The 144179-nt window shown below is 41.0% G+C and overlaps 1 protein-coding gene across 1 annotated transcript; it reads left to right on the plus strand.

Moving 5' to 3' along the window:
• Window positions 1-31848: 31848 nt before the first annotated feature.
• pax7a (paired box 7a) lies at window positions 31849-116596 on the plus strand. The gene is given in 10 exon segments (XM_051930401.1): window positions 31849-32342; window positions 33886-34121; window positions 34865-34991; window positions 35231-35359; window positions 71594-71694; window positions 71696-71794; window positions 85475-85640; window positions 86213-86409; window positions 99996-100245; window positions 114731-116596. Coding segments are annotated over 10 exon segments (1506 nt in total). The 5' UTR covers window positions 31849-32257; the 3' UTR covers window positions 114847-116596.
• The last annotated feature ends 27583 nt before the right edge of the window (window positions 116597-144179 follow it).

The following is a 144179-nucleotide window of genomic DNA, read 5'->3' on the forward strand; positions in this document are numbered from 1 at the left end:
TTTAAGCTTGTTTTGGGGCTTTAGAAAATTTCTTACTTTTACTGTTTTGTAAACACTTGGAAAGAAACAATAGGGAAATGACCAATAGATGATAAGAACTAAATAGTAGAAGACTACATCTGCATCATTAAGAAGTTCTGAGTTCAGACTACCAGCAGAGATAGAGCGCACCATATGTCAAAGTCAGGAAAAAAGCCAAAAATCTAAATTAAAATAACAGTACAAAAGTCATCACACAACCTTATTTTTATTTAACTGTAATCATAGCATCTGTCTTTTTAGTGAATGAAAAAGCTTTGATTCAGAGAACTATATGCTGACATTTTGCATAATGTGTTAACTCAACACAGTAGATGGTGTAGTAACCATAAATAACATAGCCCAGCCATCACAGAATAAGAAAAAAATATATAAACACCCACAAAATCAAAGCAAACAGTCCATGAAATGAAACATACAACATACTAGAATGGCAAAGGCCACATTCACTGCATGCTTCAGTTTATGTGCGTTGCTTTGCTGATGGCATCGTTGTATTGTGTCATACCTTGCGCCAATGGAAGCTTCCTCAATTCTGTGGTGCCATATATATGCTCTTGGGTAGAAGGACATTCCCGTTGATCATGCATTTCTTGTGAATTTGGGTCACACTGCTCCCAATTCCAGTCATTTGATTCTTCCTTCATTTTGGAGTCAAATATTCATACTAAAATATCATCTTTGATTTCAGTCACCACTACGGCACTGGCTGTTCTGCACCTCATACCTGAAGCACATCTGACTCTTTTATTTTAAATCACTGAGTTCATTTTAACTTCTACCCAATGCAGTTAATTTATTTCTTCATTTATAAAAACTCAGATGAAATATATATTTAGCTCATTTGCTGTTTTTTGCATGTTCTCAATGCTTTTACTTGTGAGGATATTTCATACTCTCATGCTTTCGTCTCTTGCTTCCATGGTAGCCACATATTTTTTGTTTGTTGTTAGTTTTATGTAAAAATTAGCTGTAATAGCCAATGTTGCCCAGGTATATTTGTAGAATGGGTTAAGGAAAGAAAGCAAAGGTTTATGTGTTTTTTAAATGGTGACCCTGTTGTCATTGCTGTCCTGCCCATCATCCACACTGCCTTCTCTATCAATGTCTCTGCTCATTTGGGTTGAGAATTTATTGTTTTTGGGTTTGATTAGATTCCAGAATTGCAGTAACTCCTTGCTGGGTGGTAACCATGAATGCTGTCATTTCTAATGCATCCTCTTAGTTCGAGGCAAACATTTTGTAGTGCTGAAGTTCTGAACAAAACTGACAACAATGGAGTTAAACAACATCCACTTGATTCTCCTGTACGTTGCACTGCACTCCCACTCTTGAACAAGCTTCTCCCAGCACAATAAAAGAGCATGCTAGTCCGTTCCGTATTCTATGTTAGTTACTTTAGATTACACCTTATGGGAAAGATAATGATATAACAAATAAACAGAATTTAGCTTCAGAATAGAACAAAATATGGAGACAAGTGAAATAAGGAAATAATTCTTTGTCTTCCTTCCACCAGAAACTTTCTGGTAAAACCTGCAAACCCATGACAAGTGCTAAGTGAGCTAAAGACCTCCTGCATTTTCAAGATGTTTTATACAGGCATTTCCACCAAAAAAAAAAAAAAAAACAGCACATTCAGGTGGTACCAGATAGATATGATGAAGTTTGCAAAATAACAAGAAATAACTTGAGGTCAGAGGCTTGAAAAGAAATGATCACGGCAGTGATGTGGTCTTACCATCAAGCTGCTAGCAAGAAGTGGCTAGCAGTAATGCTTGATACATTTGCAATGACAAGAATGTCATTTTTTGGAATCAACAAATATGTGTTTATACACATACAAGATCGTTTTGTAGGGCTCTGGCAGTGCTCCACCTGTTCCTCCTCACACAAAGGAGCAGATGCCAGTCCTGCAGTTGGGTTGATACCCTTCTACGGCCCTGTCCAGCTCTGCTCATGTAACGGCCCCTCCTCTATGCTCTTAAGACTGAGCTGGGAGACACAGAAAACCTTCTTGTGATGGCGCATATGGATGTGCCATAATGGAGGAGCTGGATGTGCAACATGAATTGGCAGCAAGTACCACCTCATGCTTCCAGTAGTGACAAGGACAGTAACAAAATGCAAACCTAGACAAGAATCAGTCCGGAAGAATAAGAAGAGAGCATTTGTCTGTGGCCACCACCTGCAAAACCATTCCCATTTTGGGGATTGTCTTGCTGTTGCTTCTCCAGTGCACCTGTTGTAACTTTCATTTGCACCAAAGCAGGTGAAGTTGATTCACAATCGCTTATGCTTCCTACCTGGACAGATTGATATCCCTGTGATTTGGTGTTAGACTGGGATTATTAAGTTTTCCTTTAAATTTTTGAGCAGTGTAGTTATTGGAAAGAGTTGAAGAAGGAAGCTCCCAGTTAAATTTGAATTATTTAGACAAATTAGTATTGAGACACTATGATGTATAATTTTATTAAAAGACAAAAAGGTGAAGACTGCAGCTATTTCATTTGGGCCTGTCCCACGTCACTATTGTATGCATGTATTAATTATACTGTACTCTGTGTCCGTGACAAATTTTAGTACTCCTACCTCTACTACTATTTACCCTGCACCGCTGTTTGAACAAATTCAGCTTCCTGACTCTCTAGTTCTGTCATGTTTTCTTACGCTAAATGTGATTTTATCATAGAGTATTGTGCCTGTTTTGCAACTAAATTTTAATGTTAAAATATTTCTACATTCTTTACCTTTGGTTCTTCTGAATTCACTAGAGTTTAAAGATCCCAGTGATTCTAATTCTACAGCTTGGATGTGAACTTTTACTCTGCACAGGTGGAATGTCAGTATATGTCACTTGGACAAACATTGGAGCGAAAAGTCACTGTGAAGGTTCGAGATTGAAATCAAAACATTGTCAGATAGAGCTTTTGAATTGTGTATGGAGATGGTTTGCAGTGCTTCCATTTAACAATACCTTTTGCTTGGTTATGAGAGTTTAACCAGAGTGGATTAATAAATTTCTTTGAATGTCATCAATGTTTGTCATTACACTGCACTTAAGATGAATGCTGGACTGCTTCTTCTGCTTCTGCTTCTGCTTCTGCTCTGCACAGTCTTAAACATTCTGGGCCTAATTCGGGTAATTCCATGTAACTGATAGACATACTGTAGATAATGCTAATTGCATGCAGACACAAGATAACAAAGTCCTGAACTGAACAGATTTTATTTATGTGCTGCATTTGAACTATGCATTATTTCAGCCCAGAATCCCCCAGACATTTCTTCCGGAAGGAGTCCAGCTGCTGACATTGTTGTAATGGTTACATTTGAACTTAAAAACTGCAAAAAAAGGCTTTAGCATTGGTCTGGTAGAAAAGCACAGTAGTGTTGAAGTGTTACAATTAATATCACTCCACGCTCTTTGCCCAGGGTGGTAATACATACCTCAGAAGAGTACGGAGGATGAGCCACTGACGTGCTTGTGTGACACTGAGAAATGGCCTTTATACTGATGGTGATGATGATGATGATGCACCTTCTAATGTCTTTGAACAAATTGTAAGAGATGATGCCTCCATACACCTCCAGTGAACATGAAAGGGGGCTTTGTCTTTTATAAGCTGTTAAAAAAAATTGGAAATATAACGCTACACTGTTAGCACGGTGAATGGATAGGATTTAGTGCACTAGTATCAAAATTGGCATTTTATAGGATAAAGAAAAATCATTGACATTCCAAGAAAAAGAAATTAAAATGGTTTTGTTTTATGTATTAAAACTAGTACAAATGTTGAAAATAGTGAATTCTCCTTTAATAATAAGCCCAAACCTCTGTAATCAAGGTTGTAATGAAGAAGGCGTTGAAGCCACAGTGGAGATTCATCACAAGACATTAAAGATGGACACCATAGACTACACTTTTAATTAAGTACGATCTGATTGACTTCGGCCTAAATGTTTTTTCTTCTTTTAAATGAACCTGGGGCAATTAAAGTCAAGCTGTCTGCAAAGACGACAGCACTTTAATATCTGCCATGAAAAATAAGCATTTCTGTAAAGACACTTTTGGGTTAAGTGCCATTCACTCTTCAATGGGAGGCTTTGTCAGCCATTCCCTGAAATTCTTTGAAGTGTTCAGCAACATTTGAAAGTCACAAGGCACACAGGCAGTTCATCTCTCACCTTATTCAGCTCATGATGTCTCCTCTGTGCTCCATGCCTCGATTTAATGTTGTGTAAAAGTGACTGGGGAAGGAAAACTGTAGCTTAATGGTTTGCTCTTGTTGCGTTACTAGTCACTCCCCCTAACACAATTCTTTTTTGTGATTTGTATAAAGATTCACCAGGAAGGATGATTTGACAAATAAAGTTTATTATATAGTGGATATACATCTCCCTGAGGAGACATGCTGTTGAATATGATGGGGGTATACTGCAAAACTAGATAGGCCTGAAATCTACAATCAAACACCAGTCAAGGATGGCCATTTGTGAACTAAACTGAACCATAGCCAGACTGCATTGCACAAATCGCTCACTACACCTGGCAAGCCCCAGTGTAAAATAGGAAAGAAGTGATCTGCTCACATGATTCATCCTCCAAAACATTCCCAATCAGAGGTCAAAGTCGCATGTGAGCCTGGAAAAGAACCCAACCATCAAGGCTACTGAGGATTTTGTGATGGAGTGGAGTTTCTGGCATGGTCAGAAGGTGAGGTCAGTGGTCATCGCTATTGTATTTAGTGATCCTCAATGATCTGCTTTTGTCCAATGTTATGGCATTTTATTCCTCATAAAAAGAGCCTTATCTTGGGTGACAAGGCCTCAATCCACAGGTCACCTATGATTACAAATTAAGTTTAATATTATGACAATCTCCATCTGCGAATCCGATTCCAATCAAGTGTTTTCCATCACAGTCGTCAAGACATGCAACTCTAGTATATTATTACCTTATGAAGGCTCTATCTATCTATCTATCTATCTATCTATCTATCTATCTATCTATCTATCTATCTATCTATCTATCTATCTATCTATCTATCTATCTATCTATCTATCTATCTATCTATCTATCTATCTATCTATCTATCTATAATATAGTACATTTTCTATTTATCACTGACCACTTAATCTTGTTCTCAGTTGTGTTGTAGGTGTTTATTCTGTTATCTGATGTTATTGCACGGTTTTATTTTTTTGGCTCAGTGGTCCGTTTGTTGCTGTTGCATTCCCTGTTTCATCCATGTTTATCAATGTACGGTACACTTAACAAAATAAGATTTCTGTTAAGGCGTCTTGCTGTTTTTAGCTGCTGGGAGAGTGTCCAGGGTTTAAGGGAAATGATTATTAAATGCTGACAGTTCAGTGGCCACAAGGCAGAGTGGAAGAGGTGCAAAATAAACAAATAAAAGAAAAAAAATAACCCTGCTTAAGATGACAGAAGACGAAGGGAACCTGTTAAATAACCGGAACCTGCCCAGGAGGTTCAAAGCCACCGGATTTCATATCACATTGTAAATTAAACCAGGAGCTTTAAAAAGTTTTTTTTGTTTGTTGTTTTTTTTCTTTTAGAGATAAGGTTTATGCTGTCAGGCAGGTCTTTTAGCAGCATGCATTGTAGGCAAAAAAGCCCAATTTAGGAGCAGTGTTTATAATCACATAGAAGTGAACTTTCCCCATAAAATGGAGGAGTTTCTCATCTTCCTCCCTTTAATGACTTTTGTTTCTATTTGTCTCTGCACTCAGTGGTCTTTCTCTTTTCTGACAGAAATGGATATGCTCTGTAATTCAATTCCTATGCTAATTTTTCCAATGTGGAAAAGAAGTATTTTTCATAAGCGACATTTCACTTTTGTTTTGCTTATGTCGCCTCACAGCTTTCTATAATGGAGATGAAATTATCAAGCACTTTGCATGCTGCTTTGAATTCTGTGTGAAAGACGTTTATTCTGCTTTCACTTTTCATGTCTTGGTGAAGGTTGTTTTGGCACCAAAGTGTGCAGGACAGAGTAGGCAATCCCATCTTAACAACATGCCTGGAATTCCCAGATGCTCAGAGACTAGTCAAGAGATCTAAATACCAGAAAAGTCTCCAGTGTGTCCTGTGTCTACCAGTGGGTGTTCCCCAAGTGGGCTGCGATGCAGGATCTTGTGCTCCACTTTCATTATTTGAGACATATTAGTCCAAGGGATGGGGTTGGACAACAATCAATCCAAAGATCTCACTATTCACTTGTAGACAGGCCTGAGGATGAGCTTCTAGTGGCTGGAAGATCCACATAGTGCAGAGTCGTCTTTTGGGGTCCCCACCTATTAGGTGAAGTGGTTGGTCACAGGCTTAAGTGGGGCAGATAAATAAGAGAAAGGCGGCTTGAATTCTCATCACAGACGAGACTGTGTTTCCTGCATGCACCACATTATGCACAAACCAGCACACTTTTTATGCAGTTACTCAAAGAAAGTAATTCATTACAAATTACTAAATTAATTACTAATCACTTCTCTCACATTGTAAGGGTATTACTTTACTCACTCACTTAAAAATGATCACATTATTATTTCTTTACTTTCATGCTGCTCTCTAAATCCATGCACATGTGTGTTTTATCTCAATGAGACTAAAGGAGGTTTTAAGAAAAGTCCAGCTGATATTTTACCAATCCTAACCACTAGAAGGCAGAAGACCAAAACGCCAGTAAGTACAAAAGCATAAGTGATAGCACAAAATGGGCTAAATTTATCCAGTCTTGGATAAAGTGGATTCATATCTAGTGATTTAAGTACTGTCACACATTATGACGTAAGAAGTCACGCTCTGCCAGAGGCTTATGGGAGAACTGCCATAACAACAGGAAGCATAACAACTCAGAAAATGTCAGTGCCCATGAAAAAACAAAATGGCGCCATGTTTAAAAAAATAAACATTTATTTGAAGAGGTATAAAAATAAAATAAATGAATTCTACAGAGTAAAAAACACTGGAAAGCATATAAATTACTTCTCTAAAGACTCCAGAAAAAGAATGATAAATTAGCAAAAATCATAATTCATGATAATATGTATCAGTTGGAAAGTAAATGGATGACATCCAATTGTGGAAAAACCCAATTACATCAAACACAAATTGAACAGTTAAACAAGTAAACATATGAACGAGCAAGCACAGGCCTTTAGTGCACAAAAAGACTTCTTAATAAAGAAATAAACCTAATTAACTAACAATAAAATTTACTTCCCACTTGCAAACACAGACTCAATAGGCAGTAAAATGATTAGCGGCCAGCAAACGGGTCAGGGCGGCTATCTGCAGTTTTTATTGTGACACACACTCTCTGAGGTTCTCCTGTCCTGGTACTCTTTATGCTATTATAAAAAGGGTTCATGGCAATCAACATTTTGTAATGAACCCTCTTACATTCACCAACAATAAAACTAAAGATTCAATTAACTTACTTGTACACAGATGTCTCTGTTTTCATTGGAATGTTAAAGAGATGTAGCGGAAATTCAAAATACGTGTTCAGATGCTCAGCGGAACATTATGGCACGAATGCTTATGTTGTTTTTATTTGATTAAAAACTGAAGAACTTTTCTTCTTTGAACATCTAATTCCTCATGAGATCACCTATCAAGAGCCAGTACATCTGAATGAACAAAACTATTAATGTAATGTAGCTATCATACATTTAATTGTGATGCTCTCGGACTCACGCCACTGTTCACGTTGCTCTGTCTCTGTCAATTATAATCTTTCAATGTGTCGCAAAATAAAAATTGTGACCTTTCAAGGTAAAACTCAAACTCTTCATTCCATAATAGTTGATCTCGGTACAATTCCTAAGTAAAACAAACTGTCAAGTAATGTTATAAACATCTGCGGCACACATCTGGCAGTGTCATAAAACTCCATGTACTCTGCGCCAGTTTGACAAGAGTCGCCGCACATCGGGTAGCCATACTTGCCTTTGCATATGTTATGTGGAACACAATGCCCTCCTTCAAGACATTTGCATGCTACTTGCCTTGAAACGTGTGTTTAATGCAAGTAAAGACATTCTAGTTAAGTCAGTTACTCATGACAAGAATCTAAATGGTAACATGTGATTTTGTTTTGATACTGGAAAGTGTAATTGGCTAACAGTAGCACGTTACTTTGTGGTGACCTTCTTGCGCAAAGGCCTGTACTGGTCCACTAGGAAGGAGTAAGCCCGAAGTGATGTCAACCAGTGCACTGTGTCACAGTGTGCCAGCTGATTGCTGTGGGTTCAAATTTGTGAAATAAACACACTTGTCCAGTGGCAGGTCAGGATTCTAAACGCCACTTTCCAGCTTTGAACTTGGCTGTATCATACAATATGTCCTTTTTTCTCGGTAACCTTAGCAGTTCTTCAGATTTTGACTTTATCTGCCTTGCAGAGAAGCCTGATCTCTTCTATTCTCCATACCCTCACCAATGGCAACTACTTACCTGAGTGGATGAAGCAGAGGTTCTGCTGTTTCCTATGACTCTTCTTTTCCAGCTGCTGCCCCCTCTTCTTAACCCTAGGTCCTTGTTTCTTGATTCTGTACCCCCTTTTCTCCCATGCTCTGAGCTCTAATCATTCAGACTGCTGCCTTTCTGCCATGTAAGGTTTTGCTGTATGTTTATGACAAACCGCAAGAAAATACAGTTTTCCTTGTTATTTTCAAAGTCCATTGTAGGAGGAGAATGTGCATCCTGGCCAGAATGGAGGATGATTCATTACCTGGATGGTAGGCCAATGTGGTGATGCAAGCGAATTGGCTGGTGGGGTGAGGAAATAAATTTGTACCTGACTGGTATGGTTTAATGGACAGACTGATAAAAGCCCAGGATTGTGAGTTGTTCCATCTCCTATACACTAGGTGGCAGTAGTCCTTGTATGGTAGCCAAGGTAGGACACCCGCAGAAGTGCTTCGGATTTGGAGTCCGGAAGTGCAGCTCTATCAGGATCCATGGGTATCAATAGAGGGCACTGTCGGGAGAGGACCTTTCTATTTTTTCTATAGTCTGGAAGTGCTTCCTCGAAGACACAGTGTGACACCAGAAGCATTCCCAGGTCCGACTTAAAAGGAGTCCACTGCCTCACATCGGGGAGTCAGAGTTGGAGGGTACCAGACAACACTCAACAAAAGCACTAAGGAGGAAGAATTGTTTAATTTGTATTGTTATTGTGGCTGATTGCTGGAGAGAATTGTGAAGAGGTGCTTTGTAAGTATAAATATCTTTTATTCTAAAAACATGTGTTGTATTGCTGGGTAATGGGTTTGAGGCTCAGTGGTGCCCCTTGTGGTCACACCATATTAACATCTTGAGAATTTCTCTCATTCCTCAGCTGTTTTGGACCCATCAGCACTGCTACTGTTCTTTCAAGAGTGTATAATCCAGCTCAGTTGGCTTTGTTGAGATGATATAATTCAGATGTTGTTGACCTGTCAGTCAACTTCAAAGTAAATGTCAGCCCCTCAGGTGGTCACCTTGTTTCCATGGAAATGAGTCTGGGGGTTGCACATGCCACAGGCCAAGCCCAAAATACATGACCTAACTGTTAATAACCAAAGGACTGAAGCCATCAATAACTTTGGGTACTTGGGCTGATGGTTACTGTAACTGAGATTTCAGACAAAGAATTAAGTTGTTTTCATTCATTCCACAGAAGAAGCTTCAACTAATCAGTCCTTCATCAATTCTACTTGTATGCAGCACTGAGACTGTAATATTTCAGAAACACATAAAGTACCTGAATGTGTTACAAATGTGTGGCCTGGAACAGCTGCCCCACATTAAAAAGTTCAACTTTATCAACATCCACAAAGTCTTGTCAAGGTTCTTCCAGCTATTTCTGATATTGGTGACAGGCACACATTACCACTGTTTAGACAAGGATGTTTCTGATTGGAGAGTGCAATTCAAGTGCACAAGGGGCATTGTGACATTCACAAAAACGACAAGAGGTGAGTGTATGGCAAGAGAAAGAAATAAACTGTGTGAGGGAAAATTAAAGAAGCACTCAAATCAAACATTGGATCTGGATGAATGAAATATTCAAGCAGAAAATCTTTACTGAGTAATACCATGTAATTTTTTGAGAACAAATGACATAACAACAGTCAATGTAACCCAAAATCACCAACCCATTGAGGGACTGGTTCGACATCACACTGAAAATAAAAGTCAAAAATTGAAATCACAGGCTGATCCAAGTTGTGTGAATTTCATCATGGCAACTCATAATGTGACTCAGTAGTGTGTATGACCTCCTCATGCATGTATGCACTCCTGACAAAGTCTGGGCATTCTCCTGATGAGACAGCGGATGATGTCCTGTGAGATCTCCTCCCAGACCTGGATTAGGACATTGGCGAGCTCCTGGACAGTCTGGGGTACTGCTTGGCCGAATTGGATGCACCAGTACATAACATCCCAAAGGTTCTCAACTGGATTCAGGTCTGGGAAACATGCAGGCCAGTCAATGGCATCAATGTATTCGTCATCCAGGAACTGCCTACACACTCAGGCCACATGAGACTGGGTATTGTCATGCACCAGGAGGAACCCTGGGGCAACAGTACCAGTGTATTTCATCCCAGCACCTAATAGCACCTAATAACAGTCAGGGTACAATAGCCTAGCATGTGGAGGTCTGTGCGACCCTCCAAGGATATACCTCCCCAGACCATTACTGACCGACCACTAAACCGGTCATGCAGGCTACATAACATTCACCACAGAGTCTCTAGACTCTTTCACGTCTTTCACATGTGCTCAGTGTGAACCTGCTCTCAGCTGTGAAGAGAACAGGGTGCCAATGGTGGAGCTGCCAATTGCTTATTCTCTGGAGAATACCAATTGAGATGTATAGTAATGGGCTGTGAATATAGGTCCTACTAGAGGACGTTGGGCCTTAATACAACCATCATGGAGTCTGCTTCTAACACTTTGCTCAGAAACATGCACACCAGTAGCCAGCTGCAGGTAATTTTGTGGTGCTCTGGCAGTGCTCCTCCTGTTACTCCTCACACAAAGGAGCAGATACCTGTCCTGCTGCTAGGCTGATAGCCTTCAACAACCCTGTCCAGTTCTCCTCGTGTAATGGCTCGTCTTCTGCCATCTCTTCCACCTTCTTCAGACTGTGCTGGGAGACACCACAAACCTTCTTGCAATGGCACAGAATGTGCCATCCTGGATGAGCTGGCAGGTTCTGTACTACCTCATGCTACAAGTAGGGACACTACCAAAATGCAAAAACTGGAGAAGAATCAGTCAGGAAGGATAAGAAGATAGCAATTGTCTATATATATATATATATATATATATATATATATATATATATATATATATATATATATATATATATATATACACTAGGGGGCTTCACCCCCTGCTTGCTTCACTTGCCAACCCCCCAGCCTGCACATTGCACCAGCCACTTTGTATCTCTACCGCTCGCGTATGTGGATTTTACTTTCACCAAACAAAAAATCTTTTAATTCTCACGGATACACCCTCTTCATTGGGAAGAAACACTACTTTTCCCTGATGGCAACACAAATTAGACGATCTACAAGTCTCCGACTTAAAGTTTAAATCCAAACAATATATTCGATCTTCTTTTGCTGTTCCATTATTTCACCGAGTAATAATTTCCATTTGTTTGCACTAATGCGATCTTTACTCCCATTTTTTGAGACTTTTGAATTTTAGTACTTTCACTATCTCTAACCTGCTCTGCATGTGTATCGCACCAACATTTTTGAATTCTTTACGACGTTCTACTTTGTCATCTACTCTTTGTACTTTATTTTAGGCCCTGGGCATGGTTAAATCTTTTGGCACAAAGTCTCATCTCGTGGGATGTGAAAGTGTCTCTCTGAAAAAGTCACATATATATAGTGTGAATGTACATACTGTGTGTGTGTGTGTGTGTGTGTATGCGTGTGTGCATGTGTGTGTGTGTATACACTCACCGGCCACTTTATTAGGTACACCTTGCTAATACCAGGTTAGACCCCCTTTCCCATTTTCTGCCTTCAAAACTGATGTAATTCTTTGCTGCATAGATTCAACAATGTTCTGGAAACATTCCTCATGGATTTTGGTCCATATTGACATGATAGCATCATGCAGTTGATGCAGATTTCTTAGTTGCACATCCATGATATGAATCTCCCATTCCATCACTTCCCAAAGGTGCTCTATTGGATTGAGATCTGGTGACTGTGAAGGCCATTTCAGTACAAGTGTGAGATGACCTGAACTTTGTGGTGTGTTTTCCTGCTGGAGGTAGCCATCAGAAAATGGGTACACTGTGGTCATAAAGGGATGGACATGGTCAGCAAAAATACATTGCTCAGTTGGTACTATGGGGTCCAACGTGTGCCAATTAAATATCCCCCACACCAAGTCCACTTGTCTGAACCATTGATACAAGACAGGATGGATCCATGCTTTCATGTTGTTCACTCCAAATTCTGAACCAACCATCCAGATGTCACAGCAGAAATCAAGACATACCAGACCAGGCAACATTTTTCCAATCTTCTCTTGTCCAGTTTTCATGAGCCCATGCAAATTGTAGCCTCAGTTGCCTGTTCTTAGCTGACAGGTCTCCTCCGTCAAGGTTTGATGTGTAGTGCGTTCAGAAATAAGCTCTTCTGCATACCTCGGTTGTAATGAGTGGTTATTTGACTTACTGTTGCCTTTCTATCAGCTTGAACCAGTCTGGCCATTCACCTCTGACCTCTGGCATCAGCAAGGTATTTTCACCCAAACAACCGCCGCTCACTGGCTCATTTTTCCTTTTTTGGATCATTCTCTGTAAACCCTAGAGATGGTTGTATATGAAAATCCCCATAGATCAGCAGTTTCTGAAATACTCAAACCAGTCCATCTGACACTAACAACTATGCCATATTCAAAGTCACTTAAATCACCTGTCTTCCGCATTCCGATACTCGGTTTGAACTTCAGCAGGTCATCTTGACAATGTCTACTTGTCTAAATGCATTGAGTTGCTGCCATGTGATTGATGGATTAGATATTTGCATTAATAAGCATTTGAACAGGTGGACTTAATAAAGTTGCCAACCAATGCTCTGCACTTCCGCTTCTGTCTCTCCAGAACTTTCGAATGATCTCCCTTTATCTAGTCATACTGCACCCAATTTACTTGTCTTTAAGTCTTTTGAAAATGCACCTTTTCAGTAAATATTTTGAATCTACTTAGCTTCTCAGGATAGCTGCTGTTGCACTGAAAAAGAGTTTACACTACTAATGTTTCACTTAGTCTAGTTGTAGGTATAATTGTGTAGTAGTTCTACTCCCTCCTGCTTGCCTTTTTTATCTGGTTCTCTAATGTTTTGAAGCTTGCACCCTCATTCTTGTATATTAGAACTTGCATTGGAAGTTGCCATGGATAAAGGTATCTGATAAATAAATAAATAAATAGTATATCTTGCCAGCTCTAATCAGAAATGAACATTCTCCATTCAAATCTTCTTCAGCCTTCTAACTCTTGATTCCTTTTCACCTCCTCCATGCCTGTGTCACTGCCTGATGTCCTCTTACTTCAGTCCCTTGTGCCAACCCGCTTCATCTCCTATGTGACCTTTTTCATGAGTCTGTTGGCTCTAGCGATCCTCCATTCATCACAACACCAATTCAGCACAGCACACTTGTGAGAACTGGAGCCACGCTTGCTGGCCTCTGGGGGCTCATTTTGAACCTGTGCACCCTGGTCAAAACTCTCAGACTCATAAAAATCTTTTGAATCTTTCGAATATAGAATACAACATCTGCCAAGATGAAATTAAAAAAATATCAATTATGAAATAAACAATCACCAGCAAAAGTACACTGATGTATCAATAAGCCCATAAATGGTTAATAAAACACAATTAAAGAAAAGTCATTTCATTATTATAAAACATCTTCTAATTATTTTGAAATATAATGTCATTTTGTATTGGACCAAAATTGTAGCTACTTTACACCTAATTTTTATAAGTTTTATTTCAAAATGACCTTATTTTTGAAAAATATTTTTATTTCACATCACGACTTTTCCGAATGACACTTTTAATGGCAGTGCTATTAATTTGAAAATTATCTTTGCAATATGGCTTTATCACGTGTCAATCAAGAAAAAGACCACCAGGCTAATCCAGTTCCTCTTGGTCAATCCTTGCTGTCGATTACTTTTCCCTGATTGCATAACCAATCTCTACCTGCCACCAAAGTGGCAAACACGCAGAGGGCAGTGAAAAGATGGGACGGTAATTTAAAAAGGGAATCATCTAACACCCGACGCTATTTTAAGAAAAAAACGAATGTTATGTTGGAAAATGCTCATATAGATAAGTGCTCTTCAAAATGCTGATGTTGCAGCAGAAATCGTTTGTAGTTTTGAACTTACTGAGCACTATTTCCTTTCAGAAAATGCCCGTGAAGAAATCACATTGGCGTACATTAATTCAGATTGTCCGAGTCTGACAATTTGCTGGTGACATGCTTCCAGATGATCTCCTGTGTGGACACAGTGTCCAATTAATCTTAAAACAATGAAAACCTTTTCATCTGCATGAATATTTTGAAGATCATTTATCCATACTGGGATCTCCAATGTATTAAAACTGCATCGCGTTGTGGGCGGCGGTCTGCTCTTGAGATGGGCGGGGTTAAATGCTTGAGTGACAATAACCCGATAGAGAGCGAAGTGGGGAGGAGCCCGCGTATTCCAGAAGCCTCGAGAACATTCAAGACAACAGGTAGAAATTTTAAGAGAGAAGATATGTAACCCCATGCAGGGTTTGTGGGTTGTTGTTCTTAGTGAATCGGGGCGATTGAAAGAGAATGACAGTGTGAAGAGATGATCGGATACACCGGCCATGTTACGTTAAGAAGGTGGAACAGTGTGAGGCTAGCTTTTAGTGTTTCTGTAGTTGGTAACCATGAGAATGTGTGACTAAGTCATTAGGGTTTTAATGTAAAGTTTATTATAATTTAATAAATGTAAATTTCTCGTTGCAGTTACAATATATTAAATTATTTTTATATATTTAATTTGAAAAACTAACGGATACAACTCTTAACCCCTCAATGATTTTGCTAGTTTGAATGTGAGAAAAGAGCGCTAAAAGATCTTTGGTAGCCCACCCCCTACAATCATGCAAAGGTAATCGACAGCAAATGGTTAGCCAATAGGAACAGGTTCAGCCCACTGGTCTTGGTTGACAAATCATAAAAATCATCCTAAAAGAGGCATTCTGAAAGAAAGAGCGCTGGCATTAAAAGAATCATTCTTAAATGTGACTTAGGATGACATTAAATCTGTAGTAATTAAATGTAAGGTAACAATCATTTTGCATCAGAATAAAATAATGACATTGTGATTCGTCATAATTTGATTGTTTTTATGCAATTGTGTTTTTTTTTCATGTGATTATTTGTTTCATAATTGACATGTTCATTTTTTTCGTTCTGTCACAAGTGGTATTTCATATTGTAATGGCACCACATGCACCTTTGGTTCCTACTGTGAATGACGGTGTAGACCGTCTTACTCTTCTTATTACCATAACGCTGACCCAATGGATTTCTGTATGCTCTTTTTTAGCTTGCTATCCTTAAAAGGACTGCTGGCTTTAAATCACACAAAGATACAAAAGCACACAACTTGGCAGAGTTTCCGTTTTTCTAGAGCCCCCTGCCATTGGTGGTGTAAGGCCAGCAGCTCATCCCTGGCTGATGTAGCTTGCCCAGCACCACTGCAATACACAACAAACACCCTGAAGAAATGCTTGGAAATCCACGCTGTGGCCAGCCTCCCCAGGATGAGCTGCTGCTGAATGTGTTGGTGAATGAAGTTCATCTTTTTTGTTGATTTACATTTCCCATTTTAAATACATTGTGGACCACCAGGGGGCACACCAGCCACCCCACCTGACACAGACAGGCAAAGACTCAAGTGTAGGTGCAACACTCACATTTATTTTTCTCCATGGGAACAGCTTTCCACCTTTACAGCACAGTTCTCCAGTACACAAAGAACACGTAATCTTCTCTGTTTGCCCATTTTTCACTGACACTCCTCCTCCAGCAAGCTTCATCCTCTTCCACCCGACTCTGGCTCCCAGATTAGTGGCTGCTGACTCCTTTTATAAGGCACCCAGAAGTGCTCCAGGTGTTCGTTGACTGACTTCTGATGGAAGCGCTGCAACTCAGGGCTCTGACAACATCCAAGCGCCCTCTGGCAGTGGCCACAGGCCCCAGCAGGGTGGAGCTTCCAAGCCCTGCATCAAGCCAGGGGGGCTGCCCTCTAGTGTTCTAGGGAAGATAATGCCCTGAATACAGTCTCTCCCCCAGCGTCCCACCCAGGCAAGGGTTCCATCCATCTATCACAACATTGCTACTGAGTTAGTAGATTTGCCAACAAGTCGTTATTTTCCATTTAAGCAGTACAGTGATGGCACATGATGCCACTGGGCTACTTGGTATACATCAAGATCTCTGCCTGCTTTGATGATGTCAGGACTCGGACGTCTGCTGCCACACAGTTTCATATGGATTTTCACCAAACAACTTATTTCCTGACAGTGATCCTACCTCTTCATTATATGTCCATATCCTCAGCAGTGACACCTATTCCTTCTCATCCCAATAAAGTCTAAGAGTCTCCCTCAATTGTAATGTTCAAAGGCAGGTAGAACACCTCCATCTTAGGCTGCTGTTTCCATCCTTACCTGACTTTAAGGAGCCAATGTGGATGATGGGCTTGGCCACTATATGGTGTCCTGTGTGGATGGTATAGACTCCAGCTTATCTCTTAAGATAGGCTCAGAGTGCTTACACTCTGATTTAAAACCATAAAACAGTAACAGAAAATCAGAAAACAATGAACAGATTAGGACTGCATGGTGTCCTGGTGCTTAGTGTTGGTACACCTCTCTGAGTTTGAATGCTGGGCCTATGTGAGCTTTGTATAATCTCTGCATGTCAGCATGGACTTTTCTCCAGCTACTTCAGAGCTATGCACTGATAGCATGCTGCTGCACCCACCACACAACAAACCACCTGGATTGGGACCCGAGTTCAGCCATGCAATGGGTGACACCTTAGCACCACACTGAAACAGTGTGAGGTTTTTCACAGTGGCTGGAGTGCCAATCCTGCCACTAACCCCCAAGTTTTCCCTGTAATTTGGAGGACCTGCTTACAGGGCTGGATGTAGGTTAACATCATACCCAGGGGCATCAGAGCAATTGCAGGTTAAGGGCCTAGCTCAAGGGCCCAATGGATTAGAGTCGCTTCTGGCAATTATGGGTTTCGAACAGGCAACCTTCAGATTGCCGGTGCAGAACCCTAGCCTCAGAGCCACCATTCTGCCTACTATGGGCTGTCCTGAAGTATAAACTGGCTTGTACAACCAGTTGCACATGAAATAGTACCCCATGTCACAGTACAACTTGGAGGTATAAAAAGAAAAACTAACAACTGATGATACGCATTAGTCAAAAAGTCAACTGACAACACCCATCACAAGGAAAGAAGACTCCAAGGCAGGATAGAAACATCATGGAGAAAACAGGATAGAAATGAATAAATAATAATAACTCACTACTACATAAAGGATGATTAATGGATATTAGAAACCAGAATCCCATCAAACACTCGGGTATACCATTAACTACATGTCTCATCCTATAACCAATCCCAGTGTGAAATAAAGAATGAACCGACGAATAGCCTTACCGTTCCATTAGTCACAAACTGTCCGTTTTACTACAAACAGATTGGGTCACGTGATCAGATGTTAGGTCTTTTAATATGTGATGTTTTTTGACTGACCACGTTGTACTGTGAGCTGGGCACTGCCCTCAAAAAATGCCAGCAGAAACAAAAAATGCCAGCAGAAATTTTAAAAAAGACACTGAAACAACACATTTTACTTAGTTGCATCACTTGCAAGTAAAAATGGGAAATCTGGAGATTGGCACGGGGTAAACAAAAGGAGGGCACGCCAGATAGTGAGGAGATAGGGTGCGAGCGATACCAGTCAGCACTAAAATGAAGAAGGCTCGTTATCTGTCTATCTGCACGCCATTGCTATCTGCTCGGCTCTGTTTATGCGTCTCTGGCGTGGGGAAGCGCTGCAGAGAGGAGCTGCGAGGGAATTGCTTTGTAGGCTGATGTATGATAATAAAGAAAAGAATCTGATAGGAAGACCGCATTCGGCTATATCCTAAAGAGATGTGTTAGTGTTCTGAAGTTGGCTCGCTCATGTTTCTGTTCTTGATGCGACCATCTTTGCGTTACTTGCTTTGTCACTTTGCTGGGCAGGTCATGTCGCACTGATGGCAGACTTGCAAAAAAAGGCTCTTGGGAACAAAAACGATTATTTCACTAATCATCATCATCATCATCATCATCATCTTATTTTCTGTCCATGGGAGTTGTACGTGTTACGTTAATCGGTGACTCTGCCCTGCCACAGTCGGAGTGTCGGAATGTGCGTTTGTGTCGCCCCATCCAGAGTTGGCCGCTGCTTGTTGTCCAAAGCTTCTGGGACTATCATACACTGAACGGCCGATACTGAATGCAAACAAAAATAATCATGATAATAATAAAAATAGTAGTCATGCTTAAAAAAATACAAACAATCAACACAAACTAATGATAATAATAATAATAGTACGAGTTCAATGAAAACCTGTTTAGCTGATCGGTGTTGGTCGTGCAGGTAGATGTCGCCCGTTGTAGGACAGCAAGCGAGTGTTGGAGCAGACGGAGCGCCGAGCAGCCAATCCGCGAGCAGCAGCGCCCTCGCCAAGGCTCCGGAGTATCTGGTGCGGTCAGCAATCACCAATACTAGCAACCTTTGAAAGTTCATTGCAAACAGTAAGTTGCATGGCCGGAAAACAACTGTACTCAAATTAAAAAAAAAATGCGTTGCGTAACATTTATTTATAACCAGAGTTTTACGAATAAAACAATCCAATTAAAAAAGAAAAGCACAAACGTAAGCCAAGTAAAATGTGCTGTATGTATAAAAGGTCAACCCAGTCTATCCACCAATATATTTTCAAATATCCTTCAACAAATTTAAAGGTCGCTGGGGACTGGAGCCTTCCCAGGCATCATCGTTCACAATACAGAAACCAGTTCTGGACGGGGCATTTAAGTTGGGGTTCTAAATGAATTTTTACACTTCTACTGTAGGCGTTTATTAAATTTCGCAAAATATGTCCGACATTTCCCAAAACGCTGCATATACATAGCCCATGGATCGTTTTGGTTGTAAGATGTTCAGCTTTTACGTTTCATTCCTGTTACAGACTAAATGCGTATTTAAGGACCAATAACACGATTGACTTGATATTTCCAGAGACATCGGCCAGAGCTGTCGCTGTTCTTTCATATCGGTTTGTATGGCGCCATTTGTGCTCATTACAGTCTCAATTCGGACGTCCACCCTGGGACCTTTGACAGCTGGGCACCGAACTGGGACCAGAAGTCCTAAAAAACACACATCTCTAGGATCTGATGAGGAGAAAAGAACCACAGCGAGAACACACAAACTCCACGTAGGCAGTGACTGAGAAGGATACACTCAGAAAATATTAATACTCTGTGATTTAGAAAGCCTGGCATCTTGTAGAAATCTTAGCTGGTGCTGAGAAATGTTTGCAGTTTAAATGAATGTATTATCAGTTATAAAATTGTCATTCTCAATAACCCATAAAAAGCAGTTTGTTGATAGATAGATAGATAGATAGATAGATAGATAGATAGATAGATAGATAGATAGATAGATAGATAGATAGATAGATAGATAGATAGATAGATAGATAGATAAGGCACTATATATGATAGATAGATAGATAGATAGATAGATAGATAGATAGATAGATAGATAGATAGATAGATAGATAGATAGATAGATAAGGCACTATATATGATAGATAGATAGATAGATAGATAGATAGATAGATAGATAGATAGATAGATAGATAGATAGATAGATAGATAGATAGATAGATAGATAGATAGATAGATAGATAGATAGATAGATTCTGATCTATCTATTCCTCTCTCTTAGGAGAGAGCAGACAACATGGACTACATGAGTTGGGGTGGTCAGTCAGAGAAAAGTGAATGGGCACCAAGGGGATGCTTGTGTGTACGAACGACGTGCATTCAGGAAAAAAGAGAGTGAAAAATGTCTGTTTCCTTTTGAAATGCACACATGGTTCACTAAATCACTCACCTTTCGTAACAATAAGAAACTCATGATGTTGGGTTGGTGTCTGTGTGAGATTTGCACAAACTCCCTGTGTACTCCTCTGTTTCTTTTCAAGAGCTACCTCTGGATATTCTCTCTTTTTTTAAATTTTATTAATTTTATTGTAATCATTCATACAAATCAATCAATTTTTACAAAAAATAGGATTGAAAAACAAGTCGATCCCCACCCCTGAGAGAGAGAGCATGGCCAACGGGGTAAAACTTAAGGCTTGTAAACATACCTAAATTGATGAGTTTAATAGACCAGTAGAGATGAATGGAGAAGAAAAAGAAATGCAAAGATAATTGCTACCTCGGTGCTTTAAGAGCTTATTCTAAAATTTTATTGAGTATATCCTGCCAGGTTTTAAAAAAGTTCTGTAAAGATCATCAAGATGAATATTTGATTTTTTCCAATTTCAAATAGTATAAAACATTGGTTACCCACTGACTTAAAAGAGGAGTGTTAGGATACTTCCAGTTTAGCAAAATAAGTCTGCGTGCCAAAAGTGTAGTGAACGCAATCACCGTTTGTTTGTCCTTCTCCACTTTGAACCCATCTGGAAGAACACCAAACACAGCTGTTAGTGGGTTAGGAGGGATTGTGACATGAAGGCTGTCTGAGAGGCACTTAAACATTTTGGTCCAAAATGATGTTAATTTGGCGCAGGCCCAAAACATGTGACCCAGTGAGGCTGGAACTTGATTACAGCGTTCGTAGGTTGGATCTTGCCCTGGAAACATTTTGGACAGTTTTAAGCGAGACAGATGTGCTCGATATATCATTTTGAATTGAATAATTGTATGCTTTGTGCATATGGAGCTCGAGTGAATTCTCTGCATTGCTACTTTCCACTCCCTTTCTGATATATTGATTAAGAGATCTTTTCCCCATTGTCCTCTTGGATCTTTGAAAGGGATATTCTGGATATACTCACTTCCCCGACTCACCATTTCTAGAATTTACAGGTACACTCTTAAAAATAACGGTTCTTTAATGATGCTTTACTAAGCCAATACTGGAGCCATTGTTTTACAAACAACCATTTCATTCTGGGAAGGGTTTCTTGCATATGACTTTGGTTCTTTGGGCTTCAAACTGGATCCTAATATGTGAACAAAACATAAATCTTGACTGTTCAGTAGGCTACAGGATTCTGAAGATCAAGAAACCCGATTAGCCCATATTATTGTATGCAGCAACTGTCCTTTTGAAATCATGAACCCACTTGTATTACACAAATCTGTTAGTGTCTATTTATGATCATTCATGGAACACGTTAGGGATTTAAGTAAAAGGTTCTTCCAGGAAGCTTGAATGTGGATGGTGTTTTTGGGGATCAAAAATCGATCCATTATGTCATCGCTCTTAAAAGTGTGTTTGGGTCTTCAATTGTCGTGCATGGACTTGTACATATATTTAATTAAAGGGTGGGGGGTGGCATATCACCTTGGGGTTTCGTACATGTTTAAATAATCATTGATCAGAGGTTATATTGTATATGTGGCTTGATGCAATAGACTGTGTTCTTGAGCCTCTGAAGCCCCCCAAATGTGAATGTGACTGTGTCGTATTAGATGAACATGTGGATCAGTATAACTGAGTTCCTCTTGTAAAGAGTAATTGGAATACGTCCGGTACTTTCACCCATGGCTGGTGTTTTAAATAGTGATGTGTGAGGCAAGGTGCTGACCTTCATAATGCACATGTGCTGTTTTGATTCTTGGAGGCTCACAGTGTAGCGAGGCATTGCGAACTATACATTAATACTATACTACTGTATAATTAAGGTACTGTGTTCTCATGTAATTCTTAAGGTTCCAACTTGTAATTTCATAATGAAAAAAGTTACATGACAATGCTACCCTGACCAAAGGGTCACGTGAGGTGATAGTGCTCACAACACTGAAATAGGATAAGCAATCTCGGAAAATAAATGAATGTCATCATCATCATACCAACTATTAAATAATGTTACTATAAATCTAATGATTTTTAAACGCAGTGAAATCTGTTTTGGGATTTCAGGGAACCGCTAAGCAGCATTAGGCGCAACGCAAGATAGGAAGTCAGTCATATTACGCAGCCCTCAGTTAACCTGTAAGGGGTTGGGATGTGGTAGGAAACCCAACTCCACTGAGAATACCCAGGCAAACAAACGGGGTCGGGGGTCGGACCGGCATACCCACCAGGGGATCTGGAGCCTTGAAACATCAGCGTTGAAGACCGTCCGAAGTGAATCTGCGACGTTACCAGCAGCGCATATCGTAACATAACATAACGTAACGTAACGGTCCTGTTTAACCAAACCCAAGGTCGCGGAGTGTGTTAAGGTGTTTGGGGCGCCAGTCCTTGTCAGGGCCCACTCTTACGCAACCTTATATAGAATGATGTGGGAGTAAAATCCACGGGGAGTATATGCAGGCTCCACAAGAGACAGTGAGTTGGTGTCAGTTATTATCACATCAGAAGTACTGACTTAAATTATAAGAGATCGTCACAGGCACTGATAGCATTTTGCTTAAAAAAGCCACCTTCGATCGCTATCACTCTAATAGAGTATAAATAAAATTTTGAATATGGTATACTGCTGTTTTACAGCAGGAGTTTTTGAGACATTAGCACTCCCACTACTTTATAATCGCACTTTATCTGCCTTGACTCGAAATACAATAAAAGGCCGTCATACTTTTCTTCATAAATACATGTTATGGTAACGAATTAGGGAGCTGCAATACTCACTGCTGTTGTGCATAACCGAACGAATTAAATAAGCGCGATTACCGTCAGTAATATGATTTTGCATAGAGTCAGCAGTTAGTACTATAAGCATGGCGCGGTGGTGCTGCGATTACAAGTCACACACTTTTATCGTTTCCATTAACAACTTTTAATAACCGTTTTAAAATAATTTAAAATGACCTACCACTATTAGCATTGTAAATAAATAAACGTGGGCTGCGCCGTCTTGTACTTCTCGTCGACACTTCTTCGTGCTTTTCTTTCGCTCACCCGTAGAGGGAGCCCCTCACGCGATTATGAGCCCAAAGCCGACCAGGCTGGTCCAGTGGGATCTCAGCCGTAAAGAAGAGATTTGAGAAATTGGATAGATAGATAGATAGATAGATAGATAGATAGATAGATAGATAGATAGATAGATAGATAGATAGATAGATAGATAGATAGATAGATAGATTTTGTCCCATTTTTGTTTCAATGTTTCTCTCATACACTGAAAATCTTTGTGCCAAAAAAACGTTTTGTTTTGTTTGATGGCTTCCCGGTCCTTGTATAGTCTATCTGTATTATTGCTCCAGTGCTGTCCCTTTACATAGCATTAGGCAAACGCAGTCTACTCCAAACAGTCGACCGTCTTTTTAAATTGGGACACTTCTTTAAATTTAAATACCGAGTGAAGTAAGTAGGAGCAGCTGTTAAATTGAATTATTATACAATTTATAAAGGGCTGAGGTTGGGAGCTGCACGGATACAGCGCGTTGTCGCACCCACCACACGACCCCAGGATGCCAAATTAGTAGGCAATTTGAGGACGGAGTCGGTGGCCCCTCAAACGTCTCGCGGCAGCCTTTATGATGGCTTGGCCGTGCCCCCTGTGTGATGCTGGCGCTTAACTTTTCTTTGACTTTCATAATATTAGACAATTGCGATCCTGCCACGCACATACTGTTCTGCCTTACACAAAGTGCGTACTGTTCTTGGAAAAAAAGCCTGTAATACGAACCCGAGACGGCGTTGTATTCGTTTCTTTGGGTACAATTCATGCTTTTAAATCAAGAACCAAACTTTAGCACGACAGTGGCGTTGAGTCTGTGATTTTCGCATTAATTTGAATTCGTTTCCTGGCACGAAGACTCCCAAACGCGGGGTTAAATTCAAAGACAGGTCACAAAATGCACTGCCCAGGCAGGCCATCGACGGCTGTGTCCCTCAATTCAGGGCCGCGGGTGCAAGTCGGCCACACCGTGGACGAGCGCGGCGGGGGAAGCCAAGTTTCGGCTTTGCGTTCTTCTGCCCAAGTGCTACCTAAAACAGATCATAATTGGACAGGCACGAAAATGACAAGACCACCAAGACACGCTGCAAAAGCCACAGAACTTGCTTTCCCAACCATAAAAGTCGAGAGGATGTTGATTATCACCAAAATCGGGGCCTCAAAGAAAGAAATAAAGAAAGTATACTCGTGCTTTTCACAATTGAAAGATAGTTTAAAAAGCAAAATTAATTTGAATTATATTGCATTATTATTAATGGCACGATCGTTAACCTTTGTGTAATGTGGTACTTTTTGATCCATTCTCACCACGTTCTTTTTATTTGATTTTTATTTTAATACAGTTTTAATTTATTTAGTTTTGTTTTTTTGCTATAGTTTTATCTTCAGTCTTACTGAAATCTAATGTTAACATTACAGCACGTCAAAATAAATACACGGTTCTAGAAACGTATGTGGTGAAGATTAAGATAAAGACATTCCAATAACATAACGCAGAATTCTTCATATTTTTGTGTAACCGCATGTAAAATAACACAAGATTGTTGTATTCTTTGATGTGTTTCTTTGATGATCGAATACAGTGGAGGAAAAAAATCGTCGTACGATTAACCTTTAAACGCGTTGGGCTCCGCATCCATTAATTCTACCCAATATGTTGGATCATTTTAATTAATTGCGTTAACTTGTTGGTAAATCATATCTGAAGGTATGGAACCAAAGCTTTCCGCGTCGAGCATCTGATTAATTCAATGTACATGTACACCGAAGGAGTGTACTTTGTGTGTTCAGTGTATGCGTCGAGTGAGGAAACAATATTTTACGCTAAGAACATATTTATTACTGTAATTGATTTTACAATCGAAAATATAGTGCAATTAAATAATGTCTAGGTGAAATGCGCTTTTATTCAATTGAAAGAGTCATACCTTGCACATTTTGTGTGTGTTTTTGAGTTTTATATTAAAATGTATTTTAAAATATGGTGAAGATTAAGAAAGTATAGTTTAATATAAATAATACGAATGTCAAAATCAGGCACTGTTGATTGAACTGTTTCCAATCCACGATGACTAACCACGCTTGTAACCGAGCGTTCAGATTTAAACAAGAGCGATTGTTCTTCAATGGCGTCTCACCTTAATGTCCCCAAAGCTCCTAATCTGAAGGGGTCACAAGTACACACAGGTAGCCTGTCAACGCCTGAAGTCTCACCTGCTCACAAACCGCAGGACGACTGGCTGCGTAAGGGTGGGCGGGCACTCAGCGGGCGGAGGTCTGGGGTCTGCACGAGCTGCCAACGGACACCTCAGACCATCATAGGTGCTGGGCAGACGAAGGGTTTGTGTGCGTACTGAGCAAGTACACCTCCAAAATACCAAGGCGATACTGCTATATTATATTATATTATATTATATTATATTATATTATATTATATTATATTATATTATATTATATTATATTATATTATATTATATTATAATTAGACTAATTATCGAACGTTTCTTGAACTCACCTAATCTAATTATAGAGTGTCTGGAGCAGTGGTCTTATTCTAGAAACATCGGGTGCAAAGCAGGAACCAATCACGGACGAGGCGCCATTTAATTTCAGGACACACTCACAGTTCTCATTTTGTTATATTATGGTATGTTATGCTAGCCATGGTGGCGCAACAGTCAAGGCTCCTGCATCAAATTATCAGAGACCTGGGTTAAATTCCAGGAACGTTTATTATGTGTCAGAAGTGTATATTTCTCCCTAATGGTCCACACACGGTTTCCCTGCGTGCTCATCTTCTAATTCATTTTCCAAAGACGTGAATGTTACTTGCATTGTGCTGTTAAACCCAAACGTGGGCGCACTCACCACACGGGTGCCCAGGAAAACTTTCTGCGCTTGCACTGCCGAATCGACACTGGCTTTGTGCGACCACCTTAGTGTTTGTGCGTTAATGCGGGTTCAGAAAACGTACGTTATGCCACCCATCCATTTATTGGAGAGAGGTCATTATATTATATTATATTATATTATATTATATTATATTATATTATATTATATTATATTGTGGTTGAATCTGTTTTCAACAAGAAACCTCTCAATTTTTAAAACATTCTTGTAAAAACAACATATCATTTATCCATCTTCTGATCTCAATGGCTCACAGAGAGCCAGGGCAACGCAAACTAAATCTTTCTAACTTAAGTATTAAAAATACTAAAACAGCGGAAGATTGCCCTAATAAATTAAACTGTTACAGCATGTCAGATGTATTTTAAACTATCCTGCTTCTTTAAGGCTTTCTCATATTTAGATCGTGATCTTGAATTGATGAAGACGGAGTCACTGGAGGAAAGATTTACGGTTTACATGAAGACTTTGTGCTCTGAAAATATTTGTAGCAAAGCAAATTCAGAAATGGATTAGACAAGTTTGTTTATTTATTTTTTTATAATCACCGCGATTATTTATTATTAGTTCATTTTGAATTGTCTTCCCTTTTTGTGAGAGTGGCCATATAAGGGTTATATAAAGCTAACGGCATTTTCAGTATTTCGGTCAAATTGTTCATAGGAGTGCATTGTCCCCTTTTATAAAGGAATTAAATTACAATTTTTCCTGATATAATGTGATGTGAAATAAAAGAAGCAAAACCAATACTTTAAGTAGCATGCTCATAAACACGAAAGCATCTAAACAAAAACGTGAATATAAACGCGTACTGCAAGGTGCATATATTATATTATATTATATTATATTATATTATATTATATTATATTATATTATATTATATTATATTATATTATATTTAAATGTGACTGCACCTCACAGCTCTCTGAAGGGCTGAAGACAGAGTCATTGAGATCGACGAGTCGGAAACCATAGCCGCACAAAGATGAGAAGTGCTTTTCAACGTGTCATGTAAGTTTATTTGTTTAGGCATTTATGTGGGGCAGGTTTTCGAAGCTTTGATGCAATCTTAGCCAGTGTTGGCTAAAGTATAGATTACACTTCTTAGTGTAGGTGGCAATTAAAAGTGATCCTATGTAAAACAGATTTAGGGACTATGGGGGAATGTCTTCGGCGTGTTGTGACACTTTCTCTTTTGTTTGCAGGTTCTTGTGTTTAGCCAGTAGTGGAGGCCTGTTTTACGGTTCATGCACCGTGTCCCTTGGGACCAAGGCTGTGTAGTCCTGTGAAAATAAATTAACTCCCATTACACACAAATTAAAGATGTCACTTACACGATTATTGGCAAATATGTGCCTTTTGCGTCACCCCGGGTTTAACTCTCCGAACAGAAACGCCCGCACTTACTTATCTTTCAGAAGTACCTGTAAGGAAATAAAGGGCGAGATGTGACGCGGCCTCCGCCACCGCACTGCCGAGCTGAGCGGAGGTATCGGAACCGAGCGGGCCGGGCCCTAAACTCAAAGTCCGAGTCCGAGTCTGGACATTCGAGTTCCACAGCGAGGCAAAGCGCAGACTATTTCTGCAGGTTTAAACAGAGGCAGGCATCGGCCATGCTTTGCGTTTTTTGAAGTTTCTGGTTCACCCCGACATAAAAAAATCCTATCTTGCTGTATGAGTTAACACGGCGGTAACAGTCACAATAAGGGTTAATTATATCGCCTTTTCAGAATCGTTTCGTTGTAGCGCAATTTGGAGCTTTAACAATAATTAAAGGTTGGAGTTTTTACAATATGAAAGCTTTTCTTAGAAAATAAAACGTCTAAAAGTTTTAGAAATTATATCCATCCATTTATAAATCCGTCCATCCATTTCCAAACCCAGTGTCACGAAGTAAAATAAATCGAATCTTTAATGTGTAAGTTACGTGTCGGTGAAAAATGTCAATGAATATTTACACACACACACACACGCACACACACACACACATACACACACACACAGTCCTAATGGTCTCTCGTAAGTGGCCATTCATCCGCATCGCACCCGACCCCGATGACAGACATTCTCTTCTAATGTCATGTGCGTCTGCAGAGTTTGCCGAGGCTCTCACTTCCTAAGTGGATTCCTGGAAGTCGGGGAGGGGTGTGCCGGCCGCGAAGGGCTGATGCTCAGGAGGCTTGCTGTCCATCCTCTTGTTTCTCCGGCGTGCAGAGCCGTGATTGATGCCTGGCCTAATCCGGCGCTTGGTAAGGCTTCCCAGGAGGGCCGAGCGGCTTCTTTGTGCCTCGGCAGCCCATGTGAAGCGAACCAGAGCCGTGGAGGGGATCCATGGCTTTGCGACTGGGCACGCAGGTGCCCCACCGGTACATCTGCATGTGAAATTGCCATTTCATCCCTCTACACTCCCTAATTGTTAGGAAAATTATTTGTGAAATTGCCTTCTACTAAGAGAGCTTTGCACGGCAATTTTCACCCTATTTTCTATGCATGGAGGTCCCACGGAGCTGACACACGCATCCCTCCTTCTAAATAATAAAAATAACGCAATAATATAAATAAAGAAAAATTAGCCCTTGGCTGCTTTTGAAAAAAAAAGTTCGTCTTGCAAGTGTCTTGATTAAATGGTACAATTCACAGTCGTTGCCGCCATCGTGTATGATTATGTCAATCTCCGTTTAAAATGTTCCTCTAATTCTTTAGCCTGTAAAGATGATAATAAAACTCGACTTTCGCTTACGGCGTACACAAATTTGAGCAATTGCAGCTAAAATTATGACGATGTTAAATTAATGTAACATTTCACTTAAGGAGCCACGAGACCCACTTTTTATTGTGCTTAATAAATAATATCTGCATGGATCTTCCTAGGCGTACATGAGCTCTAATTTTAACACAAATAATTTTATGTGTAAGGCGGCAAAACGACGCTGAGAATTTTGCTCAGTTGAAAGCAGTCACGGTCTGAAAAAGGTTTGCCTTTGAGAGACGACATTTAGCCGGTGCTCTGCAAACTACAGAGGGTGTCATAATGAATGTTCGCTGCTAAGGGATGGGAGCTCCTTGTAAAAAGCAGGCTGGAAATCGGAACATTTAAATAAGGTTTGGGGGTCTGATATATGTTGCTATTCGTTTGGTCACGGTGACAAACTCTACTGTTTGATCTTAGCTTCATAACGCAAAGGAAACCCAATCCTGGTTTAGTGGTTTATGTCTAAACGACGGTAGTGAACATTTCTGTGAAAGGCGCCGGGCAAAGAGTGGACGGACCGGGCAGTCACTGGGGGCGCCACTAACTATTACACCGTGGGGGTGAACGTCCCGACGTGCGCTTAAACGAAGCTTTTATGTGTGCAATGGACGATTCTGAAGTGGACAGCTGCGAGTTTCGAACGAAATGCGTCGGATAATGCGGGCTTTTCTAAATGGAAACGTGCGGAAAGAGCCTGTAATGGGATAAATAAATATATTATCATTTGTACTCTTTGTCAACCCTCCCTCCAACCTCAGTATACGGAACAATACACATTACCCTTGTGCAAAGCGTTTTGTAGAACAGGCGTTAGTCGCTTCACTAAAATAAAATTGTTCACTAAACTTGCTATGCGCTTTGAGCACTCGGTGTGCCGGGGTCTTCATAGCCCCCATCAGACAATCGTTGGCAGCTAGAGAATATGCTTCAGTGTTATAGATTTGGTAATCGCTGTTTATCCCCTCGTTTTATTGAATCCATTGTAAAAACGAAATCCCGTCTTTAAAGGAAGCGTTTTAATACAATGAATGCATTTTTAGAACAGGATCTAACCTGCCCGTAGGTCCAGCACTGTACGTGCAGATTTAACCTACAGTTGATCAGCGGCACATTTTAAATATGTATTTCGATCACTTCATGCATTGTACCGGATGTTTTGTAAAATATGTGTGATTTTATTCATTCATCGCATTTTGTCAATGTACTCTTATTGCAGTGGTTTGGACAACTTGTTTTGTTTCAAAGCATAGGAAAACGAAACGTATATCCATATATATTACTGTTTTATTGGCGAACACTTTTAGATAGAGGAATAGTTCAAACCAGCTCCATAATTTGTTTTTGCAAGGCAGACTATTGGATTAGGGAATAACTAGCTTGAATAATTCTGGTTTGGGATGCTTGGTTTCTTATAAGATTCCTAGAGATCACTGAGAAGAAAAAAGGCCTTTTTAACATGAAAACAAAGGTTTACTGAGGATTGGCGTCATACCCTGCTGTGAAAAAGGCTGATCTGAGCTAGAAGAAGTCATTTTTTTTAGCGGAACGGTCTACTCCCTGAAATGAGCAAATTAGTAATATTGCTGCTTGACAGTGTGCTAATTTATTCTATTCTTTTATTGTATTGAAGAGTTGTGAAAAACGAATATGAACATTTTAATGCGGATTGAATGCATTTATTAAAATCCGTTATCCGTTCCTATATCGGATATAAATATATATATATAATTGTGTATCTACCTATATGTCTTTGTCTTTCTCTCTGACTATTCGCACTCTTACACTGATACACACGAATCCAAAAAATGTGTTATTGTACAGCACTCATTCTAGACGAGTGACTCAGAGTGCATACCAGCCGGTATCTATCTATCTATCTATCTATCTATCTATCTATCTATCTATCTATCTATCTATCTATCTATCTATCTATCTATCTATCTATCTATTTCATTTAGTTGTCTTGGCATATAATCTCTAAAATCTGCCTGCTCTTTTGAAAAACACAAGCACACAACATCTAATGGCGTTTAAAGACATTTAAGGATGAGAGGAGCCGCTCTTCCTAGTTACTGAGTGGCATGTGAACATAACATTGACGAACTAGCCAGCAGTCCTCGTGGCCTACACTCTCTAAGATTTAAGAGCCATGCCACGACTTAGTCTCAGGAGGACTTTGGATGCGAATTAAGTGTAAAACTAAACCGAATTTTGTCCCATTAAAAGTGTGTCAATAGAGTGTTATAAATACGATAACGAGAGTTGGGGACACGGAAAGATTGTTGAGATTTTATACCTTACATCGATTCTTTATGTGTCGATTTTTTCTCTTTTTCCATATTATTTTAAAGCTCACACTAACTGTAAATGTCTTACGTGTATCAGCTATAATTCTATGTCCTACCATTCAAGTTCATAATTCGTGTATTGATTTAAGAGCACATGTCAAACCACTCAGACTTAACTTGCTTAGTGACCTGTCAAACCTTCATATGCTTTGTCTAAGTGAACTATATACAATATAAAATATTTTGTTAGGCAAACCTTTTAAGACGTTATTGGCTAATTCTGCCAGAGAGTATAATTGATACAGCCTACTTAAAGATGGTGCAACAAGTGACAGTTCCCTTGAAAATGTAACCCGGCGAGTCCTGTCTTTCGGTAGTAAAAAAAGTTGAACCCATTTTGTACGAAGTGAGAACGAGGCGGCAGTTTAATGAACTGAGACGTGTGTATCGACGGGCGAGCCTCTGATTGGCTCAGCCACAGCCTTTGCGTGTGTTGTGAATAAAAGAAGGCCGTCGCAGCCAATCATCGAATAGAATGGTCCCTCCCACTGTCTGAGCCAAAGTTGGCCACTTCAACAACTAACAGCCTCCGAGCTGACTTTACCATCAAAAACTAACAGACCTTTTAGTAAAACACAGCAACGAATTTCATAACCTTTGCCCACGCCTGCCTGTGACATTCCCTGTGCTTACTCGCCATCCTCCGCGACCTGTCATTCAGCTCTAGGACAAACTGCTCTCTTTTTTTTTCTCGTCCATTATTGTCCGCGGGAAAATATAATTTTTACTCTTGTTTACTTGGATCATTTCGGTGCTCACTGAAGACAAAGCTTAATACTGAATTACTGTGCCCTGCAAAAGAAAAAAAAAAGGCTGCCAGTCTGGACTTGTTTTCATCTTAAGAACTCCTCACAATTTCTGCTTGTTTGATTGACTGTTTAGAGAATGGCTACTTTACCAGGGACGGTTCCGCGAATGATGAGACCTGCGCCAGGCCAGAACTATCCCCGAACCGGATTCCCTCTAGAAGGTATGTGCACAACCAGCAGCACCCTTACACCCGGAAAATCGTGGTTCATGTATACATTTAAACGGGAGAGGATGCGCTGTCTTCGGAACGACACAAAGATGTGTTGTCACCGAGCTGATTTTTTGACAAACATGCGAAGAAACGTGCTTTTCATTTGAGTGTAATTTTTACCAGAAGTAGAATAACTTTTTTTAAATATACATCTTATATAATCCCAATGTGTATAAAATGTTGTATAATTCCGATATTTCATATTAACAATAGATTGATGCACATTATTTTGTTTGTATCTTCTACAGTAATGTAGATAGATAGATAGATAGATAGATAGATAGATAGATAGATAGATAGATAGATAGATAGATAGATAGATAGATTTTCAAAAAAGAGTTAAAATATTGTGATTTAATGTTGTGATTTAGTGGGACACCATGTGCGTTTTTGGAACTGTCTTTTGAAGTTTAAACATTGTATAATACATAACTGTCTTTACATCTGCCTGTATCTGTCTTTATCATTTGAATTACTTTATATTGACAGAACAATAATGCATACCTTCTTTTGGTAATTTTATTTCTCCTCTCCAGCACATATATATTTAATTGCAAAACCATACAAAAAATCACAATGCAATTTTTTTGTCTTAATAGTTATAACAGGGATTCTTTTTTTTTTTTTTACTTTGTTTATAGATGAAGCTGCTCTTTTGCCCTAAATCCCGGTAGTCCTAATAAAATTCAAGCAGTAAATCAGCGTTTTTTCTGATTATGTGAGAGGCAGTGGATAAGATTTGCAGGCACAGACACCGCTGAAAAGCGCAGTTTTATTTGCATGTGCTAATCTTGGCTTGTGTGGAAGCGGAGCTCGTTCGTGCTCAAGTACCCCATAGTACCTCCGAGGAGAGCGGCCCGACTGCCAGACCCAGCATCGGGAGGATCGGTTCGAGGGTCCTGGTGTAGCGAATGAAAATAAAATACACAGCAAATCGATGGCTCAAAGGATTACATCAATATTTGTACAGCATGTCTGGGAATAATGAGGTCGCAAAGTGTTGCGCTCTTGATGGGCTCTTGAAAGCAGAATTGGTCGCACAAGTGGTCTCCCTGTCTCTCTTTCCATAATGATAGCAGTGCAGGTCATCAAACTCCCTGTACAACAGCGATGGGTGATTTCTTTTGAGATCGAAGTTTTCTAAGAAACATCTGTAAACATGTCTAGTTGTGTTAGAGCCACAAATGCGGCAGCAGCATATCATTTCAGTTCAGGATCTTGTCACGTATTGCCGTGTGCTTGAATTTACAAGAGTCGTCGGGAAATAATTCATTCATTGCTTCAAATATCCACTTCTTTATGTTAGCAATCAAACGATGTACTGTGTGCTTTAAAATCCGAATAGCCGATGGAATGCACCGTATTGTCATTAAGAAAAGTGCCTCATTGTGTAAATAAACAGGCCCCGAACTTTTCCGTGCCTGCGCCAAACGCGTGTACACCGTGCGCGTACTTTTTTAAAGCTTGTGAATTGTGTTTGTGTTTGTTGCAGTCTCCACACCTTTGGGCCAAGGACGTGTAAACCAACTTGGAGGAGTCTTCATCAATGGCAGACCTTTGCCGAATCACATCCGTCACAAAATTGTGGAGATGGCCCACCACGGCATCAGGCCCTGCGTGATCTCCCGGCAGCTGCGCGTCTCCCACGGCTGCGTCTCCAAAATCTTGTGTCGCTACCAGGAGACGGGCTCAATCCGGCCTGGAGCCATTGGGGGCAGCAAACCCAGGGTGAGTCAAGGACATGGGCAGTCTGGTCTCGAGAGACCTCCAGATGCAGGGCGCGATAAACACCCATCCAAGTTACCTGTTTTAGTTGGTTTACTTGTTTGTTTTTTTTAATAATCAATAGTTTATTTTTTTTACATTATGATAAGTGCGTTGTGGTTGCACCATGATTGTTCTTTATATATACATATTGCACAGTCGTGTGACGTTTAAGTAGTTTGGTGCAGTAAAACATGCACAGGTTGGGTTTTGAAAAACGCCTCTTAAAACAATACGCATTTCATGACTTAGTTTAATTGATTTAATGGAAGAAGATGATCCGCTGTGGCAACCCCTAAAGGGAGCAGCCGAAAAAAGAAGAAGAAGAGTTTAATTGATTTAACAATATACCCACAAATGGCCAAAATACTGGTCACAAACATTTAACGTATATACAGTTTTAACCAACTTATTTTATTTTTAAATGTGGGCATAAATGGGAACGAATTATTTGTTAAAACGGCAATGGCAAAAGCGCCTTTTACTGCCTTCATGCTGCAATTCTCTGCAAAAGCTCTGCTTTAGTTTTTAATTTTCATGTCAAAGGTCACTGCGACTGCTTACAGGTAATTCAAAGGAGATTTTTCAGCTCTGCTCCTCGGGGTGTCTCTGAAGAGTACTGTAATTGAAAAAGTGCGAGCCTGGAGCCACAATTTAAATTAAAAGTTGCTTCTCTCTTGTTTTGCTCCATTTGGGTCCCAAAGCAGGTGGCAACACCGGATGTGGAAAAAAGGATCGAGGAGTACAAGCGAGAGAACCCGGGGATGTTCAGCTGGGAGATACGCGACAAACTCCTCAAGGACGGTGTGTGTGACAGGAGTACAGTCCCCTCAGGTGAGGCACCTCCTGGTAAGCGCCTTTCCTTACTATGACCGTGTGTGTGTGTCCGCCGTGTGTGTGAACGACCGGGCGCGTCGGGCGCGCAGCCGACTTTCTAGAGACGCGGCCAGTCAGCGAGTGCCTTGATATTGGAAGTGCAGTGAATATCAGCAAGGATGATGCAAACTGACGACTAGTACTTCGAAATGTATTATTATTATTGTTGTTCTTGTTTTTTTTATTTTTTTAATTAGTGAGCTCAATAAGCCGCGTTTTGAGAGCCAGGTTTGGCAAAAAAGAAGATGACGATGACTGTGATAAGAAAGATGACGATGGAGAGAAGAAAACAAAACACAGCATCGACGGCATTTTGGGCGACAAAGGTAGACTTTTTATGATATTTGTCTGTCTTTCCGCCTGAGCAAAAGTATGCCTTGGGAAAAACAAAAACAAAAAAGTGCGTCAACGGAAGTTGATTGTTCTTAAATGATGTTTATGTGAGCCTGCTTCTGAAGAACTTCTGTCCATAAAATGTCAAGGGTCATTATGTCGGTCACGAACAGCTAACAAACGTTTTCAAATTCATCTGCATGTTATTGAAGCAAGCAATTCAAGTTGTTCGTTAAAGCTGAACAGTTTTAGTCGAAAAATCACCTGTCATTTATTTATATTTATATTTTTTTTCCAGAGCAGTTTCTGACCCTTAGTGGATAAAATTTCGTTTAAATGATTATTAAAAATTGAATTATAGGTGAAACGAGTGATATGTGACGAAAGCCTGGTTGGATAATGGCCTCATATTTACAAGAGAGACAGTTTCTGCATTCTGAACTGTTAATATTTTTTCCAAGTCCGATTTCTATGTTGTGTCGGCCTCTGGTTGCATTGCTTAAATTGCTTTTTAGACCGTGATGGAAAGAAGAAAGGGTGTTTTGTGGGAAGAGAGATTATGATTTATTATGTCTGGATTTAGGGTACTTTGCAGTGTTAAATTAAAGGGAAATAACACACACATATACTATATATATATATATATATATATATATATATATATATATATATATATATATATATATATATATATATATATATTTCTTTTTTTGCTTGGCTCACATTTTGCACCTATATGCATGCCTTTTTTGCATTCTTCCTCGTTCGTTTGCTTCCCCCTAGTGCATTCTTAGTGGATAATAATTAACCAGTAAATTTGTCATGAGTTGAGGGGCATCCGGAGCCCCTGTGCTGCTTTTAATGGGGAAGGGAAGTGTCTCTTTAGCACATTTTGCACCGTTTCGCTTGCAGCTACTGGCTACTCAATTATTTATATGAGCCCTGACGGAAGGTATTTGGGACCAGTAAATTAATTTGTAAAACAGACCAACTCCCAGTCTATAAATGGTCCCTTGAAACTGTAGCTGACAGTTGACCGATTTGACAATCAATATCAATTAAAGGGCCAGGACGGATCGAGTTGAACCGTAACGCTTTTATGTACGGCGCACTAAATTGTTAGACAATTAAAAGAAATCTGTCTTCAGCTACTCAAACATCCCAATCAAGGCGGGCTAGTTTGAATGTTCATGTGCCGAGGAAACATGATTTAGCAGGAACATTTCCAGAGAGACCAACAAATTGGACGTTTTAGCAGCTAAATCTCGTAAAACTGTTATTATTATTATTATTACTATTATTATCAATGTTTACTGTGTTTGTGTATATATATATATATATATATATATATATATATATATATATATATATATATATATATATATGTCTTGTGTGTATCATATGCAGAATATACTGTGTACGTTATGTAATTGTTTATCAAACAAAGTGTTATGACAATTAGATGGAATAACTGTCTTTTTACAAGGCCTGCTTCTTATATTTTGGACGACTTTAAATCATTGTATATTTCTTAAACTAGGAATAACCTGTATTGCTAAACCGAAATTTTGGATGAGTATTAATAATATATAATTTTCTGAGTTGTCTACCGCGTGTTTGTGTCATAAAGTTTCTATCCCCGCGTCTTCCCCGTTAAATGCAAGTTTTCCCTTTTGTGGATTTGAAATGTCTGACCTCATTTAGAACATCGTTTATTTGGATCTGCCTCTGAAACAATTTTATTTAGATTAATGTCACTGTTTGGCCTTTTCATGCACTGATTAGTTGGGCATGTGCTCATGGCGTAGCTTCCATCACTTTATTTATTTATGTATTTATTTCATTTATTATCTATTCATCAATTTGCATATTCATCCAAAAAAGAGAAAAAAGTAAAGTTCTATTATTATTTTGAGTAACTTTTTTTTAAAAAAATCTCTCCACCCCTCCCCCTTAAAAAAATCACCCTTTATTCCAAACTTGAAGATGAACTTCACTCACTAAGAAAGAACTGCTTCGTCTATAGAGGTCTTTAAAAGCGCAGAGCCGGCTACAAAGGCAAACACTAAAAATACAGAGTGTCCAGAAAGGGAATAGGCTCGGCCATTCTCATTCAAAAGCCCGTAAAGAGTGCAGAGAAAAGGAGCGGCCTTCATAAAAGAAGATGAATTATTCAATACTCCCCGCTGCTAGATAGTTTTGTAATATTATAGGATCGTCTGTTGAGAGAGAATGAGCAGTGGAGGGGTGCAAAATGTTTCTTTCTTGTTTGGAAATGGCCAGCGCTCATTTGGAAATCGGCTCTTTGTGTTCGCGACTGCTCACTTTTCTGTATCATCAAGTTTATCTTTTCAAAGTGTGATCAGGGTCGACTTATGAAACGCATTTCATTTCTGAGGAATGGGCCAGTGCTTCGCTCATTATAGGTCTTGATCAACAATGACAACGTCGTCTTATTTGTCGCCTTGCATGCTGTCATTTTTGAGTGTTAGGCCTCGAACTCGACTGTAGATAAAGTTGGTAATTGTGTTTTATATTTAATGAGCTAGTTTTTATGGGTGTCAGAGTTTTCTCATTTAGAAGTTAATTTGATTTCATTCCGTGGAATCTATGTGAATTTCAATACACCTGTTTGGGCTGAACAATCCAGACCTTCATGTGTTATGGTGACACAGAGGAACTCTTCAGCTTGGCAGTGGACAGCAAGTGGTATTGTTCGGCTTTTTTTTTTTTTTTTTTGCATAGCGCGTTAAAAAAGCGAATTTTTGTCTTAGGGCTTAGCCAATCACTCTACACCTATCATAACTGTAATTTCAAATAAATAAAGCAACAACAAAACCAAAATAATAATAATAATAATTATAGTTTTTAATATACATCTGCTTGTTATCTGGCCCTTGATATTTATTTTATTCTACTTTATGAAACAATGTAATTTAATAGGCCCTACTGTAATTTTATAACTAGTTAATAAAAATTTAAATTAAAAATTAAGTAAAAATATTTTCAAGCATCATTCTATTAAATGTCCATGTAGTTAACTTTAATTTAGCTGTTTTTTTTTTTTTTTTTTTGTTCCAGAACCTGAAAAAGTTCACGCTGAATTTCACTACCTGCTACAATCAAACAATATATGTTTTATAACAGTAGTTTCGATCTTCCTAAAAACAGCATGTACGCATGCAATGATGTTTTAAATAAATACCTCATAAAAAAGAAAAATCGGATTTTTAGTACGTGTGTTAAAATAGTTTAATATATATCCAGATAGTTGTGGTTCTTTTGTATTCTTTTTACAGAGTGGGTGAGTGTTAATATATTGTACATTATTCCTGAGATATTTCCACTAATTTAGTATTATTGTTTCTCTCCGCAAAGCATGAATATAGATATGAAAAATTGGTGTGAAATAAATTATTCAGGATTTCGGTTCTTTTATTGTGTACCATCCTGAAAACATGTCGTGAATTATAACGCACTTTAATGCATGTCAAGGAAATAAAATTGGACTAAGCGGGTTTGAAACTAAATGGATGTGTCTATAAAATATGAACTTCTCAATGTTTTTCGGTAATTATTATATAAAATATGGCTTTAAGTAATGCGAATCCCTTTTTCTGATATATGTTGACATTTCTTTAAAGATATGCCCGTTCTTCAAAACAAGTCCATATTAATCTGTTCTGAATGATTCGTTTTGAATGTATTACGTACATGTCATAGACACACGTGTATTATGTTTCATCCCAAATATTCGTTTTAGATTTATTGCAGAGCAGCTGCTTTTCGGTACTTCATCTAAACCTTGCACACATGCACCCTTATCCTGCGTGATACACGTGAATTATTGCGTCTCGATGCTGCTGCTCCTGCTGGATCATTTGCGCCAATGTTTATAAATCTCCCCAAAACAGCGAAAAATCTCTCCAGAATACTTTGATGTCCTGGCGCCTCATTCTGCGCCCGGCCCGTCACTTTTCGTACAGCGACGCGTGTGCAGTTCGCCCGGCTGCTCCTGCTGGAGTTCGCGGTAACGGAGTACCTGCACGGCGTCAGTGTGTCGCGGCTGCTGGTTTACTGCTGCGCTGGTGTGGCGACCTGTGCGCAGGGCGCATCTCTAAATCGCTCCTTGCGCCGTTTTATTCATTTTAATTTAGCCGTTGTAGCGGGATGTTTTAAAATATTGTTTGTGCGATACACTTGAAGCGTCAAGCAAACTTGGTGACAAATTTCTGGCTCCATCTATGTCTTTTCCTGGGGGATATTAGACCGAGATCCTAAATGCCCTCTTTTTTAATTCTTTAAAAGATTCCTCTTTGCGCCTGTTTCATTCTATCATCCGGCTGGCATTTAATAATGTTAAGACTTATTAGAGCTCGTAATGAAAACTGTGGCCGCTGAATGGGGAGCTGTGTTGCAGAGGGGTGTAATAGCTCCAAGGCATGGTAAGAAATGTATTTATCCACAATCAGCCCTCACTCTCGGAGTTTCAAGCACAAACGTTATGTTGAAGGGTTTAAGGCGGGATTAAATTGAGTCTTTTATTTCTTTTCACTTTCATCTCTAAACGGCTCACTCTGGCTAGCCCTGGGCACAAATTCATGAGATTTTAGGTTTCTTTTATAGTTGTTAAGATTTTTTTTTAGGGGGGGTGCATTAGGATCTCTGACATGCAAACTCGAATATGGGGGGAAACCCGCACTTCAGGAACAAAGTCCGAGAAATTAAGTGCAATAAATACCCACAAAGTTGAATTTCGGGGGAGGAAATAAAAAAAAAAAAGCTGAAACTTCCTAAAAAGTAACTACTTTTGTGACTTTTTCGATTAATTTTTGTGGAGCAGTTTCAAATTTCTTCCCTTAGAGTATAAATCCAAGCATCTCAAAATGTTATAATAAGAATCAGAAGAGAATGGCATTTATTGTCTTATGGCACTGTTTCGGCTTAAGACTTGCACTTGTTTGATCTGAAAATTATTATTATTATTATTATTATTATTATTATTATTATTATTATTACCGAAAATTAAGGATATATTAATTGCCAAGTCATATTGCTTAAAAAAATGTTAAAGTGCAAATACTTAAATCAATCATTTGAAAACTTTCTTTTTGACATCTTTAACCTTTTTTTATGGTAGCTGATTTAATAAGTATATAGGTGAAAAAGTTACGTTTTTTAAGCCGTTGATAGTTTCTTTATACTGTTCGCTTCGGTATTGGATTGACTTGATGAAGGCGCTATACAGACATTCGCGCTCCCAGTCGATGAAATCACCAGCTCTCGCAAGTGATGCAGGAAGGCACGGGTTAATCCACTAGGTCTCGCTTTCTGAAGCCGCCCTGAAGCTGGGTGATAATTACTGAATGGCGACAGTGCAGTTATGTGGAAAGGCGAAAACAGCGAAATATAAATAAACAGGCGGATTTGGGAAGTGTACACTGGCTGCCACACTTTCTCCGAGTATGAGAAGTAGCTCGGGAAGTTGCTGAGATGGTGTTTGCAGAGATGTGCCAAATCTAATTATACGAGAGATTGAATAGTGAAAGAGAGAAGGAGGCAGAGAGCTCATCAGTCCGGACAGAGGGGGCTTCCTCACCTGGCGGCGATCGGGGGGGGGGGGGGGGGGGGGGGTTTCAGGGGTATCAGTCAATTTATCAGCAAGAATCTGCATTGATTAAACCAACAAGCTGCCGTGCTAGAGAGAGCCTGGCCATGGACACTTCAGCAAATCGCAGGATTACCTGAGGTTCCCAATCTAATCAAACAGAGACCAGGCGGGATTTGCGAGTGGGATCAGACGAAATAATAGAGGCCATTGGAAAGACAGAGAGGTGACAGGCTGGCCCGGCCATGTGGGCTCTGCATTTTCAATTAAAACGAGAAAGAGAACAGGAGAACGAGTTAGGAAAGCAAATAAGAAACAGAGAACCGAGGGGGGGTGGGCGGTTGAGGCTTGAGTGGGGTGTCAGTGGAAGAAAGAACAAACAACGCTCACCCGAAACCGAACGTGCACCAGAGACCTTCTCCATATTTGCCGCTCTGTCCTCTCTAACGAAACAATAACAGGCGATGCGACGGACCGCGGTCTCCTGGAAGGAAATCGTGCGTTTCTGAAGACCCTCAGAGGAGTCATGCGGCCCTCGATAATGTTTGAAGCAAATATGTGTATTTGTGTTTGCGAGTCCAAATAAGCTTCATCGAAAGAGAAGCAGGGATGAGGCGTGAGACCACTTCAAAAGGATCCATCTGGAATGACGAGAGCGAGATTTAGTAAAAGTATGAGGAAGTTATTTAGATATTAATAACATCTTCTCCTCGGGCATCGGGAGTCACTCCATCTGCACTTTCTCGCAGCTATTTGGCTGGGTTGAAATTGAGGAAGACCCAAATGCTGAGGAGAGATAACACAATCATCACAGCCCCGGTCCTGTGACTGCGCATCATTGCATTAAACTCGGATTAACCTCGTTGTCCCTCTTCGCCGCCTTCCTCCGAATTTCACTGGAATTTACATGGGAGGTGTTGGAGGGACATACAGGAGCAAAGACTTGGAGCTTTGAGGCACGTAGCCAGTGAATACAAAGCTTTCATTAAATGATAGTCGCGATAAAATAAGAACACCGCGACACCAAATGACCCGCCTTTATAGGGAGAAAGAAAGAAAAGGCAATTAATTACTTCTTTTGTTACTCTTATCCATCTCGGTAACATGACTGTCAGACGAGTATGCCCATGTGGCTAGAAGTATATGCAGTAAGGTTTTAATCAAATATGCTTAATTGGTACAGTATGCCACGAACAAAATAACTTATGTATATTCATAAATTAGAAGGAGTCGCGTTACAGTACATTAACGACAACATTCATATTTTAAATACAGCGTAGAAGATCATTTTAAGTGCAAGGAGCTAGCCCTGCAAAGATGGAATATTTAAGCTTACGGAATGAAAGATATCGGTGCAAAAGCAAAAAAAGAAAAAAGGGGCAATTTTAATGCTTTCCTGTTTTATTAACCAAAAACAGAGTGCAACTAACGCCATATATATTTTTGCTTTGTTTGAAATACGATTGAAAGTGCACGGGACGAGTTTTTAATCTGGTAAACGAGAGTGCGATAATTTGCTGTGCACCGTTCTTATAGGCATCACGATTAATTATAATATATTAGTCATTTGTTAAATTAAATCTGTCTAAATCCTGTGATAGATAGATAGATAGATAGATAGATAGATAGATAGATAGATAGATAGATAGATAGATAGATAGATAGATAGATAGATAGATAGAAAAGGCGCTATATTACAGATTGATGAACGCTGGAACACAGTGGTCAAGAAGAGGAATACTAGAACTGTTCTTCGTCATTAACAAATTAAATTCGTGCAGCCTGATTCAGGTGTCATTTCTGTTGACAAATGCCTATTTTCTCCGAATTAGAGCCCAGTCCAAAGACAAACTTTAATTTTTGTTATGAAGCAATATCTTTACTTTTGTATTGTAAGCATCCATATATGACCCACCATGTCTTTGTCACATGCGCGCCGTTCCCGAAGTGGTTTTTTTTTTTTTGAGGTTCAAATCCCCAGGTATTATTTTTAACCATTACTCTAAAATTATGATGTGATTACCTGGGTTAACAGCAGCAAAGGAGTTTTAAACGCGAAGTCTGCAGATGACAGGTCTGTCGTACTGGAAGGAAGTTCAAACAGAATTCTAAAGGACTCGTCTGCTCTGCCGCGGAGGATTACGTTTGGTAGTGGACTCGCAAGATTGTGACAACTAATAGCAATTTATAAAGACATTAGTCATCTTCAGAGAGCACAAGTCTACATTAAGCTGCCTTGCCTTCTGTTGGCGAATATTAATGCGCCCAATTATTTGCGAGGACTCCGTTGACCTTTGAACTTGAGGCGGACCCCGTGGTTGTCAGAAAGGGGATTTTAGTTCGCGTTTGAGAGTACAGAGAAAAGATAGAGGAGAGAAAAAAGAGAGAAGAAGTAGGTGAAGAAAAGTAGAGGCAGCTAGAGGAAATTGAGAAGCTTATAGTCTTTGATCCTTGGCTGCTTTTGCTTATCAGAAACATTTGTGGTGACACCTCCACAATAGCAGTTCATCATATTACTGAGCGCGAGTACGTCTTTCAAGGCTGTCTGTCTATTAATTAAAGACGCCGTTGTCATGCGGGACCGGCTCTATCTGCGCAGACATATTACTTACCAGAATGGGTTCAGGATCTCTAGTGATTTTTTTTAAAAGGGACAATCTGCCTTTTTGGTCTACTTAGGGGAAATTCAAAAGTCTACAGTGGAGGACATGGGGATTTTACTCTCAATATAAAAGCGAGTTAATAATCCCTGCCTGTTCAATAACTTTAAGGGATTTAACAAGCCCCTCTTGAAATCATTTAAAGGTGTATCCTACCAGGACTCCGTATGTGTCCTTATTGATAGCGCTAATAAACGGCCCACCGCCCCACCAGCCATTTGCATATGCGGGTAACGTCGATGGAGGAGACGACGGGAGTCATCATAAATAATGGAAGCTGTGAGTGAAAGGAAACGTGCGCTTCCGGTTTATGAATCAGTGAGAAAAGAGAAGAGGCAGTGGACAGCCGGTCTGCTGGCATGTGTCGGTGCCTTTGCTATTGTTTCGTTTTAGTTGATCATCGAAGGTGGCTAACGTAAGGCTTCGTGTATGTAAAATGCAAGGCAACAAGTTCCGCCGAACGCAAAACGTGGAAATTTAATTCATTTAAAAAGATCTTTACACGTTGTCTGATAAAAGGCCAAGTATGATGTTCCTAGTGCAATTCTTGCGTTTCTATCGGGAATATCCGAGTAATCCTCACGTCAAATTAATAATACATCGCTAAGGTAATCAGAGCCAATTTATTACGAGTACTCGACTATTTAAAACAAAATCCCGTCGTTCGAAACGAAAATGGTCTTCTCACCAGTTTGCCATGTTGAATAGCTCTGCGCTGCCCGATCTAGCGAATGAGGCGGCAGGACAGGGGCGTCCGTCGAGGGGTGGGGGAGAAGGGTCACGTCTGAGGACGGACTGCTGCTGATCTAAATTAGGGCGAAGAGCTTGGAGGCTCCTGACAGGCAGCAGGGCTCGGCTCTCGAGGCGCATCACTGCTGGGTTTTATTTGCGAAGCCTAAAAATTAGAGGAGCCGCGGGAGCCGCGCTGACCCTTGGCGGTCACAGCTGATGGACCCTGCACAGAGGTCACCGGCACAAAGGAGAGAAATGCACTTGTGACTTTTTTGTCCCTTTTTTAAACTTTTTCAGTATACACTAGCGAGTTTATGGAAAAAATAATCCCAACAAGTAACTGGCTTACGTTGGCCATTGCGGCTGTTTGGTGTGTGTCTGTGATTCTCAATTCGATTCAAAGCTGAACAAGATCTTTCGTAATTCTAAGTTCGCATGTATCATTCAGAATTAGTTTCTGGTTTGTTTACCAAAGCGGATATTTAATCTTTTAACAGTTGTCCCTTTTCTCGCTGTAGCCCCTGCCCCTCGTCTTATGTAAAGGCCATCGTGCACTCGTACGCATTAAACACATTTCAGAAAGAAACGTTTTCACGTTTTAAAAAATCCAGAAGACTACAATATGGACTGTGCAGTCTGAAATCAGATTGTAGCATGAAAAATGTTCTGTTAAAAAATTTCCTGTTTCTGGTGATAAATGCCCAAGTAGTCGAGTTTTAAAATGCTCCTGGACAGCACTGTCAATCGAATATTTTATTTCGTTTGTTTTATTTATTAAACCTTAATGAGTGACTTTCCTTTCCTTTCCCCCGATTGTCCATTATTTTTAGTTGGTGGCCACGTGTAGCTGCAAACCCGATTGTCACTCTGCCCTCGTATGGGGTCAGTGGTGTTAGGAATGACAAGCATTTCTTCACAACTTAGAGCGCTCTTGACCGTGTCTGAAAAATAAAAGACGACCCCTATAAACATGTGTTGGAGCCCACCGGCTCTTTTCTCACAAACCCCCATTACTTAGGCTGCCCTTCCAAAAGTGAGCGGGCCGAACAGGGCTGAGTTAAGGTTGGTCGATACATTGAGAACGTTTAAACATTTATTGCAAAAATATCCTCTGCAGGACTGACTTGTATTTCCCACTTCTTTGGAGGCAGTTACTCCTAAATCCTTCTTCTGCTTAAAACCTGGAGGAAATGTCATTTATTGCTTTATATACCCTTCGTTTTTAAGTGTCTTATAGACAGCAGAAGAATAATCTGAAAGCTGCTCCGGACATTAATGGGCTCCCAAGACTGTATTATGACCCGCGTGGCCCACGCACATACCCAATGGTAGAAATATTCTACACTCTTAAAAATACTGGCTCTTTAATGGCATTTTATGGTTCTTTACTGGTTTGTGTGGTTCTTCGTAGAACTATTGCTTGTCAAAGCACCATTTCATTCTACTGAAGGTTCTTTGCATATCAAGTTGATTCTTTGTGCTTTGAAAAACTTCCTAATATGCATCAAAAAATTAAAATTGTACTGCATTTCAAGCTTCCTATATGATAGTAACAGATTAAGAAAACTTGAACTTAGTCTGTGTTATTGCATCAGTAAGATTGCTTTTAAAATCAAGACCCATTGGTATTTCACAAATCTGTTATCGTCTATTCATGGTACTGGGAGCCTGTTACAGATCTAAATAAATAAAAAATTCTTTCCGAAACCTTTATTTGGATGGGTCTTTTTAGAACTAAAAATAGCTTTCCTATGGCATCGCTCTGTAAAGACACCCTGTCACTTTTATTTTTAAAAGTGTGTGAATACAATTATGTCTAGTCCATCCATACGTTACCATAATCCGTTATGTAAGGTCCATTTCAACGGCAGCCGTGCAAGGTACCCTCCGTGAAGGCTCAATGTAGTTACACGCACTGGGGAGATTTGCTCAACTTTTGGAGGACCCGAAGAAATCCCACTGAAAGAAGAACGTGCAAGTGACACACCGCCACTGGCAGGGCGGTTATGCCCTTCCATGCATCCGTTTAGTCGACTCGCTAATAAGAAATCGATGGTGGCAGCGCCCAGGGCTCGGGAAGCAATACCCCTCACACTTAGATTTGCACAGCAATGTAAGCTGCATGTTGTGTCGGGTATGGAGGAGAAAACACGACGAGGCCCGGGGAGAACATGCCGACTCCACACCGTTATGGAGCAGAGTCTGCACGGTGCGCCAATCCAATGCAAATGCAGGCAAACGGCATTTAAATATTAGAAAATGTCGCCTATTTAAGAAAATGGGATGCTTTCAGAAGGCGTCTGGCGTTTTTTCCCCAAAAGCCCTTATTTCCTGAAAGTGGTTGCGCTAAATTCATAATTAATTGTTTAAGACATTTAAAGCGCGTTTTGTAAGTGCGACTGCGGTCGTGTTTTACTTAACTCAGCCTATTGTCGTTGTTAATGCCTAAGGTTAATTTATTTAATATCGCGATGCCCGTGAAAAGTTTGACTGCGCTAAGGACATTTTTTTAAATCGATTAAGACACTGTGAGGGCAGTCTCCCGGTTTTTATATTTGTTTTCGTTTAATACTCAATTTCCCCGTTCTGATTTTCTTTCGTTCTTTTTCTTTTCTTCACCCAATCTCGGGGTCTTTTCTCTTCCTCTCTCGTTCTTTCTTTCATGTTTTATTTCAGCCCCCTCTTATATACCCTTGATGTGAAGGGCGCGTATTTCTTCTGCTTTAGTGGCTGCTGCACTTTCTCAGTGGATCAATGGCCACTTTAGAAATACAAACATCTTTAAAGAGAGTAGTAACCTGGTTAAAAAGATACCGTGAATGGGAGAATAGCTGCGTGTCTCTTTGCCATGGAGTGCGCAGCAAACCTTCTCCTAATCCCGCTTTCATTTCACCGATAAATGCTAAGAATCCTCCTCTGTCTCGCAACCCATCAGGGGACTGATTAGGCAACAAAAGGACATCACTCGCACAAAGAGGAACAACTGAGAGGGGGACTTGAGCTCCCGAAAACTGGGCACACCTCGGCCCTCAGTCAAGCCCCGTCTTCTGGAGGTTAAGCAAATTTACACTTTTCCGCAGGAGGAAAAAAAATAATAATAAAAAGAATGGCGGCATTCTCCGGTTTGAAACTCTGCTTTGAGTGTAAAAGTTTTTTTTTTTTTTTAAGTTACTGTTTCACTTCTGGAAATGAGCCGGGGTGGCTCCACAGCTGAGATCTATTAACCCTTTGTTTTCGAACAGTGAAGACCCTCTGAAGAGATAACGGGCGGGGCCAGCGCTTCCCACTTAAATTTGTTGTATCGGAGTTTGGAGATGGCCCGGGGCATAGCGGACTGGGAGACGTGAGAGACGAAGGAGCAGGAAGCACGGCTATGGTGTCAGATTGGAGAGGAATGCTGACAGCTCCGGAGTCCGCTCTTGCAAGTGTAGCAGCTAGCTAGGCTCTTGGCTCTTTATTTTCCTTAGCCTTTTTTTTCAGCGAACTTGCCATTTTGTGCATGACTGGTTCATTAAACAGCACTGCGCGGATTTGGAGGAGGCTGGCGGGGTCGGAAAGGCTCTGCTGTTGAAAGTAAACTTCAAGCCGGCCAACCCTTTGGGGTCTTTCGCCCTTTCTCGGCTTTGGAAGTGCGGGGGATTTCACGTTTACCGTTGAGCTTTTTCCGTGGTACATTCGCGCATTGCTTTGTCTCTCAGTTGTTGGTCTGTCTTCTGTTTTTCTGACTGGTAGCGCCAGGTTTGTAAATGAATCACATTGCACCCTTTATGTATAAACGACCTTTGAAAATTAATTTGTTAATAACTGCCATTTTCGTTTATCCCCTTTTTATTGTGAATTTTGCAGCGAGCAACTAACTCATAGATGTTCAAATTATGCAGACATACACTTCTCTGTGAAGAGCTCAAACACATTTTAAGATGAACAATTATGAATAAAAAAAGAAAAGGAAAAGCATCATGATAATGGCGTTATGTTTGCTGAGATCATGTAAACGTGTCAAACAATACTTTAGTAAATTCACCCCCTGCCGAATTTTACGAGTGATTCAGTTTCACTCTTTTGAGTAATTTGTGTCAGACGAATATATCTTCAAATATAAATAATCTAAAGGGCCCCAGAGGAAGTCAGTGCAGTGTAGCGGGTTTGGTCTTTATACCAGAACACTGTCACTTTAGTCCCTGCTTCAGTGCAGACCAGAATATAATTTACCTTGTGTTGTGTTGGGGACTAATAAAATTTGTAATGCTGCCCCTGTCTTGTACATTGCCTCAGATAAAGGAATCCATGGTGAATACACACACAAAAAATACTAGTCCATGTTTTTTAAATATATACACTATGATGAAGTGGCATACTGGTTAGAACTACAGCCATACACCCTTAAAAATAACAGTTCTTTAATGGCACTTTATGGGTTTTTACTGGGTTGTGTAGCTCCTCACAGAGCTATTGCCTGACAAAGCACTATTTCATTATGCTGAGGGCTCTCTGCATATGAAGTTTGCGCTTTGAAACACTTCCTAATATGTAGAAGAAGAAAAAAAAGATGAATTTTTAAAATATTTGGTACAGCAGGACACTAACAGTTTAGGAAAACCTGAACTTAGCCTGTGTTACATACGTATGCAGCAAGAATTTGCCATGCCTATTGTACAGATCTGTTATACAGTACATGGTTAATTACTGTATGGAGCCATGTTATGGATCTAAATAAAAAAAAAGGATCTTTCTGGAAGGGTCTTACGGGAACCACAAATGGCTTCCTTATGGCATCATTCTGAAGAACCATTCTGACACGTTTATTTTTAAGAGTGTACAGGCCCAAGAGCCCAGGTTCAATCCTACCCTGGACACGCTGTTGTGATGTTTGAATGTAATCCTTACGTCTGGGTGGGCTTCCTCTAAATACACGTAGTATTGGCCTGCAACCGAATGACGTTGCATGCACAGTTGTTTTCCTGCCTTGCTAGTGGTGCTGAAGTTAGGCTCCAGATGCTTATGATCAAGAAATGGCAAAGTGAGTGCAAGTAGTGGATGTCTAAGAATCCTGAGGTTGTGTGCAAATGTGGACACGATAAGTCGGTGGCTGAGCCTGAACTTAAAGTTCTGTGGTGGCGTGTGACTTTTCAGCCATTTAACCAATAGACTACTCTCTAAAGTTTTATTATTTTTCTTTTTGCTTCATACACTCTTTAGAAATAACAGTTCTTTAATGACACTGCACTGGCTTGTGTGGTTTCTTGTAGAAGCATTGCTTGATAAAGAACCATTTCATTCTGGGAAGGGCTCTTTGAATATGAAGTTGGTTCTTTGGGCATTGAAAAAGTTCCTAATATGTAGACAAGAAAAACAGTAATCATTAATGTATAGTAGGTGAGCTAGAAAGACAAAATACATCGAGAAAACCACGGAATGAACCCTTTTAAAATCAGGAACCCCCTGGTATTTCACAAATCTGTTATCATTTATTCAGGATTATTTATGAAACCTGTCACCAAGCCAAACAAATAAAAGGTTCTTTCTGGAATCAGAAATGGTTTCCCCATGACATCTCTTTGAAGAACCACTTTGGCACCTTTTTTAAGAGTGCATGGTCTGCAAATCTTGAGTCTGGCTATAATGACTCTATATCTTTGAATTCATTTATGGTGGGTTGTTATCTTTAAAACCATCTAAAATCTCTTTTACTGTTACATGTTTTTGTAAATACACCTCCTTATATCGTGAAGCATTCAGTTATAGTTTGGTATTTTGAAAGGGACTATATAAGAATAAATTCAATTGTCCATTCATTTACTTTTGACACATTTCCAATCCAATGTAGGGTCTTGGGGAGCCAGAGCTTATTACATCAGCATCACCAGTCCAACAGGACAGAAACGGAGTGGAACTGGTGAAGTCATTATAAATGTGCACTGCTTTGAGGATTGTTGTATGTTTTACTAAAAAATCTAAATCTATCTATCTATCTATCTATCTATCTATCTATCTATCTATCTATCTATCTATCTATCTATCTATCTATCTATCTATCTATCTATCTATCATATATAGTGCCTTATCTATCTATCTATCTATCTATCTATCTATCTATCTATCTATCTATCTATCTATCTATCTATCTATCTATCTATCTATCTATCTATCTATCTATCTATCTATCTATCTATCTATCTACACTCACAAATGTCCAGTAAGTGGACAGACATTATCAGTCTGTTATCAGACCCCTTTGTTGCAGTTCAGAATCAGGGAAGCCAGAGTTCACCCTAGAAGCATGAGGCCCTGGGCCTTGATGGGACACCAGTTCTTTATATTGGGCGACATCAGAGTCACCAGCCAAGCTATTTCACTTCTGTATGAAATGCAGACGAAAAACGAAATGTCCTGATAAAATCCCACACAGAAAGAGGAATATCATGAGAATTCCACAGATACAGCCACTGGCCGAGCATTTTGTCCTGGAGGTGTACAGCAGCATCTTCAAACAGTACACCATTAAGCCACCCAAAACATCAACACAAGATGTAACTGAAGACTGGGCCGCAATAAATGGTGCTGCTCTTCGTGCTGATAACACTTTGCTTGATTTCTTCTTATTATCGTACTTCTTCTTCTTCTGCTTTGTACAAGTTTGTGAATTTGTGTTAACTAGGCAAGCAAATGCACACTCTTCATGCATACACATGGATTGACATGTGCATCAAAGTAAACCCGCTTGCAAAACAAATAAGTAGAGAGCAAGACACCCGTGACCTTATGTTGGCCGTGTGCTCTTTGCTCTGATGTTTTCTGTTAGCTACATTCAGGAGATGTGTTGAACAACAGGCTCTCTCTGCCGCAGGTAATGATATTGCATGTACATGCAGATAAACAAATTTTGAGCCTATGCACCCTGCAAATTTCCCATGTATGTCTTTCTCCTCTTGCTGTGCAAGTTCTGGGTTTACCCGTGATTGACACTCACAGCACAGCACTTTTTTACGTTTGCTCTCAGTGGGGAACAGACGTAGTTCCTGGTGACCTGGCTAGGTAAGGGTGATCTTCAGAGGCCAGAGTGCAAGTAAAAAGGAAAGATTATTTGAGATTATAACGACAACCGAGCGAAAGCATTCGCTGCCACAGAAAGGTGGGCACTAGGTTGCGTGAGGCTCAATAGAGATGAATTGGTCCACTGTAAAACATCTATGATTAATTTCAGTGATAGGAAAACACTGCTTGATAGGCATCTTGAAATGTCAGATCTGAAGAGGAACACAGCGGCAAAAGATCTGAAGTTTTGATGCCTTGATTGTTCCTGTTAAATTGGAGAGGAGTGGAACTTGTCAGTTTTTTAAGGGCCAGGTCTCTTCTAGCTGCAAAGGGAAAAAAAAGAGGAACATGTGAGTATTGGAGTCATAATTAGGTGTAAACAAGAAGTGAGGGCGAGACCGAATCTGCAGACAGCACAGGTTGTTAAGGGATTAGCAGCTAGCAAATGAATGAACAGAGTGCCTTTGATAACAGGGTGCATACGGGATAGGATCTTTCTTGTCGTACTGTAAGCAAGGCAGACATATTTTAATGACCTGGGCTTGGTCAGCGGGTTTCCTTTACACATGCTATTCACAACTCTTGAATTTCCTTTTTTTAACTTACACTTGTACAGATTTTCCGTCTTCCTCATATTAATATTTACCCCAGCAAGTTTTCTTACAGTATGTTACGAATCACAATTGGTAACAAAGGCCTACCCAGCAGACTTTCTTCTCTCCAAACCGACAGACAAAGGCCATCCTCCACCGGACTGGTCCGAGTCGCCTGTGTGTATTTGCTCTTACACACATGCACACCAGGCTGGCTACCTGGAGAAATCTCGCCTTTAATTCTTAACCCCCTTAACCTTTTGCCTCGGAGGATTTGGCTCTTTTGGGTTACAGATAAGCCTCAAGAGTCAAACTGAGTTCAATAACTTTTTTGGCATTTTATAAGCACGTCACACTGTTATCTTACCCACTGGCCGGGCTAATATTGGGCTCTCTGGGGTGTGGATATTTTTCAAATCTGATTGCAAATAACCGAAAGATTAGCCTGAGCGGCTCTTTGGAGGAGGAACAATAGGGAAACCTGGGCAGTGTTGAAATTGGAAAAGGAGAGCCCCTAATCACCTCCGTGCAAAGTTCACCAAGCAATGCGTGCGCAAAGCTGCCCGGCTGAGAAGAAGAGGGCCTGCTCGCCTCACCTGCTCTCAGTCCTGCCTGAGTGGGATGCTTTGTATTTTGGCAAAGGCGGTGACACCTGGTGCTTCACACGTGCACGCATATGTCACCCCATCTGCGTTTAAAATTCCTCTCATACCCAGTTAATTAGAGTGGCTTAATTTTCGGGTTGGCGACTGGAGTGTGGCCGCCCAGCTGGTCGCTAAACGCCCTTGTCTGGGGACCCGCCTGCCTGATGTGACTCGGAAATCATAACTTGACCAGCTTTTTCTGTTTCCAAAACAAACCTATTGAACTTGTCAGATTTAATTAGGGCCTTAGAAATCCTTGCTGGGAAGCAGTAGGTGGGACGGAGCTGCTGTTAGCCAAGGTGTAGGACATTCACTCCAGTCAGAGGGGCCCTTAATTCAAGCCGGCACATCAGATGCAAGCTGCGGGGTCTGACTACCATGCTTACGGCGTAAATGTAGAAATCCATATATCTCCATGAATAAGTGGCTGGCTGCCAAGTGTAGAAATGTAAAGTATTTTTGCCAACCCCGCTCCCCTTCCCCCCAGGTAGCTACCTTGGCCCAGATTCACTGTTTCACTTTTTGTCACTTTCATAGCAGCTGTTAACCCTTTCCTAGCCCGGCAACATTTAGAGATCCTGTGTGGCTGGCGGTGCAGCGTCCCACTGTCGCTGGTGAGAGCCCGTTCTTTACCTGCTTCCTAACAAACAGACTGCAAAAGGCGGAGAAAGAAGCTCCCCCGTATGACTCGGCCCCCTAGAACCGAGGGGGTTCATTGTCTCTGCTCTTTCCTTCTTAAGCCCCTCACGTCTTTGCGTCGTTTCTTTAATCAAGTTGCTTTTCCTCAATTGATTTTGTGAGTGTTCTGATCTGACAGTCCACTCTCTCAATTCAAAGACAAAGAAAGGGACCTTCTGTTATTTTGCGCCTCTGGACTCTGTGCATCAACTATTCAAGCGGATTGATGAACTCCTTGAAAAAGTTTATTAAGAGCAGGAAGACAATAAGAAGCAAAAGCTCCAGGCCGCTGTGCAGCCACTTTATAAACCAGGGGCCATTGTCCCCAGAGGCAGACGCATGAATACTTTTGAATAGCTCCCTTAAAACTGACAAGATCAAGCCAGACAACAGCACGTTAAAAAGAGGGGGTGTTTCTCTTGAACCGAAGATCTGTATTTTTTGCATTAATGTACATCTGCGACAGAGGGGGAGTTGCCTTCTTCACATCTTTTGGGTCCTTTGGGCTCTCTTTTTAAACTTGGGCTGGAAGCAATGAGCCCTACTGCTGCAGACAAGTTAACTTCTCATACAAATACGAAGCTGCTAACAGTTAGGCCGTCGTGCCGTAGTAGAAGGTGAGACGTTTCTTCTGGTCACACTGGTCCGCAGACCAGAGTCTTTACAGTTGTAGAAACAAACATGTTGAGTTGTGTGAAGAGGGAGGGACCCAATAACATGGAAAATGGCATGGGGTGTCCAGAAGGTCCTGGTCCAGTACTCTTTAAACAACTGATGAGTATCCATTCTTACTCAGCTGCAGTCCAAAGAGTGGCTCTGATATTTTAGGCAACAGGGATCCCTGTTTCCCTTTAGATGATTTGCCTGGTGGGCTAGCTTTGGTGTCGACAATATTCTCCAGAATCACCAGACTGCGGTTTCACAAATCCATCCGTGCTTAAAACTGCACAGAGCCAGTGACTAGGCCTGAAATTAAACCCAATTTGCCTTCTGTTCTATGAACCTGTTGTATTCACTACAGTTATGGAGAGTAACATAACTAGATAGACCAGGTGACTAGATAACTACTGCAGTGGGCTGGCGCCCTGCCTGGGGTTTGTTCCTGCCTTGCGCCCTGTGCCGGCTGGGATTGGCTCCAGTAGACCCCCGTGACCCTGTGTTAGGATATAGCAGGTTGGAGAATGACTGACTGACTAGATAACTAGATGAACATTCATAAAACAGCCCTCCACTGTTGACCACACTACTTCAAACGCTGGGTTAATTCAAAAGCGCCATTCAGTTTCACCTGAATGTCTGTGGAAAGTGAAGGGAGACCTGGAGAAAGTCAACTTGGACAAAGGTAGAATGTGCAAAGTCCACACATATATTAACCAAGCTCTGATTTGGTTCCTGGGAGCTTTGAGGTAGCAACACTAAGCACTGTGCCACCATGTCTCTCTCTGACACATTTTAATCCAACTTTGCTTCCTCTAAGTTATGTCGATCTGAAGCCTCCTTTAAACATTTTAGACAGCCATTGTATTCAGATCACTCTCCATGATCCTCTACTGGAAAAAGCGAGGTCCAGAAAATGGGCAGCCAGATGGATGGATGGATGGATGGATGTTCAGAAAAGAGAGGTTGCCGGGTCTGTGATGTGTTAATGGCTTCTCTTCTAAGTCTCCAGCCACAACCCCCGCCCCATGTTTTGTGTTTTTTTTAAGCCCTTCTTTGTGAATGAAGCAGTTGCTACTTCATGGCTGAGTGCGCTCAGACAGTTCCTCAGAGCCTGATGATTTGCGACCCGCCTAACCTGCAGTTAGCTTTCCAAAGAGGGCATGATCCCTGGAGGAGTGACCCGGGACAGGTCAGGATCACAGGCCAAGCAACATGGCTGAGCCATCTGAAGCCCACACAGCCCACTTGGGCAGGTGTCGACATTTGCAACACAATTAACTCTCTGAATGCCAGGCCTGTCCTGCAGTTAACTCAAGTAATGTGAACAGAGAGGAAAAAAAAAAAAAAAACAAAATTGAGCAAGGGCCTGCTAGAGCATGGGTAAGAAAGGCAGATTAAAGAGAGATTACACTTTGAGAACGCTATTAAAGGGACGGCTATTTAAACAATGAAAAGCTCACTTTGTTAGTTTGTCCAGGCCTTTCTTCTGCAGCGCCCTCATCTTTATCTGGTGCTCTCCTAATGACAGGGTGATGAAGCTGTCACCCACTCCCCAGGGTGACTAGCATCTGAACGTGGAGCTCTTTGTTTTTAGAGTCCGCCTGCCTATTAGTTTATATAAACTGCCCAACTCTGAATCTTCTAGGCTGTGTCAGCCTCTCTGCACTGGTCAGTGTATACACATTCTGTTCTCAAATTATCAAATGCTCCTAAACTCTGATTCAATTCTTTCACTCAAATTGGACACTTGTGAGGCTGTTGGGGTTTCTGAAGACTGGTGACACATTCTTATCCTCTGGACATATATAGCTGTTTGAAATGCTCCTTATGTTCTCCTGCTAGTAGGAGGTTAGTGCAGCCATGCCTGTGCCACTTTGGGGTCAAAACCCCATATTATGACTATTATGGCTCTTGCCATGTAGCTCTAAGGTGCTGGGCTTTTACTCCTAGTCTGGCCACTGTCTGTGGGTTCTTCCTCTTCTTACATGGGTTCCCTCCTATTGTCCGTTCCTTTCTCGATCTTGTGGCTTCAGTGATAGGATTCTTACTGGAAAATCACGTTCGAAAAATAGATGGATGAATTATTCTTTATTCTTAGTAAGCTAGAAATAGGATACATATAGCAACTTTAAATTGCCTGTCCAAAAAAGGACAAAACCAACTGGCAACCAAGAATAAAAGCAACTCATAGAGGTTCACAAATGTACCTGCACACTTAGACGCTCACTTTGATTCTTTCTTTTAAAGAAGCATTCTCAATGGACAGGCTAAGGATACTGTGCAGATAGATAATCAAGTTAATAAAATAACACGAAGGGACAGAATGCCATACAGTATATGCATTCATATCTTTACACAAAATCGGAAACTTCTCACCCTCTTAATGCCCATAAGACCAGTTGGCAGCTCTGGGGAGAAAAAGAAAACTATAACTATTCTCAGCAATTGTGCGCACACAGACACGTATGTAATATAGCACGTGCTGAGCATTATGGTACTTTTACATGTACATATATATGTTTATACTCATTTCCCAAATACATCCATTTATGGAAACATTGACCCATACATGTTTATTTTTAAAAATGTAGGTATGTATTTAGTGTAATTTCCGGTACCTGCTGTGCAGGGCTTGTCTAATACCTGCTGCTTCTGGCATAGGCTCTGCTCCCCCAAAACGTTGAAGTCAGTGGGTTCAGAACAGTATAGAGTCGCCATAACTAGCACACATGGCTTGAGGAGGTAACAGCAAACTCAGTGGGTTCATTAAATAAATGAATAGATGGCTGTAAATACTGGTACCCTAATATTTATTGAAATTTGCGATAAACTCATGCACGTAGGTTTGCAGTGCCACATACTAAAATGAAAGTGAATCTTCAGGAATGGCTCCTCTTAACATATGGGCACAATGGGCACTGGCCAAGGGCACCAGGAGCAGAGGGGCCCACAATGTTTCTGATGCCTATGTATGTTTCAGTTTTGCTATCATCCTAGTGTGTTGTACCGTGTTATCCATTATGAATGTAGCGAGAAGTCAAGTAAAATGACACCTTTTATTGGCTAACTAAAAACAGGGACCCCAGCACACTGCTTTGCTTGGGGGCCTGTGATGCTGGTAAGAAGGCCCTGCCTCTTATACCCACACATCACTGAGAAAAAATGATCAGGATTTCAAAACTTACAAGTCATTAAGATTTAGATATGTAACAATGATTCTAGTAATAGAATGGATATAAACTCTCCATGTTGTTTTGTAGCCTGAGTACTGGTCACTAGTAGTTGTGTTCATGTTTTGGGCCATATTGACATTGTTAAATCCCTGTCCATTTTCTTTTTATGATCGAAGTTTGTCTCAGTGAAGATTGAAACTTAGATAGGTGCCCCATCTTACTACCTCCTGTACATGAAAATAGCAGAAGGTTCTTAAACCCATTTAATCTAATTTATTGAGACTTTCCAAGTAGCAGCAAGTATGAGGCAGACTCCAACCCTGGATGAAGAGCCAACCCATCACAAGCCAACAAAGCAGGCTCCATGTCCACATCCTAACATGGTATGAGTTAAGCAGACATGTGCACACACTTCCTGTTGCTCTTTCCACACATACAGGCCCTCACATTTGCTTGTAGACAATCACAACTGCCATAACATGTCCATTTCTGTAGCCTGTAGTGGATGGGATGCCTGTGTTTTGGTTCATGGTGTTCCATCCTTTGGACTCGGGGAGGAAACCCCAAAGTGTGTGCTTTGAATGATTTATTTATGTCGACAGGCACACACACATTCATGGTCAAATTCGCACATCTCACATTAAAGACACACACACTCAGAGGCCAGCTGAGCTCCTTAGAAGAGCAGAGAGCGACTACACATTAACTCGATTAATTAACTGGAGAGACAAAAGGGTTTTGGAGGCTCACTTCCCTGCTACCAAGAGGCTGCTGAAAAGCGAGCTGGCGGTGTGCTAATTCCTGCTGGCCGGGGCACTAAAGGGTCATAAAATGGTTAAAAGAAGGCAAATTGATTTTACAACACCTCATTATTATGGCATGATGTCAGACTCGGCTCTCAAGTTGAAAGCAGCACCTGATGACATGTGCCAGCATGGGTTGGGGCTGCCACTTTGTGTAGGTCTCAGCGCGTGACTTTGCTGGCATTTGATCAAGACGCTATAGGGGAGCTGTGGCTTTCGCAAGTAAAGGTTCAAGTTGAGACACACATGGCTAATGGTGCAGGACATGGACCTGAGAGCTTGCTCTTGTAGCGAAGCAGTGGCTTTGATTTTGTATTGAGAATTGTACTTGGGTAAATGAAAGAAAATAAAAAAGGCAACATCCTGGGATACATAGGAGTGACAATTTCAAATTGTACATATTACTGATGATTTTGTTTGTCTGTTGAATTAGATTTTTATTTTCTGTCTAATTAGATTTTCACTTGGGGGATAGCTGAATGTGAACGTTTTGTACATCTGCTTTTCATAGAAGGTTGTCTTTTAAGAATTCTAGGCCAAGCAGAGGCCCAATACCGGCTGCTGGGATTGCACTCTTCACTTTTGAACCTAGCATTGTCGGCTGGTTTTGTCTCTTTGACTTCTGCCTCTAGGCAGCATTTAGGTGACACCCAAGCTGCGAACATGAATATCTACCCGTACTTGTGGAGCTCAGCCGAAAGCAGGTGCCAACAAGCAGACACACACAGCAAAGGGCTTCAACACAGGAGGCTCTGCCGCTGTCAGGGCAAGTAACGATGCAGCTCTGCTTCTGACAGACACGGAGTTAGCTATATGGAAGGTGCAAACTTCAGAGCAGTGGCTGCGTTTCCCATGGAAGCTGAAACCTAAATGAAAGTCGACAGACAGCCATTCAGCCCTTCCAGGCTCCTCTAGCCTTTTATCTCTGCAAAGATCCATTAGTTGCGGTGACAGAAAGGGGTGGGGGTGAGGGTCTCCAGTTGGTTTTGTTAAAGAAGGGTGAGTTGGGGGCGGGGGGTTTGGAGAGACGGGTCCAGGAGTCCAAGACAGTGAGATCAGGGCATTAGGCTGCAGGTCCCATATCCACAGACATGCAGACATGAATGTCTTGGACTCCAGTTGGTTTAATGATATGATCCAAACAAGATGCTGCTTAGGTGGGGAAACCTGTTAAGTAGGATCCCATTCATTCATTTTCTGAACCCACTCATTCCAATACAGGCAAAAATAGCTGGAACAAAACAAAATTCAAAAAGCAAGGGCGCTGCATTATAAAGCCGTCTTATTTACTCTTCACAGTGAGCATTGGAAATATTCATTTTCGGAAGGAGTTTTTTTATTACAACCAGCCATTGCAGGACACGCTCACTCGTTTTAGAACAGTATAGAGCTGCTATAACTAGTGCACATGGCTTGAGGAGGTGACAGCAAATTGAAAGATTGGGATCTGAGCACAGGTCCCCTGAGGGGTGACACAGAAACCCAGCCACTGGACCGCTTGTACAAAGTAACAAATTAATAATTAGAAAAAACGAGTCACTAGCTTTTCATAAAGAAGACAACAGAGCAAATGATAGTTCTCCCGCCTTTATTCTCTTTATTGTTTCAACTTGTGAGCTCAATGGCTCCAGCTACTCTATGATGAAACGTGGCTCAAGAGAAAGTGTTGAATAGTGTGCTGAAATTATTTCAAACTTTGTTGTCTCTGATTTTCTTTGCCTGCCACACTTGTCAAACTTTGACAGTCTGGTAGGGAATGGCGGGATTATAACAATCCGCTGTTAAACAGTGAAGCGCATTAGGGAGAGACAACACAAATTTCTGGCTAATTTTATTACAATAGCAGCATGCCTGACATAATATGCAACAGTAATTAGGAAACAAGACATTTGCCCAGTTTCACAGCAATGATTAAGCGAAGTTAACACCATGGTCCATTGGTTCAAAAATCACCATCAGCCCACGCCTCTTACGGCCATAAAATTTCATATTTAATGCTTTTTAACGGCTTCACCCTGGAATCTACTTCTGGTTTATTTATACGTGTTTTTTTTTTTTTGTCTTCACAAAGACAATAAACACGTTTCTTGGGTGTTACAAATCAGAAATTTGTTCAGATTTTTTCCACCAACTTAAAACACCAATGCATCTGGTGGCTATAGGCAGCGTGCGCCTCCACATCTCTGAGCATAGCTGCTCGATGAGAATTTGTGACCTTCTGAACAAGAGAACTGAATGAAGAATGAGATATGTAGACCCAGTTCATCATTATGGGTGGGTGTCAGTTACATAATTTGGAAATAATTGGAAATATGAAATATGGTGGTGCTTCACCTGGGGGGAGGTCCTCACACACATTATATATGTAGTTTTCCTCTCTTTCCTGCTGTCTTCTTTATAAGAGCTATCAGCCCAGGCAGGTATCACTTTTTATAGTACCTTTTGTGGTAAACGCTTTCTCGTAGTGCTTTTCATGTATAGTAGAAGACTCAATAGGAGAACAAAGGCAGATTAAGAAACTTGCTATTGACGGTAAAATGTGAACTTATGGCCTGTAAGTTTCCATTCACCTTCTCAACTACTGAGCCACACTGTATAGCTGAGTGACCTTTTATTTCAAGCTACGCATTCCTTTGCCATTTTTAACTAATTCCTTGGAAATCTTAGTCACATTTGATCTCACTGTAATAAGAAAAACATCAAAGGACATAAATATAACAGGAGACGTAAGTCATGCAATGTACCACCTAACATACTGTTTACATATGATTACAAAAAGATATGAATTAGTGACTTTTCAAACCACTATGGTGAAGAAATGGGCAAAAAGGAAAAGAATTCTATCATCCATCCACCTATGATCAATCTTACATCATCCAGTTCAGGGTCATGGTAGGCTTAAGCCAATCCCAGACACATTGGGTACAACTCAGGAACCAATTCTCAATAGGATGACAGTCCATGGTTGGGAACACCAACTCATCGAATCATCGAATGAATCAATGAACTTGACATACAGTACATGTATTCAGAACTTGGGAAGAAAACCTACAAGTACACAAAGGAAAGAGTGAGCTCCACATGGACAGTGTCAGGGTTGGAGTTGAAATCCAGGATTCTGTAGCTTTGGGGAAGTAGTATGAACTACTGGACCACAATGCCCCTCTAAAGCCTTTCCATTATATTAACTTCTAACAACCACCTTTAATTATATACGCTTTTACCAAACAGTCATGGGCAACTGGACCCTTTTGAAGTGGCACGAGTCTTGCACATATCCTTTCACCAAAGCTCACGGTCACACTCAATCATCGTGGAAAATGTGGAACATGGAACCTGTAAATGTGCAATGAATTTACAAACAATCAAACCAATGGCTCTCAATTTGTCAATGCAGCTCATTTCACTATCAATTAACCTGGATTTTATAAAGCTCCTTTCACAGAGATCATAAAAAGCACCAGACACTTGAAGTAAGTGTGAGGATTGAACTGGAAACGTCATGCTTTAAAGTTCAATGACTTCACCGTTACACCACCCTGCCTAAAAATGAGTAAGATGGATGAATGAAGAGTGTAACTTGTGCTTTCGAAAGGCATTTGATGGTAAAAAACACAGGCAGTATAGATAGATAGATAGATAGATAGATAGATAGATAGATAGATAGATAGATAGATAGATAGATAGATAGATAGATAGATAGATAGATAGATAGATAGATAGATAGATAGATAGATAGATAGATAGATAGATCTTTCTATTCCTCTCTCTTAGGAGAGAGCAGACAACATGGACTGCATGATTTGGGGTGGTCAGTCAGAGAAAAGTGAATGGGCACCAAGGGGATGCTTGTGTGTACGAATGACCTGCATTCAGGAAAAAAAGAGAGTGAAAAATGTCTGTTTCCTTTTGAAAATCACACATGGTTCACTAAATCACTCACCTCAGAAAGATCGTAACAATGAGAAACTCATGATGACGAAGCAAGCAAGATGTTACTTTGGAATGCACACATCATTGTAACTTTCCAGCTGCCGATGCTGCATGAATTTGAAAGCAACTTGTAGACATTGGAAAGCTTTTCTGAAGTCCCTTCCTGCTGTTTCAAGGCTCCTTTTTATGACTCCATTTTTTTAATTCTCGGTGAAGTGGTGATCAACAACTCAATTTTTATTTTAAATAACGTACACACTATCAGAGAGTGTGCACTACTTAACAGAGCAGACAAGATTACTATGGCTTTGTTTCACTGCATAACTGATAGTTCATAGGGTGGTCAATGGTTTGTTAATAGATGTGTAACAAGGCATGAGTCATCCCGGTCCAACATATGTGCCAAAAACTCATGAAGGAAATGTGCAAACTCCATACAGCCAGTGGCCATGTAACAAGCTGAAGTAAGGGATCCATCTTAATAGGTACATTAAAACTGTAAACACCAAACCCAATTAAAACAAGTTGACCAAACTGATGATATAGCCAAAAATATTTGTACAAATGCATCGCAAACACATACACAAAGTGGAGGTCAAGGGTGCTGCATCGCTCCAAGCCCCAGTGAATTTGCATTGAATGGATTTACAGCTCAGCCTCCATTCTGAGTGGCTTTGTGGTGGAGCTGTTCTCTTGCTGCTTACTATTTGGTTTAAGATGAAGTAAGTGAAACCAGGCTAAGGTGCTGGTCTTAGGTTAGCTGAATCTCTGATGCTTGCTTGAACCAACATCATTCCTAACAGTGATTCGTTTCTGCTGATGGCCTCAGTGTTTCCTGCAGGTGTATGTCTTGCTCTTCCTCTGGGGTTGCTTTGCTCCATTACTCCCACTTTTTGATAGAAAGAATCCACTGATCTGGAGCCTCTTGGTAGCTGCTAGCATGTAGGCAATGCTTCAGTAGAACCTCTGTGCTAGTGTGGTTTAGAATGCTTGTTGCAATCCCCCAGCCATTAATAAAGAGTGACAGGTTAATCACTCACAGTCAATAGGCAAGGATATGGGACCACTTGTGGAGTCAACAGTCCTCCTCAGGGCATCGTCATTGCTTCAGCACACAAACTGCGCTACTCTCACACTATCCACCTGTTTGCTTTTAAATGGGCAGAAAGCCTGGTGCATGTGCCATGTTAATGGCACCTTTATTGTCTGAAATTTTACTTGAAGTGCTCACAAGGACTCTGCGTGCCTGCAGGGGGCATGGCTTTAAAATGAGTTTTCTTATCTTGTTAATGCCAAGGTCTCTTGAAAGAGCAGTGCTGAGCTCCTCTGAGGCTTCTGCCAGGCAGGGCAGAGTGTGTGAATGCGGGCCCTGGTATCGGACACCGGCTGTATCAGATGTGCAAAAGGTAGTCTGGGATTGTATGTGAAATGTGTGCCCCGTGCAGAAAGGTGGGCTGGCCTGGGATTTACGCCTTTTGCGCTCAGATACAATAGGTTCTCATTTCCTGAGATTAGTGGCTGCTAATTTGAGTCAAGGCTCTATCAAGTTTGCCCAATTTACGCAAGAAAGGAAATGAAGAGGGTTTTTTTTTTTTGGCAGTGGAGAAAGGTTTTATGAGGTTCCTCTGGGTTGGTGATCCCTAACCTGGTAAAGTTTTGTCCAGAAATCTCAGGCCTGCTTCACAATTCACTTGGCTGCAACGTTGACTCTGCCAGTGCCATACTGAATTACTGTTTTAGTGAGCTTATTGAATATATTGCCATTTTCTCACTCTGCAAGTATTACTTTCAAATAAGTCCCTTGTATTTCAGGTGGTGCACAACAGGGCAGTCATGATTCTCTCCATATGTTTCTCTTAGCAAATCTTTAATAATTCCAGGGGTTTACTGCCGCCATTGTCTGACTCCGAAAGTGGTTTAGCCTGGTAGGCCCTCTAATACAGCAGCTCCTCTTTAACTCTTCCAAGGTCCTGGGCAACAAAGTGCCTGCGCCCACCCATAAAAGACTGTGGGCAGCAACTTTCAAAATAGGAGTTTACTCTAGATTACAATCTAGAATTGGAATAGGCCAGTTTGAAAGAGGATTCCTCTGCTGATCTGACCACATCCCCACCTCAGTGGCTCTGATTCCCATATGGCGGGTGGTTGCTCTCTGTTCGAATTCCTCCACAATGGCCCCCAAAGCAGCGTCACCCTAACAATAGCCCCCCAATGTCTTCGTCCCACTGCTTTAGTATGCAGGAGGCAGCTTTGAGGCGAGTGGAGCAGGGAGAGTCAATATGTCAGCGTTTATTGATATCACACAGGGCCGCAGAGGGCTGTCAGGCCTGCATTCACTGCTTAATGGCCCCCTAAGGTGTGAGCGCCACTGGGCGAAAAGAGCCAGGAGGCGTCTCAGGCTTTCTCTTGTCTTAGGTGAGTGCATAGAGAGAAAGCCTGGGCCCTCTCACACATGACAAGGCTCATAAAGGAATCGCGCCTCAACCGCTTGTTTTTCTTTTTTTTTTTTTTTTTTTTTTTGGTGCAGTGAAGAATAAAAAAGAAAAAAGAGAAAGAATGAAAGAAGAGCTAATTGTTTGTTGTGGGAGCTGCAGATTAGAAACGTCTGTCTGTCTTTCTTTCTTTAAGAAAATAAAGTAAGAGAATGCAGACGCCGAATGGCATGGTTCTAAACACAAACTGGCCTTGCTGGAACATCGGGCTGCTCTCCGTTCCACTGTCCCTCTGCTTTGGGCTTCTTTGAACACAAAGAGGCTTTAAGAAAAGAACGCCAGTGCGGCAATTACCACAAACGTTTGCATTCATCAGCACCTGCTGTTAAGAGAAAAACTGAAAATACTGTAAATATCTCTAAATCCCTAGTGTTGTGTTTTCAGTGGCATTACAGCAACAAGTTACAGAAGATACAAGAAAGACCTGACGATGAGTGTAAATCACAATCCATTCCTTTTTACACACAAACTCTAGTAAGTTTTCTCGTGTAGACTGAGCAGTCGCTTCACACAGCCTGTAGCAGGCAGGCATGGTGGCCATGTGGCTAAGTGTTTTAGACTAAACATCAACTCAGAGTGTACCACTGGAGAGCCAGGTGAGCTTGAAGAAGTCATTGCCTTTGCCTTTGCTCAGTCTCCCTTTTTCACCCCTTCACCCAACCATCTCTCCTCTCCTTTCCTAGGCAGGATGACATAGTAACTAAGGCAATGAACTATAAAGTTCAAAAGTTCAGGTTCAATTCCCACTTCTGAGTAAATAAGTACCTGCCTTACCTGTACTCCAACTCTAAAGAAATTAAATGGTTGCATTATCTCATTGTATTTATTGTGCCGTGGTGTTCACCAGACTAGGCACTAGTTGGTTGTAGTTACATGGGTGCCATGGTCCACATTGTTTAGCACTGCTCTCTCACAGCTCCAGAACTGCCTTGCAAAGGCCTGGCACCCTGACCAGGGTTGATACCTAACACACCTCCTAGGTCAGGCCCCTCTAGCAAACTTGTCTTGGATTAAGCAAGTTTGAAAATGGCTGGATGTAAGTTAAACCAAGAAGCACTCACACACTCAACCTTGTAAGTAAGAGTAAGAGTGGACCAATGACTTAGACATTTGACTGTTTTAAGGTGGCAGACTCAGAGCCAAACCTCTATGCCTTTCTGCAACCCTGATCAAGTCACTTCACTTGCCTGTGCTCACTCCATCCATCATTCACACTGAGCTGTGAACCATACAAGCGTACTTGGATTCAATCTATAGAAATATGTATAAGAATTGTACTTCAAAATTGCCTTGTGGTCATCTTCAGCACAGAAAGGTGCTATTTAAAATAAAGCTTTTTTGTTGAACACGCAAGTAGACAGAGTCACAAATACTGTATACCCATGATCACAGACTCTGCCAAACATGCATCAGCAGGTAGTGTGGCGTAGTCGGTAAGACGCTGGAACGTAAATCTCAAGGTTTCAGGGTTGCAAGTTTAATAACCACTCTGTTATCCCAAAAGCAGTCCCTTATCATACTTGTGCTTCATCATGACCTATGCAGAATGTTCTAGATTGCTACAATGTTGGACACTATGCCGTGAACTCCCCACCAATAGTCTGCCTCTGTGACCTTGAACAAGACACTGCTCTGATTGTATAATTTGGTAAAATATGGCTGTCTACTTGTTAAGGTACATTGGCCTAGTACTCACTATGGAAAGGCGCTATATAAACTTGCATGATTATAGAGTTACCTCATGGTTACAGCCTTGGTCTGCCTTTTGGAGCTGGAGCCTGACTGGTGACCGTGTGAAAGTGGGTTTCTCGTACCTCCTGCTGTGATGTCAGGGTCTCAGTTTCTAAAATGTGCTAAGCAGGTCACCCTTGAATGGAGCCCTTTGTCTGCTTACGGCCCTCAGAACTGATTTTAAATTATTAAGGATTACTGATACAGTTCTCTGTGGATTAGCTGTGTTCATCTGAGCATTCTGAATCCTCCATTTGAAAACATCAGTGCGCCGCATGTTAGCTTTCATGTTCCTCAAGTGCTCCTGGGAATCCTTTTCCCTTTTAAACACTGTCTGAAGGCCTGCTTTTTTTGACATCTTATTGGGGCGCAAGGAAACACAGAGAGCAAAAAGAGCTTGAACAGGAAGGCACTGGAATGTGTCAGAGACTAGGCAAGTCACCTAAAGGATGGCTTGTGAATGCTAGAGTGGCCTTGGAACTCAGTTAGATGCAGCCGGGTACATTTAACCTTCCAAGCTGTTAGTGAAGTGAATGTGTCCCAGGCTGCCATCTGGACTGAACTGGCATTAATTGCCTTCTTCTCACAACCCAAATTCTCCAATGTCTTCTGAAGTATGGGTGCGGGTGTCTTTGACCTCTGGTACATCAGTACCCCACAGACTCCTTGGCTCTCCATCAAATGATCACTGGTAATATAAACATTCTCATGAACAATGTGCCACCAGCTTCTGATCCATGTCCACCTAAGAGGTGAACCTATTTATTAAAGAAAAATCTGCTGAGCGCCTGATAACTAAGAGGGTTGGTCAGAATAGGCAGCCTGTGGCATCTCCAAAAGCAGCCACCTGCCGCAAGGTTGGTTCAGTGATCATGATGCTTGTGGCATGAAGATGTTCCAACACAAAGATAAAGCACCTGTAGTCTTGGCAATTTTAATGTGAACCTGGAGCACCGAATGGTAAAGTCTCCTCTGGATACCATCTGTTCCAGCTCTCTCTCTTTGAAAAGGTGGCCTGTGTCACTCCAGTGCTGAATGTGGAAGCAGCGTGTGACACCTGGTAGGAGGTTCTGGGGGGCTGTGTTGCCGACTGGCTTGCAACATTGGTACTGCCAACTTCAAGCTGCTTATTATTATTATTTATTTTATTAAATCTATGAACGGAAGACTACAAAACAGAGAAGGGGAATGATGGGGGGGGGGGGGGGGGGGGGGGGGGGGGGGGGGAGTGTGAGCAAGTGGCAGCAAATGTTCAGAAAATAAATAGTCTCTGGCTTAGTGAATCTTACTATAAGCCCATCTGAGTTGACAAATATAACTGGCATAAACCAGGAATGCGCACTGAGGAGATTTCTTTCTCCCGTTTATTTATTTTTTTTTCTTTTCTTAAATCCAACAACATCAATTCGAGAACAAATAAATTCCACAGCGTCTCTTAAATGAAAGCTTTAGCTCGGCGATGGATTGCCGGGTGCCTTTGGAGAGCGGCGTGCGGGCCCCGGTGTGCTCCTCAAGTGTTGTCATGCCATGTTAGCACCAGCATTTGTCTCTGCTTAGCCATAAAACTAACAGCGCACTATAAATATCCCAGTGTGTTCAACTGGGGGGAGTATCGCCTTCAAAAGCAATCCTTAAAAAATGTATTTCATTAATGCGTCTTCATGTCCGGCAGCAGAGCTCTAATCCACTCGGAATTCTCTAGTGTTCACTTTCCAAGACAAAAGGACGTCCGGAAGATGACTCCCTGAGTGGCTCCTAATGACAGAGCACCTAATCCCATAATTCCTTGCTTAATTAAACTTCAGGGTAAGCTAGGCCCGTCGGCCGCTCGGTTGCCTGCATTATTTGCGTGCGCGCAGGTGCGCGCGGCCCGACAGGCAGGCTTTTGGTCATTCTGTGCCTGCATCTTTTCTCCCTCCCCCACCTTTTTCCATTTTGGGTTGACTCAGAACATGCCGGCACCTCACCTGTGGCCCACCAAGCAGCCAGACAGCCCTGTACAAGCTCTTGGCCTGGCCCTGCCCCTCTCTCCCTCTCTCTCTCCTCTCCTCCTTTATCATTACCGAAGAATGCTGCAGGCCCACTTGACTTCTGGACGTTAATTTACGCATTTGTTCACAGTAGACTGCTTCTGTGACAAAAGCAAAGGCCGACCCTCACCTGCGTCCCGCCCCAGAGTTTGAGCCTGACCCCTCCCTGCACCTGCTGGGAGCGCCACACTTTCCAGGCAGGTCAAGTTGCACCGGAAATCAGACTTTTCTCCTCAGTGTATGCACGTGAAGCCGCATGCCTATGATGATTTATTCCCTCTCACGAGAGTATAAGCATGTATTCTTATGGACATGACATAGTTTGCAAAAGCGTCTGTTTCCTTGTCATTTATGTGCCCTCGTACATGGGATATTCACAGCGTTCTGCTGGCGTGCATGTTCAGCAGTGCACACGAAGGTGAAATAAGAACACAATTACATAAGAAATTTGACAATTGAGAGGAGACCTTTCAGTCCATCAAGCCCATTTGTTTAAACGTGTATGTGATTGTGCGCATCCTCTTACATTTCTGAATTCTTACATCTATGACAGATAAATATGGTGTATTTCTATAGTGACTGCACTCTTAACAGTACATGCAGTTTGTTCAGGGTCACACTGGGGATTCAAGGAAAACTCGATATTAGCCACTAGGTCACACTGCCGGCCAGTGTCCACTCACGTGTGAAAGCAGTTCTGAGTTGTGACAGGTTCAAACCAAAAAGCCTTTATTTTACATAATGCCATCTTCTATAATGACACAGATGCTGTATGGAAGGATTATTTCGGCATTTCTAAATTAGGGTACAGATGCAGCAAGTTATGGGCTGGACTGAAATTGCATCTTTGTAGTTTTGTGTCCAGAAGCGAAGCCATTAGGCCACGCTACTTTCCATTGTGAGAGTATGATTATGTATACATCTCCATTTGTATATAGAAGCAAACAGACTTTATTTTGTATAGCACCTTTCAATCACAGTGTGGTGTAGCGGTTAAAACTTTGGACTTCAATTCCTAAGGTTGTGGGCAGTGCCGGTGCTCGGTTATTTTGCGTCCTAGGTCAAGCTTATTAGTACACCAACTGACTGTTTGATAGCTAACCCGGGCAGATGGGTTTTTCGGCCCCTTATGGTCTGCCTAATCCACCTTAATGGTGGCACCAGCCCTAGTTGCGGATTCAAATTCTGCTACTGACTCTGGGTGACCTTGAACAAGTCACTCACTTGCCTCTGCTTCAATTGGAAAAATAAATCAAATGGAACCAATTGTATCTCAAATATTGCATGCTACCTTAGATAAAGGTTTTAGCTGAATAATAATAATAATAATAGTAATAGTTAGAAACACCACCCCAGGTGCACTTTGCAGGTACAGCACTATACTTTTACATATCTTGACAGTTGGAGTACAAGTATGCCAAGTCATTTGTTGAGTCACACGGTGCCTCAAAAGTGAAGACTGAATCAACATGAAGTGTTTGTGAATTACAGTCCAAGCGCTTGGTTTCACTACCTGCCATTGACCTGTTGAATGTCTGTGTGCATGTGATCATGTTAATAAATGCACAGCGGAAAGTGCACAGACAATTTAGCTTTCCTCTATTTATATAAAACACCCTTATATTGTATAGCACATCTGTACAGTGAAATGTACAGTGAATATCACCCCATGAGAACTTACAGGTAAAGAGTTACGGCAGAAGTGTTCTCTATTCCTCTTGCAGTTGTGCCACAAGTAGATTAAGTGATTTATACAGTCACACAGATTCAGAGGTGGCAACTGAACCGGCGTCTTGGTTATTAAGAGCCAAAATGGTTAGCCAGTGTGGCCTTGTCAGGGTGTATGGGATTGTGTGTGTACTTGTAGAGTTAAGCTTGTGCATAATGTCTGTCTCCCTTCTTGAATGTGTTTTTTTCATTTGTACCCATGTGCCACTGATTATTCTCATTCTCCCTTATTTTGCATTGCCTTAGCCATCCAAAACCCGCAGTTAACATTCCAAGGTTGGACAATTTTCTGTGTTGTCCAAAAATGCGGTCCAAGCTGACTTTCCTTAACCACTTTAGTGAGCAAGTCCTGGTTTGTGTTGCCTGAATAAAGAGATGGCTAAGACTTGCTTGTCACTATGGGAGCCTGAGTGGTACAGATGGCATATCTTTAACATGAGATCTTTGCTCAACTCCAGTCCCAACGTGGGGATGGATCTCATCAGAGCGAGGGAGGAAAGAAGAAAACCAATGTGGAAAATCAAACATGTGAGGCCAGAGGCTCTGGGTTATTTGGCCCCTCCAAGCACCCTGACCAGCAGGCAGTGAAGCACAGCAGGGAACAGGCAGCTCTATTAAAAATAAAGAGAGACGGTTTTAGGCCGTCCCTAATTTGGAATCGCTTAAATTCAGCCAAAGTCATGGCCTGCATTAAGTACTGCGTCTGGAGCACAGGGGCCTCCAGTGCTATTGTGAGGATTTGAAGGGATCAAAGAATCTCCAGTGAAATTGAAAATAAAAAAAGATGAGGCCCGTCTTAGGATCAATAAGCTGAGGAAGAAAGCCGTTGTGCACAGAAATGGAAATGACTTGGGCTCCCAAGCAGCGGTCCTCCAGTGCTGCACTTCTTGATGCACTGCTGTCCTTTTGGTCTGATTCACTGGTGTGCATTTGCCCTCTTCAACATTTAGATGAGTTGACAGGCTCACGAATTGGCGTGCTGCCCTGCTGGGTGAGCATGAATCGCACTCTTCCACACTGGCAGATTCCCAGTGCGCATGCTATTGCCATGACTGCAGACTGCTCTCCTGGCAGGTTCACTTGCATGTATGCTGCCCTCTAGTCACCAGTTGTGTCAATGCCCTGTGGGGTTTGCTTGTATTTTCTGTGTCTTCTCAGCACTTTTCATATATTCCATTAGGACAGTGGGGTGAGGGTGGGGGGTCCTAGTAGCTAGGAGCAGTGTTTCAGAAGCTCTTCTGCTTCTTGTTCTCAGCGCTCCTTCATGGACTGCTCCCCCCTTTCGTGTGGTTTGTGATTCATGCACGCAAGCTGATTGGCTTTCTTTAATCATGTTGAGAGGTGTGTATGTCACAGATGAGTCTTGCATGACCACAGGCGGCCAGCAAGAGGAATCATGCCAATGAAAATGTTTTGCTTTGTTCTCTTTTTCCTTTTCTTTCTTATCTTAAAGGTGTACAGCTGAAGTGCTTGAAGCATCCTGTTCCACAGTGGAGGGCCAGCTCTCTGAAAAAAAAGTGGAGTTCAATTAGGCCATGCTGTGCACTGGCCATCCTCAAATCATGCAGGACTGCACACATGTACAGCGCCCTAGTCCCAGCCCAGGGGCTGTGCTTCAGAGCCATTACCAGTGATTACAGGCTAACATGGCTGCCCTCAATAAGCCTAAATATAGCTACAGTTTCCAAGCTCTCCCCCTAACCTTTCATTCTGTTTCTCGGCTCCAGGTAACCGCATGGATGAGAGCTCTGACGTTGAGTCTGAACCAGACCTGCCCCTCAAAAGAAAGCAGCGGCGCAGCAGGACTACCTTCACAGCAGAGCAGTTGGGAGGAGCTGGAGAAAGCCTTTGAGAGGACCCATTACCCGGATATCTATACACGTGAGGAGCTGGCCCAGCGTACCAAGCTTACTGAAGCCCGTGTACAGGTTAGATGACCATTAAACCATGCCGACAGCTTAGTCTATATGCACTTCTTTTTAATAATCACAACATCACATAGTCCTTTAGTGACTAAGCAACCCTAGTGCCCATAATGGTGCACAACTAACAAGTAAATTCTAATGTATCTGATATTGACCTCACTGAACAATAAGCACAGGTATCTCTGATAATGTCCCGCTAGCCAGTAAGTTCTAGTGTATATCATGCTGACCCACTGGTCAATAGAGATATCTAATAGCAACCCACAAACCAGCAAGTTCTAGCGTTACTGATTTTGACTGTTAGACCAGTAAGTGCTAGTAGATCTGATAGTATCAAACTACCCAGTAAGTTCTAGTGACTTCATAGAACAAGAAGCTCTAGCATTTCTAATAGTGACCAAAATACTAGCAAATTCCAGTGTTTCTGGTAAAAACCCACTGACCAGTAAGTTCTGTTATCTTCTGTAATTGCTCAACGACCACAGTGTCTTTAGGAGAGACCCACTGACCAGTAAGTTTTAGTATCTTTTGTATGGCTCATTGACCACAAAGTGTTAGTGTCTTTAGGAGAGATCTACTGACCATTAAGTTCTAGTATCTTCAGTAATTGCTCGTTGAACACCGTGTCTTTAATAATGACCCAGTAACCATAAGTTCTTGTATCTTCCTTAATGGCTACAAAGTGTTAGTGTGACTTAGTATTGATCATCTGTCCAGTAAGTTATATTATCTGACTGACACCTTTATCTAATGTGATTTTCACATACAATTGGTTGCATTTCTTTTGTTTTTCCAGTTGGAGCACAAGCAGGTCAAGTGACTTGCTCATAGTCTCACAGTGTCACTAGCGAGATTTAAACCCACAACCTCAGGGTTTGAAGTCCAAAGCCTTCACCACTAGACCCCACTGCCACACCACATAATGACCTTCTGAGCAGCCCTACTCAGTCTGATATTGACCTCTTTCCAGAAAGCTGCAATATGGAACCACCAAGCACAATCCTCCAGTGTGTCTGGCAGTAGAATGCTTATGATATGTTCCTTTTTTCATGGAGACATGATGTTCCAAATGAAGTGTAGTGGACCATTCAGTACTCTGAAAGGGTTGTCTGTGTTTGGTGGGCAGTGCAGCCTAATAGCTAAGGAGCTCAACATTAAAGCTAAAAGTCTGCCTGTTCAATTCCTTCCTCTGCATCACTTTGCGGCCCGTGATCATGTCGCTTAACTTCCTTGTGCTGTAAATGAAAAAAAAAAAATGAAAAGTATATAGTGCATTGTAAAATAATTGTACTATGTCAATGAAAACCTCCCTGGGATGGGATCAAATGCTATATAATGACGCATGCACACACATTCTATACTATATATGCATTGGAAAGCATTGTAGCCTTGCATCTAAGACACTGTACTCCGGACCACAAGACAGACAATTCTTTCCCTCTTTACAGCTCAATGTGACCCTTAGCAAGTCACATAAAAAATAAAATATATACATATAACCAATAATTGTACTACAGTTCTGTAGATGTAGACTATCAAGGGGTGGGATGTTCACTAATGTAAGGCACAACATAACATTGGGTAGTTTGCTTTACTATGCTAGAGAAGAATAGTCTGCTAAATTCTGTCTGTGGGCAGATTGTAGAGTTAACTGCGGCAAAGTCTGGGACTACAGGCAGATACAAACTGACACTCTTAATTTCCCTACTTGCACCCGTCAGTATCCTTCTCTCTAACCGTAATCTGAGGGCTTCTTCACGTTTGAAATGCCTGCCGTTTTATGTCAGTTGGATGGTCTCCCCTGAGAACAGCCCAGAATCTTTGCGGCTGCCTCGTTGTCTCTCCGGTTTCGGGGGAAGATGTAAAGTACAGCAAAAGAGATGGAGGAGCCAGTGCTTTCAAGGATTAATGCTCACTGTGGGAAAATGTTTGTGGTTGTGAATGTGAGCGAACTGTCAGAGGTCAGAAATGTGAGTGGACGTCCAGGGGATCAAGTGTGTTAACAGAACTCCTGTGTAAAGCGCTCCCAGCGGGACTAAGGCGTCCACATAGCATGTGTGTGTGTGTGCGTGTGTGTGTGTATGCAATACTTGTCAACATTCCTGCAGCCTGGCAGAGCTGTGGAGGCCCAAAGCTGAGTTGGCCGGCAAACGTGAGATGAAGGAGAGGATGAGATGTTTAGTGTGTATGATCAGCCTGAATCCAGGAAAGGTGCAGCACACGCAGACTACAGAGTAGAAGAAGGGCTGCTGGGTCAAGTGGGAATAAATGCTGGTATGGCAGGATAATGTGGGTCTCCCTCTAAGTCTGATTCCTTGTCACCACAGCATTGCCCCGCTGGACTCACATCTTTGTTTGCATTTGAAAGAGGAAGTCACTGTTGATTGACTTTACCTAATGAGAAGAAAATGCCATTTCTGCTAGGCTATGAGTGGTTGATGGAAACAGTCAGTGAGAATACAGTAGAGTTATAGCAACAGCTGTTGCTGAAAAAAAAAAAGTTCCTGCATTCCTGCTGGATTTCTCATTTCAACTCCTGGCAGGGACCTTCCGCTTCCCACCACTTTCAAAGCCCGCCGCTGCTTGTAAAATTTTCTGCATATCAGAGAGGATCCCTCACCCTCTCCTGGGAGCACAAACATTAATCAATCAGGGGCTTGTAAAAGTGGAGAAGCCCACCCCATCCCCACCACCTGCAGATATGCTTGTGTGAAGATATCCCGACCCACAGAGTCACTTGTTTCACATTACGATCTTAATGTCTTTAAACAGATCATTGTCAAAGTCATTAATTAATGACAGTATTTATAAGCAGCCCCACTGTGAGATGGCTCAAGGCTTACAGGTTAAGGCAGCAGGTGAGTGAAACCTTTAACTTAACCCATTGAGTGGCTGGCTAAAGCCCTTTAACCCACTTAAGTGTCCTACCATAAGACAAGGTCTTGATGTATTTGCCTAGAGGACTTCTTCTTGACATTTAGCTGACTGGGGCTTCCACCCACTATTACAAAACAAGGTCTGCACTCTAGTTGGTGGATTTTCCTGGAGGACAAGGCCTTCATCAGAACATTTAGGCTTGTCCCACTGTAATAACCCAGCTAGGCTTATCCTACTGGAAGACCAGATCTTCTAGAGTACTGGGTACATATCCCACAGAAGGAAAAGGTCTTCTTCACCCCATTTAGAACTATCTAGGTAGAGGAGCGGGGTTGTCTTTAACCAATTTAGATGTATTCTTCCAGAGGACTGAGAATTTGTAGCTTAATTAGAAATATTAATCGTTCTGTTCTTCAACAAATGCAGATGGATCCCATTAGAAGACTGTACTCTTTCATGACCTTCTTCTTCTTCTTTTGGCTGCTCCGATTAGGGGTCACCACAGCAGATCATCTTCTTCCATACCTTTCTGTCTTCTGCATCTTGTTCTGTTATACCCATCACCTGCATGTCCTCTCTCACCACATCCATAAACCTTCGCTTAGGCCTTCCTCTTTTTCTCTTGCCTGGCAGCTCTATCCTTAGTATCTCTCCTGTGTACATTTCCAAACCAGCGTAATCTCGCCTCTCTGACTTTGTCTCCCAACCATCCAATGTGAGATGACCCTCTAATGTACTCATTTCTAATCCTATCCATCCTCGTCACACCCAATGCAAATCTTAGCATCTTTAACTCTGCTACCTCCAGCTCTGTCTCCTGCTTTCTGGTCAGTGCCACTGTCTCCAACCCATATAACATAGTTGGTCTCACTACCATCCTGTAGACCTTCCCTTTCACTCTTGCTGATATCCGTCTCACAAATCACTTTTACACTCTTCTCCACCCATTCCACCCTGCCTGCACTCTCTTTTTCACCTCTCTTCCACAATCCCCATTACTCTGTACTCTTTCATGACCTGATTTGATGAAACACACTGCAAATCAAGGTCTGATCTAACATTTTTAAAATTGACTAAGCAGAGGACAAGTCACTACTGAACTGAACAGAATTAACTTGGGTAGATGGCTGTTTTTCACTGTTAGTGGTGACTTTCAGGTTTTGTGACTGAACCAACAGTGAAATACTGAATTCAAATACTGGGGCTCTGACCTGACCTGCCACCAGCTGTCTTACACTGCTCAAACCAGGCCAGCCCAGCCTAAATTACAATGCCCTGCATGCTTCCCAGCCAACTCAGCAGTGTTTTGTTTCAATCTCCAGTGAAACAACACCATATGAAATTACTGCCAGTGAGGAGTAATGTTTTGACTCCTATTTCTAATGTTAGGATGAGAAGCTTTAGGCATTTTCATCATCTGGTGCCACAGGGTGCACTGGCACTAGCAGGGTTTCTGGTTAGCTTGGCAGCCATCACACTCTGTAACAAGGATTTAGGGGATGGTAGAGGTATGAGCTTGTTGTGGTCTCATTTAAGAAAAGATGTCATGTGAAAAGCAGGAGTATTTAAGTCATGAATATAATCTGCTAATGAAATTTTCTTTCTAATCTAATTCAGAGCAGCTTTGAAATTCACAAAAGGTCGTCTCAAACTTAATTTTCCAAAAAGGTCAACTTTCCTTAAACAACTCCTTTTATGGAGTGCAGCTGGCTCTTGGAGTCTCTCTGTTGGCAGTGTATGGTGATGTCAACATCTCTGTCTAGTGGGCACAGCTGCCTATGTCTTTAAAGGGAGTTTACACATAAACATCAGGAAGCGAATCACACAAGTGGCATCAAGATGGTGGCTTGGACCCCAGCGGCTTTGAGTCCTTTTGACTAGCCAATGTTGACAGGGTTGAAGCCCATAGCCCATTTCCTCAACTCGGAGACTTGGTGCTGCTGCAGCAAGGAGATAAGCTGCTGACTGGCAGCATGGGTGAAACCGAGCCTCCCCCAAAGCGGAAAGGCAGATGGTCATCTCGCCAAGCAGCATACCAGCCCAGCATTTTTCTTTTATTCATTTTGTTTTGTTGGGAGGCTTCCTGGACACATGAAATTAAGGAGGATTTTACAACATGGCACTACAGTTTGCTTTGGCAACTGATTTTCTAAGCACAAAATCTGCTGAAGGCTTTTAAATTCAACTTGCATAAGAATAGATCAAGTATATACAAATAGCCTACGTATGCCTGTTCATGACATAACTGCTCTTGAGGAGTATTGGTGTTTATAGAATATGCAGAAAAGATCATCTGCCCTGCTTGTCAGCCTACTGCTGTGGTCTGCTTGTTATTTTTAATGCTTACTCAACTCCATATAGTTTAACCCCCCACTAATACCCTTGAAAGTCTACATTTGATAGGCTCTGCAGTGTCAGATGCTTTCCAGATCCAGAAGTCTATGACAACCTGAAAGTTCAAAACCATCCATTCATCCAAACTGACCTTTTCCATTACACATCAAACGCATGCAGTTTCAAATAAGTGATAAAATTCGGTGGATAACAGTATGCTGAAGTAGACACCAAAAGTAAGCTGTCCAAGTCCGCTTTAAATTGGGAATGGTTTAAATAAAATGTGGGAAAACATTCAACCTCCGACAACACACTGCCACCTGTGAGCTCCCCCTAGTGGACACCTGCTTCTCTGGAAGGTTCAAAGACACCTTTTTACCTTCCATCATTCTCACACTTTCTCTCCTTCCCCAGTTTTAAAATTACTGATCAATTGTCAGTTCACGCTTTTTAAAAGCTGGCTGATGGGCACTGGTTTGGCACCCCCAATTAAAGGTTGTCTTACAAGGGTGGGGTTTTGAAATTACTGCTATGGCACTGATTTAAGTTCAGTTTCATCACTACTTTGACAAGAGCTGGGCTGCTTGGGTAAGACTATTGAAACTGATGGAGTGTTCAGAAATGATTTATGTGGAAATGTGAAATGTGCCCTAGGAAAGTTTTTCCAATTGATTGAGGTAGTGTTGCAGTAAAAATTTCAAACTTTGGATGCATTAGGAAATTCATTCGGTTTCTGAAGTTGATTATTATTAGAGGGGGTTAAAGGGACCTTACATATATCCTAGATGCACAAGAGATAGGAGGACAATCAATTGGAAGGAAAATACAAACAAACTCTCTCTGGTCTCATCACACTTATAGAGGAATCTGCAGTGCCCAGACAAAAACCAACAACTCCACAAAGCCTGAGTTGGGTCAGAATTCAAACTAAGGTTCCCACTGTGTTGGGGTAGCAGCAATAACCTGCGAAATGTATCTTTTTCACATGAACTAAGGCAGTTCCCACATTTGATACCCCTTTACAAAGTCAGAAGATGGTAGGGCTTCCTGCTTTGCTGGTGGCAGCCAAGAATCAGCATCATCCTTCTCTCAGTTTGGTAGCAGTGGAGGCTTAAGGATGCTCACCAGCATTTGGAAACTTTATCTCCTTTGAACGCAGCTCACTGCTCTGCAGTCTCTTACGTTGATTATATTTCATTACCAATAAACATTTTACATGTTACTATTATATTTAGCAGAATCTAATAAGCGTTGCCTTTTATGAAGCGTACAAATCAATTTGGCAAGAAGTTTTTCTTTAGGGCTTGAAGCTATTTGAGTATCATTGGCTTTCAACAGCTTCCCGGTGCAAGCTACACAAAAAGGAAGAATTTCCCTGTTTCTTCATGTATTTGCTCTTAGACATTTGTAAAAATTCAAGATGTTTAAAACAGAGGCTTTGTGACAGCTTTAATACCTCCCTGTGGATAATAAAACCTCTTCTGCTCACAAAGCAGACTCACTGAACACCATTAAGTATGTTATTAGACATCCCGCTGAAAGCACGTATCTGAGCGAGCGAATGGAAGCCATGCGCTGCGCAGGGGAAGATCAGAGCAGTGGGCCTTACCCATCCCAATTCTGCTTCTCATAAGACGGGTCACGGCTACAGGTCTTGTGGAAATGAGCCTAGCCTGCCCATTGGGAATGACCACAGAGGTAAAGTGGTCACCAGCCACACATGCCAACCTACTTTCCCTGCATCAGGGTTTCTGCCTTCTCATAGCCACTGAGCACTGTGCCAAGCCAAGGCACAGCATCTTCTTTCAGCTTTGCGCTGGCTTTTTCAGAAGCGCGCCAAGCCCACCCAGTACTTTGAAGAGCTTTGTTCCTGGGAGTCATCCTTTTTTGTTATAAGAGAACAAATAGGATTTTATGTAGATTGAAGACAAGAAATAGTTGCCGTGCGTCAGTGCTGCTGTTGTAACAGTGACTCTTATTATGAGAAATAAATGAAACCCTTTCAATCTCTTTCTTGCCGATACTTATCAAGCTAATCCTCCCCAATACTTGCCGATTCTCACTTAAAGCAACTTTAATTAGCATAGTGCCAAGTCGGCAGTTGCAGCTGAGCAGGCTGACACAAGAGAGTGCACAGTGGCACAGAACTCCTGCTCTTCTGGGGCCTGGAGGCAAGCGCTGAGAGAATCTGAAGGAGGAGGACGCCTCTGGTGTGGCCTAGACCTTTAAACAATACATCTGGAAGAGCCATCCCCACTTCTCACTCAGCGCTTGACCCTGAGCAACTCATCTTGAGGACCTGCACTTGAGTTTATTACAAATGCTGTTATATATTTAGCTGACACCTTTACCCACGGCAACGTAGAGGATCAGAATACATTAGAGTCATTTACATGCATTTTTCTACAACTAAAGTAGCATCAGATTAAGTGACTTGAGTTGGGTCACATACCTGCAGACAGAAGAAGAAACTGAACCAGCAACCCGGTGGTTGATGTTATAAAATCATTTTGCTGTGGTGTTCCCCAAAGAAAGACACTTTACAGATTACTTAGTAGGACTGGATATTACAATCTCTGTCTGAGCAAAATGGTAGTTATCATCAGAGCTGGCCATTAGGTGATGTTGTTACATTTACAACACATTATCAATTGTGTGCATGAAGGTCTCTGGGTGTTTTGGCTTTATATCACACGACAACAACAACAACAAATAAATTGTTGCTGTTGTTATCACAAGACACCCTCAGCTGAGGCAGGCCCACCCAAGCTGATTGGATCAAGTGTGTGTGTTTTATGGTAACATCCAAACTGGTGACTTGATAGCCCAGAAAGCGTCTTCATCTTCAGGCACATCCAATGAATGCTCCTTTCAGCGGCATTGCCAAGTGCTTGAATCGCCTTACTCTGGGCCTGCCTTCTGATTGCTGCTTGGCTTAGGAGCCTTATGGTGGAATTGGCTACAAATCCCCAGCAACCAACCTCAACCAGATACACCTTTACATTCCAACCTCACTCCTCTGTTTCAGATGCTAGGTTGGCATAGCGCAAACTCTTCTGCTCATATGCTTCCTCCACAGCACCTGCCACTGGGACTGTTAATTTATGATTGATGATTTAAACCAGAGGATCAAATCTGGTCCCAGGTTGGTTGTCACAAGTTCAGAAGGTACACGCATTTCTAATGGACTTGGACAATGGACTTGAAACGGGAGGCGAAAGGTTAGCTGGCACCTTCACCCAGGTGACTTACAGGATCAGAATACTTTAGAATTGTTAACATACATTTTTCGATCATTAAAGCAACATCAGATTAAAAGACTTGAGCTGGGTCACACATGCAGATAGAGATTAAAATTGAACCAGTGTCCTTGTGGTTTTATTTTCAGTGCCAAGTCTGCACACTGCCTGCCTTCAAGTTATGTTATAAAAACATCTTGGCGTTGTGTTCTCTATAGAACGACATTTTGAAAAATAAAAGATGTTTGTGTGGAAGTTTCTAAATATACATCACTTGGTTAGGCTTGGAGAACTGAGATCACTGCTTCCATAAGATGGATACCTGGTGTGCAGGCTTGTTCCTTCATCTCAATTTTTGAAGCTGCTCTTGCTCTTAGCCAATGCAGCCAGTCTGCATGCTGAGAAGTGACTGAGAGATTGATGTTGGGAGTCTTTTTATGTCTCTCTTATGTTCAACTTTTTTTGCTGTGAAATTCAATCACGTTATCCAGATTTTAGTGCTTATTGCCCTGTCTGCCGCCCGACCTCACCCCCCCCCCCCCCCAACTCCCCCCGTCGAATGTCATGGCAGCAGTAATCCTAGGAAGACATATAGATGGTGTCATCAAACTGAGGAAAATAAATAATAGGACTCCATGACTGATAGCAAAATAGAAGGGAAGCAATGAGAAATTGGCAGCCAAGTCTCAGGTTCGACTGGTTAGCTTTGATGATTTCACATGCTACGGTCAACATGAGCAGATTTGCTGTTCCAGAGTATTGTCCTGGTGGCTCTCCCAATGACGGTTTCACAGAGGGCATTGAGCCACTGCTATCCTCTACTCTTGCAAATCCTTCCTCAGTTTAAAGCTGATGAATGAGGGAGCCTCCTGAATTAAGAGTCTCTGATAAGCTTCCAAGCGGAGCCTTCTGCTTCTTTAATCCACTCATGGCCTACAGAGAGTTTTCTCTGTATTGTTAAGTGTGTCTTATGGTAAGGAATAGGCAACAGAGGTACCCAACACCAAATGGAAAAGCTTTTGTAAAGAAGTGGGAAGCTCATGTAGTCAGCATCCCAAAAGACACATATTTGTTCTTAAAATGAGAGAGCAAGTGTGCTGGCCTAACAATGCACAAAGGACCAAGGTGGAAGTTTGCTGTTAGATAACCCAACAAAACCTATACACTCCAACAATATGGGCAGCCACATCCCAGGTATCTACAGATTCACAATTGCTCTGTGCACAGAGTGAGATCCCATTGCCAACACTTTTCTTAGCTGTACAACCTACCGTCTGTTTGGAAGAGAGTGACTGCAGAATGTAAACAAGTGATGATCTGGGAGATTTGTTTGAAGAGCTCTGATGTCTTAAAGTCTATCTTCAGCCATGAGTTCCCATTATGTACCATCGATGCACACCTTATATTAAGACTCACCCATGAAAACCGCACACCTAAAGCAAAAGCAAATAAAACACACAACTTTTTAAAAAAGAGCATCTCATCAGCTACAAGTGAAGGCTCTTTTGCCAACATGACAAGAAAGGATTGGAGCAGTTGGCCTTCCAGGTCTTTGTACCTCAATAAATACAACTGAACTCTTCAGCAGTAAATGAGATGCAAAGGATGATATTTTGCATTGCTTTCCACAAGACATATTTCCTAAGCAGCGCACTTATGTTGAGCCGGCACACTGGAGCAAACAGCAAATCTGCTGCTTTATGGAATTGTTTTAGGATAGTGTAGGATAGGGCAGATGCGTTATTTTATGTTAACTAGTTTTGTAATCATATGAAGGCTTCTGCATTCAATTATTTATTTTAATCACACTGCACATACTCTCTAAAGTTAGGAATATCAGTCTGTAGATTTGTTTTTAAAGAAGACAAGTACTGTTATACACCAGAATGATGTCAGTCAGTCATTATCCAACCCGCTATATCCTAACACAGGGTCACGGGGGTCTGCTGGAGCCAATCCCAGGACACAAGACAGGAACAAACCCCGGGCAGGGCGCAAACCCACCACAGACCAGAATGATGTATTTGACCTCATTTGATCCGTTTATATTTTTTTCCAATATGTGTTTAACACTATGGCAGTACAGTGTCTCACAGCTCAAGGAGATTAAGTTTGAAAACCCAGCATTGTCCTGTTCTCAGTGTGTCTGCACGACTTTTTCTTCATTATTCCTGTAAGTGTGCCAAGTGATGGACTGGTTCATATCATATTCCCAGTGCTGCCATAATGGGATCTAGCCCCCCGCCACAGCTCTTATATATGGATATATTTCATTTATGTGATACAGACACACAGGTGTAACTAACAAGGAGTGCTTCTCTGTAGGCCACGTAACTGTTAACAGAAGCATTTAAGGCCCAAGATTTTGACACACAATAAAATTAAAATAAAACCAACGTTTACATGATGAAGAATAAGTAGACTTACACATTAAAGGCCACGAAGAAAACCATTATTTGGTAAAATTCAATACATTCTTTTAAAGTATAATTCCATTTACAGACGTAATATGTTTCAGATAAAACATTATGAAATAGGTAAATGAAAATATATAAATGTATACATATCCCTATAGACTTTTAAATTAGGTTTTTAAAGCTCTTAAGTATTGACATTTAAACAGATAAGTGTGAATTTATTAAATTTAAACCAGATTTCAACAGTAAAGAAAAACACTGTGGTAAAGAAGAAAGGAAGGAACTGGCCATCTTAAAAATGTAAAGGGATACTCCACCCCAAAACGATATTTGGTTTAAATGTTACTTACCCCATGTGCTTTATAGTGACGATGGAGAAAAAAAATTAATCTTATCTTTTCATGCAGAAAGCAGGTATGAGATATGTTATGATTCAATGGTTACGGTAGGTGGCCAACACAGAACAACGACAAACGACAAACGATATTAAAAAAAATCTCACGTTACTTGTTTCACATGCAAAGTCATCTGATCATTTGCTCACAACATTTCAAAAATGCATTTTTACCAAAATATTTTGAAACAAACTACTTCATGAAAACAATCTCATGAACATAGAAGGAATGCGCACATTCACAAACTGAACTGAAGAACTGCCTCCCCCATTCATTCATTGGTCAAAAGCCCTGTCGTCAATTCAAAAGCACACAATCGTGGTAATTGATGTATTGTTTACAAAGTGTCATGCATTTTTATTGCTATTCCTGTCATTAGGGCCACTTCCAGTGTTGCTGGGGTCGTGGCCTCTTAGGTCCGGTCCCGAGTGCAATCGAGTGCAAATGCTTATCAGATCTGTGGATTCCAACTCTGCGAAGAATTCAAAGTTTATCTTTGTGCTTTTTTTTCTCGTGTGTATTTTTGGTTTTGAACGTCTTGCTCTCTTGACCATGATTATTGTCTCTTGTATTGGGGTTCAGTTTTGTTTTTCTTGTTTTTATATTTTTACATGCATCTCCCAGTTTTTGCTCAAAATATTTATCTGCCAGTTTGCTGACAGAACACAAAGCATGTAACTTTTTCCAGAATTAAATCTATATATTTTTTTGCCAAAAAGCCTACTTTTTGCATGTTTTCACCATTTGACTGGGTAACAGACATATGGATTACGTAACACGAGTAACATGAGAATTTTTTTTTCTTTTTCCCATGGACATTTTTCACGTTGTTTAGTGACTGTTATGTTCCACTATAAGATAAAACAATTTTCTCTCATTCTGCATGAAAACATGAGACAAATTTTTTTTCTGGGTCGTCACTATAAAGCGCATAGAGTAAATATAATTTAGATAAAATATTATTTTTGACTGTAGTATTCCTTTACCACAAACACGTATTCAAAGCAAATGCACAGGACTGGGACTGAGAAACTGTTTAAGAATGAAATGCACTGCACCGACCCCAACTGCTTACACAAAACAGAGAACACGACTGCTTCAACCTTTGTGCCCATTTTTTAGAAGAGCCATACAAAAATCTTCCTCGTGTTCCAGACCATCAATCTACTAGGAGTAAAAGCTTTGTTGACCAGGCATGATTTAGTCCATTGCAAGATCTGTATAGTGGGACACTTTCTGTGTAGGAAAATGGAACAATCAGAAACAGCATGGTGAAATACAGTATACTATGAACACTTTAAAAATAACAATGGGGAAACATACCCCATTAGAGACTTTGGGACTTTAGGCATAGAGCAGTCTCAAGTGGACTGCTTCTCTAGTCAGTTAAAATACAGTTAAAAGTGAGCATATATTTTACATCTGTGATATGCAGGTAACCTTTGAGGTTCTGTTGAGATTTCAAAATGTTTGTCCTACACTCATGCAAACAACTGTCACTCTTTATATTACACAGCTCCACTCAAAGAAGACACCATCCGAAGGTGTTTTACATATCAGTGAAAGTGACGTGCAGCATGCTGGGTAACAGAATCTGACCCTGTTGCTTGTTCAGTGACGTCTGCACATTCTCCGTGTGTCCACATGAGATTTCTGGTTATTCCTCAGCATCTCTGACGCATCTTGTTTCCAGTGTTGGTGGATGTGAGTCTAAGGCTAACTAACAATGGACTGGGACCTCATCAATACCTCTGCTTAGTTTGCCTTCTAATAAATCTGCACTCTAAAGAGCAAGTTTAGAAAATGACTGGAAGGGTCACCTCCTCCAGTCTGTTGTACTCCAATACTGTTTAGAGTTCTTTGGACAATGAAGGAACTCTGAGTAGCTCATCCGTATTGCTGTGCATTTCTATGAAGTCCCCTCAGCCTGGGCCACACCCCCCACATTCACACACCTTTAAACATGTGCCGTCAGTGCCGGTGTCCCTTGAGGCTCTTTGTAGGCATACTAGAGTGAAAACGAGCAATGGCTTGCTATCAGTGACCTCTTAATGACTTTCCCTTTTGCAAGGAGCTTAAAGGACGCTGTTTACACAGATCAGGGCTCCAGACTCTTAAGAAAAACAACACTGCTTGGCCACTGTGTGAAGTGGAACTGTTTGGGAGGGATTAAGTCTTTTTTTTTTGTATAGGCAGCAAGTGTGAGCTGTCAGGGACTGATCACAGACGGCAGTTTCGATAGCAGTTGCACAAAGGCTTTTTTGAAAGCACTTTTTTTTGGTCAAGAGTTGAGCCTTGGTTTTGGTAAGAAATGTTAATAAACCTGAATCTGTACATTGATGTCCCTCACCTGTTTGCCTGAATATGGAATCCCTGCTTTACACCTCTCCTTCTCAAAGAGCAACTCTCATTTTGTTGCAGGTGTGGTTCAGTAATCGGAGGGCCAGGTGGCGCAAGCAAGCTGGAGCCAATCAGCTGGCAGCTTTCAATCACCTCTTACCTGGTGGCTTCCCACCCACTGGAATGCCAAGTCTGCCAACATACCAGCTCCCAGAGTCCAGCTACCCCACAACTGCAATTTCTCAAGGTAGGAGAACATGTCATGCATAATTTAAGAACGTCCCATGACCAAATAAATTACTGCCTAGTTACTAGGGTCTTACAAGGATTTGAAGACCATTTCAACACAAGCTGTGAGACAGCATTATCTACGATAACTATGACTAGACATTCTATAAAGCAGGTTCATCAGTGAGAGTAATTAAGATAGAATTTAAGGGTAATTATTAAAAACTGGAAGTAATTATGAGATTTTGTTATCTTCACGAGGTTGTAGTGGATAATGTACCTGGTGGCCCAGTGACCTGCCTGTGTGGACGCTACATGACATGACTAACTAATGCCCACATAGGTTTTCTGTGGGAACTTGCATCGGAAGATATGATGGTCAGGTTAAATGAAAATGTTAAATTGTACCCTGTGATGAGTCAAGTTCTCAAATGTTAACATCGGTTAAAGCAATGCATACATGGATAAAAAACTTTGTCAAGGTGGAATTGTGTCATAAACCTACAATTTAGGTAGAGTGAGAGTTTTTTTTGTTCATTTTGGTTATATCATTTTTCAATGCAACTTCAGTTTGTTTTTCACAACTTTCAGATGGTGGCAGCACTGTTCACCGGCCACAACCTCTCCCTCCATCTACAATGCATCAAAGTGGTCTGGCGGGGGAGAGTGGCTCTGCCTATGGCCTCCCATCCAATCGACACACCTTCTCCAGCTATTCAGATAGCTTTATGAATCCCTCGGCTTCCAGCAACCATATGAACCCCGTCAGCAATGGCTTGTCTCCACAGGTAGGTGCAGTACATGGCTTTGGAGGTGTAACCTCATGGAGTGAACTCTATTAAAGTTAGAGACTAGAAACTGGGAAAGAATCAGGCATGCAGGACATCCAGGGACTGGCAGATGACGCTGCAGGCACTCTTTTACAGCATGACCAATACCTCAGGTTTTTAACCAGGTATCTGTCAACAGTGGTGGCTCGGCTGTTAGTTTATTGGGGGCATCTTATCCTTTCCAAGTCTGATACCCCGTTGTCTCTGCAGTCCCATGGGAGCAGACCTGTGCGGTGGTCATTGAGATGCCAGCAATATGTTAGCACTATGCCGTGCTTGTACTCAAGCTGCATATTTGGAAGAAGGGGGATTGGTGGGGGGGGGGGGAATTCCTCTTGCCATCCTTTCTCTGCACCTTGAATAATAAGCATTTAAAATGAGACTTTCTAGTAGGGGCTGATTCCTAAATAGCATGGAATAAAAAAAGACTGGTATTGATGCAAATCAGCACTGAAGAGTAAATTATCCGCAATTACCACCAATACTGGGCAGTTCTGCCCACCCTGAGCAACAAGATCTGGTTAACAAGCAGAAAATAAGATTGAAATGGTGCATAAAGAGTTGAAAATGAATTTCAATGCTGCATTTGTCCCCAATTACCCCCTCGTTCACACGTATTTTATTGGAAGCCATTTTTTTCCTTATATTTTCAAAGCAGATTGGAGACATTCTGGTATTACTCTCTTTTTTTTTTCTTGAGAAGAAAGAATTAAGGATTTGATTACAAAAAAGAGATTTTCTCTTGTAGTGGAGAGTTGGGGGATAACACAGCGTGTTTGATTGTTAATCGGAGTGGAGGGGCTTTAGCGCTAATGCTGCTCCTGCAGACCGTGCATAAATATTGACATCACAGCTACATTTTTATTTTACTAACATTGTGCCGAGCTCTGTTCTGCAAAAGCAAACGGATACCCCTCAGACTCAAATGGTGTCGACCCACTCCTGCAGGGCTCTTAAGTTGTTTGACCTCCCTGAACCGTATTTTTCAGATTCTTTTCTCTGCTGTCCGTTTCTGGAGAACATGAGCAATGCGGCCAGCTGGAAATAGAACTGCAGGGTGGACAACCCAAGTACTCAGTTTTGCTTTTAGACAAGTGTTGTGCCTCCAGAGGGAAATTTATCTTCTGAAGAAGTGCCTGGTACTTCTCCACCAGAATCTGCAGGGTGCTAAATAACATGACACCCGCAGAACATGTGGCTTTCTCATCAGTTCCTGGTTGCTGATAAAACTAATGACATTTGTGACAGGAGTATGAGAATTCATTTCAGATCCATGAGCCCTGCACAAAGACACACAATACGTACAAATGCACAGCAGCACAAGCAGAAGTAGCTTGGTTGCACTACCATGAGTGTACAGTAAGAGAAAGAAATTTATGTTACAGGACAACACCACCTCAGGCTGAAGTTCATAAGGTGGTCTTCTGTTTGGTTGAAAGCCTTAAATAGCACATTTGAGCACAAGTCTTCTGTTTCCTTCTGAAGAGCTGGCACAATTACTTGCAACTGTTTTCCCATTCAAAGAGCTGGCTCATTTCAGACAAACATGCTTTTGCACAGAAAGCACATGGCTGTGAATTGTTGGCAAAGCAGCATGCGCTTTTCTTTTTTTTTTTCTATCGGATCCACGAACATTTACAATGAATGCAATATGATAGTGTGGGCTCTTCTCACTAATTCACATGATTTCCAGCAAACTATAATGGAATGAAATAAATACAAGAAGAGGCTCTGCTTCAGACACCCTGCTTCTGTTTAGGAATGTGGACAATGCCTTGATTAATAAATGTTAAACTTTATAAAGCATTTTGTATGGTAAAGGCAATCTTGGACCAGTTTCCATGATAAGCAAGACATGTCTTGGAAAAGCCACCTTTATTGCAGTTTCTTCCCATTGTCCATAGAAATGCAGTCAGGAAGACTGAGTGATATACATTAACCCAGCAAGTGTTTGTGTCTTCCATGTGAGGTTCTGCCTTGTGCCAGTGTGTTACTGAGAAAGGCTTCTTCTTTACTTTGACTCTGAGTGAGATTAGCCAGAAAATGAGAGGATGGACAGTTAGATGATACAAATAGATGCTATAACTAACATAGTCACAGTCTAACACCTTAGCCACCAGGCCATGCAGACTATAGACCTCCAGTGTCTTCACCTTCACCATGTAAACATTTGCATGATCCTGTCATGAGTGTCAGCTCTAATTAGTCCGGGATAATAACAAACTGTCCACTGGGCAAGTAAAACATCTGTCTGTGGCCTCCCACTCTGCTCTGTGAATTTCTGCTTCAGTACGACTTCTTGTTAACACAGATGAAAGTGAGATTTCCTGTATTCAGTATGAGTGGCTGTGTGCCAGAGGAACAGACAGGTTGGATTGGAATCGTCAACAGGTGTTAGTATCAGGGAGGGAAGAATATCCACTGGTTTCCCAGCACCCCCTCAGCCCACCCTTGCCAAGTACTATCTCAGCAAGCCCCTCAGAGGGATGGAAAAGAATTCTGTGTGTGTAGGTCAGCCGACTGCTTCCAGCAGCTGTCTGGGAAGACCTTCTAGAACTTGGATCAAGGAGATGGGGTGGCACACCAGTGATGAGAGGAGCTGTCTGTCTGAAATGAATATTGTGATCAGTTTGTGAAAATACAAGTTTGCTACCTTTCCTTGGTGGGTTCCAATCTTGCCTGTGTAATGTTTGATCACCATAACATGGGAGCAATATTACACCATATGGGACCAGAATAGAATCTCGCTTTTGAAGAGAGTGAAAAAACAGAAAGAAATTTATGTCAAAGTCAGAGCCCACTGAGAATCAAAGTAGTGTTAAGTGCAGATACATATGTTATTGGTTTCAGCAAATATTTTAAGAACAGAGAAGACCAAGCTGGTCTTGAATAATAAGAAATATAGACTACAACATCAAAATAGATTTTAAGTAAAATGTGCATATTAAATAGGACTGGACTTCTGAATGATGTGCGGTCAGGGATACATGTGGATGCATTGAGCTGGAGAAGCTTTCAGATGTTGACTGGTGTTCTTGAGAACTAGAGGACACTGGGTCTAGTTTGAAATCAGAAGCAAACGGAGTCACCCAGATAGGGACAGCATTAAGATGGCTGCACAGTGATTTTGACCAATACGTTTCAAGAGTAAGATCCTCGGGAATGCAATGATACTGAGGCACTGGGTAAGCAGATTGATGGGTTGCCATCCAAAAGGGTACACTGAGACAGCCAAAGAAACACACCAGAACTGACTTGTGCAGAAAGTTGTCTGGCCAGATGTGGCATACAGGTGGACCTAGACTAGCACTAGCAATGGTCATACCATGATGTGGACTAATACTCTGAAGGTCTATGGTGCAATGGTATGGGCTGAGAAGCAGACTCATTCGTTCGGGGAACTGGGGTGGACTGTGAAGCAGAGTTGACACATGTGGGTATACTAGACAAATGAGAGATGCACAAGGAGACAGGCAAACAGATTCTTTCCTGGAATGGAGTGTCTCTGGCTCATTTTTGATGTTGGGGAGGCTGTGTATAACGCTGAGGTTTCAGCACAAGGGGATCAGAGAGAGAGAGAGAGAGAGCCGCTCTCAGCATCCTCTCTTTGATCCATATCCCCAGGCCTGCTCGACGGTAGAGCGCGCGCAAAATGAGTTCTCCAAAGTGAATCCCGACAACTGTCTGCCAGAGATAAGGGAGGGGGTCTGTAGCCGCACTCTGGAGTTCGATTAACAAGGAAGCACTTTAAACTGGATGAATTACATTTAAGAAGCCCACACAGGCGTTGCCAAAAAAGAAAATAAGAAAAAAAAAATCTAGTTTTGGCTCAGCGCTTCCTGTTTGCATTTTATGAGACATTGTATACCTGAATATCAATGAGCAGGGGGTCGCATACTCTCTCACGTTATTAAAACTTCTGTCTTAAGCCCTTCACTGGGCACGATGTCAGCTGGCAGGCTCCGAGGGTGCACGCAGACGTGCAAAAACAAATTGTCGATACTTGTTAATGAAAAGTAGACTTAAATACAGATACTTTCGCAATTTGGCAAGCAGAAGAAAAAAAAGCTTAAGAAGATTTAGCAAAAATACTGTATGGAAGCTGGCAGAAAGGCGAGGGAATTATATCATAACCACTGGCGAATATTTTTAGAATAAATTTGCTTGGCTTATTTTGTAAGTTATTTTCAGAAAAAAAAAAAAAACACACACAACGTGCACTTACTGATGTTGGACACTGGTGCTGCTGCAAGGCAATAGGAGCAGTTGGGCAATAAATGGATCTGGGACAGGCAGGGGCTTGTGACACATGTAACCACATTGCACACACGCTTGTGTCATAAGAACGATCCCAGCCAGAGGCAGTTGTGTATCACTCCACTTCTGGAATCCTTTGTCTTGTCCTTCATGGCATGGTGACTGGAGAGCTCTGGCCAGCGGTGACTATTCACTGAAATAAAGATACGTAAGCATTTAAACACGAGCAAAGGCTCTAACCCACTGGCCACAGAATCAAACTGAAAAAAAAAAATGGGAGCTGCATGTCTTGACAGACACCTTGGCCATGTTCAAATGAATACGTTGGCAGGATCCTCTTTCTATTATCTTTTCAAAAAGTTTTTTTTTTTTTTTTTCCCTTGGCTGTTGCAAACTATAGCACTGGACTCCTTCTCCCAAGAGAGGAAACATTATTCCCGCCTCTCAGATGAAAGGCTGGAACGGACAATAAAATGCTATTTAAATGCAAGGGTGTTTGTGTGCTGGTGAGAGATATTTCCTGCAGAAAGTGAGCTGTTGCATCCTGATAAATAGTAAATATAAGGGAATGCGATTTACATTTATCTTGGAGAGGCAGCCAATATAAATTTCACTAAATCCTAGAAGATGAGGATTTAAGTAGAGACCGGCTAAGACCAATTTCAACACTGTGGGTCCCACGCAATAGAAATGCCTATTAGATTGAAAATTGTATTCACTTAATAAGGAGTCCAGGCAGAGCGCTGACACCATCTCCGACACAAATGTTTTCAACTTCTGCTACAAAACTTTGTCTTTTTTTCCTATTATGAGATGATTGGAGAATGGCTCTGGCCGCAATGAGATTTGCTTTATCATCACATTTGCCAGCGCTGTGGCTTTTGTGTCTCACTTCCAGCCTTGCTGTAGCACAGGTCCCCAGGATCGCAGCAGAATAAAGGTTAAGGTGAAGCTATTCTTCATGGCCAAGGTGCTGTTGTTTACCATCACCAAGGGACTTCTTCAAATGGCTGAAATATCAATGAGCATACTCTTGCTGAGATATTTTCCCCTAAAAATATGGAAGCCCCATTCCAAAAAGATTAACGGTAACACATCTGTTTTGTACTTTGCAACCTGCTGAAATTTTCTAAGGTATGCCAGTGGCACTTTTGTGTGACATCAGGGTGGCCGACTGTATGGGACATTATGCTTGAATCATCTAGTGATGATTTACATCGTGTTCTTTTTAAAGCGCCTTACGATTTCACACATAGCAAAAAGCTTTACAAAATACAAATATTGGCTTACGGGCAAGCACAGCAACAGAGAGGTGAGCAGTATCTGTGTTAGGTGTCTGTCTCACTTGTTTAACGTACGTTCCAAAGATGACTGTGTTTGGTTAATTGGCGATTCTAAACTGGCGTATTATTTGAGGGTTTGCAGAGTTGGTTCTTGCCTTGTGCTAATTGCTATGAGGATTCACTTCATCTCCCTGTGAATCTATAACAGGTAAAGGTAAAAATGGATGACTAGATTAGACCACCTCTGCTTTACAGCTCCAAGTCTGATTCCTAGCCTAGTCACTGTCTGCGTGAAATCTCTCCATGCATGTTTTGTTTTCTTCCCCAGATACTCCAGCTTCCTCCGAGACCCCATGTTATGTGAACACAGAGCTGTAAACTCACCTGGTCTGAGGAGGACTCCTACTGACTTTTCAATCAGAAAATGAGTATACATGTTTGAGTATATGTACCCTGTAGTGGACTTGCGTTGTGTCCAGCATTAATTCCTACTTTGTTCCCAACACAATTTTGGACTGCTTTGTTTTCTTTTCCATCCATCCATCCATTACCCAACCCGCTATATCCCAACACAGGGTCACAGTGTTCTGCTGGAGCCAATCCCAGCCAACACAGGACACATGGCAGGAACAAATCCCGGGCAGGGCGCCAGCCCACCGCAGGGCACACACACTCTAGGCACAATTTAGGATCGCCAATGCACCTAACCTGCATGTGTTTGGACTGTGGGAGGAAACCGGAGCGCCCGGAGAAAACCCACGCAGACATGGGGAGAACATGCAAACTTCACGCAGGGAGGACCCGGGAAGTGAACCCAGGTCTCCTTACTGCGAGGCAGCAGCGCTATCACTGCTCCACCGCACCACCCTTGTTTTCTTTTAGTTGGACAATTCAAACTTAGAAAATTTATGGGGGATCTCCTCTGTCTCTGCGTTGAATAATCCTGTGAATAGATTCCATCCTATGGGGTTGAAAAGTAGTTTAGTCGGTGTGCCCAGGAATGTGTACACTAAACCATGAGTGCTGGAGGTCTCCATGTGTTCCCTATTAGTTCCAGATGCCACTGTGACAGGTGCGAGCCAATGATTAATCTTTAGCTGTACAAGGAGATGGGAGATCACACCCTTGATTTCACTGCTACCCTAGGCCATTTCGTTTGGACCAAGATCAGATCATGCTGATGATACCTAAGTGATTTCTGAGTGTAATATGGTAGGACAAAGTGAAGTTGACGACCTTTCCCACCTCTGTTTTTTTTTTGCTAATTTGTTTGATGAGAAAATTCGGAACAGGACATAGCAGAAGTATAATGAGTGTGTGGGTATTGTCGCAGCTAGGCTATTGTTTTTTCTAAACTAGCAGCTCGTGCTGAGTGCTCTTACTTAAAAAAAAAATTATATCCTGGTTTGGTAAAAGCTAATAGAGACCCCTGCCTTCCAACCTCCCCAGCTAAAGAGAACTTTTACAACCCCTGTGGCCTCCGTCCACCTCACAAATGTGCATTCAGCATCATTCCTCTCTGAGGCTCATGAGGCTTCTTTCCAATAAAATATTAATATAGGAGCTGCTTGTGTCCCCAGCTGCCGAGTGTGTTGCCGGGCCTGAGTGCTGCATCTCCAGCTGAGAGCTATTTCACTATTTATTTACATGTAATTATCGCTATGAGGTGCAGATATTAACACTGTCAAGAACAATTTGACCTGACATTTTTCACTTGGCCTGTTCCCTGCTGTTATACGCAAACAAACTGAATCCCCCCCTCACCAATACCCATCCACCTTGTGGTTTTCTCATTGCCCCCGTGGAGGCAACGCTCAGTTTGCAAAATGTATGCCTCAGAAATAACCTGAGCAAGAGACCAGACTTGTGCTGTGGTGGTGTGGTGAGGAGGGTGCATAGGTGTTGTGGGGTTGCAGTTTATTCTCCACTAAGTGATGTATTACCGCAGAGAAATGAGCAAAGCGCACTGGGCGCGCTCTCCAATTGCATCCCCATCAAGGACATTAACCTCTGGTTAAGGGGCCACTCCAGAAAAGGTGGCAGATATCAGGGATGGAATTGCAGATTCCTGTTGAGCATGCAGAAGGGGCGGTAACGACAAGACTGAGAGCTGGCCACTTGCCTGCCACTTTCACCTTCAAATGATTTCAAAGATTGAGCGAAATAACAAAAAAAAAAAAAAAACAAGACCACGTACAGTCAGATTATCTTATTTCTTTTACGTGGATACTGCAAATTAACATGAACAAGAGGGCAGTACTTGCAGGATGGTGTGGGCAGTACCTCTAAGAAAGAGCAGATACAGATGATGGACCACTTTACCAGACTCATCATAAGGTGTAGTTTCCTGTGCAGAAACTCCCCAGCTAGGGGCATGAAAGTGGTGTAACCAAGAAAAAGGGAGAGTCTGTGTTTCATCATAGACTCCAGGGTATAGAATGGGATGCAAACATAGCTTTGAACGTGGCCAGGCAGCAACAACCAACACCAAGGGTTAATGGACTGCATGCAAAATATTTGAATCAGCTAACACTCTCTGAGAAGTGACAGCTTGTTTTGTCATCTGCTAATCGCTCTCATCTGTACCCAGCTTGTCAAAGCCCAGATTCTGTCATCACCAATCTGCCACCTAATTGGAGACAATTAACTGTCCGCCACCCTCTTCATCCCTCCCTCCCACCCTTGGTCTCCCTGGGCTTTATGATGGACCAGCCGCTGGCGGGCATCACTTTTCACTTTCGATTAACGTGCTACAGCCAATTAGTCGCGTGACATGCAGCTCAGATAGGAAATCATTGCGGTCATCTGCTCCCTGCCAATCAGAGCCCTGAGCAGGGGTGTGCAGCGCCAGAAGAGATTCCTTAATTACACATTGCTGCTTCCGGCGTGACAAAACATGCTAATTAAATTTATGCAATCATCATTATCAGTTTAAATAGTCATTTTGTTTTTCAAATGAGCACCCCAGTTGTCTCCTAGCCCATCCTATGTGGCAAGCGGTTCTGCTTACTGTTAAGAAATGGACTTAGAGGCTCTTATTCTGAAAAGTGACACCGCTTATCACTTGGGGACCTGCTTAAGAAATTCAGGTAGAACTAAATCTGCCGAGACTTATCAGACTAACAAATGTCTAAAAATTAAAAGCAAGAGACCACCTCATAGGCACCTCCTCCAAACATCCTCAAGTTTTTTATAGTTGTCCTGTAGATGTCATTGCAATAATACGATAAAAAGTTTGCATGAAGACATTACAAGGAAAATATTCAGCAAGTCCAGAACAACTAGCCACCCTGTCCGTATTCTGAATAGGATCCAGTCTCACCTTTCTTCTCATGTGGACATGGCTGTTGTTGCCTTACAGCAGAAGGTTCCTAATTCAAATGTCACCTGAGGGACCTCTGTGTGCATTTTCCTTTTTTTTCTTGGACTATGATATCTTCCCACAATCACCACACAAAATGTCACATTGAACGGAAAGTCTACACTGACCTGGTGTGCGTAAGACTGCCCTGTGATGGACTGCATACTGACTATAGTGGTTATTTGCTTGTGCCCTTTGCTGATTGAATAGGCTCTGGCTGTAATGAAAAAGCAGGTTAATGCATGACTGGATTTCTGCTCCCACTATTGTTTTATTTTTTTCTGCCTTGTATCTGATGCTCCTCTTTCGCCTCACTATCGATTATCCATTTTCCGAAAGAGACAAACTTTGAATATCTTATCTTATTCTTAAACTTCACAAATGGAAAGAGATCTCTACAAGTTTTTCTCTGCTTTCTCTTTCTAAGTTGTAAAGATTCCATTTATGGAATGTTTTCTTGAATGACGATTGCCCCCAAAAGAAATGGCCCTCAATTTCTTCAGATTTAGACTGAATATGGCCCAAAAATTGTTCTAGAAGTTTTACAGAATATTCTCAGACGTCAGACCTTCCATCTTATTCATTCTCTAAACTCAATTGGCATCCCTGTGTCACAGGCAGTAAAGTCCATCTCTAATGCACTGGCACATGGCAGAAACCACTTCTGTGTGAGATATCAAGGACTTGCTAGGCACACTCACAGGCACGCCATTATTCTATCAAATATTTGTAAGTATTATTTTTGAGATAACTGGAATCTTTAAACCCCTTTAAGCTAAATGATAACCCCTTTTTTCTTGTCATTCTATTTGAATTGATGTCATCAACTAAACACACTACTTCAAGTTACATATAGAAGTTAACATCACTAGCTCTGTTTACTGGAATAAGCTCAAGCCTAGCAGTTAATTTGCTCTTTCAATGGCCACCCATCCTTACACTGTCCACTTACAGACAGAGACATGTCCTCACCTAAGACTGTATTAATCAGCTCCACTCTCTTAGTTTCAAGGCCCAAGATGGATGACTTACATTTCCTCATATGAGATTTCTCACTCATAAGTCAATAGAAACTTAGCTACCGCAAGCTCTGGCTCGTTGGAGAGAGTTTCCCAGGCCGCCAGAGTACTTTCTTTTGCATACCCCTCACTGGCCCAACAATGTTAATTTTCTCACCCTCTAGGATACCATAACCTACTATACTTTTAAATTTTAACATGTAACACAGCCAAGACAATTCTTTGTGTGAAATTTGTTCACCAACAAGAGCAGAAGTAGCCTGGCCATCAAAATTAGCAGGCTGCATCTCTGGTCAAATCCGGTCTGCCGGCCTCCCTTCATGCTTCTTAGTCAATTAAACCCTTTTTTAGCCCGATGACCTTTTCTAACTTGAAGGTAGCTCTTAGGGGCATTTAATTTCACTTAAATAAAAGGGTGTCTGTAACAGAGTGCTTAAGCCAGTCCTTAACAGATTAAGGTTTGCAGAGTTCGGAACGGCTCCTATCAGTGCACTGTGCAGGCGGACTCACCCTCAGGCCTGTGCCATCCAGCAGGACTCTTTGTAGTACCAAAAGCTGCTCACTCGGCTGCTTTACAGAAGACAACAAAACCAAAGGAGGAGGAGGAGGAGGAGGCCAAGACAGATCTTAAACAATCTTGTTTGGAAGCAGTGCAGCAGGCTCTGGCAGACTCCCAGCACTCTCATTACTTGTGTCCGCAGGGGGTTATGGTAGCAGGGATGCACTCGGCACGCTTGACTGCAGTTTCACTCCAGACAAGATAGAAATACTTTTTTCCTGTTTGCTACCAAGCTGTCAACAACCAAGCTTTAATGGTAGCAGGCTTCATCTATGCCTTCTGTGATCATCAGAATTTCAGCTCTGGCCAAACTGGTCAAAAGGACTTCTGGGCTTTGCTGTCCCTAGTGAAATGTAGTCCTCATGTCTAACAAAGATAGAGTGAGAGGAATTAAAGTTCATCTTTTGTTGCAAGTGTCCTGTGTGCCGGTGTGTTCATGTTTGTAAGCTAGTACCCACAGTGTAGAGAGCTGCACATTAAAACATTAGATCAATTAGATCTAGACGAGAGCAGGCCATTCAGCCCAACAAAGTTGGCTAGTCCTTACTTCTCACTTACTTCTTCTAAAACAACAAGTCTAGTTTTGACTGTCTACCACACTTTTTGCTTATTAGCTTATTCCATGTGTCTATGGTTCTCTCCAGTTAGCTCCAGATGGTTTACCATCCTGCCCATGCTAGACTACTACCTTGTGCGGAATGCTTCTAGGATAAACTATGGATTCTTTGTGATCATGGAATGGAAAAAGTGAGTTGACTGAGTGGACATCTCCTTACTGATCTTCTGGACTGATGAATGATTGGAAATATGTACACTTAGCAGCCGTCTCTACTTCTATGTGTCTGGTGGCAGCAATTAAGCAGCCCTACATATGCACCTCACTTTTTACATGCTGCCTCCTCTTTGTGCTTAGAATTTGTTTCTCTTTAGTCAAAGTATATAATTCTAATTTAGTTAAACTTTAGCTCAGAAGTTTTCCTTTCTTTAGCAAATGCCTCTTTAACATAAGAATTTGTTTCATGCAACATTTAAGCCACCAGAAAAATATGTAATTTGACAGTGAAGGAAATGAAGATCTTATAAAAGGCAGTGTCTTTGTGTCATGAATGCTCTATTTATTTATCTGAAAGGATGCACATTGTATCTTTTTACAGTTTTACATTTACATAGCTCCGGGGTGGACGGCTCAGAAGTTGAGAGAATTAATTACTTTTTTGACTATTATTTATAAAGTAATCTATCTCTTTGGGAGAAGGGGGGATAGCCTCGGGCTCTGTCCTTTAAACTGGGCCCTGGCTGCATTATCTACACAGACACTGTGCTCTCAAGCCAACTACAAACAAGGCACGGGAGAAACTGTTACGTTAAGTGCTATCGACTAATGCTGCTAGTGGCTGTTTGTGTTGTCAGACCTCAGACGTGGTAGGACAGCCCGGGGTTCTGCATCATTTGGCTTGAGTGACAGCTCTCGGTATCTCCATCTAACACCCACATCTGATAAACCACTGCAGATGCGCTGATGTTATTGATTTCTCTTTAGCACAAGGAAATAGATTATAAAAGCAAGTGCTGAGACCTCAACACTCCTCTCAGTGTAATGAAGGTGAAAAAGTTTGCCCAGAGTTTCTTTTGCTGCGGCTTATGATTTAGAAGTAAAGACACTGGAATTATTTTAAAATATGGACAAGGTGCTTATAGTCTGCTAAAGCAACAACTGAGCGATTTGGAAATTTGGTATGCAGATGAGTTGGGGGTGGGACTCACGTTCTTGGTCCAAAATCATTGGCTGACCTGCTCATATGGGTGTTGGCCAACACAACATACACCCACAAACTGCATGCTGGGTGTGAGCACATGCTATTGGGTGCTGGCCCACAAAGTATAATACGTACTTACAGCAGCACATTGTATGTGAAGTTCCAGTGACCACGTGCTTTAATGCTCATACCAGTAAGGACATCTGCTGCTGCTGATCATCATATACTGTTCTTGCACTGCAGCTGGGGGGTCCTATTCTACATCTGTCCACCATATGTGCTGTCAAGTCTTGAGATACTGTAAAGCCTCTCATATCTATCCTGTTGTCGATCAAACACTATCAATGTACTCTTTCTGTTGTCAGATGTCCACAGTCAGGTGACCAAAATATTTCTCTTTGTCACATTTTATCCAAATTCAGGCAGATGTGCAGTCTGGTGTACAGAAAGCAAGGTCAGTGCTGTGAAATTTACAGGAAATAAATAGAAAAGTGGTGCACATCTATTCTGCCAGAGCCTCAAAGACTTGAGAGGCTTTCCATCTGCAATTTTAATCGATGTCAGAAAGGTTATAGTGAATCTGAAGATTTAAATTATTCACCTTTCAGTGCCAAGACGGGCATCTCAATAGGAGCCATTTTGTGTCATTCTCTGACAATCACCTGTTTAAACTGGAGGGGAGAGCTGAGCAAAACCTTGAAATGCCACCGGCTATGACAGTGTCACTTCTCCCCTTCGGGGCCTGGAGCTCTGATTCTGTTGTACCAGCACTTTTTAATGTAGCACAACCGCATTTAGAACTCAGAAGTGATATCAGCAGAAGGTCAGGGTTTAAAGGGAAATGGCTGTCCCATTGTACATGAGTATGTGTGAACCTGGCACTCCATTTGGCTGCTGGTGGCTGCCTGATGTACCCTGGTTCCCTAACAGATCTGTAAGTAGAAGAACACAAAAATAAAATGATAAATGAAGAGACCTTAAAAATGATCCATTCGTTAAAAAATGCCACCAATCCAGTTGTACAAATGAGTGTGACAAGATACAGAGCAAAATGTGGCTTTATGTAAAATATAATCCAGTAGAATCTGCTGGAACCATTAGTATGCACAAGCCGTAGGCTGCCCTTGCAGCTGACAACGAGAGATTATGTGTTCTCCAGGCATGCACCCTCAAATCGGCCCAGGGCCACAAGCGCTCTGGCATGTTTGCCTTTTTGTGTTGCTTATCACTGTGTCTCCGCTGGGCACACCAGGTCTGCCAGGCTAGTAAATGTTCGTTTCTGACGCCTTACCCTTTTGACCTCTTCAGGTGATGAGCATCCTCAGTAACCCCAGTGCAGTGGCACCCCAGCCTCAACACGACTTCTCCATCTCTCCACTTCATGGCAGCTTGGATTCCTCAAACAGCATCTCAGCCAGCTGCAGCCAACGCTCGGACACCATTAAGGGTGTGGACAGCCTACCAACATCGCAGTCCTACTGTCCGCCAACTTACAGCACTACTGGCTACAGCGTGGACCCAGTGACTGCAGGATACCAGTACAGTCAGTATGGGCAGAGTAAGTAGAACATCATTGTTAATTCAGTCTGTCAGGCAATTGTTTTTACTTATGCACCACTAATGGTGTGCTGTGACTTGTAGCTTTCAGCAACTAGACTTACTCATCCCCTGTGCTAATTATACATAAAGTCCATCACTGTCTTATCAGGGTAAGCATAATAAAAACAAGTAATGGGGCTTCTGAGCTTGAAGTTCTTTCGCTTCAAGCCTGTCCTCCTTTGTGGCCACTGAGAAGGTATCTAATGAGATGTTGTGTAATTAGCCTGCATCTCCACACATGAAGGACCACTTGCTCAACTACACCCTCTGAAGGACCTGCACACCATTCAGCGCCGCACAGTGGCAGGAAGTTATAGTAGCCCCTCGAGAAGCTGCAGGGTCGCTTTAGCTTTCCTTACACTTGAAGGTGAATTGGATTTTAAAATGAAAAATTATGTGCAGCATCATGCGTGTAGCTTCCCACTCGCACCTCCTTTCTTCCAAGAGGAAAGCTATTAAAGCTTATCTTGCAAATCCTGCCTGATCGCCAAGAAGGGATTTGTTCGAGTGCGTTGCCGAGGTGCATGCTCACTCATTCCTTTCTGATTAGCTCCTTGTCTCCACAACAGCTTCCCAACTTATTTAGTCTTTTGTGCTGCAACTTTTCAAGAGGTTAAATGGCAGCTTCAGTCCAGTGATATGTAATAATATATAATAATATTATTGTTGTGGGTCAGAGTCCTCAAAGCCTCAAAGGGTTAAAGGTGCTTCCTCTGTCTCTGGCAAATGCCTTTTCCTGCAGCCATGCCCTTGAATTGTCCTCTCTGACCTCTGCTCTCTTTCGCCTCGGCTTCTCCACAATCAAATGCTCTAATGTCTTTAACTTGTGCGATTAAATTGAAACCTTGTGCGCAGTGGAGCTGATCAATACCTGCCTCCCCAATGTGCTGGCCCCTGACCCAACACTTGCCTCTGGATGTGAGGAGACACGTGCTCTTGATAAAAATCTGCAGCCAAATGCCGATACCAGATACTTTGAGAAAAGCTAGAGCCCGCGGGTGACGTGTTAGTCACACCCTAGAACGACTTGCAGGCGTGACAACCAGAACATAGAGCAAGGGAACAACGGAAAAAAGAAAGCACAGCACTGAACTAACCAAGGGGGAGAAAGCAGGGGACTGCAGAACCAGACTGAAAAAGAGAGTGAAACAGGGGACATACTAATAGCTGGTTACAGCTGCCCATCCTTTTGATCCTTTTTGAGACTTTTCAGTGAATCAAATGCTCAGAAATTCTTCTTTTATCAAATACCTAACTTGCTATCACACTATCACACCAAAATAAGTTGTTAAACAATTTTGTTTCAGTCCAGGTTGTAGTTTTGTGTACTGTGGAGGCACACAACTGGACTGGAATCAACCCGCTAGTTGTGGGCACAAAACAAGTTATGACACAAGAGCACTGTGGGTCCACACAGAGGAAGTCATATGGTACCTCGAGCCACCAATTGTGAATACTGAAACAGCAAGCCAAAGTCTGAGTGATGGGTCTGTTTCTAGTTAATCGAACAACATTAATAAGGAACGCTCACAGCGAAATGATTTAACAGCCAATAGTGGTCTTCATTTTAAACTTCTACATGTCTCTTTATATAAAGTGAATTCTTCTGGTATCTAACAATCTCTGGAAGCCCACACAGTTATTGTTTCAGTAAAGGAAGTCTGCTTATTTTCCCAAAATAAGGCACTTTCACACTACTAGAAAACTTACTGCAACTCGGTGTAGTGTTAGAAAAGCATCCATACCATCCATCCATTTTCCAACCCGCTGAATCCGAACACAGGGTCATGGGGGTCTGCTGGAGTCAATCCCAGCCAACACAGGGCACAAGGCAGGCACCAATCCCGGGCAGGGTGCCAACCCACCGCAATGTGAGAAAACCAGGTGCGAATAAACTTGTCTACACTGCCTTCACAGTGGAACTCCCATCCGTTCTTGTTTCATCCCAGGTACTAAAGTTGGGTTTGTGTTTTATAGAGCATTACATTTTTGAAGGCAGGTTCATTCAAGATGTTGTGCAGCATCACAATGATGCTTATGTCAGGTTAGATAAATGAACAAAAGATTTTAAAATGAACACTCAGCAGTTCTTGTGCTTTCAAAAATCTGCCAGTAACTGGTGTTTGATTACCTGGAAGCAGAACTACATAACATAGGATGACATTCTCAACCCCACTTAATGAAATCCAGGTTCAACAGGGCTAGAGCAGGGATCTCCTACTCCTAGCCCTGGAGTGCTGCTGTGGCTGCAGGTTTTCATTCTAACCATTTTCTTAATCAGTGATCAGCTTTTACTGCTAATTAATTCATTTTCCCTTCATTTTGGTTGACTTGTTTTCAAGATTTGGTCTTCTGAATTGCTTTATTTTTTTTTCCTTAAATGGCACCTAAACAGAAGTGAGTCAACAGATTACCAGCATAGTTGGGTCTCAAATTCCAACCAATTTACTCCAACCAGTCTCTTAATTAGATGTTGATTCTTGCTGTTAATTAAACCAGTTATTTAACTTCATGACTTGTTCCTGCTCTCAATCTGCCACAGCAGTCATTTCCAGAATTATTCATTTTCATTTTCTAATAGAACCATCCAAATGTTTTGTGAACCTGAGCAGATAAGCACAACTGAGACCTTCACCTGTCTTTATTTTCAGATAATGTATGATGGCCACTGGTTAGCTGGTCATGTATTAGCTTGTTTTGTATCTCATTATTGTTTGGCTGCTAATTAACAAAATGAAACAATTAAGTAATCTGAGTCTTAAGTAGCAAGTCAATTAAAATTAAGACAAAAGAATTAATTATCAGTGAAATCTGATCACTCATTATGAAAATGGTGAGAATGAAAACCTGCAGACCTCCATGAGTTGAAGACCTCTGGGCTAAAGTCTATCCTGGCAGCACTGGGATCAAGGCAAGAAAAAGCTTTGGCCAGTGGACCAGTGCCCTGCAGAGCCCATTCACACATGCAACCAGTTTGAAAGTGCCTGTAAACCTAACCAGCAAGTCTTTGGGATGTCAGAGGAAAACCCACACAGATCCGAGAAGGAGGGGCAGATTCCACACAGAAACAACCAGGACCAGTATTTGAACCCAAGACACTGGATCCGGGAAACAGCAGCACACTAACCATCAGCCTACCATACCACCATACAGAATCACGTTGTAAAGTATTAATGGAAAATCCATTCCTACAGTATACTGATGTTAATGGGAAAGTTCACAATTTTAACATACAGTGTACTCAGAAAGTATTCAGCCCCCTTCACCTTATGCACACTTTGTAGATTTAATTTTTAATGGATACATTTGCCATTTTTGGCCATCAATCTACATTCAATTACCATAATAATAAAGTGAAAACTTGTTTTCAAAAAGGCTTTATTTATTAATTAAAACTCAAAGTAACTCTTTAGTTTAGGTACTGCAAAAATGCATCTATTCCTCATTTACTCTTATGTAATTTACTTCTTATATATAAATGTCTACACGTGGAAGTGTGTGTGTCTGTCTGTCTGTCCAGCCCAGATGTGCAAGGCTACAGCAATGAAGTTCAAAGAGCTGGCAAGGCGGCCCCAAGTTAATGAGTCAGAGAGAAACTCGCTTAGCCACTGATAGACAAAGGGGGCAAGCACGTCCACAAAAAGAAACCACCAACTCTGCATTTCAGTTTTTTTTCTGACAATTTCAACAGTTTCTAGGATCTCGGGCTTTTTACAGCATGAGCTTACACAGCTAGTATGTAATAAGACCCTAACAAATACTTCTTTTGGTCTTTATAACACTTAAAGAGCAGCAGTTAAGTGTTTATTCAACTCTGCAATGCAACCTACTAACAAAACTTCACTTTGGAGTGGTCTGAGGGGGGCTTAACTGAGACACATAGCTCTTGATATTCCATATTTAGTAGAAGACCTGTGAATCCTTCATATTAACAAGTCAGTATACCATCATGTCAATGTGCCACACTGCACTGAGGTGAATAACCGATCTACTGAGGTTCTATTAGTGTCATGAAGACCAAAAGAAGCCTCTGTTAAGGTCTTGTTACATATGAGTAAGAGATGAATTTTTTCAGTACCCAAACTGAAGTGTTAATTAAAAAAACAGAAATCTCTCTTTTTTTTTTTAATTATTTGGAAACTTTGTTGTGGTACTGTAAATTGGGGTCAGGTGCATCCTGTTTGCTTTCATTATTCTTGATGTGTCTAGAACTCAACTGGAGTCCACCTGTGGCAAACAGAACTGACTGAACATCATTTTGAAAGACCCACGCTCATGTGTAAAAATTCCACAATTCACACCGCATGTCAGGACAAAAAAACCAAGCCATGAAATCGAAGGAACTCTCTGTAAACCTCCATGGTGAAATTGTGGTGAGTCCTAGATCAGGGCAAGGGTATAGAACACTTCTAAAGCTTTGGAAGTTCCCAGGAGCACAGTGCTCGCTATAAATGTGAAATGCAACACATTTGAAACCACAAAGACTCTTCCTATAGTTGATCATCTGGATAAACAGAGTAACTGGGCAAGAAGAACTTTGGTCAGGAAGGTTACCAAAAATGTAATGATCACTCTAACAGAGCTTTAGAAGTTCTCTGCTGAGGTAAGAAAACCAGTCAGAAGGACAGCCATCTCAGCAGCACTCCATCAATCAGGCACTTATGGTAAAGTGGTTAGATGGAAGCTGTACAGAGTTAGGCAAAAGCCATTTAATGGACTCTGAATGCATGAGGAAAATGATTCTGTGATCTAATGAGACAAAAATTAAACACTTTGGGCAGTGCTCATCAGTACTATCCCTGTGGTGAAGTGTGACGGTGGTGGGAACATCATGCGATAAGGGTGCTTCTTAGTGACAGGGACAGGCAGACAGGACTGAACTGCACGTGACTTCAAACTGTGGTGATGGTTCACCTTTCAGCAAAACAATGATCCGAAGCATACAGCCAAGAAAAACACTGGAGTGGCTTTGGGACAAGTCTTTCACTGTCCTTGAGTGGCCCATCCAAAGCCCGGCATTAAACCCCTCAGAACATTAATGGGGAGACCTGAAGATGACTGGTAATAGATAGCCTCCCATCCAGTCTAACAAAGCCTGAGAAGATCTGTCAGGAACAGTAGGATAAACTGCTCAAATCCAGGTGTGCAAAGCTTGTGGAAGCCCACTCAAAAAGAATCGAAGCAGTAATAAGAGCGAAAGGGGCTCCTCCAAAATACAGGATGATGGTTCTAAATACTTTTATGAATGAGAGATTTCAGTCTTTGATTAATAACAAATAAATTTGCAAACTTTCACTTTCTGAAAACTTCACTTTGTCATTATGGTTTATTGCCTGTAGGTTGATAGGCAAAACTGGCAAATTTGTCCTTTTGAAATTAAATCTTCAACCTGATAAAATATGCAGAAAATGAAGGGATCTGAATACTTACAGAATTCACAGTATATATCACTTCCCAAATCCCTAATCAGTTTGGATTTAAAATTATTTTTCATCCCAAGTATTCATTTTCAAAATGACCTAAAATCTAATCAACTTACCAATTAAAAACACTGTGTAAATGTTGGCATTTCCATCTTTTTAAATTGTTCATATTTAAAAAAAATATAAAATAGAGCTACTCTTGCTGGAACACGTCTCTCCTAGCTTCTTTATTATATACTTACAGAAGGCAAGACAAATGAAGAAATTTGCTGAGGTGTAGCAGTGGATGCTCATCGCTTCCACATAGCATGACTGAAGTAAAATTTGCACACACAAATATTACTACTTCCTCAATTTCTACTTACAAAAATATTACTTAATTTTGAAATAATGAACAATTGGAAAAATCGCAGTCACCGAGAATAGTGATATGTTTTAAAATGGCATGTAAGATGAATAATGAAAGCAGAATGACTTTCTATGAGGAGTGGAGAGGAGGCTTGAGGGTATCTTCCATCCATCCATCCATTTTCCAACCCACTGAATCCAAACACAGGGTCACGGGGGTCTGCTGGAGCCAATCCCAGCCAACACAGGGCACAAGGCAGGAACCAATCCCAGGCAGGGTGCCAACCCACCGCAGTGAAGGTATCTTATTCTGATTAAAGTGTCATTATTTCTTCATGGTAAATATCTAAACCCAGTTACTGGTACTGACTCTGGTGCTGGCGCTGTGCACCTCTGACTGCCCTGTGATCTTCTGGGTGTGCTCGCTCATCAGTCATCTGTGTGGACTTTCTTGCCCATCCTTTCACAATCTATGGAGTTACAACTCGGCAGAAATGAGGGGACGTAGTGCCAAGGGTCTGTGTATCACTTAGGTCTAAGTCCAAATAATCAAACAGCACTTGGCCGAGACATTTGCAGTAAAGACCCTTTGAAAAATGTGGGGACTACGATTTAATTATATTTAATCTTATTCTTATTTATTGCTATAGAGGGCTATACACATTTAAGACTATAGTATACTTAAAATAAGATTACCTCATACAAGGACTCAATGCAGGATACATATATACTGAAAATATACACATATACCTAAATACTTGTTTAGCAATTAAATTATTAAAGAAACTAAGTTAAGGTTAGGGTTAGGTTTTTGTTCCAACCTGTTTCACAATAAGGGATGCATTTTACCTTTAAATGAGCTCATTATTTAATGGACTACTTTTTTGCTTTTATTATTCGACATTTAGTAGAGATGCAGCGTGAGATTTACAGTCATAAGAAATTTAGAATTTTTTTCTTTTTTGCCTTAGTTTTCAGATCTTAATTCTCTTTTATTGTTTTCCCGTCAATTCGCTTACAAAGGCAGTTTAATGGGCACCAACATACACCTTAAAACATATTCAATTTGTCTATATTTGTGGCTAAGGATACTCCGGAGGATTATTAATGTCTTGAGACTGCACCCTTATTAAAAATGTGCACAAATACAGTTCATTTTTGTTAGTCTCTACAATTTTTAAGCAAGTCTCACTTTTTTCTTTATTTCATTCCTCATTCTTTCTCTCCATAGTGATGTAATTTCTTGTACTTCATTTTGTGAATTGTGCAGTGCAGCCATATATTCAGTGAGATTTCAGCACAGGCTATTTACTTGTTCAGGCAAAAGCATATCTAGATTCATAAAATTGTCTGTGTGTCTGTCTGTGTGTCTGTTTGGTTGCTGGGTCTCTTCTATCCACCAGATGGTGCATCACAAACACTAGCACTGCTTTTACTAATCCTGTACCAAACAGCATGTAACAGAAGCAGAACCCAGATGGACTCACTGCACTGTGAACGTTATGCTGAGGTCTAAATTTGATTATTTAGATTTCAACCCATTTTAGAAGGGCAGCACTGCTACTTTTTATTCTAATCGTTCAGACAAAAAACATTCTCATTTTATGCCATCAATATGTCTGACTATAAAGATGACTGTGTGTCAGAATAAGGAGCTGCAACTGACTAAAAACAAGAGAAAACACAAGGAGAGGCAGATTAAGGATGCCAGAAAGGGAATAATTTACTACAGCAAGGCTCACAGCAACTGACAATAGGCCAGCACTTGTGCAAAATGTACAGTAATGGCTACTGAGGATGAAGGCCTTTGCTGTAAAAAACAGACATGAATTGAGACTAGCCGCTTTGTCATGCCAGGCTTTGCTTGCTGTCACTGATAGAAATGATTTTCCAGCCATCAAAGATCAACAGTTGACCGTTTTCCAGAATTAAACTAAAAGAGTCAAATTAAGTCACAGAGATAAGCCTGTTAACTGAATTTGTTAGCTGCAACAGCACGAAGCTCCAGTTGACTATATGGAGTATGAGCATTCGCCAGCTTTTGTGTAGGAATTTCTCCAGTCCTCTGGCTTACCTCTCACAACCCAAAGACATGCATGTTACAATGCAGCCAACTCTAGTTTATCATTCCAAAGTCACATCCTTTGTGGTGTAATTTTGAAACATTTTAACTAAAAGACAAAATTGTGCTACAAAACTAGACATAGGCCTTACTTTAGGATATTGTACAGTAGTGCGTCAGATTTGAGTTGTACCTTCTGTCATGTGTTATTGCGTTCAAGGTAAAAACACCATGGAAGTGATGTGACTACAGCAACAGGAGGTACCTAGCAAGATGGCAAAGTCAGCGTACACGTTGCTTGAGTGATTTGGTGAGATCATAAAGCCACAGCCTAATGTCCGCATTACTTTATCACATTCTACAAAACTTTCCTCCATAACAGAATGGCAATGTTGTTGTATAATAACCTAAACATCACTATTTGACATGCAGTGTTGTTAACTGTAACACATGTGGATTTTCCTCCGCTGTCTCATCGAAAACCTCTATGTTTCCAGTGAACAAATGAAAAACTGAGAGAATATAAAGGGTTGGGGCACCAAAGTGTTCCCTGTACATTTGATACATTTGTACATTTGACTGTCCAAGATGGCGACAGAGCCAGTTTTCAATGCTCCTGGGCCAGTTAGAGGCAGGTTCAGGAGGACAGTCGACAGAAGTGAGATCATGGGTGGTTTGGCTCTCAATCTGCTAAAGGAGAAAGAAGAAAGGCATCAGGCAACAGCGCCAACCTCTGGCGCTCAGAGAAGAATTACCACCAAAAGAGCCCTTAAGGTGTCTCCCACATGCACACGTGTGACCCCAGTTTGTAGACAGTTGTTTACGTGACATCTCCCTCCATGTCAATCAGAGCAAAGAGAGAAGCAAACAAGTGAGAATCCACCTCTCGGGGAAGATAACGCCGTGAATCTGTGATAAAAATGAATTATGTCCAGTTTGTTGGCATACAAACATACTGCAAAAATGTGGATGTGGATTTTCTGAATTTGGAAACGTTTGTTCTGTGAAGTAGACATGTCCAATAAGTTTTAAAGCTTTTGTTTGATGTTTGTTCAGGGGCACCATAGAGCGTTCTTGTAACTTGATGGTGGAGACACATTTTTAATGTATATATAATGCCTTATTTAATAACACAAGAACAGATTTTTGGGAGAAACCAAGGCATTTGCCGTGTTAGTGAAAAAAAAAATCAACTCTGGAAATACTGAAGTCCTCCTTTAATTTGTCTGTGTTGTAACTTTAAAAAATATGCAAACAGTTTAATGTTTCATGACATTTAAGTCAGTCATGTCATGTCAGTCATTGTCCAGCCCATTATATCCTAACATGGGGTCACGAGGGTCTGCTGGAGCCAATCCCAGCCAACACAGGGCACAAGGCAGGAAGAAACCCCAGGCAGGGCACCAGCCTACCGCAGGGCACACACACACACCCCCACACTAGGCACAATTTAAATTCGCCAATGCACCTAACCTGCATGTCTTTGGACTGTGGGAGGAAACCGGAGGAAACCCACGCAGACACGGGGAGAACATGCAAACTTTGATATAAGCATCAAACGTCTAATAACTAATAAAAATAATAAAAAAATAAGTTTGTGCCGTACACTCACGTCAGATGGAGCACCATGAGGAGACAGGGCTAAAAACAGAGTTAAACCTTAGTTTTGGGCACAGAGTTACAAAGCCAAAAAAAATTAAACATGCAGTACATTACCATAAGTGGGTGAATTCGGGGATCTCCAGACGCTCGAGGACCTTCTCTACAGAATCCGTGCAGTGTTTGCTCTTATCGCTTTTGAACGGTCAGCTGGGCTTATTTAGGTAGAAAGTGAAATAAAATGCCAACCTGGGTTAGAATCTAAATTGAAAATGTAAATAAATCAATAAATCAATAAAGAAAGAAAGAAAGAAAGAAAGAAAGAAAGAAAGAAAGAAAGAAAGAAAGAAAGAAAGAAAGAAAGAAAGAAAGAAAGAAAGAAAGAAAGAAAGAAAGAAAGAAAGGAACTTGTGGTAAAAGCAGAATTGTTCAACTCTGGCAGCACAGAGTTTGTCAAGCCTGGTCCAGTAGGTTTGAAGTGTGTTTACAGGGTGTGTAACGCTCAGATGCACAAACCTGTTTATTCTTGTGAGTTAATCCACTTCACGTTTGTGGTGTCAGTATGCTGTATGTAAGAGTGTGTGTGTGTGTGTGTTTGGTCACCAAATAAAGTTACACATCCCACTAAGGATCAAAAACTGGCCCTAGACTTTTGTCCAGACCCACCTACCGGAGTCAACAGGACACCAACCATCTTTGCACGTCCCTTATTCAGTGTTTGTATATGTAACATTCTCTATTAATTTATAAGTAACGTAGCATACTGAGAGACATAAAAGCACAGGCCACGCAAATTGAAACTCCAGGACTCCTGCAGTTGGTTTGTCCTGCTGTGTCTCTGCTGCCTTGCAGATGCTGCACTAAACTGAATCTTGATAGAAAATGAGGAATCTGTATGGGTGCAGCACAAGTACAAAGTTGGGTTTTAGTCCTAACTAAACTTCTGTTTACTGCTTTATTTAATGTTAACTGCATTCCCTTAGTGATTGAAAGTGGCCAACCCTGTAAAATAAAGCACAACAGTTTACAACATTGACTGCTTTAAACTAGAGGAGATAAAATCAAAGTCAAGTCTTCTGTGAGTGGTCTTTTTTAACAGCAGATGGTTACACCAAATTCCCTTCACCAGTGTGATTGTAGCCTAATATGTCATTTTAAAATTTCTTTTAATTTGAGTATTTTGATGAACGGTCTTGGCTTGTGTGATATCATAAGCGGTCAAAGGAAATAGGCTGCCAAGCTGAGCACTTGTAATCTGTCACCCCGCTGCAGTTTTTTTCTTAGAAATTGCTATTTTTGTTACAAGTCGATGCCCCTTAAATTCTTAAATACTTCTGCATTGCCTCCTTTACGTTTTTATTTTTTTTTGAGAAGAAGAATTTTTCTCCATTTCATCTCTCGTCAGTGTCTCATGCCTCCTTCTTTGATTCAGTTAGGTGGTCAGTTAAGGGTGGTAGGCAATGACCTGTGAGTTAGAAGGATCATGTGATCAGTCAGCATTGCGTCTCTTGTCTCTTTCACTGATTTGCTCAGCCTCACAGTTTCTGGCCTGACAGCATAGTCCACTCTGAACAGTCTCCACGACCAGTCCATCCCCCTACGAAGGCTAAAAGAGGGGCGTACTGCATAATCTTCATCTACTGAAACAGTGTCAGTGAGAACATGTGCTGCACTCCATTGTGTAATGCTTTTTTGGAGTTCGGATTCACTGTGAAAGGTTCCATGTAAAGGCCATTAATTTAGTAAGATGCTCCATGCTTGGCAGTGCAGCTAATACTGGAGCAAACAAGTCTTCAAACGCAGCAGCTCGACACTGAAGAAAATCTTTTTCCAATGACTTTTTATCTTTGTACTACCACAGTACTGTCAGCTGTATGTCGATAATCTCATAAACAGAGAGCTAATTATTTCTTTATTCATTTTGTTTCTAGAAGCTAAGCCCCCAATGAAATGTCGCTTACTGTGTTAGCCTGTGAACAAACTAATTGGCATATTTGTGTACATCTCATTGTAGCTTTTGTGTGCAGCTGATTAACGCTTACATTTATTCTGCTGAAAAGCCAGTGTATTAAAATCCAATTCAGCATCTTCTGTTACTAGTTTCCTTTTGCTTAGCATTTTATCTTAATTTTGAAAAGAACATCTCCTGAACAGGAAGGGGTGTTGCCAGGATTTTAATTTAGGGGGATGTGAAAGTACATGGGTTATAATTAGTGTGATTAGTGAACTGTTATCAAATATACTTGGGCAGGGGAGGGAGGGGGTCTAACCAAAAACAAGGGCTACACCTGCACTTCTGACTAAAAAGAAAAGGACGGCAGTGATGTGCACTAAAACATGCCTGTCGTGACCATTGAATTATGGCTTTAAAGCTGCATCGTTCCCAGGCCCATTCCTAGACACTTTTGTGCCAGTAAATAATGTGCTGTCATTTTCCAAAGTTTGCCTTACTACGTTTGGAAAACTCGCTTCCATACGATGTTAAGCCAAGAAAAACCATGTTTTTGAATTTCCATCCATGTCATCATTCTTTTTCCAATTCAGAACCACAGGACACTTGAGTCCATCCGGACTGCAAGGTTACAAGGCAAGAATAGGCGAGATGCCCACCACAGCGCATACTGATGCACTCACCCACGCTCATTCTTTAAGGACCAAGTCAGAGTCAGTAACTTACCCAGGGCTTTGATTTTGGATTTGTGCAAAAATAACATTTGGAGACTTAGAGTTTTAGTAAGTATGCCATGAGTCAAACCAGCACTCTTCTCTGGATTACAAGTACAAAAAATGACAATTTGGTCGTATAAGAATAGGGCAAACGCATGGCCTTGTCATAGTTCGAGAAGAATTTGAGACATTGCTCCACATGAGAGTATGCAGTTTTTCACAATATAGAAACTTCCTTCATTATTTGATATTGTGTTATTTTATTTTATTTCACATTTCCCCTGCTGGGTCAAAAAGAACAATAAAGTTGTTACTAAGGTGCAAGAGGTGATTTTTATAAAATATAAAAAAGATGAAATTGTGTTTCATTTAAAGCTCCCTAATCCAGCACTCTCTAAGTCATTCTTCTTGTTAGTGAGGATTGTTCATAGCCGTTCATTATTCCAAGCGGTCCCCCCAGTTAGTGTTTAATCTCTCACTTTATATTTTGTAGAGCTGGTTGACTTTATCTAAAAAGTATGATCTGGCCATACCTCCTCCAAAAACAAAGACAGCAGCAGACAGAGTCAAAGTATTCAGGTTGAGCATCCCTACATCAACCTGTAGCACATTCTGCTTTGTGTTCACCCACATAACTGTTGTGATTTGGCTTCCTTTTACTTTCACACTGCCTGTCGCCTCACTTCTCCAGGACAACAGGATCAAATGCTTTTTAAGTCGATGTGTTTGTGGAGTTTTCGTGTTCCCCTACTGTTGGAAACTTGTTAAGGGTAAATTTCACATAAACATTAGAGAGTTTTTCTTCACACAGAGAACCATAGACACATGGAGTAAGCAGTGTAGCAGACAGATGAACTTTATGGACCTTCACAACTCGACTTGATGTTCTTTGGAAGATTTAAGTAGATAGGACTGGTGACCATGATGGGCTGAATGGCCTGTTCTTGTCTAAATTTTTCTAATGTTCTAATGTCCGCATTGGTGTTTCTCTGATTGATCTACTTTCCCCCACACTGTAAATTGATGTTTATTAAGTTAGTTGTTGAGTCTAACTTGTGAGTTCAGTGTGAGTGTAAACTCAAATAGACAGGTGTCCAGTCCAGGTTTGTTCCTACTTTGCACCTACTCTTTGAAGCTCCAAAATACGATTATGTGACTTCAGTAAATGAGCTTTATGATTGCACAGTGGTTAGCACCATTTACAGAGTCCAGGGTTAAAATCCTGATTTGGCCGCTGTCTGTGTTGGTTTGTCTTCGGGTAGTCCAGTTTTCTTTCCATATCCCAAAAATTGGTTCCTTAACAGGAAACTTTAAATTGACCTCGAATGAATGAATATGGGTGAGTGTGTGGTTCTTGCCTTGTTCCTGTTTCTTTCAGGTTAGGCACTCTCTCCCTGTGACCCTGAATTGGACAAGCAGGTTAGAAAATTAACAGATTAGGTGGGGTTATCACCTAAATTGGAATGCTAGAGTAAAACTCCTTCTTGATGTATGTGAGAAATGGTCAGGGTTGCCAGGTTCTGCTCTCACTCTTCATTTCAGTACACCTCTCCACTAAAATAACACATCTAAAAGTCAGTGGTGATTTGTTAAAGTGCCTTTTCAATATGATAAAAGTACAAAAAACATTTTTCTTAACTTTGATATTTTATTAGTTTTTCTACTGTTGCAGTTGAGAATCAAAAATTCTAATTAAATGAAAAGTCCAGCAGCCATCTTCACACTTACAGTGTATTTTTTCCCATCACTGTTGAGGTGTTTCTGGTGTCTGTTTGACATGTTGTGTGTGTGTGTGTGTGTGTGTGTGTGTGTGTGTGTGTGTGTGTGTGTGCCATTTCTGCAAGCACGTTGTCTGTCTGTATGCAGAACAAACCCCTTGGAAAGGGTGTGGGATTAATTCCCAGAGATCACTTGTGCTTAATGATGAAAATGATAGCAGGAGAAGCGTGAAGAGAATTTAAATAGAAATGACAAGTCTAATAAAAATTTCTTTCAAGAAGAGATCCCCTTTGGGGCACTAAAAAGATGACACAATGTTGACAGGAAAAATTTGTTTACACATCATGCAGCAAAGCTGGTCCCCCCACCGATCGCCTTCCAAAAGACACTGAGAGGCTTGTGGGGGTGCAGTGCTGGTTGGATCCCAGTGGTCTGCTGCAAGCTGTGTGCTGAGTCCAGCTTAAGATGGCTGGGCATGGTGGTAGTGGGGCAGTGACCAGTAGTGTCATGCTTGCAGTGAGTGGAAGAGGCCCTAAGCGGTGGGACTTGCAACATTAGTCTAAAAGGATGGTGGCTGATCAACAGGGGGCTGTGATGTTAATTGTCTTTTGTGTCCATCTTTGCAGCTGCTGTGGACTACCTGGCCAAGAACGTGAGCCTGTCGACACAGAGGAGGATGAAGCTGGGAGAGCACTCGGCTGTTCTCGGACTCTTGCAGGTGGAAACAGGCCAGGCCTACTAATCCTGAATGAACATTCTCCTGCCCACCCCACATATGCTTTACACCATTCTAGTAGGGCTACTCATGTGTGCATCCTTGGTGGAACAGGAGAAGACAAGGCCGACTAACAGAGGACTCTTCTAGAAACTGCCGACATTCCGGAAAACCCATGCCCCATTGACCAAGCCATGGTAGCAGGACCCAATGGGAGGCAGAGGGCACACTATGGACCTCTGCAGCGGCCAGATCTGACGTTTACAATGTTCAAATTGGTAGAGACCACCTACTGAAACATTCCCAGAAAAGTGCATGCGAGTGAAGTGAGGTGGAGTCCAAAATTGATGCCACCCTGTGGTAAAACGCACTAGAGCACAGAGCCGGATTTGTTAAGGATTTCATTCACCCTCCCAGTTTTTTTCTGGCAGAGCTGAGGAGTGCAGCACGTTTTCCTTGGTGGATTTGGCCTCTAGTAGTGGTGGTGCACTGAGCAATTAGGAGCCCCAGAAACAGGGAGACAGGAAGGACACAAGCCTACATGTAGGGAAACTTATTCTGTGCTCCTGTGTGTTTTTAAACTTCATTCATATCCCTTCAAATGTTAAAAAGTACTTTTTCTTAGTAAATATCCAATGTTTGTGTAGCGTTGCTAGTTAATCCTGGACACAGCCTGCATAGTTACCTCTAAAGGTCATTGTCAAGTAGCCACTTGTGTATGTTTCTAAAAAGGTTATGTTTTATACTAAAACAGAGAGCGTAGGGAGAGCATCGGTGATGTCTGATTTACCTTCCTTAATAAAGCGCACGTTACGGTCTGTTGGAAAGAGACAGAGCAGCACCAGCAGGAATGGAAAGGAGGGGGGACAACGTATTCGATGCAGACTTGGGACCATCACATCGATAAGAGGAGCAAGCAAACAAACAGTGTTTTATGTTTACATTTGCAGTTACTACTGGGAGCAAATTACTGTGGACACAGCGGCCACAGGTCTTGTAACATGGAGCCGGGGACTCCACTGGACTTTCTGCATCCACCCTCCCCTGAAGCACAAGGCTTTGCAAGCTTTGGGGCGGAATTGGAAATAACTTATCCTCCAACAGACCTGTGTTGCAGACGCAAAAAGAGAAGACCACAATTTCTGGTCCCTAGTTCATATTGGGCCCAGATAAACAATCGAAATGCTTGAACTGTGTATATTTATAAAAATAGAATTTTCCTTTTTTTTTTTTGTTTTTTTTAATATTGTGTACTGCGCCCTACATTTTTGGCACTGGGATAGCTGTAGCACTATGTGACTATCCTATACAATGCCTTGTTACCCCACCGCCTCTACCTAATACACCCCTGGCTGTGTGAGGGGCCCATGCAGCACCATAAAAACGGCTCTCCAAGGGCTAAGTAAGTCGCTCAAATGTTGCCATGCCACCTACTCTATAACGGCTCTATGACCATCCAACACACTGCCACAACCCTTGAAGCCTTGTACAGGGCCTAAGAGAAGTTAATACGTGACCTGCACAGACTCTAACCCAACCCCAGTCCTTTTTTTGATTCCCTCCCTGCACAGTTATCAAACTGTCTTACTGAAGATTACCCCATGTTTTGAGTGGCATAGACATTGCCACATCTCTGCCCCTCTTAGACCACGTGCCAAGCATGATGTGGCTACTTAACTAACACAGATGCTGTCCCACCTTTTGGCCTTCTTTAATTCCAGGGCTATGTGGCGATACAGATGTTCCCATGCCCATTGATCCCTTTATCAGGGACCACCCCCCCACACACACACCCTCACCATCATATAATTTCAGGCACTATGTGACTTGCCCGGGCGCTGCCACTTCCCTCCCGCCTACCTGTATGTGCATATTGTTTTATTACATTTATGTTCAGCATGTATGTATATTATCATGGCATAATTTATTCTGCTTCTGCTGTATGAAGTATTAGATTAGTCGCAATTTGTAATCGGCATTTACTACCTGCAGCCTGTGGTGTCTTACCTGTAACACTGGCGTAACTGTTATACCCATTAAATCTCTGAAAATGAAGAGTGTCAATGGGGATTTTCTATTTCTTATGTGTCCTGTCTTTATTTGTGGGTAGAAGCATGTGCAGGTTGAATGTCCTGCCAGTGCTGGCTGTGGTACAATTCAATCATCCATTTTCTGAAACTGTATTTTCCATCATAAGGTCGCTCACACAGAGCTGGAGTCTATCCCAGGCTGAAACAAAGAGTTTTTGTTTATCCAGCACGTGCCTTTGGGATGTGAGATGAATGAATTAATATGAACCTATCAAACACACTAACCACACAGTGACCAGAACACAATAAAAAGAAAAATACAATTGCAGTATCTAGGTTTACTAAAGCAGCCAACTGCAGGAGATGCAAAAGAGGCCCTTCTTCTAGCAAGTCAACCATCACGCATATTTATACAGCAGGGAAGCAGAACACTTGAGTCCCACACTCAAAACATTTTGCACTTGATTTTAGCCAAAAGCCTGAGAAGCGATAGACACACATCATGTATTACAATTCTAACTGAAAAATGTATTTGAAACTTTTTTGTTTAACTATATGTAGAGGCCAGACCTCCTAAGTCAATTCAGATGATTATTTGGCCTAGTAAAGGAACAGGTTTATTATCACCTCTGTTTTATAATTGCAGGTGAGATGGGGGCTTGGGTACATAAACATGGCCACTTGTACTACATATGCCTTTAGGGGCCTCAGCAGCATTCTCAAGGGTATGATGAAAGGTGTGTTAGGCATGGAGGTACCGTTATCCAAGCCACTTTGGGGGGTGAGTGTCAATGTGGGAATATCAGAGGATGTGTCTGGTTCTGCTGATATGGAAGTCATCTATGTGACATTTCCATTCATCTGCAGCCCCTAACAAAGAGATGGGTCTACTCTGAGGACACACCTTCTCTCCATAGTCACAAGCATGTGCAGAATCTCTTAGAACACAATGTTCATGTCTGGTTGCCTGGATCACAAATTTCTGTGAGAATTTTGGAGCCCTACATTATTCTTAAAGTGGACACAACACTGGATTTCAAGGTGTCCAAATGAATGGGTAACTTATAACCCATAAAAAGTATGTTTCTGCTGTAGGGCATGGAGTGTTGCGATATGTCAACAGAAATGTATTTAGTTTATAATAAATCAAGGTCAAGCCCTTTGGGGACTTCAGTGTTTGCTAAAGAGTTTATCTGAATCTGTTAGCTTTAGCAATAGTAGTGGGAAGGGATAGTATGGAGCTAAGTCAATGTGTCTAACCAAGATTACCTTCAGAACATTGACAAACACTTGTGCTGTGAATTCCAGTCCATTGCTCCACATGTTGACCAAAGACCTTAGCATTGCGTGTGATCCTCACCATGCTTTCTCTTTTAACCTAGCACAGTGTTTATCTGCCACGGTGCTCATTCTGTCCATGCTGAGTTTAGGGATCTTGACGTCAACTCTGTTATGTCTTGGGTACTATCCATCCATCCATTATCCAACCCGCTATATATTATTCAAAAAAAGAATAATTCTGTTATAGCTTTCACTAATGCAGCTGACAACAGGGGCTACAAAGGAGCACCTTTTTTATTGAATTACCTCACAGTACAGCCTGCTAAGTCATTCAGCACCCACACACATCTTTGTACAGCAGCCCATTAGAATCTGTTATAAATGTCAGAGCACATAGTTACCTCATTTAATATATTATAGCCTACAGTATACAGTAATTCAATTTATTCTAAGTGGCATCTTTTGGTAGACTGTTTCAAGTTAGTTTGATTTGCACCTCTAAATTCAGTAAGTTTGCAATTGTACTCTGCATTTTGTTCATCTACGTTTGTCCCCCCTGACAGGTTGGTTTCTGTTCCCCACACACCAATAGTGGACAAAGTGGATTATGAAGATGCAAGAATGGATTGGTGTTGTATGCTGTTAATAAATGCAGTGTGGATGTGCCACATGTACATAACTTCAAATAAATAAAAATGAACTTTTACAATACCAGAAATGAATTAGCAGATAAGGAAAAGGAAATAAAAACGACTTTTTTTGTAAAAGATAAACCACTGTGTGTCCATAGTGGTCAGGTTAAAGGAAAACTGCCCATTCAACCCCCAAGGACTATCACCAGTATACCATTGTGCAGGCAAGTATCCCAGTAGCTGGCATATTGGCACTAAACTGGCTGGCACAAAGATAGTGTGTAGAAAACAGGTTAACATCTGATCCGAAACTGCCAGTAGGACAAGGTGATGTTGAAGTAAACTGTTCTGAGGCCTGGCAAGGCTCAAAGGGATGCCATGCCATAAGTGAGGTGATACAAGGGACTCACCTGGGCACCAAGGTGGCACTGGATCAGCTGGGCGAGAGACAGTACAGTGCAGTAAACATAAATGTAAGTGAGGCAGTGAGGCATACTCAAGACCTGTGATGGCAAATGCATTTTCACAGTTCTGTAAATTGTCAGTTAAAGTCCTAATTGAATACAAGGGATGTGTATTTAGGGAGAGTTGCTTTTCATCAGGCAGGTTCAGATTGACAACTAAAAAACAGCAGAGTGGGTGCCACTGCAGAGGGTCTTTTCCAGGAAGTTATTTATCTCTCATGCTGTCCACAGCTGCCAGCACTATCGAGCTCTCTCTTCATCGGCTTGACCTGGTCTCATTGTGCCTACCATTACAGATAATATACATCTAATATCTTATCAGCACAAAACGATTTAGCTGACCATTTTGTGTCAGGAGCGATAGTAACATCAGGCCAAGAAAACTCAGGATAGCTGCAATGGGCAACATCACATTCTACAGAAATCATAGAACTTATCTAGTAGGTTTGGTTCCATTTAATTTTCTCACAGAAAATTAGTAAAGTGTGATCAAGGAAAGTAAGAGAAAGGCAAAAAAATGTTTTGCTCTCGGAAACACTTTATGGTCTATCCATCCAGTTTCACTTGATCAGGATGGTGTGATGCATGGCCTATTCCAACAGCAATGTTAAGAAGGCAGACATCCACTACTGAGGCACCATTTAACATCAGACAGCCAACCGACTGTAGGAGACAAGTGGAGGTGCTGGAGAAGAACATGCAAATGGCAAGTGAAAAAAACGGACAGTGTTACCACTCTACCTACTTTAATACCATTCCAGGAAATCATTTCCTGCCCATCTGTCCACCCATTCATGCAGCACTAGGTACAAGGCAGCAACTAGGTATGGACAAGGTGCCAACTCTTCATAGGGAACATTAAACCAAATATTGTGAAGTAACTTATCCAATAAAAATAGAGTGCAATGTAAACTTACAGGACACACTAAGTAGTCTTGAATATTTACTTACCTGTTTTTTGCACCTTCCACAAATAGATGAGAGATTTCCCAATTAACCCAAGATTTAAAAATCCCTTCATTTTCATTTCCTCATAGTTGAAAGCAGTCAAACGCCTCACATCTGCAGAGTGTGTGCACACTGAAGAGCTGAGCCTCTTGTCTGCAGAGATAAGCTAGAAGTTCTCAATGACGACCAAGTGATACAGTGGAAGCAAGGGCAGCCTTGACCATTCTTTGTCAGTCTGAAAGTGTGGCCACAGGTTCACATCTGGATCTCTGTCTACCCCAGTAATTAATGTTAAATCTTCTTACACTGCCTTCTAAGGCAGTGATTCTTAACCTTTTTTGAGTCACGGACCCCTTTAATAATCTAATGAATACTATGGACCCCCTTCCCCAGAAATATTCACATAAACACAACTTTGCATACAATGAGTATAATGTAATTTATTTATTTATTTATGTCTCATACATATATGACATACATAAAGTATTATTAAACTTTAAAGTAAACAATTTAAAAACACTCATTTTTTCTGTATAAAGTAATAGCCATTCATTATCATTATGAAATACAATCCTCTTGTGTAAATTAAAACAGATCTACTACTACTACTATGTTTTCTACTACCATTACTACTACTACTACTACATCTACTCTAAATCAACAGTACCGGGCTGTACAGTGAATATAAAGGTTAATGTTCATCTGACCCTCACAGACCCCCTGAAACCCATCGGACCTCAGGTTAAGAACCCCTGTTGTAAGGTAAGAGGCCAAGATTTGAGCTCAGGAGTGAGCTACAGGGGTCCCAATACCACCTTCTTGTTCTGAGCTGGATCTGTTATCAATTTTTGTATGTCATTATTTTGCATCTTTTTCTGTCTTTAGTCCTGCTTACAAGAGTTTTGAAACACATAGATTTCTTTATTTGATATTCAAATGTTTATTGGTATAGTATTTGAAGATGTTAAATTATTTTCACTTTAAAGGAAGTTAAATTATTTATCTTTAGAGCCAGAGTTAGATCAGAGATAAAAATATGCTTCTATTGTGGTAATCCAGGACATGTGGTACGAAACTGCCTGAAGCTACAGGAAATCTGAAGTGTCCACTCTGTGTGAGGGTTGGAGGGATGAGCACTTGTATTGGAACCCTCTTTAGAAGTTTATTACAAATACCTGCAGAAATCAATGGTAATGACTTTATGGCATTAATAGCCTCAGGGGCTTCTTAGTATTTTGATTAGTACCACATTACTCAGGCACAATGTATCGCACGAGTGTCTTTGATGTCAAAGTCAAGTCAAGTTGGGGAGCATGCACTGGTACAGTGCATTGCCGCACCCACTACACGACAAAACAACTCGGAATCCTGGTTGGCAACCCCCCAGGCAGACATGTGGTCCAGTCCAACCCTCTGAAAATGACCCTCTATCTGTCACAGGCAGGTGTTATGTGGGCAACCCCTTGGCCTGGTCCATCCACTCAGGTCCCCAACAATGAGGATCTTACGAGCCAAATCACCCTCGGGGAAACCTGCCACATGGCTGTAGTGCCGTAACTGACGCTCCCTCACAATGCAGGTAATGTGCCTCATTCGGGACTCCATGAACAACCGCTCATTCGACACAAAGTCAAACCAATGGTACCCAAGGATTTTCCAGAGAGACACAGTACCAAAGGAGTCCAGTCTTCATCTCAGGTCACTGGATAGCGTCCATGTCTCGCAACCATATAGCAAAACAGGAAGTCAAAAATGCCAAAAAAAAGACAAAAAAGGCCAAAAATACCATCTATTGATGGTAAGCCAATTGGGACGGGGAATACATAACATTCCCAATAATGTTCATGGCATTGCGTTACTGAATCAACCACCTTTTCTTTGTTCCATGCCTGATTCCTTAGCTGATCTTTGGTCTCAATGGCTGCAACATCACAACTCCGACATTAATTAGCAACTAAAGGCGATAGTCAGGTGGAATACGTACTGCAAAAATAAATGCATAAACTGGGGGTCTTCAGTGATTTTCTGTTGTTATACATTTAGGTGTTACTCAGATAATACTGATGTCTTTAATAAACATAAGTCTTTAGAATTATCTCCTCACACGAAATACGACTGCCCCGTTGAGTTGATGCTCCTTTACCTAAAAGGAAAAATCTATGCTTTGTCAAAGCCTGAGAGTCATGTTATGGAAATATATTTAAAGTGAACTGTTAAAATGAATTCATAGGAACCATTCAGTAGTCCGATTGGCACAAAGAGGAAGAAGGACTTTGTATCAACTATCACAAACATAATAAAATTACATTGTAGAGTAATTACAACTTTCCCTTATCACTTCCCTCCTAAAATAAGTTACAGGGTCTATGATTTACACTAAATTGGACCTGCATAGTGCTAATAATTTAACTAGGATAGAATAGCTATGAGTGGAAGACAGCATTCAACACCATGAGTGGTCAACTATGAGCAATGTATCAAGCTTTATAGGTTAGTTAATGCTCCAGTGGTCTTTCAATCATTGGTTTAGGAATGTTTGTGTTGGTATACATCAATAATATTTTAATTTTCTCTAAAGACCTTTCATCCCATATACAGCATGTCAAAGAAGTTTTGAAATTGTTCTGAAATTGGAAACCAAATGTCCCATCTCTTTCAAACTTGTGATGGGTGATTTCAGTTTAACTAAACTAACTGTCATACTACCATCAGTATATGAATATTAATCCTAAAGGGGACCACAACAGACAAGTGTTATGGAAACATCTGTGACATCTGCATATCTCATCGCAGAGCAGCCCTGGATGCATCTGTTCACGTTTTTATTCCAGCAGAAACTGAAACAAGAAAAAACAGTCATATGGGAAACACAAAACTACTTCAATGACTGACTGGGAAATGCTGACATCCTCGCAAACACTAGAGGAGGCCACTTATACTATTAGTGAACATAAGAAATTCTGTGAATCTACATTTATCAGGGACAGTGTGCCCAAATAGTAGACAAAGGATTACTAAAGTGATTAAATCACTGCTTTGAATAAACAAAAAGCTCACTGGGAAAATAAGGCAAAAGAAGTATGCAAGTTTAACAGCAAAGGATTAACGGTTTTAATTAAACAAAATGAAAGATGCACAGGAAAATCAAGAGGTTGTTTGATGATAAGGGTTTGGAAATGTCTGAAACAATTACAGGACTGGAATCTTAGAAAAAGCATGGCTTTCAAATGGACAAGGACCACAAGCTTTTAGTGGATGAACTTAATGACTTTTTACAAGATTTGAAACCAATGATTTCAGTACTCATAATGCAAAGGTAAGGGAGATGCTTATGGAAAAATACCAGAAATATTGCTGGGATGGAGGTCAGTATAACTGGAGTGGAAAAATCTTTGCAGCAGGTAAAAATGAAAAAGGCAGTGGGGCCAGATGGCAATTCAGTCATCCCCTGTTTTAGGCAGCTCTCTCCAGTTTGTCATTTGCTTTTTCACTGGTCTCTGAGCTGTGAAAACAGTTGATTATTACCTCAGTTCGTAAGGGCTCCAGGTCAGACAGTCTGAATGACTATAGACCTGTGGCGCTCACATCCATTCCAATGAAATACTTTGAATACTTGGTAAAAAAAATATTTTAATGACAAATTCATTTCAAGATAGCCACCAACTTTCTTTCTGTATAAAATGAAGTGTGGAAGATGCTCTGCTGGTTATCTTACATCAAATCTACACTTCTCTTGATAAGCCTGGTTCATATGTCAGAGCATTATTTCTGGATTTTTCTTCAGCATTCAATACCAACCAACCTCACATACTGGTTAAGAAATTGAACAGTATGAATGTTAACCCATTTATCGCATTTTGGATTTTGGACTTTCTTTTAACTTGTTCACAGACACTCAAACTATATTACCAGATATTCAAAGGTCCTTCATTCAAATACAAGTGCTCCTCAAGGATGTGTTTTGTCTCCATTAGTTTTTACACTGCACACAAGTGACCTGAGACAGAATAATAATAATAATAATTCATTACATTTATATAGCGCTTTTCTCAGTACTCAAAGCGCTATCCACACAGGGAGGAACCAGGAAGCGAACCCATAATCTTCCACAGTCTCCTTACTGCAAAGCAGCAGCACTACCACTGCGCCACCTGTGAGGACAGATGACCACTGTCCCATTATCAAGTATGCTAATAACACCATAACACCATGCATGTTTAGTAAATTGGTGTAATAAGAAATCTCTTACTCTGAATGTCAAAAAGTCCAAAGAAATTATATTTGACTTAAAGAGACAGAAAACTGCATGTTCACCCATCACTGTTCTGCGGAAGGAAATAAAATAATGATTGAAAATAAATACTTAGTAACTATCCTAGATAATAATCTTAATTGCAATATTAATACAAAAAGCATACACTCTAAATGAAATCAGCGCTTATTTCTCTCCTGTAACTTCGGACTATTTAACGTGGACAGGCAGTCATAAGGTGTAATGCTACCACCACCACCACCAATCCTCACTCTAAATAGTGTAAGTTTGTTTTTTAGGTCTGGGCAGGCTTATTTATGCACCACACATGTCTCTTCGAATTTTGGCTAAAAAGCTTTGTCTTGATCTTTTCTGTCCACAAAGCATTTTCATTCATTACACAACTGGTACACTCTCATACCTTTTCAAACTCTAGACTTGTTTTCACATGGTTCCTTTAAAGTAATGGCATCTTTTGTGTTACCTTCCCACACAAATCACTGTTCTGCAGAGCTCTTGATATGGAAGATGTGTGCATCGTTACTCCAGTCTTGGCTCCTGAATTCTCCAGCATGTTCAATGTGATTGGTGGTCTCTCTGTAGCTTCTCTCACAAGTCTCCTCTTCAATTGCATAGAGCAGGGGATCTCCAACATTTTAATCTAAGAACCCAAATTAGAAAATCAGTACTGTATGGGACACAAGAAGATAATGATAGCAGAGTCATAAAGAGACAAATTACAATGGTCATTTAATAATAATAATAATAATAATGATGATGTAAATATTTTCTTAATAATAATAATAATAACAACTAGGTAAATGTTTATTTTATAATAATAATAATGACAAGGTAAATGTTTCTCTATTATATAAAAAAATCCAGGTACGAGACGAGACTTTTTCAGAGAGATACTTTCATGTCCCATGAGACGAGACTTTGTGCCAAGAGATTTAACCACACCCGGCGCCATAAATAACAGACAAAGAGCAGATGACAAAGTAGAACGTCGTAAAGAATTCAAAAACATTGGTGCGATACACATGCAGAGCAGGTTAGAGATAATGAAAGTAATAAAAAATTGAAAGTCTCAAAAAAAATTATAGTAAAGATCGCATACAAATGGAAATTATTACTCAGTGAAATAATGGAACAGCGAAAAGAGATTGAATATATTGTTCAGATTTAAAGTTTAAGTTGGAGACTTGTAAATCATTTAATTCATGTTGCCATCAGGGAAAAGTAGTGTTTGTTCACAATGAAAAGGCGTATCCAGAAGAAATAAAAGATTTGTTATTTGGTGAAAGTGAAATCCACATACGCAAGCAGTAGAGACGCGAAGTAGCTGGTGCATAGCTCAGGCCAGGGGATTGGCAAGCAAAGCGAGCGGCGGGAAAGCCCCCTGGTTTTCTTTCATTTCAAGCATATTTCTCACATGATTGCTAAAAGAGAAAAGAGGGAAGCAAACAGATTGTTCAAACAATACTCCTTTTATCCATTTTCCAAAGCTGTCTATTCAAAGAAGGGATGCAGGGCAGGTGGAGCCTGAGCTAGCAAGCCATGGGCAGAAGGCAGGAAAAATTCATGGAGGGGGTGCCAGCCATTTATTATAAAGAGTTGGGGAACCTTGAAGGCAAATCGTGTATATTTGATGGAAAAAATATGAAAGAAAAATCATAAAGTAGCGAGAGACATCAAAACGTGGACTTGCTCAAGATGGAGGCATAACCCTATAAAGAGGAAGCCAGAGTGGAAGAGGTGGGGTCAGGGGAACATGACCCGGAAGTGATGTCATTAGTGCTGCCAGTCATCAGGTATATACTGTAAGGGAGAGAGAAGGAGATGCATTAGACAACAATGCCAATCATTGAGTTGGGGCAGGGGGGAATTACCATTATATGATCCCTCAAATTGTCTCCTAAGCACTCGTGTGTGGTTATATATATTTATATGAATTTGATGGGTGTGCACATATACATGGGTGGGCAAAAGTAGGTTTACAGTAGTTATTACACAGAAAAATAGCAGGACAAATCAGGGTCACAAATAAAAGGCAAAGAGTAAACAACAAAGTCTTTTCGCATTTGCATCATTCAATGCACAAAACGTGGATTTACACAATGATGGACCATACGCTATGAGAATCTGAAAAAGTCAGATTATTTATTAGAGAAACAGAAACAATATTCACTTACGGGCATTGTCACAATGTGTCTCCAAACAAAATTGTTTTTAATGAAGCTTTAAAGTAAAAGTGCAAATAATGAAATTGAAACAATTCCAAAAAAAAAAAATGTACATTGTATATCAAATTAGCCAAACACGGGGGTTGGCGAGCGAAGCGAGCAGGGGGCGAAGCCCCCTAGTATATATCTATATGAATTTGATGGGTGTGCACATATACATGGGTGGGCAAAAGTAGGTTTACAGTAGTTATTACACAGAACACACAGTTTATTCTTGTATTATTATCCATCCATCCATTTTCCAACCCGCTGAATCCGAACACAGGGTCACGGGGGTCTGCTGTAGCCAATCCCAGCCAACACAGGGCACAAGGCAGGAACCAGTCCTGGGCAGGGTGCCAACCCACCGCAGGACACACACAAACACACCAAACACACACTAGGGCCAATTTAGAATCGCTAATGCACCTAACCTGCATGTCTTTGGACAGTGGGAGGAAACCGGAGTGCCCGAGGAAACCCACGCAGACACGGGGAGAACATACAAACTCCACGCAGGGAGGACCCGGGAAGCGAAGCCAGGTCCCCACGTCTCCCAACTGCGAGGCAGCAGCGCTACCCACTGCGCCACCATGCCGCCCTTGTGTTAGTATGTATGTATTAATTATAGTATTATTTATTCATATTATTTGTCTTCTTATTTTTCTTCTTCTTCTTAAAGCTATTGAGTGTGGGACCTAGGGCTGACCAACCCCACGCCGGGCCAGTTACATCAAACGCTGTTACCAGTATGTGTGGACTGTATAAACTTGCATGCAAATTTAATAAAAATGATGTTAACATACACTGGATTTTCTCATTACAATATTCAGCTAAATTTTTGCAAAATAACACACAGACTTCACAAATCTGCTCAAACGGGACACATGGACCACTTGCCATCCCCAAACGCCAATCTTGATTGTAATAATCATAATCTGCATGTTTTCAATACGAAACTGTAAACCTACTTCTGCCCACTCTTATATATATATATATATATATATATATATATATATATATATATATATATATATATATATATATTGTGGCAAGCGGCTGGGGGTGGTATGCCCAGAAGGACTGGGTTGTGTGCTGTGTTTCACTTGTAAATATTCCTGTAAATAAACGCGTTGTGGTGCTTTTAATGATGCCTACCTGTCTGTGTCCGGGCTGTTCCCCACTATATATATATATATATATATATATATATATATATATATATATATATATATATATATATATATGTGTGTGTGTGCGTGTGTGTGTATGTGTATATGCACTCCCACCCAAGTCACTCGCTCTTCATAACACACTGAAAATTGTCACATTCTTGTCCCGCAGCTGTTATTTTCATTTCAACATTTCAAACCAGTGCTGCAATCCTTTTACCTCACAAGCTCATTGTCTTTTCCTCCTCTCTCCCCCTTTCTTATACATTTTTTTGCTGTCAGTCTGTCTTCTCGGTTTGATTATTTAATAGGTTGCGAGATGGGAGGTAGGGAATACTTATTATATGTTTGTGCCACAGAAATGAAAGATCCCCATGATCCATCCACAGCGTTGTTTTATATCCTGCAACAATAAATAGTGCTGTATATAGCGGGTTGCATATCACTCAACACAGAATTAACACTTGGACACACTCAGCTACTTTTACTACCTAAATATGTGCTGACCCATCACAGACATTTGGGTAATGACTCACACTGACACAGAACGTTTGGAGCTGGCCAGTTAAGAATAGCTTCAGCTTTTGTGCCATTCACAAGTTGACATTGACTATTAATTTCAAATCCTGAAAGCGGCTGTGAAGATTGCTAAAATTTGCATTTTCTAATTCAGTCACTTTTCTCTAAGCCATTTCAAAACTTCTTGAACATGAAGTATGGAATTGTAAGTGTAGACAGAAAATAAGAATGTTGTCAATATAAATTAAGAGATAAGTACCCGAGATGTCATGAAAAATGTTGTTTACAAAAAGAAGGAAGGCTGCATGAGGTGTTAACTAATTCATATGGCATGTCAAGGTGGTCATCATGTCTCGAGGAGGTATTGAAAGGTATCTCCCATTCACTGCCTCAAAAATGTACAGTAGATCAAATTGTATGCACTATGCAGATCTAATTCAGTGAATACAGTGGATTTGTTGATTTGATTCAATAAAGATTATATTAGTGGAACAGGATAATGGGTCTTCACAGTTATTTCATTTAATTCCCTATAGTCAATACATGGCTTTCATAACTGTCGGGATTTTTCCATGTTAGTCCTCATGGACTACTTTAATTAAATCAAGTGTCTGAGATTTTAGGGACATTATTGAAGGGAAATCAAACAGAACCTAGGATGAAACACAGTAAGACAAGAAAGATGGATTGTCACATTAGAAAAAGGAAGCTAAACCAGAATTTTCAAAAGCAGGGTTTTCATAACAACAAGACTGCTCAAAAACATTTTTTTTACAAAGTCTTATCTTTATATCGCTTCAATGTTCAGACACTACTTTAGCCAATGTGTCTGCCTTATATAACATGGCCAAAATGATGTCATGAGTCACATGGCACCAGGGCCTGTCCTGATTTTTCTGATTCACATTAGTGACATTGATTTCAGTGTAGTTAGTAAATTTGTGAAATTCACAGATGACGCTAAAATTGAAGCAATGGGAGGTAGCAAAAAAAAAAAAGGTAATTCAGACAGTTTTGGACAACCTTCAGAACTGGGCAAATACTTGGAAAATTCAGCTTAATGTAAAAAAGTGCAAGGTGCTACACACAGTTAAAGGAACATCAGTTATAAATACAAGATGGCAGACACTGTCCTATAGGGAGCCATCGCTAAAAAGGATTTAGGGGTTTATGCAATGTGTAGAAACAGTTATAGAACAATGGGCCTCTTGCTCGCCTTAAAATCTTATTTACTGTATTTCTTGCAGGAAGTGTTCAACAATCTACATAGTTGAAATGGAGACGATCAGCAGACCGTTTCAGAGAACACGTTTGCACCATTAAAATGAAAGAACTTACAAAGCTTACCGTAGAACACTTCACATCCCTCGATCATAGCCGCACTGATCTCTCTGTTTTTGCTCCTTCCCAGGACTTTAAAGACATCTTTCAAAGAAAACAGAAGAAGCTCAGCTCCTTCTCACCCTCGGATCACACATTTCTCCAGGTCTTAATGACTGAATAACTTTTGAATTTCTCCCTTTATCATCCCTCAGCAGGTTTTCAAAGCCAATCTCATCTTTTCTCCTTTCTTCTGCCCTGGCTTTGTTTCTTCCTTCACCTCTTATATATTGTTACCTGCTCTTCCTTTTTGTATTGCACATGTGATGAAGACTATACAGCTGAAATGTTTTGTCATTAACCTAAATTCCATTTCAACAGGAGAATAACCTTGTTTTTTTCCTTTATACAGTACATGTGTGTATGCTTCATTCAATGTATAATGTTCTATTCATTGTTTTTTTTTGTTTTATTTGAATTGCTTTACTATTATTATTATTTACTATTGTCTTGATTTATGATTTTTGCTAATTTATTTTTCCTTTCCTGAAGTCGTCACATTATTTTATCCCTTCCAGTGTTGTTTACCTGTAGAATTCATTTCTGAAGGTGTTTTATGTTTATATCTTTTGATTAAAAGTTTATTTTTTATATTCTTTATATTGCAACACCATTTTGTTTTTGCATGGGCGCCACCATTTTCTGAGTTCCCTTTGCAATGGCGATTTTCCCATGAACCTCAAGAGGAGCACAACCTCTAACGTCATAATGGACAATGGTATTTAAATTGCCACAGACAAAGCCACATTATCTAAGCTTGTATAAACTAAACTCTTTTTTATGCTATCACTCCTGTTTCTGTTCTTACTGACTTTTTGATCTTCTGCTTCATGTTTTTTGAACTTTGACATGTATTTTGACAACGTCTCTATCTCCCAGTCAGTTTTCAGAAAATCTCATCTTATCTTGCTGAGACAGACTATAACTGGCCTGTTGGAGAAATGGAAGAAATCATTTTATTGTACACATAACAATAAATTTGAACTTTAACTTCTTTCTTCATAAAATCTTTAGGATTTTTCCTGCTCCTTTGCTTTTGTTTTGTTTTTAATGTATAATTTAATTTGTCTAAAGTAATTTAAATAGAATATTAGCATCACATAATTACTTAGATAATGGTATAATCTTTAACCGCCTGTAAGTAACATGTAAGAGAACTTTTTCAGCTGTTTCTGTAATAACAGAATGTTAATTAGCCAGTTAGGTACATAGTCTGTCTGCTAAAAATGTGGGCTGTTAGCTTACAAATAGAACAATGGCATACAGTTTTCTGACTGTTATATAAACATATGAACATATGAAAAGTATGAATGAATGACCATATAGAGAGAGAAATGAAACAAGATATGTAAGCTATAAATTGAACTTTTTTTATACAAGAACTTTTGCTTTTTTGCAATATCAGTTTACCTTTTTATTTGTGTGTGAACTGTTTTTGCTTTGCATTTTATTAAAATGTTTAAAACTAAGAAACTTGCACTGTGCAATTATTTGGAATTGCATCACACCTTTGCCTCAATCATTCCAATAAAGTAAGTTGCAGAATTTTGGAAACTTCATACAAACGCAGCTACAGTATCTTTGACCCGTTTCCCTTTGCTGAGATATGCAGTTACAGGGGCAGGACTTCTGAATGAATTAACATCCTAAGGTGCTACGGTCATTAGGACTACAGTTACCTGTGGTAGAAATTTAACATCTTGTTAAAGAAAGAAACTTCCCCTAACAGTTATCAGGCAAGAGAAAAGCTGTTACTTGTATCTTTTCTTTACTCCTTACAGGGAGCATTCTTCAAAAGCCATTTGTTACAGCATCGTCAGAATGGTCAGAAAAAACAAAGAAAGAGGTTCATTTTATAAACTGTTGAATTTACATACAGTGTCAATCTGTGCATACATTTTGCTCTGGTTGGTTCATTGGTTTACACCCAAATTATTTATATAAAATAAAAGTCTATTATATTGTATTATGGTTCTTCTTATGCCTTTTGAGATGAGCCACCACCCTTGAAATTTCTGTGCATATAACAACTGTCCATTCTCGTTTATAGGACATCTGCTGATTTCTTTGTCATCTCTTAGTCATCCTTCAGTACATTTTGCATATTACATCAATCTTTCTTTGGGTACATTATTTACTTGACCATCTCAGTATCCATATTACTAACCAAGAATGGTAAACCGGATGGCATGGACGCAGGTACACGGCGATGGGACCATGAGACTTACTGCGCAGGCGTGTACAGCTAGCGTCTCATAAACCGCACGCAAAGTCGTATCCACCGCACACGAAGGAGTCACGGCCCAAAAACGAAAGAGCTCAACTGACATGAATGAGAAATGAAGCAACAACGCGCCCATGGCTAACGACTACCAACACCGCCACACAAAAAAGAGAACTCTGCGCTGCAGCCCAGATTCAAACAGAAGAGGCTACGGAGGCCCCACCGGTCCATAAAGTACGGAAGGCGCAGGTGTCACCGCCATATTGTGAGTGGCACTACTGCGGAGTGAAGGCACAGGCGTCAGCGCCATATTGTGAGTGGCACTACTGAGGAGTGAAGTTAGGAATAATGTGCTGCTTGGGATTGTACAGACCGCTGAACGCTTTACACCGAATTCAACGCCGGGGGTAGGCGAGCGAAGCGAGCAGGGGGCATAGCCCCCCTTGTTTTTTTTCTAAACCAGTTCTTATATTTCAGTGTACATTTTGTTGTTCACTTGACCTTCATCTGGTTTCCTCGTGTGCCTGAACAGGTTTCTGACATGTATTAAGCCTTTATGCTGTAACGGCCGACTTCCTACCCAGCTGGCAGCCACACTACCAGGACCTGTGGCCTGGATGAATTACTGAGAATAACCTATCAATACCAAGCCATACCTCTAACAAATAATTTTTCCCTCCTCCCCAGTTGACGGTTAAAGACTACCAAATGAAAGCAAATAAGTAAAATAAGTGTGGAATATATTAAATATGATACAATGAAAAAAAAAAAAATATATATATATATCCCTCCACCAAAGCAGCCAAGTGAAACAACACCTGTACAGTAACAAAACCTCCCTCTTGCCCCTGCAAACGTATAACAAACACAACACACAAATAATAGCGATGTATGAGTACTGAATGACAATGAACGTGAAATTAAGTCTGGGTAGAATCTCTGTCCAGAATACAGATAACTGATCAAAATGGAGGTGTTTGAATCTTCTGAAAAATAGAACGACCTCACCGTGCTTTCTCGGCGGATGGTGGAGTATAATGTCCAACCCCAGGGTCTCTTGCCGATGATGGTGTCGATGTGATTTCGGCGGAGTGAGAATCAAACTGGAAACAGGTGCAATGAAAAAAAATAGCAGAATGATGTTGATCGATTGTCTGTACTTGGTATCTCCGTCTCTCTTCCTCTCTTTTCTTCTTTCCCTCCTGCTGGTTTAAATAATGATGAGCCGGATGTAACTGTTAAAATCCCAGTCCTGACGTGTCCAGGGGGTCGCTGCTTCCCTGCAACACTCTTCCCCATTTCCTATTACGGGGACAACATTTAAACAAACACACATTAGTTTAAACGGGGTGCTGAGACAAGACGCAACTGGGTGCAACACAATAAACAACAATACCTATGTGGCCCCGCTACAATGCTATTTATTTAAGATGAATGCTATGTTACCCTAAAATGATTCTTCCACATACCTTAGAGCTTTTAAGACACCCATTGCCACAGCATCACTGCTATGGCATTAGTTTTGTCTTTTTTTCTTGTAGTGCTTACCCAGTTAGGTTCAGGATTTTTCTGGTTCCTGGCTTTGACTTCTGTACATTTTGAGTGTGAATTTTTGTCTAGGACCTTTTTATTTATTCTTGTAAAGAAGGTCATTTTATCCTCTTGATCAATTAATCTTTTGTTTTCTTACATTGCGTTTTTGGATTTTGCCTTTTTGAATTTGGTATTTTGAATTATTTTTTAATAGATTTAAATAAAACACCAAAGTATGGTGTGGGCAAGATCTTTTTGACTGCTTTAGCCTTTCTACTTTATTCCTAAGTCATAACAAGAAATAAAATCTATCTTGTACTTAGGAGACAAGCAAAAAAGCCAAAACTTTAACCTTAAAAGAAAAATCGTTTGAGGAACTATTGTTTTCTCACCCAGACGTCATAATTTAGAATAAAGTGCAGATATTTTCTAAAAACACAACTTGCGCTTTTAGGGATGGCTGCTGTGGCCGTACCCTGTAATATTACACAGGTAGAGGGTACCTCAAGCAGTGTATAACATCATAGCAACCACACAATGCACTACAAGCAAATAACTAAAGAAAAAGTGAAAAAAAATAAAATAAAATAAGCATGACTATGAATCTTGAATCTTGACAATGTCCTAGGATTTGAGCAAATAAGAGATTGCATATTCAGCAAAGGCCAACAATTAAACAGGAAGAGGCCTCAGTTCAGCTTTATCCATTACACTGGGCCTGAAGCCGTGCTAGTAGCCCAAGTACTGATCTAATTAGCTAATTTTTAACCTGGTAACACACTACATTCTCAAGTCTGTTAATCCAATTCCCATTTATGAGTTGTAAGATTCTGGTAGCACTGAGTACAAAGGAAGGACCCAATCCTGCGTCACACACATGCGCATAGGAGGCAGCTAAAAGGCTCGATAGAGGATAATTCCATGCTGGACCTGTGCACTAACCCTTTCTCTCTTAATTTTGCAGACCACCTAAGGGAAATTGCGCCTGGGCCCGATAACGTCACTTTGAATTCCGAGCCCAATGACATCACTTTCTCGTTCTAGACCCGATGATGTCGCTTCCGCCACCCAGCTTTAAAAGCACCATTTTGTTACCCATACATCACTTCTGTTTTGGACTCAACTCTGTAAAGAGATATTGATGACTTTTTGCTTTATTCACCCAGTCTTTAAATATAAGGGGTGGCCTCCACAAACCTTTTTCTGTGTTCCTCACTTTATCTGACACCTGAATGGGGTGTCAGTCCATCTCAGAACCCACTTACATTCTCACATTTTCAAATAGCCAATTAACTTAACACACAAGTGTTCTCTGTCCACTTAGTTATCTTCCTTTATGCCACTCATTCTATGGTACAGTCCTGTCCTTTTCCCTCTAGAATTCATAGAGGATAACTCATGCAGCTGCCCACTACACTTCATAAGAGTAAATATTCTCTTCTGTTGGATATTCTATACAGGTCACAATTCTCCTCTTTCCTATAGGCAGTGTGGCTGTGGCATTTTTGGCATGAACATTCTCATGGGGCCATGCTGTGAGACACACTGTCAGAAGACATTCTAACAATGTGTGTGTGTGAGTGTGAGCAAATGGGTGAGTTAGTGAGAGAAAGCATCAAGCACTTACAGAGCAGAATTTATAGGACCCATTCAACTGCTTGGTATGTGACCACAAGCAGTCCTGTGAAAGGTTCAAGCTTTAATCAGCTCAGCTCACAGAGTTGGGGAAAGTGAGCACAGACGATGTTGCTTCTGGCCCCAAGTGAGTTGTGTGAGGTGGAGCCGGCCACATGAATGTGTTGGAGAAGGATATTGCAGGAAAGAAATCCTTGGAGCTTCATGGGAAGAGCCATGGAAGTTCAGTCATGTAAAAGATATGTTAAATTATTGAAATGGGTTCACTATTTATTTAATTTTTGCACAGCAGCACCACCTTGCCTTAAATACAGAGATGTTACTGCTCTTTTTGCTATGTCAATTTAGCCACCTGTCCACTGTAAGGTGTGTTGTCCTTGTCTCTGTCCACTTGGTTTTGACTACAGTCGGTCTGTTAGGGTTCATTTCACTTCTCTGTCCAAAGTTCTCTGTAGGGTTGAGTCCGCTCCTCTCTCCGCTAGCCTTCATGAAGTCTTTCTCTGTTATCTCCTAGACTCTACAGAGTACAATGCTTTCTTCTTTGTCTACTTGGCTTTGTATGGTGGGGTCTTATCTTCTGATCATTCTCCTCAGGTTACTGCCCTGTCCCATGTCCATTAGGACTATAGACTGTGTTTCCTTGCTTTTCCACGGCTTTCCAAAGGGTACAATCCACTGCCTTTTTCACTAGAAACTTGTGCCTGTACTCCCCTCTGTCCTAAAATATATTTGGTCTTCTCTCATGCCCACAAGGTTCCTCAAATGGTGTTTCATTGTCCTGTATGGTGCACTTCATAGGTGACTGTCCTCCTTCCTGCCCACACCTAAGGCCAGTAGGTCTTGTAGTGTGCTGGCCTCTTTTCCTCTACTTGCTGTCCTCTACTTCATGCTTTACTTTGTTGCCCTATTATTGTTCCACCTCTGTAGAGTGCTGTCCTCTTTTCTGCTCACTCTTCCATCATCTGGCCTCTGTAGGACACTGTCTTGATATCTGACCACTACATGAAGTAGTGCACTCCCCTGTCCACTAGGCCCTGTAGAGTGCAGTCCCCTTTTTCCCATGATCATCTTTTCTGATCACTTCCATGTTCAAACCACATGGGGCACTGCCCTCTTTCCTGTCCTCAATGCCTTGTTTGTAAATGTCCTCTTTTTTGCCTGTTCTCCTGTCCACTATGCCTTAAATACAGTTGGTCCCTAGGTCCTGTATGATGTGGTCCTCTACCCTATACAGTGCTGTCCTCTTATTGTTATGCTCCCCTTGTCCACAAAGACCCGTAATCTCTTTTTTCTGTCCATTTCCCTGTCTACCACACCTGGAAAGGTGCTGTCCTTTATTCCCTGTCCACTAGTTTAGCTCCGGGTGACTCCTCCATGTATGCTTCAAGCTGTTTTTTTTTTATAGATGAGCCCCCCCCCCCAAGGTAGCCTCAGCAGCCCCATCCTCTTCATCCCCTTCAGCTCCACAGAAGTAACCCGTCCAAATCCAGAGATCAGGCCGCAGATAGAAGCCGAGTGATTTGCATAAAAAACTGCAGCTCAGCTTCCAGACTAATTAATATTAATAACAAAAATGGAAATGAAGCGGCAACGGAAGAAAACCTAAATAAAAGACAAAACCTGCTGCTTTTTTGTAAGGCGACGTACATAAAGCCCTTTTGAATATAAGTGGGGCTCTAACAGGCGTGACGCTTGGGCAAAGACTCTCATACACTGAGACAATTTTTCTAGATAATAGCCTATCACGCAGGATACAATTTAAATTAAAAAATGCAATTTTCACCTTGAAATGAACAAATGATTACAATTTCTATACAAATTAAGGCATCCAGGCAGTGCCTCAGTACTGTGGTCGGGCCATGAAACCTGACATAATTACCATGAAATACATTTTCAAATATTTGTATTTTGTCCATCGCTTTAAAACATGCAACTCTGGCTTCTGTGGGCATGTGATCTCACCTTCTGGGGGAAATACATAAAAAATCATCAGAGATGAAAAAGCCTTCAACTTGCAAGATAAAAATTAAAAAAAAAAAAGTAAATTGCTGCTGTTCAGCTCCACAGCCTCCAGAGTTATCTATGAAAGCCAAATTATGGGCTGCTTATCAGTTAAATCATATCTACTAGTTATCAACTCATATGCCGCATTGCACCCCCCCACTCCCGTCCCCAAATCTTATTTATTTGTGATGCCTTTGAAGGCAGTGCGCTAGGCGACTATTGAATTTAGATACAAACTTCGGGGGAATTTGGAAGTTTTGCTGACAGGCAGCTGGCATGGTGCCCCCAGTGGTGCCCACCTCCGGGCTGAGTAGCAGTCTTCTGCATCATCTTTGTGTCTGTTATTGGACCCAAGTGGATGACCAAGTAGCCTTATTGTATCTAAACTCAAATTTGAGCCCTGAGCTCTCCAAATTCCCCATCCCTGGCACGTGGGCACACAGCAGTGGAGCCTTCCAATACAGCAACTACAGATCATCGCTTTGCACTGCACCGCTATCACTATCTGACCCACTAATGCTGGGGTCAAGGGTTTCACCACAAACAATTTCACAGACAAGATGAAAGGGAAATTAAGTCTCAGTCGCTCCTTTAAAATGTCATTTCAGCTGCCAAACGAGGCTGGTGTCTTTGCGCCAGGCTCTCTCACATGAGACTCTGGATGGCCAGACAGCCATGGTCTTTCTTCAGTGGCTTCTAGAGACACACACTAACTCAGTCTTCTTTTAGTCCAGCGTTTCTAAACCTTTAAGTATTTGTGACCCAAGTTTTCATAACAGTTTTAATCGCGCCCCCCTAACGTTTTTTTAAAAGGAGCCCACTAATACCAATTTATTCTTTTTTAATTAATGATATATTATAGATGCATATTTAATTATGCCTACTTAACTTTTATTGACATTTATCTAACTCTATATTTATTTTTCTAGTATCAGAATGTAGTTGAAGTTAATTTGTTTTGGTTTCAATAAATGTATTTTCCATGTTTTTGATTCGTGTTATCTTTTTTTCACATCTTCGCGCCCCCCCTTTTTGTTACTTTGTGCCCCCCTAGGGGGGCCCACCCCATAGTCTGAGAACCACTGTTTCGGTCCATGAACACAGACTATATGATGACAATAATGGCTATAAACCTACAATTAAGATATGGGGCACTACTTCTTCTTTCTGTGTCTGGTCAAACATAAGACTTCTAGAAATTTGTGGCTAACATGGCTTTGTCATTGATTTATTTAATGTCTTCCAATGTGCAAAGATGGTCTAATCTGGAACAGATTAGCAAGTGTTTAAGATCCTGGACAGTACCACATTCTCACAGAACTACATCCTCTGGTAGCAGACCCCATTTCTGCAGGTTGATCTTGCATCTTGACACATCCACTCTAATATGATTTAGAGTTCTCCACAATGTATAAGGCAGATCGCAGCTAGGGGCTGGCTCTTCTTTAACCAGAAGATCTGGAATGTCCTGACTTGTCTGGGTTTGGAGCACTGAAATGGGACCAGTGAATCACACACCCCAACACTGCCCTACAGCTATGTACTATACTATACAACATTTATCCTGTTCTCTGACTACTGAAACTAGAGGGGCATGGTGAGGCCCCTCTAAGACAACATTCTAGAAGAAGAGCAAGGGCCGAGCACAGAGCAATAGAGAAGAAATAGGGTGTGGACCTAATAAAAGAGTAATGTAAAAAAGGGAAAGGAGCCCACCTTCCAGAAAAGAGGAGGAAACTGACCAGGCTCCTCTAGATAAGGGGTGGAGATGCTACAATAGAGCAATAATATACAAAGGGCAGGACATGACTGGAAAGCAGATGACACAGAGTCCCACAAAATACAGTAGATCACCACAAAGACACGGTTCGGGGTTTGCGGACTCAGTTGTTCACGGATTTTTCCTTAGAACCTAACTAATAATTGTTAGCAGAAAGTGCAAATATCCTCCGTAATTTTTTTTGGCTTTTTTTGTGGCAATACTGTGCTGTAGAGAGAACAGGAAGCAACCGCTGAGGGAAACACGGTTTGGGATGGTGAAAGTAGCCAATCCGAGAGCGTTATTCATTTCTCCTTGCTGCTGATTGACTGCTGCCCTGTGAAGCGTTTACAGCTGAGTGTCCTCGTGTTTTCCATTTTGTTATTCATTTTGTTATTCTTAAACACACAAGATGCCACCGAAACGCCATGTATCTTCTAAGGCTTCTGGCACTGTGCCTAAGAAGAGGTTTAAAACACTCCAGGAGAAGGTTGAACTACTGGATTTGCTCCAGGAACTAAAAAGTTACACTGCAGTAGCACGTCATTATGGCATTAATGAAAGCAGCATACGCTACATAAAGAAGAACGAGGCAGCAATCCGGAGTACCTTATCTGTAAGTTTCTGTGATAGTGCCATAAAGGTAACAACCGATAAGGAATAAAAATATCGTCAGGATGGAATCTGCTTTGGCATTGTGGATTACTGACTGCAGGACGAAGAACATCCCCTAGGACAGTAACATCATCCATGAGAAAGCATGGAAATTGTACCAGCAGTTCGCTACAGGAGACAACGTAGAAAGTACCGAAGAACTGCAACCAGGATCATCATCAGCACCGGAGCCTGAAGATTTTCAAGCCAGTAAGGGATGGTGTGATCATTTTCAGAAACGATTTAATATTAAAAGCATCTCTCTACATGGAGAGGCAGCGTCTGCTGACAAAGAAGCCGCGGAGAAGTACCCCAAGACATTTAGGCACATCATAGAGGAGAAGGGACACAAGCCTGAACAAGTTTTTAACATGGATGAGACTGGCTTGTTCTGGAAGAAGATACCGTCCAGAACTTACATCATGAAGGAAAAAGCCAAAGCTCCAGGGTTTAAGGCACAGAAGGACAGAGTGACATTTATTATGTGTGGCAATGCTGCTGGTTACATGATGAAACTTGGCCTCATCTAAAATCAGCGAACCCTAGGGCCCTTAAAAATAAAAATAAAAACCTACTGCCTGTCTACTGGATGCATAACCCTAAAGCCTGGATTACCAAAATCCTTGCTTTGAACTGGTCTCACCAATGCTTCATCCTTCAAGCCAAGGAATACCTCCATGACTTAGGCATGGACTTCAAGGTGTTGCTTATTATGGATAATACTGGAGGCCACCCTTTGGATTTGTATTACGAGGGAGTTCAGATTGAGTTCCTCCCTGCCAACACCACCTCCCTCATCCAACCTATGGATCAAGGCATGATCCGTGCCTTCAAGGCTCTTTATACCCGGATTTCTCTCCAATTTTACATTAAAGGGTTACTGGCATAATACTTTACAATCGCAACATGCCTGTCAGTCATCCAAGCTGTTCTTAATGAGATGAAAAAGGAAGCCCTCAACGCCTGCTGGAAAAAGCTGTGGCCAGAGTGTGTCCATGACAACAAGGGCTTATCACCCACAAAAATTCAGCACAACACTGTCAACAAGGCCATGGAACTGGCAAAAATACTGGGTGACAAAGGTTTTATTTACATTACTCAAGATGAGGTGAGCAACCTTATTGATGCCCACTCTGAACCCCTGACGGACGAGGATTTGTTGGAGTTAACAAAGTCTGCCAGCGAAGAGGAGGAGGAAGAGGCAGATCCAGTGCAAGAGGAGGAGGAGCAGGGCCTGACATTGGAACATCTGTCCCAGATTATTCGGACATCGAAGGACTTACAAGGAATGATTGAAGCATGGGATCCCTATATGGTTTGGGCTCTCAAAGTTAATAATGCCATCGATGTTGCCATTCAGACATATAAAATGCTCCTCACCACCATGAAGAAACAACAACAGCAACTTCCCATCACAGTGTTCCTGAAACCTATAAAGAAAAGCCAGCATGAAACCCCACCAGAAGAAGACCCCTCCAAAGATACGACTCCTCCTGAAGCGCCTGAAGAAGAGGCGCCACCCGAGGAGTTTTAAATCCTGCACAGCTACTTCATCATTATCATCAATATCATTCATTATTGGTGAGTACCTGTACCATTATACTGTATTTTAATTAAATTAAATTATTATGTATTTACTCCACTTATAACAAAGAAAACGACAGCGCATACCAAAGAAAATGCACTTGCATGAATTACAGTATGTATAGCGGTAACATCAGTATTTTACATTCTAGTACCGTGGGAGACATAGCAGTACAGTACTGTACAGTAGACAGTTTACCCTTACATTCTTTTTTTAGGTAATGTATTAAGGTAATTTTTTAGGTAATGTATTAAGCTGAGTTTGCAATGAAATTAAAGTGCTTTGGGGGCATATTTAGGGTTTAAACTATAAAAATAGGCATTTAAAAGGCATTTTTAACCACATCCAAAAGTCACGATTTTTCACAATTCACGGGTGCTCTAGCAACATAACCCCTGCAATTTTTGAGGGTGTACTGTACTCAACATGCACACTAGTGGTGGGGAAAACTGGCAAACTCCAGTAAGTAATGAAAAGGGCCACACAGAATCTTTATATATAAAAAGATTTATTTTTACAGAAAATATTCTGAAGACAAAGCTCTGAAGAGCACGAAAGGCACAGCAGAGGATGCTTGAAAAGGTAAAGGCAATCAATCCAAGGTAAACAAGTCCCAAACACAAACCCATAGTATGAATTCAAAAAAAGAGTATGAGGTCAAAAATCCTGTAATTCACTAATAATCAAAAAGAACATCTCACCACCACAAACACGATCACAATGAACCGCAAGGGACTGTGGGTTTTCCTTAGCCTTTATAGGGCCAAGGGTAGTCCAGAACAAAATAGACAACAAGTGTGATATTTGTGACATTATGAACCCCAGCCGGGGGGGGAACCTTGGCTGAAACATAGCAACAATTAGTCAACAATTGGCCCAACTGAACTAAAGGGAGCATGTAGTTATTGATCTTGATCAGTTTGTACACTTGGACATTTTTTGGGAACATTACGTTACTATATCTTTGTTCCGATGATGCCATTATCTGATCCTGAAGTGGGAGCATTCACCACCATTTTGTAACTTTCTCTTCTGGTTGCCATCATATTGTTTATTACCAACATGCTCATGCTGGTCATGTCAGAGTGCATTGATTATTTTTATGTTCTTTGCTTAATTCATATTTTTATATGTTTTTGTAGCAATTTTCTTATTATTTGTGTACACTAGCTGTGTTTGCTGGCTTCATCTAGGATATTTCATAAAATTATGGGACTCCGTTGTCTAGTAGGGGTTGGGGGGTCTCGTGGCCTCGGAACCCCTGCAGATTTTTTTTTCTCCAGCCCTGGAGTTTTTTTTTTTTTGTTTTTTTCTGTCCTCCTGGCCATTGGACCTTACTTTATTCTTTATTACTTAGTATTGCCTAATCTTATTTTTATATTTTTTCTTTTCTCTTTCTTCATCTTGTAAAGCACTTTGAGCTACATCATTTGTATGAAAATGTAATATATAAATAAATGCTGTTGTTGTAGTTCTGTCATTTAATTGGATGTATCAGAAGTAATTAAGTAATTTTCTGTATGCAATAGTTTTAGTTTTTTTACAAAGGGCTAATACTATTAGTAGGCTGTGTGGTGTAGTGGGTAAAGCTTTAGACTTTAAATTCTAAGGCTCTGTGTTCAATTCCTGCTGCTGACACTGTATGAGCACATCACTTCATGTGCCTGTCATCCAGCTGGAAAAATAAAACAAATCCTACTAATTGTATCTCAAATGTCGTAAGTTGATTACTCTTGAACATGCTATATTCAGTTGTCCATGAGTAAAACACTACAATTTAATAGATAGACTCCAATAGATCAGTCCTGCTTTTCCTAGTAACTTGGCTTTTGTTGATGGTTATTGCAAAACACAATTCAAAAGGAAAGTGTATTCTTTTAAAATAAAAGGGGTAATCAATAGGAATAATGTGAATGTGTATTTGAGCACATGTTTTTGTCACTATTAGATGTTTACCTGTTCACTCAAGTATTGCTTTCCATGTTTTTCACCAGTTCTACAGTATGTGGTCTCCTTTAAAACCAGCAAATGCAAATGTATATGTGAAAAATTTTGGGGAGACTTTCAAAGTCGGTAGATACCAATGTATAATACAATTGCGTAGCTTATAGGGATCCTTTACATAAAAAATGAAGCTGTTAGTCCCAGGTTCTCTTGGGTCCGAGGACACAACACCAACGCTCATGGAAACAACGCCTGGCACACTCGCCTGAGCGTTATAGCACTTGCTCACTATTGAACTTTACAAAATTTCTCCTTCTATTTCAGACCTAACTGTATTTGATAAACATGATCACATCTCTTTTTTCCTGTCCAGGTCACTGCCCCCTCTTCACATGTCTGTTCACCCTATTGATTAATGGTGTTGTGTCCATAGCCCACCATTCTCTTCTGTTGTGCCCTCTGTTTGCATAAAAGACCATGTGCATTAACATAAAACAGTATTAATAAATGTGTACAATATGAATAAAAAAGGTAATCAGTTTAAAAAAAAACATGGGTTGGCTAATCTTTTTTCAAAGCATGTTTGAGATTTTTGGTATTTAGTTTGTCCATTGTGGTGGGGAGGTAACCTCTAAATATTGATATATCAAAATATTTATTTCATAGCAGATACCTACTGGGGTAAATGTGCAATACTGCCAAATTTAAGCTTTATAAGTAAATGGGGAAATAGTACTTTGTTGATCAGTGAGTAAGTGAGTAGGTCAATTAGTCAATCAACTTTGCATTAGATACTGTAGATAGATAGATAGATAGATAGATAGATAGATAGATAGATAGATAGATAGATAGATAGATAGATAGATAGATAGATAGATAGATAGATAGATAGATAGATAGATAGATAGATAGATAGATAGATAGATAGATAGATAGACTGCTGTTATTTTCTTTGTATTTTTCACTATCATTTTGTTTACCATGGGTGCCCCCTTTTTCTTGTTCTGTCAGGCTGCAATGGCCCTATTGTGAGAAGTACCACACATCCTTTGTTACCATGTGATACCAGGAAGTGGGATGTTGTGACGTCATCTCTCAGAAGGACTTTAGGTTGGTTTC

The sequence above is a fragment of the Erpetoichthys calabaricus genome, chromosome 8 (genome assembly GCF_900747795.2).
Source record: "Erpetoichthys calabaricus chromosome 8, fErpCal1.3, whole genome shotgun sequence".
Classification (NCBI taxonomy): Eukaryota; Metazoa; Chordata; class Cladistia; order Polypteriformes; family Polypteridae; genus Erpetoichthys; species Erpetoichthys calabaricus.